Below are 116,650 nucleotides of genomic sequence, written 5' to 3' on the forward strand. Positions count from 1 at the left end.
CTTGAGGATTAAAGAAGAGAAAAAAGATTCTACATGCGCATTTTAGCAGAAATGTGGTTGTTTTCATGGTTTTAAAATGGTACAGTAATGGTGAAGAGGAATCGAAGCAAATGGAAGATTCGTAAGGGAATAATCTTGACACGAAAAACCATGTGTTGGAGACGTGGAACCAACTGGAACTGTGTTCAGGACTTCAGGTGTTTATTTTAGATTAATTTAGACATACACCTCTGTATTTTGGAGATTATTTTAAATATCTCCCTATGTTTTCAAATTGAGCCATGCCCCTGATTTTCTCTTGTAGACTGACAAAAATGACTTATATGCCCTCGTCTTCATTCTTTTGCTAAAACCCCTTGATCCTTCAATCTCTCCAACTTTTACGGTAAAATTATTTTGATTTATCTAACTTTATCTTTAAATCTACTCTTTACATTCTCGACTTTAAACTTTGAGATTTTCAAAATAAACTCTTTTACTTCTTTCTTGAGGTTTGAAGGTAAAAGTTGATGGAATATTAAAGATAAAGATCACAGGAAGAAATCAAACACAACGGGTTGTAGATAACTTTTCTTTGCGAAGAAAAAATATTACATGATTTTGACTCAATGTTAAAGATAAGGGCATTTAGATAATTTTCTATTTATCTATTAAAAAGACCGATGTCAAGGGGCTTGTTAAGATCTTGAAAATATAGGGTACCTTAAATATTGTGAAGGGGGGCGTGTCTAGATCAAGCAACGAAACAAAAAAATAATAATAATTAAGTTTTGCTTTCCAGTCAACCGAATCGTCACAAAGTAGTATTTCTGGGTTCTGAGTTCTGAGTTCTGACTCAGTGGTCCTTGGAGAAAATAATTTTAGAAGTTCAACAGAAAGTGCAATAAATACAACTTGGAAATATTAAAAAAAAATAAAAAAAATTTAAAGGTTTTTTTCGATATAATAAAATACTATTTCCCAGGTGTATTTATATTGCTGTTTAATATGTGCCCTGTATAAGACCCTTAAAGAAAACTACTAAAGATAAATAAAAAACACAAAAAATATAAAATGAAAATCTCTACCCGTTTTTCTACCTATTTGAGTGAGTCCCACTGGCCTTACTAATTAAGGATTTCGCCCTCGCTAAGGGTCCTTGGGCTCACGTTGTGGTATCTAATCATGTGATTTGATGTTTCAGGGATGTTGAAGACGAAAATTCTATGAAGGTTGAAAAAAAAAAGAAAATTTCTTTGTTGAATTTCAATTTAAAGTTTGGGAGTTATGTGGAAGTTTAGTAATCGTTCATTTTCAAAATTTTAAATATGAGTTTTTCGATGAAACTCAAACAATTGCAGTGTCGGATTTTGATGATGTGATTATCCATTTGAGCAAAACGACCCTTACTAAGAAAAAAAGTTTCTCTATTTGAGTAGTTGGTTCTCATCCTTTTGTAACTTGATAAAAGCCATGATTTTGTCCTTGGGCTAATTTTAAATGTTGGGCAGATTTTCACAAAATGCATATTATAACAGTAAAGCAGATACTCAAATAAAAAAAATTATACTCAATATTAAATGGAATGTAATAATTATGTCAATGTCTGTTGTGTTATAATTTCGTATACATTTTGAGTAGTTCGTGAAGATCTATCTAGCAAGTTGTTTTAAACTTATAAAGCATTATGTTCGTGTTGAGCTTGTAAGTTGATTTTTGAAACGACGTACTCATCATTATATATCTCATCACGAAATACATGAAGTAAGAATGAAATGAATACCCAGATCAAATATGTTGTTCCCTATTCATCATATATCATCACAAATTGTTAGAGTAGATCAATAGTTATCACAGTTTTTTTTATTATTTATTATCAGAAATCATCGGAAATGGATAGTCATTGAAAAATTAGGTATGTTAAAAGAGGCGAGAAATAGTATTTTGAGTACTTAAGATGCACTCCCTCTTAGTGACACCTATATTAGATTCTTTCTTCAAACCAAGGGGAAGGAGACAGAGATAGAGAAAGGAGAAGAAGAGATCAATATGTTTTGGCTTAAATCAGTTTGGATCTTCCCTTTTTTTCATTCTTTCATTTTAATATGTATAGATCGGACATCAAGACTCAACTCACCCATTAGATTAATTAGATTGAAGCACGATTTTAACGCAATAATTTTTCATTAGCATGATGGATTTAAATTTGTGGAGTCGATTTATAACCTATGGGATGAGGCATCTCAATATCATCTCAATTTCGATTGACCCCACTTGGATTGACTGTTTTTTCTTATCAATGTTGCGTTGTTTTTATTAGTATTTGGTCTAGATCTATGTTACCTGATTTGTGGGTTGATTCAGTTCTAATTCGTGTTTGCAATTCGTAGTTTGCCAATTGAGAACAAACCCGACTCAGAGGGGTAGAGAGAGATTGGGGCATTTGAAGGTCAAAGTGATGAATAAAGTAAAATAGATGAAGGTATCTGATCATTTTTCTTTAGTTTATTAATAAAGACTAAGGTCAAAAGGGTATTTTATCAATTTAAAAGTTTAGGAGAGCTCTCAATATATAAACGTGTGGAGAGGGTGTGAAGAAATTAAAGTAAAATAAAGAAATTCGTTAGGTTTGCTAATTGTCAGATACCAAGAGTGAATTGTAGTACGAATTAGTTCAAATCGAATTGATTCGGTGCCTCTTTAACAAATTGGATAACCTTGGTTTAGATATAATGCGACGTTTCCCCTCAAAATCTCTAACACTAGATTTTAGTTACAACCTGTCTAATAATATTTTTGTGAGTTTGACATGGCTAAAGACTCTGAGAAGTAAGTAAGGGAAATTTAATCAATGAAGCATCTATATAAAGCTCGAGGCTATGTCAAAACCAAATCATAATTTTATGAAGAATCAGGGGTGGAGTTAGTAAGGAGCTGGTGGGGGCAATTGTCCCCACAAAACTTTGAGACACCCCTATATTTTCGACTGATTACATGCCCCATTTGTTCCTACTCCCTCGCCTCTCTCCCCATTTGCCCCCACACGCTCACCTCCCTCCCCCTCAATTTTTTTGGTGATGAATGATTGAAGAACATTTTTGAAGTGATTTAACTGACAATGTTCAAGAAATTCATGTTTTTATAGGATTTCTCCTGATGATGAAAAATCATTTGTGGAGTTTGACGGAGAGAGCAATAAGGATAAAGTCTCTAGTAACCAATAAGTGTTGGGTGTAGCGACTAGGGTCTCCCTCCCTCGAAAAAGGGAGAAGTCTTAAGTTCTCAAGTCCCAAGGATTTATCTTTACATATTTGGTATGTGTAGTTTTATGGGGTATTGCATGTGATGAGGGGATTTGGGTGAGATATGGCGCTCTAAGTCGCCAGTTGCCTTGCCCCCTAGTTGGGACTATTGGTCCGAACACTCTTGATATAAAAATAAAAGAAAGAAAAAGATAAGATCTCTGGTAGATCTTGTTCTCTTTACTCTTTTCTTTCTAAAAACATAACATTATATCGATCATTAATTTTTAAAGAAGTAAAGAGTCTTTTATTGAGAAAATTATTTGTGCGCATTTGATTGAATATGAAAAACCATTTTCTTTTCTTAAGTAAAAAAATTGTAATTCGAGATAGTAATCGTAAAAGATTCGATCAAATTCATAAGATGATTGTCGCACAACTATTGAAAAATCATTTTCAAGGAAATATCAATTTCTCGAAAAAAGGCCAAAACAAGCATAGGCAAAAGCACCATTTTTCTGTAAAATTGATTTTTCCCATAGAAATTCTTGTAAATCAAACACAACCTAGGGGTATTAATGGCATAACGTAGTTTTAATAAAGTAATAATGGTTGTTAACAGTTAATACGTAATTTGGACAGTTTTTAAACTTTCCTTCCGTGTCATCACATCCAACGACCGATTGTTAGCATTCAGAAACCTCAAGAACATAAAACCGTAACTTCTCTCACTTCGATCTGGTTTGTAATGCCTTCTGTTGCTTTATCAGATTCTTTAATCATCGAAGATCCTAAAAAAAGAGAAGAAAATCACCATGAAGGAAGCCCTGGAAACTAACCCTTCAATCGAGAAGAAGAAAAACAAGAAACCCAAGAATTCAGAAGAAGATTTGAACAGTGATCAGTCACAACCAAGCTAGTTGAAGAAGAAGAAGAAGAAGAGAAAAATAGAGATACCAGCTCTGAATTTGGAGAACCCATTGATTCTTATAAGAAGCAGAAGCAGAAGCAGAAAGTGACCCAGAGCCATGAGGATGGAGAGTTGATTGATGACGAGGAGGATGATAGGAACAAGAACCCGAATTAAGTTTCGAATTTCAGAATTCCCAAGGCTTTGGAGGATATGTTGAAGTCTTAAGGGAATTGAGTCGTTGTTTCCCATCCAGGCTATGACTTTCGATACTATTCTTGATGGGTCTGATTTGGTTGGTCGAGCACGCACAGGACAGGTATACTTATGGGCTTAATTGCTTTGAGCAACTCATGCTAGTTATTCAATTTCTGCTTCACATGTTATTGGATTTTGGATTTTAAACTTTGTATCCAACTATGCACCCAACAAAAATTGCGCTTGCCCATTTAATTTAATTTAATTTTTTAATTATAAGTGTTTGTTCTCTGTTTGAATGTTTCATACACTTGTTTTCGTCTAATTCAGCAATTTTGGAGTTATATTTTATTTTGTTGAGGTCTTTATTTATTTTATTGATGGGTTTGGGTTGTTTTCTTGAAGTCTTGAATACCAGTATGGTTAATTATATTGTACAATTAGTTCAAATTTTTATAGGGAGAAACTTTAGCTTTTGTCCTACCAATATTGGAGTCTTTAATGAATGGGCCAGCTAAGGCATCGTGGAAGACAGGTTATGGAAAGGCACCAAGTGTCCTAGTACTTTTACCAACAAGGGAGCTTGCCAACCAGGTAATATATGTGTTGAATTGATTTTTGTTGAACATTTTGGGCCTACATGATAGAAGAAAATCAATTTAAAAGGGGTAGCATTGTTTATGTGATAATTTTGTTATATTCTTGCATTTGAATTTGTTCCCGTGGAACATGCTAGGCCAATGCAATGGAGTCCAATCATTTTGAAAGGGGAAGCATTGCTCATGTGAAGTGTTTTATATTTTATTGATTTCTTTCTTTTTAAACTTCATTTGATTATTTTCATGAATGTGTCAAAATTTTTAACTGAAAGGTTGTAAACTAAGTATCTTGGACATGGAGACAATACAAAGGCCAGTATTTTGATCCCAAAGACCGAAAGTATGTCACCACTTTATCTCTCTAGGTACTCTTATCATATGCTTCTTATGAAGTCAATAAAACCCCCCAATATTTTTAAGGTAAATGCTAAAATAATAATGCTAATGAGATATCTGATAAAGCAATAAAATATTGGGTATTTTAGAAATACCCCCCCTGTTAAATGTAATATTAGGTTACCCCCATGCAAAATGCAAGATTAGGTTTAACCCCCTTGACTGTAAGTCAATGTTGCGTTTTCTAGATGATTTAATGGTAAAATTTTGATTTTTTTCAAAATGCTCTTCAAATACTTAAATTAATAAATCAAAGTTGGGAAAAAAAATCAAGATATCACTGTTAAATAATGAAGAAAATAAACTTATGGGTGGGGGGGGGGGTTGTTTGAACATAATATCACCAATTTAACTGAGGTGTGTTTCTAAAATATTTGACTAAGATATTCTGACACTTGTTTATGACATGATGCCGGTGGTGGCAATATTTCTAAGGTAAGCATCCCCATTGCAGTTGTTATTACATACATGGTTAGTGGAAACTTTTCATCCCTCTAAAATAAACTTAACTAGTGAAAGGGAATTATTGATCCTCCGACACTGATAATAACTGACAGGGCTTTAACTACTGCATATGGTTGTGCCCTGCAAATACTTTTTGTTGGTCAAATTTTGATATTGCAGGTAAGGTTGAAGATTTAAACAAAGTCTAGACACTCCTCTTCAGCGCCACTTTACCTGATTGGGTGAAAAATGTGCGTCTCTTAATAACATTGTAATTTGTAAAAGCTATTTTTATGGTCTGTTATGTGTAATAGTTTTTTGGTTCTTTTATGTGTTTTCAGATCGCTGCTAGGTTTCTTAAACCAAACAAGAAAACGGCAGACCTTGTCCGTAACGAGAGAATGAAGGCTAGTGCTGAAGTAAGACATATTGTTCTTCCCTGTTCTAGTTCTGCCAGATCTCAGCTTATTTTGGATATAATTCGATGTTATAACAGGTTCGTTTTTTAAGATCTTCCTAATTAGGACCATTTAGTCCTCCTTTCTTTTTGTTTGTTTTTTATTTTTCTTTCTGGGATTAATATGATTCAGTGGTGGCCGGACAATTGTTTTCACTGAGACAAAAGATTCTGCTTCAGAGCTTACTGGATTATTGCCTGATGCACGTACTTTGCATGGAGATATACAGCAGGCCACACGTGAAGTAAGTTTACTACTGATAAGGCAAAGAGTCTGACTAGCCGGACCAAGTTAGTAAGGTTTTCACCCTTACTAAGGGTCCTTGGGCTCAACTTGTGGCATCCAAGACCATGATCCAATGCTTCAGGGTTGTAGAGGACACAGTTCTATGAACTTCGGAAAAAAAAAATTCCGAAAAAAGTAATTTTTCACTGTTGAGTTGTAATTTTAAATTTGGGAGTTAAGTGGAAGTTCAGTAGCTGTCCATTTTCAAAACCTTGGATCAAATCCAAAAGAATTTTTTTTTTTTTTTTTTGGATTTTTTATATATCTGAGTTTTCCCCATGAAATCTAGAGGGCTGTGGTGTTGGATTGCCAATATTGTAATCCATTTGAGCAAAACGACCCTCAATAAGGCTGAAAATCTTACTAAGTTAATAAGGAAAGTGTTAGTGTAATGCAAATATGACTTTTGATCTTAGAGGGGTGTGTGATGCACGCACGTGTGTGTATGTATAAGAGTGAAAAATCCCTATGAGATAGGAAGTGCTGTATGACACTCCAAACAGCAGCGGCGCATCCTCTCTTCCCATCAACTAATGTTCTTCCTCTAGGTTCGTTTCTATTTCTTAATGTTTGTTGGCTGGGTTCATTGGTCCCGCTGTGTATGTGATTTTAAACAGGTCTCTCAGGGTTTCCTTTTTATGATTTCGTCTCTGTTATATATATATATATGTATGTATAATTTTTTGTAATTTTATGATCCGATGCCACGTCAACGGTAGCAAAGGTATGCATTGACCATAGATGCTATGATCGGATCTACAATAATTCATTGTTTCGTATTTTGATAGGAATCTGTGGATTGATCTCTGCTATTCATCCACAGAGCCGATTTTTGCGATTACATTCTCTTTTTGATTGATTTATTACTTATCCAAAAAAAAATCTTCTCTGTAATGGATTCTTCCATTTATGTTAGTCTCTTTCAATCCTGATGTATTTCTTGTAGGTCACCCTTGCTGGATTCAGGTCAGGCAAGTTCATGACATTGGTGGCCATAAATGTGGCAGCATGGGGCTTGGATATCAATGATGTTCAGCTCATCATTCAGGTTTGTATATTTTTTCTCCTTATATGCATATTTTGCCTTCGGATTCTTCGGGCAGCAAACTTATCTTTTGACTGCATTACTTGTCTTTCAGTGTGAGCCCCCAAGCGATGTAGAAGTGTACATCCATCGTTCTGGACGCACGGGGAGGGCAGATATTTACATAAAGCAAGTGTTTCTTTATATTAATTACGAGAGCTGCTATTGGCACCCCAACTTTTACTTATTACACCCCAATTTCTTAAATTATTTGTCACACCCCAATTAAAGAAAACAGACTCTTCAAACATTACAGAGTTTTGGCTCAAATCATAATCTCAATATTATGACACTCGTTCAACCAATTTCAGTAGCTGTTTACAATTATGATTAAATCCTAAACTCAAAAAATATAAATATAGCAAAGAAGGTAAAAATAAAAGAAAAAAAATAAATAAGAGAGCTTCTATTGGCACCCCAACTCTTACTTATTCTCAACCGTTAACTTATTTTCTTTATTTTTAATTGGGGCGTAATAAGTAAAAGTTAGAGGTACCAATAGCAGCTCTCTTTAATATTGATATCAAGTTTGTCAAGCTACTGATTATGTGGTTATTAACTTTTCAGGGAATACTGGGGTTGCTGTGAGGCTTTATGATCCAAGGTGGTCAAACTTTTCTAGAATAGAAAGAGAGTCGGGGGTAAAATTTGAGCACATATCTGCTCCTCAACCAGCTGATGTTGCCAAGGCTGCTGGTTTTGATGCAACCGAGACAATTACCAAAGTCTCTGATGGGTATATTGGTGTCGCACTCTTAGATAAATACTTTAAGCCTTGCTTCTCCATATATTATTTATTTCAAATGCAGTGTGATTCCAGCATTCAAGTCAGCAGCTGAGGAGCTTTTGAGTTCCTCTGGTCTCTCAGTGGTGGAACTGCTTGCAAAGGCACTTGCCAAGGCAGCAGTGAGTTCTTGTCATTGCTTTGTGCTATTCAATTCCGAGTAGGGCATAAAATGGGTCGGAATTTATCCGAAATCTGAGTGATCTGAATTTAGCGTGCTTGGACCCTTGGAGTAGATCCGAATGAAAAATGGGTCAAATATGGGTTGATGTCCCTTGATCCGAGTCGGATACGGATCCATCCCTATATCCGCCTGTATCCGAACAATACATTGCTTTGGAAATTATATTTTTATGTTTTTCAAAATATGTTTTTTCTACTACTTTAGTGTAACTTGAATTTTATAAAATAAAAGAACTATAATATTAAATAGAATAGTATAGCAATTGGAAAGAAATATAGCAAGAAAATGTTGAATGGTCCGAAATTATCCGATCCGACTGAACCAATCAAGTAATTTGGTTGGGTTGAATCCAGATCCAGATTTAGTGAAAGCGAAATGGTTTGGATATGGTTTCAGCTAATAGGGTCTAAGTCGAAATTGGATTTGATATGGATATACTCATATCCAGCCCAAACCTGACCCATTTAATCCCTTACTGTACTTACTGTGGGTTATGCAGGGTTACACTGAATTAAAGAGTAGGTCACTTCTTACTTCCATGGAGAACTATGTTACTGTGCTTCTTGATGCTGGAAAACCCAGGTACACACACCATCGTGAGTATTGGACAATTTTATTTCCCAATCATTCTTCTTTGGTGAATTCTTAGATATTCGAGATTTGAACTACTGCAATTTTCATCTTTACGACAGAATATGAATAGGTCAGGATGAAATTTGAATTGTACTTGCATTTACATATTTATATTTGTACTAAAGGGACTAGATTCTACAACTGGGGCACATTCTTACATATCCAAACCGTAATGAAAATTTGCAATTTTGCTAATCTTGTATTTACTAAATGAAATATACGTTTTATATTATCCATAAATAAGAGTATATTTTATTTTTCCGGTTTTTTCTCCGACTTTGCTTTTCTTTTTCTTTTTTTCTGAAATTTTCCCAACCAGAATTCTCCCGGATCCTAACTTTATCACTATGATCTGAACAAACCTATCGAAGAATGTCCTAACTTTTGAACGAACCCATCAAAGAATGTTCGTCTTTAAGTTGTTAATTAATGTTACTATCTGTCTGACCAATTGTATTTCCTTTGGCTGCCAAAATTTATGAAAAGCAGTATTACTGGAATAGTCATGGGATAGCTGATTCACATTGATATATGGATAAGATAGATAGATAGGTAGGTAGATAGATAAATCTGCCTATCTAGATTTATAGGGTATAGGCCCAATACTATTTGGGTGTAAGAGCAGCCATAATATATATATTTTTTTGTTTCCTTTCTATTATATGCAAATGAGTTGCTTGTTGTGCCTGATTCTCATTAGTTCCAACGTTTTTCTTAGGTTTGCTTACATGGTCTTGAGGAGATTTTTGCCTGAGGAGAAGGTGGAAGGGTCTTACCCTTAAGCTGATGGAAAGGGCGCTGTGTTTGATGTGCCAACTGAAGATGTGGACACATTTCTTGCAGGTATTCTCTCTCTAAAAAGGGTTTGTTATTATTATGATATTGAGATTTTAAATCATCATCATCAAAGCCTAGTCCCAAAAAATCCTGTTCTTCCATTCTAATGGTCTGAGCCACATCTTTCTTTATTGAAAGTGTGTCCATGTCTGCTTTCACTATCTACATCCACATTCTTTTGGGATATCGAGCTTTTAAATCACACCGATAATTTCCCTAGTGGTTTACTTTACTTTAATCTGTTTTCATTCTTCTTTAGGCAACTAGAGTCGAAGAATATGTTTATAGTTTTTTTTTGTTTTGTTTTTAATCTTTCCCTTTTTTCTCCTTAGGTCAAGAAAATGCGGCTAATGTGAGCATTGAGGTGTTGAAAGGCTTGCCACGGTTGCAAGAAAGAGACCAGTCAAGAGGAGGAAGATTTGGTGGCAGAGGTGGTAGTGTTGGATTTGGTGGTAGATTTTCTGGCCAAAGAGGTGGTGGTAGCAATAGGAGAGGCAATTTTTCTGACAGAAGAAATGGTAGATTTTCTAATGGCTAAAGTGGTGGGAAAGGAACCATGGGCAACAGATGGGGGCCGCGGAAGACTTGAAACAGTTTAAATGGGACAAGAAGTCGGACCTTTTAAAGTTCTTAGATTAACGAGGAAGGGCTCTTCAGCGGCAAAATAATGTTGAAATATGACGAGCATTTGAAGAGCTTGGAATTTTTGATTTCGATGTAATATGTCATCTACACCCTTTTCTCCACCCGTAGAGGCAATTTTAATCAGGGAGCTCTATGATTTCGGTACTTATAGTTCCACAATGACGATAATTAGGATTTATACCTGTAATTGCACATCCTATATATGTAGTTCAATCAGTTTTATAGCTGTAATTTTGTAAATTTGCAAGGCAAACAACAGACTAGAGATTACTTTGATAATTTAGCGATCATTTTCGTTTTGAAACTAGGGTTTCTATATAAATAAATTATCGTTTCAATGATGAAGTGATTGCTTATGTTAGAAATTGTTTATTCACACTAAAAGACCACCAAAAACTATATGAGTGATTACTTTTGTTATGAATTATTTATTCTCACTAAGGTCGAGAAAAAGGACACGATCGTTTCCATATTTTAACTATTGATCTTATGGTATCATTTACCAAAAATGATAGGGTTTCTGGAGCCAAAAAAGCTTATAACTCCCATGATAAAATGTCCCTTTTACAATTATTTATATGTTCTTGCAAGAGTGGTTAAAAAAACGTCGAAAGACAAGGTGGATGCACCCAAAACTATGGTTTTAAAATGAGTCGTGATAAAATGACACTCTGTAGTTGGCGTGGAAAGTGCACAAAATCATAAATCTTTTTCTTTGAGATACACAGGAAAAGATTTACGGTTCTATGCATTTGCTACATCAACCGTGTACGGATCGTATGTGTCAACTCGTCATTTTATCATTAATCTTTTAAAATTGTTTGAGATTGAAATGACTTGAGCGAGTCATCCCGAATTGAAAGTAGATGGGGAAAGATGGTCAATATGAATTATCCATCGTATTGACACGATTCAGATCCAAATTGACTCATTCAATATTTTTAAAATAATGGCCAAGTTTAGAAAATTTGACTGAGTCAACTAGGTTTTGTTTTTTTATTAATATAACATATAATTTTTTTTTTTATTGATTTAAATGTTTGTAATCAACATAAAACATAAATTTTGTGGCTGAGCATCTATTTATCCACCATCAATAAAAAAAATAAAATTATTATATAAATTTATGTCGGTTTAATAGATTTGACTCATTTTGAACTCGGTATATGAAGAGCCTAGAGCCTAGTCGAGACGAGACGAGACGAGATTCCTGGCTTTTAAAACCGTGTCCCCAGATTTACCAGCAAGAGTTGGTTTCAGCTCTCGAGCCAAAGAACCTAATAGAGCCAAAGATGCCAAACCAAATCCAAACCTTTTTCCTTGAAGAATGGCTGAGGAGCAACAGCAACAGCAGCAAATCCTCTCCTTCTTCGTCAGCTCGAGCCATCATTCAAGCATGGGCAGAGCTCAGAGACTCACTCCAACACCAAACCTTCCAACCCCATCATCTCCAATCCCTCCAAACACTCCTCAACTCTCAAACTTCCCTCCACGTGGCTGATCCACAAGCCAAGCTCCTCCTCTCCATCCTTTCCTCTTCACACATCTCTCTTCCTCCCCAATCCTATCCTTTCTTTCTCAGACTCCTCTACATCTGGCTCAGAAAATCTTCCAAACCCTCTTTGTCTCTCCTCGAATTAGCCGTCTCAGTCCTCCCTCGCGTTTTCTCCACTCAACCCAATGTCGAGACTTGCAATTCGATCGTCCCACAAGGTGTTCTTCTTGTGGGTGCTCTCTCTTCTGTACCCTTATTGCCCGAAAGCTCGAAAAGGGACTGCTTTGAGCTTCTCTGTAGGTTATTGGAAGATGGGTATCGAGCAATTCGATCGTGTGAAGAACTTGTCCCTGAAGTTCTTGCTGGAATTGGGTATGCTTCATCTTCTTCTGGGGCTGTTTATTTTAGTAGAATTTTAGATTCTATGTTCAGAATTTGGAGTAAAGAAGGCACCTTTTTTGGTCGTGTAACTCATGGACTTATGATTCTGCATTTAATGGAATGGGTCATATCCGGTTTTGTCAATTTACGATCTTTCAAGAAAATTGAGTGTTTGTGCCAAGAGATTGTGGTGGCGAGTTGTAAATCGAATTATGCTCCATTTACAGTAGTCATGGCTGCATCTGGGGCATTAAGAGCTTTGAACAAAGTTGTCTCGGGTAATCCTAGGCCAGAGATTGTTCCCCAACTGAGAAATTCTATGGAAGAATGTATTGAAGTTGTAGCTAGAGATGTTATTTCTAAAACAGGTGGTTTTCGTAATTCTAGTAATGATCCTAATGATCGTCTTGTACTACATTGTATCTCATTGGGTCTGTCTCGAAGCGGTCAAGTTTCTTTTCGTGCTCCTTTGCTTTTGTGCCTCACGTCTGCATTATTGGTTGAGATATTCCCTTTACGGTCTTTCTACACAATGGCTGTTAAATACCCACTTGGAATTTCTTCTGGATTGGGGCTTAATGAGGTTAAAGAACATCTGGATAGTATTCTTTTTAAGGAAGCAGGGGCTATAACCCGTGCTTTTTGCAACCAATATGTCTTGGCAGATGAAGAGAACAAGGCAGTAGTGGAAAATCTTATATGGGTTTATTGCCAAGATGTCTATTCGGGTCATCGACAAGTTGCTTTGTTGCTTCAAAGTGGAGGGAAGGAGTTACTCGGCTATTTGGAGAAAATTGCTGAAGCTAGTTTCCTAATGGTCGTGGTATTTGCTTCAGTGGTGACAAATAACAAGTTAAATTCAAAATTTTCCCGGGAAATGCAGGTGGATGTATCAGTCAGGATCTTGATTTCATTCTCTTGTGTTGAGTATTTCCGCCGTGTAAGGTTGCCTGAATACACGGATGTGATCCGAGGGGTTGTTGTAAGTGTTCAGGAGAACGAATCTTCTTGTGTCGCTTTCATCGAGTCAATGCCTTCTTACACCGAATTGACGAATCTTCACGGTGTGATCCATTCCAATCCTGCTTTCCACTTTGATTTTTTAGTTCTAGCAATTCTTAGAGCAACTCCAACCTGTCTCTAAAACTCTAAATTAGGGATGGAGATGTCAGAACCTAACTCCAACCAGTCTCTATTTTAGAGAAACCCCCTCTAAATCAATGTTCATGTTTCCAAATATAGAGATCTTGAGAAGTTTTAGAGGGCCTCTCTAAATCACTATTCATGGTTTTTAAATACCTATTTTATCCCCTTTTTTCCATAAATGTCATTTTTGACCTTCTCTTTTCATGGAACATGTTTTAAATATCATGTTTGTCACCTTCTCTTTTCTACTTTTTAAAGTGAATGAATAGTATTTTAAAAGATGAATGGTGTTTTAGAGAAGGGATTGGTTGGAGTTCAAATTGGTTCGGTGGTGTGGAGCATCTTCTTCAAATTTAGAGACGTGGGTTGGAATTGCTCTTAGAGGTGGCTCTCAATTGAGTTTTTTTATTTTTTACCATTTACTAATAGAAACCATTCAGTAAGTTCTGAACCAGTTCTTTCTTGTAGGCTCTTTATACTCGGGGAAGATGGAATATATCTGGTCGAGAGATGATGTACAAACTGCCCGAATCTTATTTTACTTGCGTGTTATTCCGACTTGCATTGAACGTGTTCCTTGTCCTGTATTCAGAAACGTGGTTGCCCCAACCATGTTCTTGTATCCTTCATGAATACCACGTTTTTGGATTTTGAGTAATCAATCAGTCCTCGCCAGCTTCTATTTTGTATATGGTTACTTAATACAAATTCAATCAGATATATGGGACATCCGAATGGAAAAGTTGCTCGGGCCTCACATTCAGTATTTGTTGCTTTCATATCCTCCGGAAAGGATTCTAATCAGGACGATAGAGTGTTGTTAAAGGAACAACTTGTTTTCTATTACATACAGAGAGCTTTAGAGGTATGTAAAGATACTAACAATCCTCTAACAAGAACTTTAGATGGATAATCAAAGATTTGTACTCAATTTTTTTTTTTCTTTCTCTTCATATGTAGGCATATCCCGAGCTTACCCCTTTTGAAGGTATGGCTTTAGGAGTTGCAGCCTTGGTTCGGCATCTCCCCGCAGGAAGCCCAGCCATATTTTATTGTATCCACAGTCTTGTCGACAAAGCTAATACTCTTTGCGGTAATGCCATGGCACGAGATGCTGGGATGTGGAAGAATTGGCAAGGAGATTCAGAGCCTTGTAAAAAAGTACTCGAGTTGCTTCTGCGACTCATTTCTCTAGTGGATATACAGGTAGCTTCAAATTATGTGTGCTTAGTTGATCCCTTGTATGTTTTCACAAACCATTTGGATCCATGTTAAATATTTCGTTCATTGGTTCTATTTTTTGATCTATTTAACTTTATATTGAACGAATTGTCGGGATATTATAAAAACTTAAGAGAGGCAAAAGATTTGTAGTAACTCATAAAAGCTAGATTCTAGGATATCATAGAGGGGTTTGAGATTAAAAAGTTACAGCAAGGATTTGCACCTTTTGATTTAATTTTTATTACAGATTAATAATATCTTTTCTACTTCCTTGGCTCAGGTACTACCAAACTTAATGAAGCTGCTAGCTCAATTCATTCTCCAATTGCCAAAAGATGGCCAAAACATGGTACTCGACGAGATATATTCTCTGGTCGCAGAGTCTGATGACGTTACAAGGAAACCTGCGTTAGTTTCATGGTTGCAATCTCTTTCTTTCCTTTGTTCCCAAACAAATATTAGTAATTCAACTAGTGAAGGGGGAAAGATAGAAGGAAAAGACTCTTCTGTGCTGAGTATGGACAGAATCAGCGCACGACTGTGACCCGCCAACCTCATATTTTATTTTATTTTTAGAAAATAAATATTTTACCTTGTACATTGCAGTTACTTTCATGCTTTATAGCCTCAAAAACAAAAAAAGCTTGCAACATAAGATCCATTATATCCAAGAAACACTGGTTGTATAAGTAAATCTGTTGGAAGATTTTTCAATAATTATAATACAAAAAGAAAAGACCCAAATTTGTTAATTTATGACGTACGCCCTTGTGTTCGGTTACCAAGTTATATGGGCTGTCTGGTCACATTAGGTACAAGAACATGAATCAACCTTCTAAGATGTCGTTCCAATGCAAAATTAACGTAATCCTTGAGTGGAGGCTGAAGTTGGAGGAGGTAACCAAGCCCAGTTCCTTCAGAACCCATTACAAGTATAAAGGAAAGCACTTCTTCACTTGCCTTGGCTTTGGGTGAGTGAGTTCCCGCTGCATCCCACTTTGGTTTTGAATAGCGCTTTTTGCCGCTTTCTCTCCCCGGTTGAGATCTTTTACTTAGAGCCTCTTCTCAGCTCTCTAATTCCGTTCCGTCACGAGCTACTTCGTTCTCTCCTTGAATTATTGTATAGGGCGAGTGCTTTCAGCGCCTTGCGTTTGTATATTTGTTAGTAATCGCCTCAACTATTTATCAGGAATCTCTGAATCCCTTTCTTTCTAACCGGAACCCAAAAGAGTAGAATCTAGAATAGAGTAGCTCAACTGGTAGAGAGGGGGAACTTTAACCAAAGATAGGCAATTTACCTTTTAGACAAATTCCTACTGTCACTAAAGGGGATCAGGAACCCCTTATCATGATTCGGCATCTAACCCCCTGGGGGCTTACTCCTTCGTTCCAGATTCATCTAGCTAGATGGATGCACCGGGGCATATAATGCCCACTTGTTCTTCATGTTCAAGCTTGACTGAGCAACCTTACTAGAACTACTAGAACTATACTATACAAGGCTCAAAAGAGCAGAAAGTGTTGTGAGTTCGCTCCGTGCACCTTTGGAACTTCAGCAGGGCGACCTTCATCATTCAATATCCATATCCAGACTTCTGTGCATGAAAATCTTACTTGGTTCAAGTTCTATACTATTTTTAGCCAAATTTTTGGAGAAAAAGCAAAGTTATCAAGGTCCCTGTTGAATTACAAAGACAACCAAGTATAGAGTTAAACCGGGCATTCTTAGTAGCTTATATTTTCTTGAGTCATGATAAAATGATGCACTAAAACGTACGTAGCTGACATGGCACGTGCATAGAACTATAGATCCTTTTCTTTGGGATACACAAGGAAAAACATCTACGGTTCTGTGAACTTACCACATCAGTCACATACAGATTGCGTATAATTAAGCGCATCATTTTTATCATTAGTCTATTTTTTCTTTCATGAGTATAATGGGATTCTTGTAATGATAATATATGTATTGATAAGTATAATATAATGAAGAAAAGAGGGAGAACAAAGTACAAAGCGGTCAAGGAAGCCTCTCAAAAAGAGCAACAAAATAAAGGAAAACTAAAACATTAATGATTACATAAAGAATTTCATCTAAAAACAAAGCTATCAAAAGTAATCCCCGCAAACTCTATATTCTATTTCGACTAAAGGTACAACAAATCCATGATCTCCAAGAAACCGTTGTGAGAGCTTTTATCTTACTATTGAATACCCTGTTATTTTTCTTGTTACACACCCCCCAAGTAATAATCGAGGGAAGCATAACCCAAAGAAATCTTTTTCTGGAGGAGAAAGCATTATTAACCTACTCTTCTAACAACGATGAGAACTTACGAGAAAAGACCCATTTAATACGAAATAGACCAAGAAAAGTTGATCAAATATTATGAGTAAAAGAGCAATGAATTAAAATATGGTCAACAGATTCTCCATCCTTCAAACAAATGGGACAACAATTGGGAGTGATCTAACCCCGAACAATTAAATTATCCGTTGTAAGAATTCTCCTAAGGGAAACTAATCAAACGAAAAAGGAGATTTTAGAGGAAATTGACTTTAACCAAATGGCAAGGATTGCTTAGCAAAAGGGATGAGTCACTTATGAAAAGAACTGATAGAGAATCTCAAATCCTTAACCCTTATAATATGATGGAATAGTCTTAAAGTAAGATTAAAAATTGGCGAAAGCTCGTTCATGTTATCAATCGTGTCATAGTTGGTTCAAGTTCCATACTACATGCCTATGAATCCACAATTCACCTGTGAAATGCTTTTCTTCCATTATCTTCTTTCCATGTAATTTAGATTTGTTTGAGATACAATCATTATTTTTTCTCTAGTGATATTCAATCTTTAGCGACTAGTGTTGTACAGAAATGATTTATGACAATGTAAATCATTGTTTTTTCTCAAGCCGGATTCTTTTGTGATTAGTGTTATATAGAAATGATTTTTATGAGTAGTTGTACAATAACCATTTTCAGCCATATTTATAACCATTTTTAGTCAAATTTGCGGTGAATAAGAGAAGTTCACAAGGTCCAAATGAATTACAAAGATCTTTCATTACACCCGACAACATTTTCAACCGAAGTACAGAGGGCTACAGATTATTAAACTGACCAGCACAAAACACATACCAAAATCTATTTCTATCCGTATTAGAACCACGCATCGGAAATCCCCATCAAAGACACTATGAACACACAAAAGTACAAGTTTAATTGCCGAGCTATGCAACTGATGTTATGTACCCACGTCGCTTGGAATGCTAGTCATTACAGGTACCGGTGAGATCTGCATTCTTGACAATCCAAGGGTGCTCCATTATCTTCTGAAGTGAGATCCTTTTAGAAGTATCCTTCACTAGAAGCTGCATATTTTTATCTCACAATGTCAAATACGTTGTTCTTGCATGTTTCTTTGTAAAAAATTACTTCATCACTTCAAATTCAAAATGCGAATGCTTATGAATGAATTTACCCGAGTGATGAGATCTTTTGCTGCCATAGACACATAGGGAGTGGAAGGGAAGATCAGGTCAACCTTCGCTATCCTGTTTATAAGGGAATAATTTGTAACCTATCCACAAATTCATGTAAAACTACTACAAAGTGAAACACGTTGAAGATGCTCCTTACCTCTTCATTGTATCTTTTTGGTTCTTGGCCTCAAATGGTGGGACACCATAAAGTAACTCATAACAGAGGACACCCAAAGTCCAGTTATCGACAGTGTAATCATGAGCTTTATTCTCCACCATTTCTGGTGCTAGATAATCCAAAGTTCCACACATGGTCTGTCTCTTGCTTCTTGACTGGACAGACCATCCGAAGTCCGCAATTTTCAGTCGACCCTGCAAAAAATAATAAGAGTTCAATTTGATTCCTCAATGACTCAAGACAACTAGAATACTCTAGCGTATTAGAATATTAAGCAGACTTAAAGTTTGGTAAGTTATGGTTTAGCAAATAATCTGAATCGTTTTCAAGAAACACAAGAGGCAAGTTCTAAGTAGAAACATACACAATAGTCTGCGAATTAACCTAAATTAGATGAAATTAAGAAGAGAGGACCACAGATAAGTTGGTTGAACATATATTGAATCCTAATGGCAGAAAGTTCAAATATTTATACATTTTCTCATTGAAAAGGATGACTATCCATTAAACTACCAAAGAACAAAAGCTCAAAGGGTTGCTTCCTAAGGTATCTAGAAGTGGAACCATAACAACCAGGAATCACAAGTACCCTTCGATTCCTGTTCTCAACAATCGGATAAGACAAAATAATTCTCAAGTGATAGTAGCATTCCATCTTTACATGCTATTCTTTTTCCATGATAAAATATGAGGAAAGATATTCTACAAAGGTTTTTTTTCTTCGAAAATCCCAACACATTATTTATAAAAACATCAACAAAAATAATTACAACTTGTTTTAATAAAGATACGTTAATCTTTCTTTTCAAAAACTAAAGATCATCTTCGAATAAACCTTTAGGAAAGATTATCCATTTTAAGCTAGAATACATAATTTATATAAAAACTTTGAACAATTTCATGTAAAATCTATTAACTTTAAAAGTAGGAAAGCTTTCACCCATCTACAATATATGTTTCGGCTATAATCACATCCGTTCCAATTCCTATCGATTCCTTTTTGACCTAACTCTAATTGGGTATTGCAAAAAGGGATCCAAAACCAGAGTTTTTGGTTCCAATTCCAGTTAAATGGACATCATGGAAAATCTTGGCCACCAAGTTTATTTCTTTTGAGAGAGATTATTATACTTAAATCAATAAGGGATATTATAAAAAAATAAAAAAAAATAGAGGGATTAAGAAAAATACTTCAAAATCGAGCAACAAATTCTCTGGCTTGATGTCCCTGTGAATTACATGCTTCTCATGACAATAAGCCAATGCTTGTGTAAGGCTTGCAATATACTGCATTCACCAAACAAGTTGAATCTTCATTCATAAACAACAATTAAAAACCCCAAAATGGATGGAAATAAATAAACCCCTAACCCTAAAAAATGGAGGGAAAGAATTTTACAGTGGCGGCTTGCTTCTCAGAGAGATGCCCAGATTCACTAAGCTTCTTATAAAGCTCTCCTCTATGAGCGTATTCGAGGATCAGGAAAATTCGTTCGTCATCGTGGAACCAACCGTAGAGACGAAGAATATTGGGGTGACTGAGATTGCTCTGAATCTCCATCTCTCGAAGTAATTGGTGTTGTTGTCTGTATTTCTCGATCTGTTCTTTGAAAATCACCTTGAGAGCAACAATGTACTTGCTCTGAATCAAAACCCACACACACACACACACACACACACACACATAAACATGCAAATGCGAGAATCAAATCGATCTTGGAGAAAGAAATTGGGAATTTGTTTGTGAGTTAGGTTACCTTTTTCTCTCTAGCCAGATAGACTCTCCCGAATTTTCCCTTTCCAAGAGGTTTACCGATTTCGAAATCTTGGAGGGACCATTGTTTGAGAGATGGTTTCTGTTCTTTTTCCTTGTGTTGGGTTTCCTGAATTTGAGAAGCCATTCGTGGATCTGAAACTTTTCTGGGTTTTGTGAGATTGGCAAAGGAGAAGGAGATTGATCAAATGGAGTGTTGGGGTTGGGGAAGGATGAGAGAGAGAGGAACTGGTTTCAAAATTTTGAATTAGGGGAAATGCGCCGTTGGTTTTTAATCTCGGACGGACTGACTCAAGCGAGTCATCTCGGTATCCACCAACCACAATGATTTACTCATCCGTGACTGGTACAGACCCGAGTTCTTTTATCCTAATTTTTCACGAGAGCTACCATTGCCACGCCTTCTTTGACTAACACCACACCGATTGTGTGCAAATCCTTTCTGGTTACAAGGGAAATGGTGTGGCAATAACAACTTTCTTTTTCACTTTCCCCTAATTTTTTTAGAGAGCTGCTATTGCCACATTAACTTTTGCTAACACCAACCCAACTATGTGCCAATTCTTTAGAAATTAACATTAGGGGTGCAACTTGAGCTGACTGGCCCAACCTCAACTTGGGCTCAAGCCTAGGTTGGAAGATCTCAACCCGACGCACTTCAGGTTGAGGGTTTGGGCAACCCAAGTCAAACTAAACTTAAAACTACGTACTAATATACAAATATTTTTATTTATTTTTCAAATATTTTTTATTATAATTAAAGGGAAATTTTTTATTTTATTTTTATTTTTTTAAGAACTTTTCTTTATATATGAATCCATTGTTATGAACATTCATATATAGTACACATAGACTTCTTGAAGATGAAGAGTAATTTAATTAATGATATTGACATTAAGGACTAAGGATAAAAGGGAAGTACCATCTCAAAACTTTCAAAATTATCTAACTCGGGTTAACCCAAGCTCACCCGATTTTAGAAACTCAAGCTCGGTTTGAGTTTGGGTTAATAAACTCCAACCCGATGGTTGGGTTGAGCCTGGATACACCCTCCAACTTGCTTAGGTTGCAGTCCTAATTTACTTATGAATTGGTGTGGTGTTTTTTTTATTTTTTTATTTATGATAACTTAATAATCCAATTGGTAGATTTTCTTCATTTACCACAAAAGAAGTCTCACCATCCTAAGAAACAATTTTAAGTGTCTAAAATACTCTTTCAAATAAACGCTCACAGTCTCTCTTGTTTTACGTTAGATTTTCGACGTTCGTTCTCAGAAAAACCTTTTAACGAAAGAAAGTAAATTGGAAACATTGTCGATTTCTCATCATTTTAAAACAATGAATTAAACATAAGGTGATTTGTAATCCTTCAAATTGATAATTTTTTGTACTTAATTTTTAATCATAGAATTTGATTTTTTTTAATCCTCAAAAATCAAATCACACGCAAATATGCAACTTCTTCACATTTTGCCTTGTTTTTCTCATTCGTAAAGCTTCGAATATATGATGAAAATGAGAGGAAAGATCAATCTTGTCAATTTTAGGTCGACCAAATGCAAGTTGGATTTAAACCTCATCAAGTAAGACTATTAATCGATCAGATCAAACCTAAATCCAGTTTGCTCTGATAACTTTGTTTCTCGAACGAGGGATCCGATAAGCATTTGATTTGATAAGATATTGGATCACTTTTAGGTCAGCCAACTCCCAATCCACGTGAGAAATTATATAAATTATATTATACATTTGATTTAAATATATGAAGTTTACATATATTTTGTATATCAAATTGGATTTGATATGATCCAGACCCAATCCAATTGTAATCGTTTAGGATTTGGATCCTAATATTGAGATTCGATAAAATCCAATCCAACCCAGCTTTGTTCCATTCTTACGATCCATTTGGTTGCCCTGATCGATATGGAGCTTCAGATTGTGGGGGGTGATATCAAACACAAATTTGAACCCAATCCCTCATGGGTTCAATTTGATTGGACCGATTTGCATTTATTAAATATAAAAATTATAAATCAAACAAGAGAAAATCAATAGAAAAACATTCCAAGGTTAAAAGATTTTCTTGAAACCTTTTTATTTTCTTCAAATTTACAAATGTTTTTTAACTTCCTTTCTCTTAAAAACTCTTAACAGTAATAATTACTTTTTAGTTTTGAAGAATCAACTCAGAAGAATCGACGGTTCGTATGGTTGAATCATTGGTTTTCAAAAAATCAATCGTTCTTTGTATGGGGCATAAAATGATTCGGACTTGATCGAAATCCGAGTGATTCGAAATCCACATTTAACTAGTTGGGAACCTTGGAGTAGATCTGAATATAAAAAAAAAAGAGTCAAATAGGATTTGATGTTCCTTAATTCGGGTCGGATACAAATCCTCTTTATATCCACCAAAATCCAAATAATATATTATTTTGAAAATTATATTTTTAAATTATCATTTTCTATTACTTTAATATAATAAGACTCCTTATAAAATAAAAGGATTATAATGATAAAATAAAATATATATAGAAGAAAAAATGTTGAAGGACTCAAAATTATTTGACCAGAATCAAGTAATTTTATTGGCTCTGATCTGGATTCGGATCCAGACTTAAAATTTGGATCTGAATGTGGATATACTCAGATCCAGCCCGGATCCGACCCATTTTAAGAAAGTTTCGGTTCAAAGTGAATTAGATGATTTTTTTAAAAAAATCCGGTCGGACCGCCTTCCGGTTTTCAAAACACTGGTCTCACTTAGCTACAAACAAGTGTCCATGTCTCCCTTGTGCATTCGAAACACGAAGCAACTTCCAGACACCTCTTCTTACGAGAACTCCACTTTTACAATCTCAATCTCTCTCTCTCTCTCTCCTTCACGTTGTTATTCGATTCTTCTTCTCCAAGAAACAAAGAGAAGAAACCCAAAAGTGTCTCTCTTCAACTCTTTAAAAAACACTCATTTATCGTTATCGAAGATCAGTCGTGTAGCTTTTTAAATTGAAAATTGGGGTTTCAAGATTATCATTCATGGGTTGTTACAGAAAAGCAAAGCTCGCAATCGATTCGTTTCGAGACTTTGCATCCAAGATTGTAACTCGTACAGACTCTGTACCTCCAATTCAGAGAGTAGTCACCGATTCAACCGATGCTGTTCTGATTAAGAACTACTCTAGGATTTATGGGTTTTACTCTTCTTCTTTGATTGCTTCAAAACCTAATTTTCAAATTGGAGGGAAACATAACTACCATCAACCGTTTATCAACGTTGGACGAAGATTTTTCTCTCTGGATCGATACCAAGTTCAGCACTTTAAGCCAAGGAGACCTCGAAGATGGTTTCGAAACCTAGGACTGTATTAGTTGTCGTGTTGGTTAGTTCGGGAGTTTTGATTTCGGTTTATTATGGGAATTTGGAGACAGTTCCTTATACCAAGCGCACCCATTTAGTTATTTTGTCGAAAGATTTAGATAGACAGATAGGAGAAGTCCAATTCGAGCGAGTTAAGACTGCTTTCAAGGGAAAGATTCTTCCTGCAATACACCCGCAAAGTGTTCGTGTGAGGTTGATAGCGAGGGACATAATTGAAGCTTTGCAAAGAGGGCTAATGGAAGAACATGTTTGGAGCGATATTGGGTATGCCTCAGATAGTACTTTACCGCACAAAGGGAGCATTCGAGACACTTTTATGGCATTGAGTGGCGATGTGGAACGAAAGTGGGAAGGAGAGTGGCGCAATGTAGATGAAATTCTAGACGATAAGTGGGTTCAGCAGAGTCGGGGGCGAGGTCAGGCACGTGGCTCGCTACCTGATACTAAGCATTTGGAAGGATTGAAATGGGAAATATTAGTGGTAGATGAACCTGTTGTGAATGCTTTCTGTCTCCCTGGTGGGAAGATTGTCGTTTTTACGGGATTGTTCCAATATTTCAAGACCGACACTGAGATAGCTACTATACTTGGGCATGAGGTATTTCCAAGAATTTAAGCTGAAAGTTTGGAAAAAAATATACTTTTGTTCTTCAAAATAAGAAAACTTTATCGATGAATCTTATTAATGAAATGAAAGTTTCAACTTTCTTTGTCTCTCTTGAGCAAAGTTGAAACTTTCTGATTCTTTAGAATTTTATTTCTGTTTGGTAGTGAACTGAAATATCACATTGGATATGTTGCATTAGCATGGGTGGGATCTGATTTTGATCAAGATATTGTGTGTCAGATTTTGCACAATATGTTCGTAAGAGAATACATTTATTAAGCCTTAATTCATGATAAATGTTACTCAGTATTGTAGAAATTGGGTAAGACTTAAATGGAAATGTTGTACAAGAGTTATTGGAGAGTTAGATCTTGTACTTGTCTGGCACGGCCACACAGGTACTTCACCCCATGCAATATAGACCATGTGTATTTCCTTTCTAGGGTCTTAATTATAAGAGTGCAAAGATGAATCTCTTTGATCAGTCCAACAACCAAAATATCTATCCATGGTTTTTGATTGGTCTTATATTAACAGGTTGGGCATGTTGTGGCTCGACATGCAGCAGAAATGATTACGAAGAACCTATGGTTAGCTGTCCTTCAGTTGGTTCTCGTTCTGTTTGTTTCCATGCCTGATATTGTCAACGCAATGTCACTTCTTCTCCTAAGGCTTCCTTTCTCACGGAGGTATCTTCCCTGATTTCAATCTTTTAAGCAGATTTGGGTATCAATTTTATTAATTTTGTAGATATAGATCATGTTTTCTTGTTGGAATCCTCTGCCAAAAAATCATTTTTAATTATTGAAATTTCTTGCTAAAAAAGCTCGAACTTTCGAATTTATGGAGTTCATACATATTTTACCCATTTGACAAAGGTAGATAATGTAACCACCAATTTGAGTATGTATTTGTTTGTTCTACTTATAGATGAAGTAATTGCCCATATTCAAGAGAATGTACCATAGTGTAGGTTATTTACATATGATGCTGTCGATGGTACTAGAGAGGAAGACAATGCAAAGCTAGAATTATGTAAAATGGTGTTGGAGTCTAAAGGTTTTAGGAAACAAGTGTTGGAGACTAGAGAAGAAGAATGTGTGAGAGTATTTTTGTCTTTTAGCACATGTTTTGAGAGGTGTTGGAGACTACAAGTTCAAAATCACAATTCACCGTTGGCTTAGAATCTCAAAGAAGTTACAAGGTGTATCCTTCGTGTATTTTGTAAGAAGTTTTGGTACTATGGACTCAGGCTTCAAGTGCTCGCTTAAAAAAAACCAACTAGCAATCTTCAAGTTCTTGCTTATTTTAATACGTGTTTACTCCACAAATAGAAAATCTTCATTGATGGTTAGTGAATGCATTGATTCTAGAATCAATTCAAGACAAAAGTTATGTGGTAATTGACTTAGAAAAATGAGTTGCTATCCAGAACAGTGTCCTGTTCCTATAAAAACGTTAGGTGCCTACGTGGCACATTTTTGTTGGAATTCAAACAAAAATGTGTCTATCGAACATGGAGATCACCACCTGTTGCTTTTGAGTGGTAGTCAATGGTTGTTCTGCCTTATTGCTTGAACCCTAATCTTCTTGTTGAACATGCCTTAAGTACATAAGTTCCAAGGCTAACCCAAACTCAGTTGTACTTATGTAACATTTTCTATCCCAAGTGCTGATATTATGTTGTTTTGCTCTCTTTTTTGTTGTTGATAAGATGTTGTTTTGCTCTCTCCTTACCAGGATGGAAATGGAAGCAGATTACATTGGGTTACTATTGATGGCTTCAGCTGGATACGATCCTCGAGTGGCACCCTTAGTATATGAGAAGCTTGGGCGCGTCACTGGTGACTCTGCATTGAGAGATTATCTCTCCACCCATCCATCAGGAAAGAAGAGAGCAAAGGTTCTGGCCCAAGCCAGAGTCCAAGGGGTCCAAGGCTTCTTGTAAGACATAAATTTGTTATCTATTTCCGATCAATACTGTTATAACATGTTTATAGCGTTTTTTTTTCCCCTCTAACCATGGATTTGTTTGAAAATGGGATCAATCAACCAGTTTGGGTTCCATGAGATTCCTATTGTCATCCAAAAAAATAAAAATTCCACTAAATCTTCTTTGAAGGAAACTAGGATTTTTAAAGTTGGGTTCCGTCATGAGATTCCTAATGGCAATTAGAGAAGTGGTTATTAATCTAGATTCTAGAGTTGCGATGGAGAGCGGTGTGTCCCATTCCTAGAGCAGCATACAGTGTCTACATGGCATGTTTTAATTGGAAATTAAACACAAACTGTGTTTAGCAGCCCCGATGTTTTTTAAATTCCTATAAAATCCTAAAGGATTTTTGTTCATACGTTATTTTGTTTGATGAAGAAAATATTGGATATTCTGATTCTGATTTGTTGAAATAATAAATTATAAGCAATAGTATAATATAAACAACTCGTAGAAATTGGAAGAATTTATCGGTGATTGAGGCACGGAAAAACCACTGCCCTCTTAGGAATGAATCCTCAGTGCAGTAGGTTTCAGGCGTCTGGTTTCACAAAAAAAAAAAGAAAAATTTACTTTTTACAAGTAACACTCAAGAGGTCTTGAATTCAAATCTTATCCTCAACATTATAAGAAATAAAATTATGAATTTTACAATAGAAAATCCTATAAAGGAAAAATTTATTCAATGAGGTATACGCTCTTCGACAACTTGATCTAATCGAACGATCCAAATTCTCCCATTTTAACTTTTTCTTTTAAAAATAGGTGTAATGGATTTCTATTATTTTCAAAAATTGGTAAGGGTATTTTTTTTATAGAATCAGACCAACTTTACTAATTTAGTAAGAATTGAAATTTTATTAAGGGTAGTTGAACTCATTTTGTGGCATCCAAATGCATGGACAAGGATAAAATTCTATGAATTTTAAAATAATAAATAAATAAATAAATTCACCATCACCGTGAATTTTAATTTTAAATGAGTTTTGTAGCCATATCTATTTTCAAAATCTTAAAAGTCCCAAATAATTCTTTTTTTTTTTTTTGGAAATTTCTTTGCGACCTGAGTTATTCTATGAATTTAGAGGAATGTGGTTTTGGATTGTGATGTGATAATGCATTTGAAAGCTACAATTGGTAATTCAACTTTTACTTATTACACTCCATTTTTTTAATTATTTATCATACTCAAATTAAAGATTAAGACAAACAATTCGAGCATTGGAGAGGTTTGGCTCAAATTATTATCTCTACATTATAAAATTTCGTTCAAACAATTTCAATAGATTTTTACGATTATGATTAGGCTCATGTACAATCCTAAATAATAAAAAAAATGAAAATCTAAAAGAAGAAAAAAAAATAGGAATAGAGAGAACTTTTATTAGCACCCTAACTTTTACTAGTTCTAAACCATTTATTTATGGATAAATCTCTATTTTGTGTGCTAAATATGATAAAAGTCCAAGTTCAATATATTATTCATTTTAATTCCCAAAATATGCATTCATCATTTTTATAACCTACAAACTCGTGAGTTCATCACTTTTAATATCCATCAATTCGTAGATATACCAACTAATTTATTGATTATAAAAGTGACGAATTCACTTGAAATGCATATTTTGGGAATTAAAATGAACAGTGTACTAAAATTAGAATTTGGACATACCTTGCACACGTTTTATATCAGGTAAAAGTTGGGGTGCCAATAGCATTTATCTATTTTATTATTATTATATTATTAAAAAGTATTTATTATTATTATTATTATTATTATTATTATTTTCAAAGAGATAGATGATTCCGACATATGCCAGCCAAATCTCCGGCGAACGTTAATCTAAGCCGCAGCTCTTGTGATTTGTCAAGCTTCCGATGTCCGACAACAATTCAGCTTGAAGCTCCACCTCAAGACCAATAATCTCTCTCTCTCTCTCTCTCTCTCTCTCTCTCTCTCTACAATTAACAAAGAAAAGAAATTTTTGAAATGGTCTCTAATCAAAACTCAGACACATTTATCCGACGAAGGTCAATCGTGCAGCTTTTAAAAATTACAAGCTAGGGTTTCGAGATCATCAATCATGGGTTGTTTCAGAAAAGCAAAGCTCGCAATCGACTCATTTCGAGATTTTGCTTCCAAGATCGTAACCCGAAGAGACTCTCTAGCTTCAATTCAAGATGGGAGTCACCGATTCAAACAATCATATTCTGATCTTTCTGGTAAGAACTATTCTAGGGTTTCTATTTCTTCTTTGATTGCTTCAAAACCTAGTTTTCAAATTAGAGGGAAACAAAACTACAATCAAGAATTTATTGGCCTTGGACGGAGATTTTACTATGTGGATCGACGCCAGGTTCAGCATTTCAGGCCAAGAGGACCTCGAAGATGGGTTCAGAACCCTAGAGTTTTACTGGTTGTTGTGGCGGTTAGCTCGGGAGTTTTGATTTCGGTTTATTATGGGAATTTGGAGACAGTTCCGTATACCAAGCGAAGCCATTTCGTTATTTTGTCGAAAGATTTGGAGAAAGAGTTGGGAGAGTCCGAATTCAAGAAAGTGAAGGCTAATTTCAAGGGAAAGATTCTCCCTTCGATACACCCTCAAAGTGTTCGTGTGAGGTTGATATCGAAGCACATAATTGAAGCCTTGCAAAGAGGGCTAAGCCAAGACAACGTTTGGAGTGATCTTGGGTATGCCTCGGAAAGTAGTACTGGGGCATATGAAGGGAGCACCGCTCGAGACCCTTTGATGGCGTTGAGTGGCAATGTAGAAGGAAAGTTGGAAGGAGATTGGCACCAAGAAGATGAAATTCTTAATGATAAGTGGGTTCAACAGAGTCGAGAGAGAGGTCGGGCACGTGGCTCGCAACCTGAAACTAAGCATTTGGAAGGATTGAATTGGGAAATATTAGTGGTAGATGAACCTGTTGTGAATGCTTTCTGCCTCCCTGGTGGGAAGATAGTCGTTTTTACTGGATTATTGCAACATTTCGAGACTAATACTGAGATAGCTACTATAATTGGGCACGAGGTAATTTCAATAAATCTCAATTCTGTTCTAGATTTTCCTAGGTTGAAACTGAAATACAATCTTCAAAATAAGAAAGCTTTATCTATGAATTTTATTAACGAAAGAAAGTTTTAAACTTTCTTTGTGTCTCGCAGTTTTATAATCATCAATTTTTACTTTTCAAAAAAAATAAAGATCCGAAGTTTCTGATTCTTTGGAATTTTATTTCAATTCCATTGGATGTGTTGCACTAGAATGGGTGTGGTCTGATTTTGACCAGGATAACGTGTTGGATTCAGCAATACCTCCCAAAGAATAGAACTCTAGACTCGCAATATGTTTGGCAGGAGAATACATTATTGAGCCTTCTAATTTCTCAATTTATGATAAATGCTACTCAGTATCTTTCAAGTAGGGAAGCAAAATTGGAAATGTTGTACAAGAGTTCTGCACTTGTCCGACACGGGTAATTCTCCCCTTTAGAAGAGTCTATGCAACATAGACCATGGGTGTTTCCTAACTAGGCTCTAAGTTATTAGAGTGCAAAACGGAATCTCTTTGCTCAGTCCATAAAACCAAAATGTATATCCATGATTTGGATTTTTTGGTGATCTATATTAACAGGTTGGGCATACAGTGGCTCGACATGCAGCAGAGATGATGACGAAGAACCTATGGGTTGGCATCCTTCAGTTGGTTCTCATTGTGTTTGTTTCCATGCCTGATCTTGTCAATGCGATGTCACATCTTCTCATAAAGCTTCCTTTTTCCCGGAGGTATCTTCTCTAATTTCAATATTTTAAGCAGCTTTTGGGAATCAATTTTATTAATAACATAGTTCATGTTTACTTGTTGGAATCCTCTGCCAAAAAAAAAAGGAATCATTTTGAATTGTTGAAATTTCTTGTTCATAGAAATTATACTATTGGGTCTTTTGGATTTTGTACATATTTTACACATTTCGTAAAGGTAGATCATGTACTTGAACCAATATCTCTCTTTAAGACCAATGCCAAAATGCTTGCTCACAGAACCAAGGGGATGGTGTACGCCCTTTGTTATTTTTTAGATTAAGTCTGATTAGAGGAAAATTGTGATGGAGTAAGCAAGAACTTCGATAAGATTGTCAAGGATATTAGTTGACTTGTACAAATGGTAGTAGTAGGTATCATTGAAGGCTTCAAAGTGGAATATGATGGTTTGTCAATTTCTCATCTTTAGTTTGTAGATGTTTCTATATTATCTTGCAAGGGCTCACAAACCCACCATTAATATTTGAGATGCGGCCTCCTTTATTTAGTAGCAGTTTTGTGTTTGAGGATCTAGTCGTAAAAAAGTGAGACTTCCCAAGCCTCGGCCTAACTGATAGACCATCTTACATCTTCTCGTGTTCTAATCTAACCCAGCTTATATGTGCTTATTTAACATTCTGCCCCAAGTGCTGATCCGCTATTTTGCTCTCTACGTACTAGGATGGAAATGGAAGCAGATTACATTGGGCTACTGTTGCTTGCTTCAGCTGGATACGATCCTCGAGTGGCACCGATGGTGTATGAGAAGCTGGGGCATGTCACAGGCGATTCTGGTTCTGTATGGAAAGATTATCTCCACACCCATCCATCTGGTAAGAAGAGAGCGCAGTTGTTGGCCGAAGCCAAAGTCATGGAAGAAGCACTCTCAATTTACAGGGAAACAATAGCAGGCCGAGGGGTCGAAGGCTTCTTATAAGATGTAAAAAACTCGATCCGTTTCTGATTGAAAGTGGGATTTTTATTTTTATTTTTTATGTATGTGAACGTGATCTCAGGAATTCTTCCAACACGTGATTAAAATTTTCATAAAGAAGTTTGTGTCTAACTGTGGTTTTGTCTCTGCCTCTGGTATCTCTAGTCTGGTTTCTGCGATGTTCCCTCATCTCATATTACATCATGAAAAAAGTATACCATGAAAGTCATTTGAGATGGATTGACTGAAAATAAGAGGCATATAAGGTTAAAATGTAAGATGGCAGATTAGAAATTCAGTAAAGGGGATTAAAACATTTCCACCTTCATTTCCCCATGACACACTCCAGCTGCAAACTTAACTTGTTTGATCATTCTTCATTTTAGTGGGACATACAGTGTTAATTAGATGGAAGGAGATGGGATTGAGAGTGGAATCAACCAGATTGGGTTCCACAAGATAATTCGTGTCAGCCAAACAGAATTCAACTAATCTTATTTTAAGCAAAAGCCTTTTTATCATTAAAAGTGTATAGTCTGCACGTTTTGGATTATACATATAATCAATGTGTGTAAGGATTCAAGGAATTTTAAATTTGGTGAATATTCCAGGCAAGAAGCTTGACCATTTACAAGATATACAATGGGATCTTCCTTTCCCTGTTTTCGCTTACTGCAAAGAATTGGAAGTAGCCAGTGCCTTAGATCTTCCCACGACAATTTTTCTGGGATGTAGAGCTTTCCGCATATCCATGTGTTGGTTGAAGTTCAGATTTATGTAGCTAATGTGTCTGTCTTATCAGGCGTTTAATTAGAACCAAACTCTTGGTTCCACTTTTCAAGCTCTTCCCACTTGCTTTTCTGTAGGCTGGGTCTAATGACGGTCATTGCTTTCTGAAAATCTCCATGTGTCAAGGCCCGTATCTGGTGAAATACGTAATATAGGGCATATCAGCATAAATTTTGTAAGTGTATATATTCTTTTTTTTTTTCCTTTGATAGGGAGCAGGAAAACATTTGAAAAAGGGGTGAAACCTTGTTCTAAAAGCCATGCAGATCATTCATGCAAAACAGTTCAAATGACTAGCAGATCATTGGTGTAGATTTAACAATTTCATTGAAAACTCATAAAAGAAACAAGAACTAGTCCTTACGGGTAATACTAGCAAGCAAGAGTAGGGAAACCAGAAAATAATATCCCACAAGTGGTCTCTCAAATAAAAAATCCATCCTAAGCTCAAAAACCCAGTATCAAATTTGTGAGCCACTAGGGGCATTTCTCAGCTCCCATCACCTCAGAAAAAAAAAAAAAAAATTGTTAACTGAAATCTAGAATTCACCTTAACCTCATTCCATATTTGGTTTTGTAGTTGTAGAGAAGGGCTGAGTCAGGACTATGAATTATTGAGAAGAATTATACATGCAAGCTCTGACACTTTTTGGTTCAAGTGACAAGTGACTAACTGACATCTGAGGTGCATCATCAATTCATTTATTTTTATAATAAAATAAAGCAACATAATCCCCTTGATGTTCCAGGTCCATAGATTTCAGCAATATTGCATTTAAATCTAGAGGGAAGATCCTTTGAAGCCTTCTCCCTCTTGCAGTGTGTAGGTGTACTTGGAGGGAGAGAAATGATAGAACCTTGGAGGGGAAGAAGGGAGACCACACTATTGTGGATGTCAAAGAAATGTTGTTGTTCTTGGATTTTTCTACTTTTTGTTTGCTTGCAATGTGTGTGCGTGTGAAGGTCCAAGAGAATTCCAGGTCTTCTTTGAAGACTTTGTTTTTAGATGGGAGTCAATTGCATCATGATTCCAGGCCCTCTTATGTGTGATGTTCAAACATTTCTTTCAGCTTTTCTTTAGTTTTCTTGATGTTTGTTTTGGGTTTCCCTTTGGATGGTCTCACTGAGCGCCCTTTTTTGGCATCCCCTTACGCTATAATTCAGTTTCTTTTCTTTTATGATTTACCTTACTTATCACCCCAACCCCCCCAACACACACACAAGAAAAAAGAGCCTATTGGTGTGTGTGTATACATATCCTTCTTTAGAAAACTATATGTAATTTCATGAATTGATATGTTACAATAAGTCGATGCGGCAAATAAGGTCTTTTATTTTTTTAATATTTAAGATAGTTTTCTTGTTCATGCAACTGGTGAAGATCTAGGTACACATTGTCCATGCATGGCCTGCTTCATCAATGAGCTGAAATTATTGGTGCGACAAGGTGAGCCTAAAAAACAGGCCCAACCCTGTGCTAGAAGAAACTAGAAAATGGATTCTCGTGATGATTTGATTCATCAATAATTAAGTAGATTTGACCAAAAGGAAAAAAAAAAATATAAAGGACAACACATGGTTTATGCTGAAATTTCTAGATCTAATAAATATCAAATGGGTTCTACTATCCCAACATATAAGTAATACAGTTCCTTGATCACATATTATCTTGCACACCTCTTTTTTAATTTGTACCACCCACCCTCCCCCCCCCCCCCCCCAACAAAAAAAAAAAACCAAAAATAAAAGAAATACACACACAGCATGGACGAGTTTCATTTTTCATCATCATCTGCATTTCCAGTTATACTTTTGATGGATTTAACCTCCAATCATGCGAGAAGAACTTAAAGCTGTTTTGATTGCTTACCTTATTTGCCTTTACGGTGAGAATGTTTGGACCAAGTTCTCTAATTGGCATCATTGCGGCTTCTTCACACAAGGCTTGCAGATCGCTCCCAGAATATCCTATGTATTTGAATATCATGTTAAGGTCCTGATATTGATAACATGGTCGACACTCCAAAATATATTATATCCTGAAAGTATTGTACCTTCTGTCTCCTTTACAAGTCTGTCTAGTTCTTGAACTGGTAAAAATAAAAAATAAATATTAGAGTTCACATTCCCTTATAGGTAGTACTTATTGATTTAGCTAAGAAACTAGATTTAATTTCCAAACCAACAATTTTAATACAATAAAACATATGTTTTTGAAACGACCAATGAATGTGAGCACTCTTACCAGGTAAAGAAAATGCTTGACCCTTGAGCTTATTTTTAAGAATAAGTCTCCTCACACTTTCATCTGGTAAAGGTATATAAATCCTCTTCACCTATTCAAAGTTTCACATGAAATTAAATTTCACTACAGATGATTGGTTGTCAAAATAATGTTTTACTTGGTTCAATGTGCTACACTAGTGAGTACCAAAGGGAAAGCATATTGGAATAACAATTGTGCCTAAAATAATATTTGAGACTTCCATTTGACTGCAATCACACCTTGAAATATCAACAAAAGCTCTTTATGTACACAAAAGAATTCAACAAAATCTTGAATAATCTGTTCCACAAATGTATACTCGTAATTGTTCTCCACATGGCTCCTTTTGTTAAACTTCTCACAAATAGATCATGATGAAGAATGCATAAACACAGTTATAGATCAGTAACTTAATAGCAAAAAAAGATGGATATAAATCAAGGCAGGGCACACTCCAATAAAGCATTCTCCTAGGGACTTGCAATGGATTTCACCATATTTGTTTTCAATTCAAGTTTTTTGAATTTTTTTTGCTTATCCAAGTATCCCCACTCTTTGGGTTAGACTAATCCCACGGTCACATGCACCGCCCCCTTGGAAAGTCCTACGTGCAACTGGTTGAGTTGAGGGTCAACCGGACCCTAGAGGGTGGACTTGGTTTATTTTCAACATCATCATCAATAATTTATCCAAAATATTAGTGTTGGCAACATGTATCCTATTTCACCATCTGACTCTATTTTAAGCCATATCCTTAATCAAGGGATATCAGCCTTCCTTTCACCATTTCAGAGGCTTTGACTTGAACCAAAAAAATTCCTAATAGGTGCCATCAACTCAAGACTCAATATTGCATCGCTAATCACTTGGATGCAACCAGAGGTTCCCCAATATGTATCAAAGCAGTTTGCATCTTAGTTGCATGAAGTGGGAGCAATGAGGGAAGTGGATTCAGAGGTGGGCCAGAGATGCTGCAAATTTTAAAAATAAAGCATGATAGCCTATGAACTGTGTAACATGCATGGGTGAGCAAATGGTATATGCAAAGAATGTATAATAGAATCTATTATTATTACTAGTTTTTTTAATAGGAAACAAACATCTGATATATAATATAATTTATTGTGATCAGCGATTTGCAAGTATGTAACTTAAATTCTTGAATATGAGACAGTGAGATGAGGTTTCTTGGTGTGAAGTTATAACATAATAATTGCTCTAAAGATTTTGTGCTTAATAGTAACAAGACAGAGGGTACCCTTTTGTTCTGAGCATCATAATGGTGCTGAGAACGATCATTTATTTTCCTTGTGAAAGAACTGTGTAAACCCTAGAACCACTATTCCTCAAGTATAGGAAGAGAATCATGTAGCCATATACTAACCAATCGCCTGAGAACTGCATCATCCAATTCTTGTGGTTTATTAGTTGCACCTGCATTAACAGTGAAAGAATCTCAGATGGTTTTTTTTTTGTTTAATCTGATTACCTAAAGTTGTGGCATTAGTCTTTATAACAAAACTTTCATACAAAAGAGACCAATGGACTACAAAATGAGGGGAAAAAATGCACAAAGAAAAAAATAGAAAGTTTTATACAAAGCGAAAATAACTACTGAGATAAGGACTGATAATGTGTTAGCTGCCCATTTCTTCCAAAAAGCAAGTAAATTTCATTCAAAAATATCTAATTGATCGAAAAAGAAAAGATCCCTATTTTGGATAAAAACACCTATAAATTTCTTTAATTTTTTTGCTTGGCAAGCAATATTAGTGATCACTAATTAGTAGGTGAAGGAGTGATTTGAACTCGGGTCATGGTATCGACACTCGCAGATTTAACCAACTTAGCAAGCTGGCACCTTTAAAAAGAAGGAAAGATATATCTCACTTTATTTATATGCAATTTATAGTTTCTTTTTTAAAAGAAAAACAGCTCTAAATTGCATATAAATTAAGTGATATACATCTTTTCTTGATTGATGAAGCGAGATATCTTGGATCATGGGACAGAAATAAGCATCAAATAGATCTGTCTAGCTCACCAATGACAATTATTTGATCATCAGGATTAGAGGTCACCCCATCAAACTGGACTAGAAACTCTGACTTCAATCTCCGGCTTGCATCATTCTCATTTGCCAACCTTGAAGACATAATACTATCAATCTGTACAACACAACATTGTGAAATACGCAACCATGCAAACACAAGACGCTATCATAGTATTTCTGTAAGAAAATAATTGGAGCACAAAAAGAGTAACTGAATGAATGTACAATAATATCTTTCTTTACAAGCATAAATTTTCATTGAAAAGCCAGATAGTACAATCATAAGGAGGACGAGAAGACCATCCAAGAAAAACGGAAAACTGATGAAAGGGAGAACCTAAGGAATAAATATCAAGAACAAACAAATGGCTTTCCCATCAACAATTTGTCAGAGCAATCAGACTCCCACCTAAAATGTAGTACAGCAGTAGAATGTACTATAATATATTAAACAACAGAAAATTTATTTATTGGAAAAGCACATGAAATTCTTGCTCATAATATGTCAGTGAAGATTCTACTTTATCAGGGCATGCATGCTTATACATTAGAATACTTACCAAAAAAATACTAGATATCAGAATGCCCCATATAAATTTTTTTTCCGCATGGAATACTTATCTGAATTTGTACACTTTCAATACGATTTGATAAAAGTAAAGCCTAGTTGAGACATTTTGTTTTGGGGAAAGGTTTTCTGCAAAAAAGTACAGAAGTCTGCAGTTGGGGTTTTTCTTAAATTTGGCAGCTGAGGATGCGATCAAAGGCATCTGCATGTTTCATCATGCACCCTGCTCCTATGTGTCAAGTTTCAGCTCACTCCATGGAATGGAAATATGACTCTCTTTTCCAAGTCAAGATGACTAGCATATAGACAGAAGCACTTCAGTTTCAAACATTAGAAGACTTATGAGGGAGTTCACAGATTGAGTAACATACTTCATCGATAAAAATTACAGATGGCTGCCTAGAAATAGCAACCATGAAAAGAGTCCGAACTAGCTTTTCAGCCTCTCCAACCTGTTCCAGCATAAAACAAAACTTATATCTGTTTTTCCACCGAAATGAACAAACAAAACAAAACAAAAAGAAAAGAGCCGTTCCCATGTTTTCCCAAGAAAAAAAGAGAGAGATTAGCACAGACACATACCCACTTTGATGTTAAAGAAGAGGCAGACACGCTAAAAAATGTTGCCTCTGACTCTGATGCAACAGCTTTGGCAAGCAGCGTCTTTCCATTACCAGGTGGACCAAAGAGAAGCAAACCTGAAAAATAGAGTGAAGAAAAGATGCTGAGAAAGATAAGTGCCATTAGGTGATATAGTAAAAAAATTCATCTGAAGGTGATAACTTCTGAAGAATTACCTCTGGCTGGTCTCCGAAGGCCAGTGAATAGGTCTCTTCTTTTAGTTGGTAGGATGACCATTTCCAACAAAGTTTGTTTTGCCTTCTCAAGACCAGCTGCACATGATATTGGGCCTCACTTCACATTGAGAACAATTGCAAACAAAATGAATAGAAAGAAGAGAACAAATTATGCTTTCGTACCAACATCTTCCCATTTAATAGAAGGGCTTCTATCCACAATCACAGTATTTATCATTTCAACCAGTTTTGGATCATGACCGCCACTAGATTCTTGAATAGGTTTCGAGCTGCCAGCATTGTTTGTTTGATTTCTCCCTAGAGAATTACTTCTAGCAGTAAAGGAAGGTTTCCGTAGTGTATCTTTTCGAGTAGCTGACACTGTTGATGCAATTCCTGCAGATTGCGGAGGTACAGTGGTCTGCAAAGAAATACAAGTGAAAATAATTAACTGGAGATAGAAATAAACAAAATCAATCAAGAAATGGGTCTTCAATTAAATGTAGAAAACAAACTAAATAAGTACCAAGACACTTCCATCTATATAAAATCACAAACAAAATATCAAAGAAGGGCATTAATAATAATTAAGGATGGGAAAGAAAGTTGTAGCTTGCTAAGGAGAGGTTATGTGATGTCTAAAGATCCTGCAAGTGTAGGCACTCCCGAATTGTATGGTGCATATAAACTAACCCAAAATCATTTTTTGTAAAATTACTATTAAAGTCGGGCTTTTTTCATAATCCACTAGGCGTCCATCTAATCCACCTTACCTTCTAGTTGTTACAACAATCAAGGTCCATCTACCAACACATTGTTTCCTGATGAAGTGAAATCCACCCTAGTCTGTAAATTAAATATTGTGCATTGATTTATGGTTACACATTACAATTGAATAGTGAAAGGTGTGAAATTAGTTATTACATGGAAATCCTCAACAGTGCTTCTACCTAATACCACTTTTATATATGCGAAACTTTAATTAAAATATAAAGAGATTAAAGAAAGGTGGCAAACTTGTTTTTTGGAATTTTTTTTATGAAGACTACATAGGAGGCTTAGGAGAACAGCAGGGGTTGGATAAGATACTAGGGTCGTTTTGTAGAAATAAGATTAAAAAATTTGTCCAAAAATAAAATAAAATTGGAAGTTGCTTTGGCAAAAATGAAGGCAAATAGGGCTCAAGACCAAATGGTAATTCGATAGACACATGGGAATGCATGGCAAATACTAGAATGTCCCACCTAACATATATACCAACAAATGGGATGTACAAAGTTGCACAACCATCTAGGCGTCAAACAAATGAGCCACACTATGAAACCATGGAAGCAAATGATTGAACAAATATATATATATTTAAAGTGAGAAAAAAAAAACACAAATACCAGAAAATCCACTCAATTCTATACCAAGGTTTTCAACCATCAAGACATTCTTCTTACTCAAACAATTGATAAAGATGCTTAGGGAAAATAAGAATGTGTATTTTCTATTGGGAACTTTTCTAGACCATTGTATTCTATGTTTGAGGGCTGGCAATATTTCAGTGTTTTTTTTTCCCACCTTAAAAAGGATTTTATGGAATAGAATTTTATTTGCCATTTTTCGGTAAATAGATAAGGAAATGAATGGTTGTATCTCTGAGGTTCGAGAGCATTTGGTTTAGGAGATGATTATTGCAATTCTAGGGTTGTTATTCTTTTAGTGCAAAATCTTTAGGGAATTTAAGGGGGTGTTCTTTGAAAATTTCTTGGGTAAATGGAATTGGGTTTGAAGTATTTGATGTGGGAAGTGAGGTTTGTTTTTTATTTAGGTGTGTGGGTGGACTGCCTTTTCTGCAGTTTTTTTGTATTTGGTTGGTCAGCCCAACCACCTTTTTCTTTGATAATGAAATTCACTCATAAAAAAATATAAAAAAAAGTAATAGATGACACTAGAGAGGAGGTCAATGCAAAAATAGAACTCCAAAGAGTCTCTTTGGAGTCAAAACAAGATTTAAATTAGTTGCAACTTTAGTAAGTACAAGCACAGAAAGGATGTATCAGTAAAATCAATAGCAATTACAACACCCAAATGACAACTTCTGTCATCTTGCTTCTATTATTTGTAAGGATGGAGAGATTGAGGGGGCATTGCCCGTAGAATTAGAGTTGGGTAGTTAACACGGAGTGTTCCTAAAATGCTAGATGACCGATGTACAACAATGAGAGGAGAATTCTACAAGGTGAAAAAAAGACCAGCTAAGATTTATGGAGTTGAATGTTGCACAATCAAGAAACAATAAGCTAGCAAAATGAGCTTAGCAAAGATGAAGATATTGAGATAGATGATTGGAGATACTAAGAAAGATAAAATTAGAAGGGGAGAAAAAAAAAAAAAGCATTCCCGAGAATAATGGAATAGTCATAGTAGACGGTACACTAAGGGAAAGTCAATTGAAGTAGTTAATGTGCTATGAAGACTAACAACATTACCAATAAGAATGAATGTGCAAATTTAACATTGCCAACAAGCGAAGGGAAGACCAAAACACGTGGATTTGACGTCTAATTGTCTTTAATCCCTTCAAAACTTATATTTCATTGCTGATCTATAAAAGAAATATCTCAGCATGATAAGATGTTGGTCCAACGTTTTATAGTTGATAAAACTAATAATTGAATAATCTTGATTTTGGAACTAAAATATCTACATTAACACTTTAACAAGTGTAGACCTTACCTTGTTTGTTAGCCGCACACCAGCTGGAACCAAGAATCAAGGAATTGTGGGCAACACAAAAAACAAAAAACAAAAAGTTCAATCAATCACTTGGGCATATATCAAGTTACAAGTCTACGACCACAAGGGCTTAACTTTCCACACCACCAACACCTATATATTTTTAGGTGTATTGGATGGGTTTGCATCATTTGATATCAGAGCCAGCACCACAATTGGGCCGCCACAGACATCGGCTGCAATTTGGGGTGATGTATCACATCACCATCAAGATATGGGCTTAACTTTCCGCACTACTAACACAGGTATTTTTGGTGCATTGGTTGGGTTCATATCAAACCACAATGATCGAAACAATTAAACTACGTGAGAACTTATAACGACTTATAACTACAGTACGGACCTTCCCTTCGGCTTAATACTTGTAATCTGTCAGAAACTTGGCCCTGCCATTTCAATATCTTTTCAAGATAAGATTTCACCTTCAGTTGTTCACTGTTACAAAACCAATTATTCGGTTAAATCCCAGATATTACGAAATCTAAATTTAAGATTTTTAATTTTTTGGGGGGATTAATTCTTGCCTGGAGGAGATGAAAGAAGGAGGTCTGGTGTCCTTAGCTTCGATCAAAATGCGTTGAGCGTTCTTATAGTGAGAGATGGCGTCTTCGATCAAACCCCACTCTTCAGCACGAACAGCTTTGGCGATCTCTTCTTTGGCTAATTCAAAGTATCCTTTTAATTTGTAAGCGATCCTTTCGTTCGAAATAGGAGTTCTATTAGCGACGTTTTCCATTGTTTGATCTTCAGAAACCCTAGGTGGCGGTGGTGGTGTTGAGTGAGGATCATCGACAGGGCGAAGACCAGAGAAGATTTCACTTAGAGAATCAAACAAGCCCTTGATGGTGCTCATTCCTGAACATAGAGAAAGAGAGAGAGAGATCGAACGATTAATAAATGATAATATTTATAGAGAGAAGAAAACAATTGGAGGGCGAGAGTCCAAATTTTACCAAGTTGAGAAGAAATGAGGAAAGTTCGAGAAGAATTTCATTCTATGGTTTGGTTCTGACTTTTGAGAAGCGAAAGAGAGGAAAGGGCGCAGCAGCAACTCTCCTGCGGGTTTGCTTTGATTTTACGGTTTTACCAGAATACCCGCCATTTGATGGTAAAATTATTTATTGGTATTATATAAATAATTTTAATTTTTTTTCTTCTTATTATATGATTTAAATAAATAATAAATATTTCTAATCATATTTAAATATAATTACTTCTATATGAAATAGGATATCCATTTAAAATTGAAATTTAGTCAAAACCGAAAACTCTGGTTTTCGATCCCTATTTTCAATATTTGATTGGAGTCCTATCTAAAAGGAATCAAACCGATTTTAATGTACATATATACTATCCTTAAAGAAGATAAATTTTAGTTTTTGAAGAAAATTAACACATATTTATTAGAACCATTTTTTTTTATTTTTTTATTTTTTATTTTTTATTATAGATGGTGTTGTCTATTGTATTATTGAAAGAATATTTTTTTTTTTTTTGGTTTTATCTATTTATTAAAAGCCATAATCAATGGGTACCCGTGGTTTTGATTGTCGTTCTTATTTTAGAATCGAGATTGGAATTGACAAGTATTGAAATGAAAAAATATGATGGTTCTGCTTCTAGAAATCTTAGGAATCAAACCAAAATCATCTCATTAACATCTCAAATATAAAAATCACAAAACCCATTTAACTCAGCTAAATATTTTTAAAGGGTCGTATCGTGGACACGTGCAAAAGGAACTCATATGTTCACTCACAATCTTAACCGTGTGAACGCACAAAAATCTAATCTTATGAGATAAGAGATGTATCTCAATAATACATTAAGTATCTATAAGATTTATCTCGATAGTTGGATTTCATGTTTACATAGTTAGGATTCTGAGTGAACACTTGAGTTCCCTTTCAAGGAGTCTAGGCATCCCAACCCATTTTTAAAATTTCAAACATATTATGTCGAATATCAAACAAATCAATTTAATAGACAATTCAAATCGACTATCTTACCTTAGTTGGCTCTTTGATCGGGATGCTTGGAGCATCTAAAAATATTGTCGATTACACAAAATTCAAAACGATAGTTATAATGTTCTACTAAAAATTTAAGGAAAAATTATGAAAAAAATCAAAAAAAAAAAAAATATATATATATATATATATATATATATATATATATATATTATATATATATATATATATATATATTTATAAAAAACAATCTAATTTTTGAAAAATTAGAAAAAAGATACAAATCCAGTCATTGAAAGACCGGTTTTTCTCTCTCTTCACTGTTCTATCATCTTTCTCTCTCTTATACATTAAAAAAAAAATTTGAATTTTTTTAAAATACCGGTCATTGAAAAATCGATTTTTCTCTTTTAAAATACTGGTCATTGAAAGACCGATTTTTCTCTCTCTTCACTTTTCTATCATCTTTCTCTCTCCTCTACATTTAAAAAAAAATCAATTTTTTTTAAAATACCAGTCATTGAAAAACGATTTTTCTCTCTCTCTTTACTACGATTTTTTTTTAAAATACCAGTCATTGAAAGACCGATTTTTGGGGGTATTCGAAATTATTCGATTAAGGTAATTATTTATTTATTTATTATTATTTATTTTAATTTGATTCTCGATTTGGTATTTGTGTATGCACTTAAATTGATTCATTGATTTTTGGGGGTATACGCGGTATTAAGGACAACCTTTAATTTTTCGAAAAATTAATGGATCGATTTGACCATTTTGAGGAGTATGAAATCAATTTTTAATGTCATGTACACACATGCCCAAATTTTGAATTGCCACGTGTATTAGATCGGTGAGTTAACCCACATGCCCAATTTATAAAAAATCAATTCAAACTTCCAATATCCCTAAAATCAGTGAGTCGACTCGCAATTTGTTAATCAAAATGGTTGAATCAATCCATTAATTTTTTGGAAAATTAAAGGTTGCCATTAATACTGCGTATACCCCCAAAAATCGATGAATCAATTTAAGTGCATACACAAATACCAAATCGAGAATCAAACTAAAATAAATAATAATAAAAAATATAAAAATAAAATAAAAATTACCTTAGCCGAATAATTTCGGATACCCCAAAAAACTGGTCTTTCAATGACTGGTATTTAAAAAGAAAATTCGATTTTTTTTAAATATAGAGGAGAGAAAAGTGAAGAGAGAGAAAAATCGATCTTTCAATGATCGATGTTTTAAAAAAATTCAATTTTTTTAAAATGTAGAGGAGAGAGAAAGAGGATAGAAAAGTGAAGAGAGAGAAAAATCGGTCTTTCAATGATCGGTATTTTAAAAAAATCAATTTTTTTTTTAAATGTAGAGGAGAGAGAAAGAGGTGAGAGAAGTGAAGAGAGAATAATCAGTCTTTCAATGACTAGTATTTTTAAAAAATTCGATTTTTTTTTTAAATGTAGATGATAGAAAAGTGAAGAGAGAGAAAAATCGGTCTTTCAATGACCGGATTTGTATCTTTTTTCTAATTTTTTAAAAATTAGATTATTTTTTATAAATACATTTTTTTTTTTTTTTGATTTTTTTCATAATTTTTTCAAAATTTAAATTAAAAAAAAAAAAGATATAAAATATTTTTATTTAATTAGATTCATTGATGGCATGAGATTGATGACTGCAAATTAAAGTGATGAAAAGATGGATTTCAAATGATATAGGATTTGTTCAGAGATGGGAGACAATGGGAAGAGAGGACCACACCAAGGGAAACTGATTGCATGATCACAGCCATCCATCTAAAGATTATTTTATATACTTCACCAACCATCATTATATTTTGATAAAATCAGGTAGGACTAATGAAGTAGTGAGAGATCACAGCCGTTGGTTTGCCTTAAAAAAAACTCTTAAACTTCCAGCCCTTTTTACCAGAAATAACTGCCAAGCAAAAGAGGGATGATTGAACCTCCACGTCTTAGTCTCAGAAACTCTCTTTGGCGCTTAATAGAAGAATGCAAGAACATGAGAGAGCTTAAACAAATCCATGCCCAAATCCTAGTCTCTCCCTACCTCCCTAAACATGACCGCTACTTCCTCATCACTCGTCTCCTCTTCTTCTCTGCCATCTCTGAATCGGGCTGTCTCAATTCTGCCACCGAGATTTTCCACCGCATTGAGAACCCAAATCTATTTGTGTACAACACCATGATCAGAACCCATGCCTGTAAAATCAACGGTGCAATCGAAAGCTCTTCTTATCGATCACTCATTCTCTATAAACAAATGCTAAGAGAAGGGGTTCGACCCGATCACCTCACATTCCCTTTCCTTGTAAAGGAATGCACACGGAGATTGAATCTTGAATTGGGTACAAGTGTACATGCCTATATCATCAAGATTAGATTCGACGAGGATCGATTTGTTCAAAATTCAATTATAAATATGTACGCGACGTGTGGGTACTTGAATTGTGCGCAACGTGTGCTTAATGAAATGTCTAATCAGGATGTTGTTTCATGGAACTCGTTGCTTATTGGGTGTTTAAGATGTGGGGCTCTTGATTCGGCGTTAGATATATTTAAGACGATGACAACGAGAAATGTTATTACTTGGAACTCGATTATTACAGGGTTTGTTCAAGGAGGTCGGGCAATGGAGGCCTTAGATTTTTTCCATGAAATGCAGGTTTCAGGTGACGATACAACTAGACCCGACAAGATAACTATGGCTAGTGTTCTTTCGGCTTGTGCTTCTCTTGGTGCACTTGACCAAGGGAAATGGGTGCATAGTTTCTTGAAGAGGAACGAAGTAGAGTGTGATTTAGTGATTGGAACTGCACTTGTAGACATGTATGGGAAATGCGGGTGTGTAGAAAGAGCAGTTGATGTCTTTAAGGAGATGCAGAGCAAGGATGTATTTGCATGGACAGCTATGATTTCGGTGTTTGCTCTTCATGGACTTGGAAAAGAGGCTTTCGATCTATTAAAAGAGATGGAAACGAAAGGGGTGAAGCCAAACCCTGTAACATTTGTGGCACTCTTGTCTGCTTGTGCGCATTCTGGTCTAGTAGAGAAGGGTCGTTGGTGTTTTGATGTTATGAAACACATTTACTCGATTAAGCCATTGGCCCAACACTATGCATGCATGGTTGATATACTTGGTCGAGCCGGACTCTTTGATGAGGCCGAAGGGCTTATTAAAAGCATGTCAATGGAGCCAGATGTCTTTGTTTGGGGTGCATTGCTTGGAAGCTGTCAGATGCATGGAAATGTAGAGTTAGGGGAAAGGGTTGCACGTTATCTAATCGAATTGGAACCGATGAACCATGCTTTCTATGTTATCTTGTCTGACATATATGCCAAAGCTAATAGGTTTGATAATGTGAAGAGAATTAGGATCTCTATGGAAGAGAGAGGGGTAAAAAAGACTGTGCCAGGTTGTAGTATGCTTGAAATAAATGGTGTTGTTCATGAGTTTTCGGTTCGAGGATCTTCTGAAGCTACAATGAAGGAGATAGAATGGATTTTGAGTGGGGTTAGTGACGAGATGAAGATAGCGGGATGATACACCCAATGTCAATAATGGACTAATAGAGACCGAGACATGAAGATTGTATGCACCCGTCAAGAATCTACTTGTCCAGTTAAAAGATTCAACTGCCACTATTGAGGGCTTCTTGTTGGAAGAAATTGATTGAGATGTGTTATCAAGTTGTCTACATTCTTCAAGAAGGATGTGCAGATACGGAATAACGAGGATCACATTGTGTCTATGATATGGTTCGGGGAGCAGTCAATTCTGCTCATACGACTTGGTACTTCATGCATCCATCTCATGAAATTGAATTTTTCAATCTCCTTGCTCGATAATGAAATTGAATTTTTCAATTATATTGATCAAAGGATCCTTATGAACTGTTGGATGGAAGGAAACTTCTTTAGTTGTTACATAAAAATTTAATTAATGGAATGATATTGACAGGACTGTGGAGTTGGATCTTTTGTTCTGAAGAAAAGTTATGCAAAAGTGAGGACTGTTTGAACTTTTATTTTCTGAAAAAACTGGGACAGTGTCTCAAGCTCTTCTTATACTTCCATAATTTTCTTAATATATTTATTCCTTTATCAAGTTGTTTGTATCTGACTAATATACCAAGTTTATCATGATTATATCAGTCCGAAAATCCAAGATATGAAGAATATATTTTCCTGTCTTCCAGCATTGCTTAGATTGCTTAGCCATGTGTTTCCTTTTCGCACAGTTTCTTCTTTTTTTTTTTTTTTTTTTAATTTACCTACGAAGTCTTTGATTAAGCTCTAAGTTGAATGCGTAAAATCCAAATTTACCGTTGAAGTATTGAAGATGGTTCATCATAAATTCATCAAAATGGAGGAGACTTCAAGCTCACTTCAATATGAACTCAACATATTCTTCAAGGAGAAACGAAGCCTCAAGGCTAGTAGTTGGAGGTGATCGAGATTTTAAGCCTAACATTCTTGCTAATATCTAAATTACTCTTTGAACCATGTAGCTTGGCTGGTTGGTTTGAAATCCTTGGCAATACCTATTGAAGGCTGTATTCTCAAAACCCTTTAATATGTTTTACTTGTATAGGAAAAAGCCGAAAGGATCATTTAAAAAAAATAAAAAAATCTATTGCTTGTGAGCATTTCTAAGGTCTTAATTTTGTTATTTTGCATCAAAATATCTATTGCATCCAATCCATGCATTCCTTTAAGGTTTCACATACAGCAAACTAACAATGACAGAGCCGATAAAATAAATTCAGTTGTTTCTTTCATCCTAAAACTGGACCCACTCATGAGAAAAAAAATAAAAGAGAAAACTGATGGGAAAAAGACTAGCACTTGAAAATGGTACTTATCTCGTCCAACCCTCTTTGCATCCACAGATGTCACTTTAGATTGAACAAGACCCAACAACAACCAAATGCAGATTTTTTTTTCTCCCCATTTGTGTTCTCACCAATATAAAGATGAGTGTACAAGAGCATTTTGCAAGGTATGATGATCTAAAGCAATAATGCAGAAGGTGTGGTTCTACGAAGAATATGGTCCTAAAGAAAGCCTCAAGTTGGGAGATTTCCCACTCCCCACTCCCCAGCACAACCAACTACTTGTCCAAGTCCGAGCCGCTTCTCTTAATCCAATTGATTTCAAGAGACGCCAACGACCAATCTTCCCTTCGGATTTCCCCGTAAGTAGAACAGAGACTACTAATACATCTCCATAGGGGGGAGGGGGGGTCTCACATATTGGATGATTTATAGGTCTATAAGCCAAATATCATACTATCAAGCAATCCTATATGAAGGTTGTGACATAGAACTGTATGATTAGCTATCGGCTCAACCCATTTCTGTTCTATTTCAATTTCTCGCTTTAAATTGGTCTAAATTGAATAACATCTCATTATGTATTATATAATTCTTAGGCCTTAAAGAATTAATGAGTTGGGATATTGATGTAGGTGGTTCCTGGTTGTGACATGGCCGGAATTGTCGTTGGAAAAGGTGATACTGTCACAAAATTTAATGTTGGCGACAAGGTTTATGGAAACATCCAAGATTTCAATGCTAAAAGGAAATTAAAGCAGCTTGGGACGCTAGCTGAGTACATCGTCGTGGAGGAAAACTTGGTGGCACTGAAACCCGCAAACCTGTCGTTCGACGAGGCCGCAAGTTTGCCACTAGCACTACAAACTGCAATTGAAGGCTTTGAGACAGCGTGTTTTAAAAAGGGCCAGACCATTTTTATCGTGGGTGGAGCTGGTGGTGTTGGCACGTTGGTTGTTCAGTTAGCTAAGTACTTCTATGGTGCTTCTAATGTGGTCTCCACAACAAGCACTCCAAAGGTGGAGTTTGTCAAGAGCTTGGGAGCTGACAAGGTCGTCGATTACACAAAGACAAAATACGAAGAAATTCAAGAAAAATATGATTTGGTTTACGATACCATAGGTACATTTCTCACCTACTAAACATAATTTATTTTACAAAATGATTTTAATTTAGTTGATCCATTTTTTGTTTTTTCATTTTTAAATCTTTAACATAGGTGACTCTAAGAATTCATTCGTGGTAGCAAAGGATACTGCACCTATCATTGATATTACGTGGCCTCCATCGCATCCTAGAGCAGTTTATTCGAGCTTGACAGTCTGTGGGGAGAACTTAGAGACCCTTAAGCCATACTTGGAGAGTGGGAAGATCAAGGCCGTGATTGATCCGACCGGGCCTTATTGTTTTACAGATGTGATCGAAGCTTTTCGATATCTAGAAACAGGGAGAGCTAGAGGAAAAGTTGTCATCTCTTCCTTCCCAAATTACATTCTATGTGAGAATAACAACAAAATAACACCTGAAATTATTAATTTCTAAGTCAAGAACAAGATGTTAGTAAAGATTGAAAATAGTGAGTTAAGTTCACTTGGCTACATAGATGTGTGTACTTATCAATGAAGTTATGGAACTTAGATTAAGTAGTAGTCAGTTGTACAGGGCCTTTTACTTTGGGCGCACTAATCGAATGGACCAATTTTTTTGCGATTTGATTCATGATCAATAAAGTCATTAGATTTGAGCAAATCTTCTTGGTCTAGACATTATATTTGATTATTTTTTTACCATCAAAATCAAATATCTGAGTCACCAATCAAGTTGATTTGGTGTATAAATCCACCAAGAGATTGAACTAATAATATCATAGGGCCAGCAGGGCCAAGGCCCATTTTCAAGGGAATAAGCAAGGGAAGAAAGAAAGTTGCTATTGCCACACCACTTTTGTTAACATCACACCAACTGTGTGCAATTCTTTGATTTACAAAGGAATTGGTGTGGCATTAACAAAAGTTGGTGTGTTAATAGTAGCTCTGAAAAAAATTACCGTTGCAAGGTTTTGGTAAACTTCTTTATTTCAAATGGGTTGAGATCCATTGTCATGAAAAAACAAAAAATTCCAATTGTTATAACATGAAATCCAATGGTTGGGATTTATTACAAGAATTGTAACATCCCCTAGAGAAGCTGATTCTTAGGATATCTACATATGCCTTGGGAATCCCTAAGAAATCTCTACCCAGCTCACTTGTGTCTCGGATAAGTCCTTTAAAAAATATATAGGGTGACTAAGACATAACCCTCTACGCTTTTTGGAGATATTCTTGAGATTAGGGGTGTCAATGGGTCTGGTTTGGGTTGGTTCCATATATTGCCAGGACACGAACTTGAACATCGGTTTCAGTTCTGGGTATGAAACCTTTGGAACCATAACCGACCCAATAAATACCTGATACTTATTGAGTACTTGTTAATAAAAAAAAAATTTAATTTGACTTAATTTTAAGGATCATTTTACTCAAATGGATTACCACATTAGCAATCCAACACCACCGTCCTCTAAATTTCATCAAAAAACTCGTATGAAAAAAATTCAAATAAAAAAAATTACTTTGAGCTTGATCCAAGGTTTTGAGAATGGGTGGCCACTGAACTTTCACATAGCTTTTTAAAAATTCCATGGTGAAAAATAATTTCTTTTGAATATTTTTTTTCAAAATTCATAGAATTTTGTCCTCTACGACCCTAAATCATCGGATCGTGTTTATTTATGTCACAAGATGAGACCAAGGAACCTTAGTAAGGGAGAAATCCTTACCAACTTAACAAGGCTAGTCATAATCAGACTCTTATATTTGTTTGTACTGTTTAATTTTGAATGAGGTGTTTTAATCTTTAAAAAGATTAAAGATGAGAAAAATCTAACTTGTAAGCATGTGAGTTCAATTTTGTTCTTTGAAGTTGAAACTTGAGAAAGAGAGAAGGGAATATGGATAGAGGTTTAGAAAATAAGAACGGTTGAGACTTGAGAATTAAATTATTTGTTTGAGAAGATATGAAATATTGAAATATCTCTCCATAATTATTAATTACTATTAATTAATTATACTATTAAATAATAAATACAAACGTCACCTTAAATACTTTTTTATAATAAAAAAAACACCCTATTTACCCATTTACCCAATGGATCCTTCAAATTACTACCCATAACCAATCCGAAAATTAATCGAGTCTTTCATAATGGACCTAAAATCGATTAATCGATTTCGGGTAATTGGGTACCGATTGACACCCCTACTTCAGATACCCCTTTGTGTTTTCAAAATGATGATATAACCTTAATCTCCGTCTTCTTTGTGAGATTGATTAAAATGACTTAAATGTCCTCATCTTCATTATATAACAAAAAAAAAAACACCCTTGATTTTTCTCCTCAAAAGTCAACCCTGTAATCTTCCATCTTTAGGGTAAACTTTTAACTCAGAGCTTCTACTTCTAGTCTTTGATACCTAGTATGAGAATATTTCATCGAGGCCACCTGAAGGGCGTTCCCTCACTTACCTGGTGCGTATGATGTGCAGAATTGCACGTGCCTGGGGGAGGATCCCACATGCCTTGGTTCCGGCCTTAGCTCATCTGGCCCCCCTAGTCAAATGTAAGTCTAAACACCCTCATTATCGAAAGAAAAAAAAAAAAAAACTTCAAAACTCAAGTAGAGATAGAAAAGATAGAATATTCAAAGAATAAGAAGATTGATTTTTGGGTAGAAAAAATCAACAATTTTCTATAAAAGGTCCAAGAGCTTGAGGGAGACATATTTTTTAGGCTTGTCAATGGATCGGATCATACCTAAAATCCAATTTGATATTGGTTTCCAATAAGGATTGCCTATTGGATTGGTTCTGGATTAATCATGTTCCAATCCAATAGATCTGATAAAATGTGAGAAATTATGTTAATATATTTTATTTATATTTTGCATATCAAAATCAATTTGATCCTATCCAATTATTGCCATATCAGATTTGGATCTTAATATTTCTGGGTGGATCTGATCCTTATCAGTTTGGTCCCAGATCTACCCCTAGTTCGGGACCCAATCCATTGACAGCCCATGTAGCAAGAAAACCCCATATTAATAGCAAGAAATTGAAGGTGAAAATGATAGTAAATTGACAGGAGAGAGAAATTTCTCTCTCCTGCCCACACATTTTAATTTTAAGATTTTAAATCTTAAAAACTGTGACCCACATGAATTATCACAATTAGAAATCTAACACCATAGTCTCCTAGATTTTATGAAAAATGTTTTTCAAGTTTGATCCAAGCAATCGTAAATGGACGACTATCTAGCTATCAAACTTAAAATTAAATTTCAAAAATGAAAAATAAATTATTTTTTTAAATCTTTTTTTCTTAAAATTCAAAGAATTTCATTCTCTACAACCCTATTGCATCCGATTATGTTTTTGAATTTCACAAGATGATCTGATTAAGAAATTTTCATTTTTCATTGTGGGCAGGAGAGAAATTTCTCTCTTAATGCTTATGTCATGTGCGTCACATGTCAAGCCGTTGTTGGGCTGTGAGCAAATTTACTTACAGAGCTGTGAGCAAAAATCATTCGCGATTGACCATACATGTTAGGCTAGGTCGCACCAACTTGGATGCCTTAACGTGCGGGCTAAAGATGTATAGAAAACAACTAATATTGAGCACATCAAGAAACTTATAATAATGACATATAAGCCAATTTTGACAAAAAGCCATTAACAAATCACGAGAGGAACATCGTGCCATTATTTTCTTCAATACTTTTTTAATAGTAACTTGGTAAGCTTAGTTCACATTTGGATCAAGGACATCCATAACCTCTAATAATATGCAATTGAGACAGGTAGGTAAAAAAGAAAGGGTATTTTAGAAACAACCCTCTATAAAAATAATAATATTAGATTTACCCCCTTGCAAAATGCAAGATCAGACTTGCTCACCTTGATTATAAGTCAACGTTACATTTTCTTAATGATTTAAGGGTGGTATTTGATTTTTTTTCTTTTTTCAAAATGCTCTTTAAATACTTAACTTACTACATCAAACATTAGAAAGAAAAAAAAAATTGTTGACATAAGGTCAAGGGGGTAAGCCTAATCTTGCATTTTACAAAGGATAAATCTAATATCGCCAATTTTACAGGGAAGTGATTCTAAAATAACCCCCCCCCCCCCCCCCACCGGAAAGCCACCACAAAAAAAAATAAAAATTATCTAGATATGGGAATCCCTACGACTATCCTCCCATCCAAGGTATACTATAACTATTATTTGGGACAATACACACACCATCTGGTATCCATCGTTTACAAGTAGGACTATTGGGGGAATTAAATAATGTTCAATATCTAGCTTTCATCTTCCTTGGGGACAAGAATATTTTTCTAGTATTTAACTTGAAAGATACAATTTACTTCAAATATTTCAAAATTTTATGAAACCAACACCACACCAAAGCCATATAAAGAAAAATCCAAAGAATGGACAAGAAGAAAATTCTATAGAATGAAAATTTGATAAGTTTTATGCACCAAAATCTCAATGTCATATCCCCTAAAGATAATTTTAGAAAAATCACGTTTTAGTAAACGTGGCCCAGTTTTTTGCAGCATTACTGAACCAACCATGTATTTTAATTTTTATGAAAAAGATTATACATCCAATTTCGTAATTATTTATTTCTACCAAATATTTATTTATTGTACCAACACATTTACTATTTATTCATTATCCATTGTGTGAAGTGTGGACCGACATTCAATTCATGGGCATAAACATAAATCGTCGAATTGTTCAAACAACAATGGTACAACAAATAATTATGAAATTGACTATATTGCCAAAGTAACTGGCTAGTATGCATAACTATTTTAATAATTTTGTCTAAAAAATTCATCAATCATATTTTTCGGGTCCACTCCATCATGAATGTTTTGGCTTCTCTTTGAAGATATTATTACCCTTCTATTTGACCATTTCTAAATTGATCATATCTAATGACTAGAGTTCTCTAGCATGAATATCATTCTCCTTGGGGTTAAGGGTGTAAAAGTGAAAATAAATAAAGTTAGATGAATATTATTAAACGAAAATTAGGGTAAAAGATAAAAAATAATAACATGGGTTAAAATGATACATGAGAAAATACAGTAAAGTTGAAGAGGGTGAAGAGTAAATAAAATAAATTGGATCCCATAAAATTATAACAATTGTGGATCCTACAGTTGTGTTTTATTATAGAAACTAGAGTTAAAGGAGTATTATTAAAAAGTAGGTGGGAGGAATGGAAAAAGATTGAAAGGGATTCAATTAAAAAAATTTGATTGGATTAAAGTTGAAAGGTATAATTAAAAAAATTTGAGCTTAAGAAAATAAATGATGATAAACAATAAAGTGGATTAAAGGGGTAAAAAGAGAATATAATAAAATTAAAGGGGTGAAGAATGAGATAATATAGTAGATCCCACAAAATTGCATTTGAATGGATGTTTGTCCCACATAAAACTTTAGCATATGGGACATTTATTCCCCTACACAATTGTAGCAAAGTGGGAGCCCTACCGTTGTATTTTATTATAGAGATTAATCATCCATGATAATGATTAGTGTAATAGTAATGTGTATGTCTACAAAGAGACCTATGAAATCCCATGCAATAACACATTTTCGAAGCTAACTATTTTCTACATGGATAGTCTTCTAAAATTTTCAAATCTTTGAAATTTGATCACTTTGATGATCTCATGAATTTGAATCTTAAGGTGTAAGATTGCTTGAATTAGTACTTAGCTTCTCGCTTAAGTTTGTTTTGATAAACTAGTGACATGGTCTCATGACATAAAACAACCATCCTCTTGATTTTTTATGTTATGGTGTTGGACTTGGATTATAAACATGATTTGAAACTTTCTTCAGCGACTTTAAGACCCACCAGTGAGTTGTTAATAAATCTCATGGTGAAGAAATGAAAAAAAAAAAAAAAAAAGTACTTGAACCAAATGCCTAAAAATCACCAATTATGTTTTAGAGGCGGGCTAAAACATTAGGGCTTAACATAGATTGGATTTTATTTGAAATTTGAGTTATCCAAATTTGAATTTAACGGGTTTGGTTCTTTCAAATATACCCGAATTAAAATTGGGTCGGATATAGGTTGATACCCATTGACTCGAGTCAGATATGGATCCATCCCTATATCCATTTAAATCCAAATGATATATTACTTTGTAAGTTATATTTTTCAAACTATTTTTCATAAACCAACAAGTATTGGGTGGAGTGGTTGAGGCATTATTTTTTAAAGGGAGACATGTTTTGAGTTCAAGTTGTTTTTTTGCCACACCTTTAATATTTTATCCAGGTTTAATGAAAAAAAAAATGTTTCAGATATGAGTTTAGCTAGTAGAATCCAAGTCGAATTCAAATGAACTCTGCTCGTCATTGAACTGTAACGACGACTAAATAATCGTTTACTTGATTTAAGAAAATGATTAAGCTGCTTGGTAACATGTTGTCTAAATGTGTTGTCAAGATGTTGAATTGTTTGGTAACCTGCTATCTAGAATTTATTGGATAAAATTCAAAATAATATTTACAAAAAAAAAAAATTAATTATTTGATATTAGTAATAATATGTTAATAAAAAGTATAAACATAAGATTTAATATTAAAAACTAAAAAATAAAATAAAATTTTATTTTTTCTGTACTAACATACTTAATGTCTATTAAATAAATAATAAATAATTAAATAAAATTTTACATCATCATATATATATGTCATTATAAATCTACGGAGTAATCTCATTTTGTACAATATTCATATCAACAATTAAGTCTTCCTTTTATCTAAGAAAATTTATTACTTTTTTACAATCTTATCTTATGACAACATTTATCATTTTTTATTCTGAAACATTCAAACAACTTCAAAATAACAATACAATTATATAAATAAAAATTTAAAAAAGTGTTTATTAAGTTGTGATATTACATATATTTCTCTCAATTTCTTACAGACATGAAAAAGACGACTATCCCAAATATTATGCCTTTCTATAAATACAATAATTTAATCATTATTAAAAATAAAGGATAAAATATAAAAATAAATATACACAAAACAGATTAAAAGAAAACAACCAAACAATATTTTGAAAATAAACAATAAAATAATTTCAAAATAAGATATAAAAAACAAAACGTATCCCAAAAAATAAAGAATTTTTTTTTTTAAATTTCCAAAATAAAGAGGTGTTCTCTTGTTGTTATAAAATGAAGAAGAAAAACAAACGAAGCAAAAAAAAAATTCAAAACAAATTCAAAATCGAAATAAAGAGATTTTCCCTGTTATAAAGAAGATACAAAATAAAGAACAAAATCCCAAATTAAAGGGGTATTCGTATTCTCCTATTTTTATAAAACAAATAAAGAGAAAAAGAGTGAAAGAAAGAGAGCCGACGATTGTTACAACCTAAGCTCTTTCTCTAATCCATAAGTTTTGTTTCTTATTTTAAAAATCACACAATTTCAACGAGAGCGAGAGTGAGAGTGAGTGAAGAGTGATAGAGAGAGATGTTTGCTCAGGATTCTCGATTGATTCGAAAAAGAAATATTATTGATGAAAATAAATTTTATAATTGAAAAAAAATGATTTTAATATTCAATGAATTCAAATTGAGTTGATGAATATCAGAAAATAATATTTTATTTGAAATATTAAAAATAATAAAAATTAAAAAAAAAAAAATTGATATGAAACGGTAAAATATCAAAGTCATATAATAAGTAATATCTATATTTTTCGCATTTAATGGAGTACTAGCTTTCAACGTGGCAAGTCAAACACGTTTGCTACGCCGGACCAACGTTTTTTTTTCCCGATCAGAGCTTTCACTCGATGTCTCTCTCTCTCTCTCAAACACAGATAGTCATATAGATACAGACACAGAGTTACAGAGTTACAGACACACATATAAGAAGATCTTCTCCTTCAAAGCTTTCACTCCGAAACATAAGAAAAAAAAGATGGATTTCTTCTATTTAATCACCATTGGTGTATCAACAACACTCTTTCTTCTCATCATCAGCTTCTCTGCTTTAATTTTCATAATCTTCACAGGAAAATCAATCAAGAACCCTGAATATCCTCCAGTTATGGGCACTGTTTTTCATCAACTCTTCTACTTCAACAAACTATACGATTACCATACCAAAGTCGCCCTCAAGTATCGAACTTTTCGACTTCTCGCTCCTTCCCAAAGCGAAATCTACACAACTGATCCACGAAACATCGAACACATTCTCAAAACTAATTTTGAAAATTACTCCAAAGGAGAGTATAATCAAGGTATCATGAGAGATCTCTTTGGTCATGGAATCTTCGCTGCTGATGGAAATTTGTGGAGGCAACAGAGGAAGCTCGCAAGCTTTGAGTTTTCTACTAGAGTTTTAAGGGATTTCAGTTGTTCTGCTTTTAGAAGAAACGCTGCTCAATTGGGTGGAAAAATTTCGGAGTTTGCAATCGCGGATCGTACCTTTGATTTACAGGTGAGTTTTCTTGAATCTTCGATGAAGTTTTTATTCTGAAAATTTTGGGGCGTAAATTGCTGTAAATTTTTTTATTGGGTAATTTTGTAAAATCCTCAGGTTTTGATGAAAATAGAGATCTCCCCTGATTTTCGAAGTGATGGACATACTCACTTAGATCTTCAATGAGAGACTAATAGAGAAAAACCGAAATTCCATCTTCTTCAACCGAAACCCATGAATTTTCTCAAAATTCCATCTTCTTCATCGTCTAGGATGGACATTTCTGACTTTATATTGAACCTGAAGATTATAACTTCTTCAACCTTCAGAGCCCAAGAACAAGAACAAGGCAGGGTTTTTTGGAGGTTGAAGAGGATTGGTTTTTGGGAAGAAAAACATCTAGGATTTTTGAGAAAAAATCAGAATTTTTGACATAGAAGACGAGGGCATTTTGGTAAATTTACTGCATACACACCTGTGATATCAGTTTGAAAATGACTTTTCTAGCCCCAACCCACTGTTGAGATAAAGAAGAAACATAGATTTCCTAGAGATCAGAGTGACCTTCTCTAGGGATTAGTACAGATTTTTAGAGGGATAGTTTTTTGAGAAACCCTAGCATTTCAACCGTCTGTTTGATGTAGAGCCTCACCCCTGGGTTTGAGGCTAGTGTTTTCTGTTTCAAAACCCAGGGTATCATGAAGAAAATTTCCCCCAAGGATGCTTTTGTGTGTGACATTTCAAATTAAATGAAGTAAAGAAATAGATATATATTTTTTTAAATATAGATTCTTGGCAGGATTTACTAATGAGGTGCACATTGGATTCCATATTCAAAGTTGGGTTTGGGGTGGATTTGAATTGCTTGGAGGGATCAGGTAAGGAGGGTACTTCATTCATTAAGGCATTTGATGATTCAAATGAATTGGTGTATTGGCGCTACGCTGATCTCTTCTGGAAAGTTAAGAGGTTTTTTAACATCGGATCTGAAGCCACCCTTAAGAAGAATATCAAGGTTGTCAACAATTTTGTTTATGGGCTAATTCGACATAAGAGAAAGCTGCAATGTATGCAAGAAGATTGTGTAAGTAGACATTGTCACGTTGTTATGCTATTAAGTACCATTTGGCCCAATATAGAGTCTGCCAATCCCAATATTTGGAATCTGGCATAGATGATATCGTTGTTTGTCATGGACTTAGGTTTAATCCTTCTCACAAATGACTTAGGAGATCATTGACACTTGATGAGATGCTTAGGCATGAGAACACTCACAAGTAGGGCTGCAACTCGGGTGGGTTGGGCAGGGTTGGGGATCAATCCACACTTGACAAACACCAACCCATGCCCTTGCTCAACCTGACCTCGGGCATGAAACGCTCTACCCAAGCCCAACCCAAGTCTGGTTGGTTGGGTTGGCTCATTCCTCATTAATATTAGATAATTTAGTAATGATAATGACTTATATAAAGATAAGTGATACGTAAAAGATATAACTTTATAATATTATTTGTCCTAAAAATATATTTCAAAGTTCACATAAATGAAATTATAAGCAAATGTTGAGAAAAAATGATAATGATTTACTAATGTTTGAAATGTGAATTGTGAATGAGAAAGAAACAAAGATAATTAAAAATATTTTTAAATTTTAACCATATTAAGTTCGGATTCATGCAAATCGGGCAACCCGATGTCTATGCCCGAACTCAACCTGGTTTGGTTCGGTCAATTTTTTTTTTATGCCCAAACCCGTGCCAAACCCTAGCTATCTGTGCACCTGAACCAAGGTCGGCTTGAACCGATCAGGTTCCGGTTTAGCCCGCCCAAGTTGCAGCGCTTCTCACAAGAGTTGACAATGGAGACATACATTGCTCACAGTTCTATGAGCTTTTGGTCCCTATGTAAAGCCAGGAATACAGTTTTTATCTAATTACGCAATTGAAAGCTTGAAAATTGTTCTTGAATCACAGAATGAAAAGGAAGATATACTTTCAAGATTTCTTGTGGCGAGCGAAAAGGATCCAGCGAACATGAACGATAAATATCTGAGGGACATAATTTTGAATTTCATGATTGCTGGCAAAGACACCACTGCAAACACCCTCTCATGGTTCTTCTACATGCTCTGCAAGCACCCTCTAAAACAAGACAAGATTGTACAAGAAGTGAAAGATATAGTCGATTATAAGGACAAAGAAGCCAACATCAATGATTTTGCGACAAATTTAACAGATACCAAACTCGAAAAGATGCATTATCTCCATGCAGCACTGACAGAAACTTTGAGACTATACCCTGCAGTCCCTGTGGTAATTATTATTTTTTTTTCGAGCAATTTTAAGGAATTCTTTGAAATTAATATTCATTTTTAGTGCTAATTGACAGTCAACTCTATGGGGGGCTTTGGTGTATGGCAGGATGGGAAGTCTTCAGAAATAGATGATATCCTTCCTGATGGTTATAGACTTAGAAAAGGTGATGATGTCTACTACATGGCATATGCTATGGGTAGGATGACTTACATCTGGGGAGATGATGCCGAGGAGTTCCGACCAGAACGATGGCTCAACAATGGAGTTTTCCAGCCCGAATCGCCATTCAAATTTGTGGCATTTCATGTTTGTAACCACTCTCAGCTGTTATTTAGACGGAAATACTTGTGTTAGGACATGAAATTTAGTCTCCCTAACTCCACCACGCATGACCCACTTCTCTTGGCCAAAAATCAACATGATCAGTTGAACCTAATGGTTTGATTCGTCGCATTTTAAGAATCTAATATCATCAAATCAGGTTGATTTTAGGCATACAACCCAATGAATGCCTTTCTCAACTCTCTGATACGAACCTGACCAATAAATCCAAAGCACCTATGCTATAATGGTTTGGAAAATTTTAAGTCGTGGTCTCATGGGTTTGTAAATTCTATGGAGAATGCTGACGTGTAAGACCTAATGGGGACGTTAGCATTTTCCACCACATTTTTTTTTCAATAATACTTGTGCCCATTTTGTCTTTTAGTGAAAAACATGGGTATGTTGGCCTTTACATTATAAATGCTTGTTTGCATTGATTGCCAAAACATTTACTACAAACAAGACATTAAAATCCATTTAATTTTTTCAACTTGCAGGCTGGCCCTCGGATATGTTTAGGGAAGGACTTCGCTTATCGGCAGATGAAGATAGTTGCTTCTGTTCTTCTTCACTTCTTCAGGTTTAGATTAGCCGAAGAGAACCAACAAGTGACATACAGAACCATGTTCACACTTCATGTTGCTGGAGGCCTCCATCTTAATGCAGTTTCCAGGTTGAGTTTGATAAATTCCGATCTATGAAGAACAATTTCTGTTGTTGGTCAATCAATGTTGATTGAAATCGCCGTTTATGTTTTTTGTGCACTCTATCTGCTCTGTAAATTGATGTTAATATATGTTACCTTATGCTTATCAAAGATGGAAGTTTAATAGGGGATACAGATTCAAACTGTTTCTTGCAATTGCTACTGTTGCTGCTACTAGAGGACTAAGTTAACTTTGCTTTTTTTTTTAGCCAAGAAGTTAGGCAGTCATCCAACTCCGGGTCTCCTTTGTATGCCATGTGGCACATTCTTGGGCCCAATGATCCATGAATGTTTGGGATTTACTCGCAGATGTTTGGCCCAATCCTTGATGAAAGAATTCGCGGAATTTCTCTAGTGTTCAAATCTAGAAATGTAATCAATCTTGAAAGAATGGATGCCGAATGGGACTTTATTGGTATAGTTACTCCGTAATTGTACTTGTGGGATCATATGAACATTTTCACGACTCACGATTCATGATCCACCATATAGGGACTTGTTCTTTCTTCATACTGTGCAGACCAACCTTTATTAAAAATTGGTCCCATTCCGATATTTGTTACCTTGTGAAAAAATTGATTAAAATTTGAACCAAATAAATAAGAATCAGAATCAGAACCAAAATCGAAAAACATATGTAACCAGTTTGTTCCTCATGAACCCAAATTGTCCCCCCCATTGACTCCTCTAGGTATATTGCTATGTTATTGTTAAATAATAGCTACCGTGACTCAACAAACGACTAAGACATCATCGTCATCGCTGTGGCTTATCCTACAAGTAAGAAAACAACATTTCAGGCTCACAATCTTTTTCTCCTCAATAAAAATATAAGGATTGAATGCATTATTGGGCATGTCCATGTCAAGACATCTCCCCATTGGATACCTCCATTTTCTGAAGTCATGATTGATGGGAATTTGATAGCAACCTTTACAGATAATCCAAGGAGAATAATTTTCAAGAAAAGATTCCCTCCTCTTTGAATCAAATAAAACAGATTAAAAGATTTCGTACAGGTCCATTTACTTAAATTTAACAAGAACTCTAAATGATACTAAAATAATCTACCCATGTCTTTGGCCATAAATCATCGGTGAGTCTCATTTTTTATCCATCCTGAATCATGACATCCTTAGGAGCAATGGGTGCTGAATTCTTAGTTTCTTCCCTGATCTCTCCATTCATGTCTGGATTTTATCCTAAATGTTCTCAGAGACAAACCCATTTCATTCGATCATCTAAAAAGCACTATGAGCACTGATTAATAAAAGCTACTTTTCTGCCCAATTATAATTCATCAGTGATTCAGATTTTGTAGCAATCTTCGAATCCTCATAAAATCACGCTCTGCAATGGGTCTTCTCTTCTTAGGTTCCTCGGAGCTCTCTCTTCTCATGGCTGGTTTTGTCACTTTATTTCTCTTGGTTGCAGTGTTTGGAGTTGCATTTCTAATCTCCTACATCAAGGAAATGTTGATTCAAAAGTGTAGACCTCCTATTGCTGGTTCAATGTTCAATCTACTCATATACTTCAATACGCTCTTCGATTACCAAACATATCTCGCTCGAAAGTATCGTACTTTTCGTCTGGTCATGATTTCACATAGCGAAGTCTTCACCGTTGATCCTGTTAATGTTGAACACATCCTTAAAACCAACTTCTCCAACTATGGAAAGGTAATAAGAAACATACCAACAGTTTAATTATAATCCTCTTTTCTTTCTTTTTTTGCACGTATAAAAATAAAAATAATAATTATGATCCTCTTTTTCCGTTCTTCAAGAGAAGTATTGGGAGAAATTCGGGCTGTAGTTTCTTTCTCCATTTTATTTTATTTTTTTTGCTTTTGTGACTTGATCTTAGTATTTCACATTCACAGAAATCTTTTTACAGGGGCAGTATAATTATGGCATAATGAAAGATCTCTTTGGTGATGGGATCTTTGCGGTGGATGGAGATAAATGGCGTCACCAACGGAAGCTTGCAAGCCATGAGTTCTCTACGAAAGTTTTGCGAGATTTCAGTAGTATTGTGTTTCTAGCTAATGCCGCTAAATTATTTGCAAAGGTTTCAGAAGCAGCAACCTCAAACAGGATGATGAATTTGCAGGATTTGTTGATGAAATCAACCTTAGATTCAATATTTAAGGTAGGATTTGGAATTGAACTCAATAGTCTATCGGGATCTGATGAGTTTGGAAATAGATTCACCAAGGCCTTTGACGACTCTAATGTCATAGTGTATTGGCGATTTGTGGATCCATTTTGGAAGATTAAAAGGTTTCTAAATATTGGGTATGAAGCCTCTCTCAAGCAAAACATTAAAGTGATGGATGATTTTGTGTTTAAATTGATCCAATGCAAGAGGGAACAAATGAAGATTGAAAAGGGAGAAGAATACAAAGAAGATATATTGTCAAGGTTTCTGATAGAGAGCGAAAGGGATCCCGATAACATGACTGATCGGTACTTGAGAGACATAATTTTGAGTTTCATTATAGCAGGCAAGGACACATCTGCTAACACGCTTACTTGGTTCTTTTACATGCTTTGCAAACATCCGTTCATCCAAGAAAAGGTCACGCAGGAAGTGAGAGAAGCGACGAAAGTGAAGGGTAACATATCCATCGATGAATTCACTGAGAGAATAACAGAAGAGGCCCTTGAGAAGATGCAGTATCTACATGCAGCCTTAACTGAGACTCTCAGACTCTATCCCGCAGTTCCCGTGGTAATGTTTCGTTATCTATTATGTCCGAGGAGTCCTAGAATATGCATCAAAGCATATTGTACTCATCTTGTTACGACCTCAAAAAGAAAAAAAAAAAAAAAGGCTTAACTTTCCGCTGGTAACACCTAGGTGCTTTTAATGTGTTGGTTAGATTATTATCAAATTGTATCAAAACCATCACCATATCTTAGTAAGGGGAGACCTGAGAAGATCACCTATAAACACCTCATTTTGGTGCCTAACACCTTCCGGATCCCATAACCAAACCCCTTACCCATGATCTATGTTGTAGACCGACCCAAATCCATATTCGGAGTCAAATTCATCATTCCTAGACCTAGAACTAGGTGGTGACTCCCAAACCGTACCCGCACATGGGTCAAGGTGCTTTCAATACTACAATGAAAGCCACCACAGAGTCCTAGAGAAAGGACTAATTGGGGGCCTCAAAAGAAGGGTACCAAAGGGAATGATGCTATAGAGTGGACCGTTGCAGTAGGGTTTAAAATGGGACGAATTTTATCCAAAATCCGAGTGATCCTGTCCGAATTTAGCGGGTTTGGTTCCTTCAAGTATATCCGAATTAAAATATGGTTTGGATATGGGTTGATGTCCCTTGACCTGATTCGGATCCAGGTGAATGATATAATATTTTATAAGTTGTATTTTTATATTTTTAAGTTATCTTTCATCAACCAACAATGGTTGGGTGTAGTAGGCAAGGTCTCTCTTCAAAATGAAGAGGTCTTGAGTTCAAGTCACCATTTAGCTGCATTTTAGCAATTTTTATTTGAAATATCCTTTAACTGGTTTGACATTAACCGTCCTGAATCAATTAATTCGTCGGATTGGATTTGAATATGAATTTAATGAAAGTAAAATGGTTCGGATATGGTTTTAGTTATTAGGATCAAATTCAGATCCGGATATGAATCCGGATATGGATATGAACATACTCATATCCAGCCCGAACCCAACCCATTTTAAGCCCTATGTCGCGGACATCTGCTGCAAAGCACGATGGTATGTTACGGCAAGAAAAAGATAAGAGCTTAATTTTATGCACCATAACTCCTACGCGCTTTTGGTGTAAATGCTTAGGTTCTTATCATGTTTCTTAATTTATTTTCCCATAACTTAATTTGATTTTAGGTCATGGCACCAAATTGACGTAAGCATTTTCTGAAGGTTGAATGCAAGTGGACATTGATTACCAATCAAGCCCATTACTGTACTATTTTGAATATTGTTATTTCTTGCAACAAGAATTTAATTATCTACTATGCTTTTATGGCAGGATGGGAAGAGTTCAAACGAAGATGATATTCTCCCTGATGGTTTGAAGATTAATAAAGGAGATGGAATGAATTATATGGCTTATGCCATGGGAAGGATGACATCTATTTGGGGAGAGGATGCAGAGGATTTTCGACCCGAAAGATGGATTGAAAATGGGGTTTTTCGACCCGAAAGTCCTTTCAAGTTCACCACATTTCAGGTATATTTTACAAATAAATACTATAATGAATATATCTTCCATGCAAATTAAAGAAAAAAAAAAGTCACCTTTGATTGGCAGTGAACTAATATGTACCACTTTTTTGGGGGGCAGTTTCAATACTTGGGTCAACATATAGTCTGTAATAAATTTCATTTTGATAATTTGAAAATTTTCAGTGAAGTTAATGGTTGATCGATGTAAATTTTTGATATTAAGTTGGTGGTTTTGTTTGTAGGCTGGTCCTCGGATATGCCTAGGGAAGGAATTTGCTTACAGACAAATGAAGATCATGGCTGCCATTCTCCTTAATTTCTTCAAATTTAAACTTGAGGATCAGAGAAAAGAAGCCAAGTATCGAACCATGTTCACTCTTCATATGGATCAAGGACTTCATCTATTCGCATTTCACAGGTCGAACTGAATTATGTATTGAACATCTAATTGTTTCTCTATTTTCTCATAAATGAATTTACCATAACCTTCTGGTCCTTACTTCCCAAAATCACACGTCACACACACACAACCATAATGAAAAGGAAGATATCCTTCCAAGATTTCTAGTGGTGAGCGAAAAGGATCCAGAGAACATGAATGATATATATCTGAGGGATAATTTCTAATTTCATGATTGACGGAAAATACACCACTGCAAACACCCTCTCATGGTTCTTCTACAAGCTCTGCAAACACCCTCTAATACAAGAAAAGATTGTGCAAGAATTGAGAGATGTAGTCGATTTTAAGGACAAAGAAGCCAACATCGATGATTTTGTGACAAATTTAATGGATACCAAACTCAAAAAGATGCGTTATCTCCACGCAGTACTAACAGAAACTCTGAGAGTATTCCCTGCCTTCCCCATGGTATTTTTTTTTTCCAAGCAATTTTAAGTATTTCTCTGAAATTAATATTCATTTTTAGTGTTAATTAATAGTTAACTCTATGGGGGTGCTTTGGTGTATGGCAGGATGGGAAGTGTGCAGAAATAGATGATATTCTTCCTGACGGTTATATACTTAGGAAAGGTGATTTTTTCTGGGGAGATCTAGGATGCCGAGGAGTTCTGACCAGAACAATGGCTCAACAATGGAGTTGTCCGGCCCGAATAACCATTCAAATTTGTTTCATTTCATGTTTTTAACAACTTTCAGTTGTTATTTAGACGAAAATACTTGCATTAAGACATGAAATGCATTAAGACATGAAATTTAGGTCCTGTGTGGATACACCTCTCCGTGCAAGAGCAAAATCTCAATCTCTCCCCGCAAGAGCAAAAAACCTCTCCGCGGAAGAGCAGGTTTTTTGAGCTTTTCAACAAAGAGCAAAAAATCTCTTCCCGCAAGAGCAAAAACCTATCCAAACGTTTGCTAGCTCCCCGCAGGAGCAGAAGTCGTCAAGAAGCTCTATCCAAACGCATAGTTAGTCTCCTCAACTCCACCACACATGACCTACTTCTCTTAACCCAAAATTATATGATCAGTAGAACGTAATGATTTGATTTGTTGCATTTTAAGAATCTAGTATCATCTGATCAAGATGATTTTAGGCATACAACCCAATGAATGTCTTTCCCCACTCTCTGATATGAACCTAACCAATAAACCAAACTCACCCAGGCATAATAGTGGCTTTAACTCTATATCTCATGAGGTCGTAGTACTATATTCTCTATTTCTCTCTCTCTCTCTCTCATGACCCAAAGAAGGAAGAAGGCTTCTTCCCATCTACTCAATACTGATACATTGAACTATTAATTAAACATTAAAAAAAAAAAAAAAAAAAACCTTGTAGGCTGGCCCTCGGATATGTTTAGGGAAGGACTTCGCTTATCGGCAGATGAAGATAGTTTCTACGGTTCTTCTGCACTTCTTCAGGTTTTAGATTAGGCAATGAGAACCAACAAGTGACATACAGAACCATGTCCACACTTCATGTTGCTGGAGGTCTCCATCTTAATGTAGTTTCCAGGTTGAGTTTGATAAATTCCGATATCTGTTAACTTATAGAGTTTCCAGGGTGATAGATGAAGAACAATTCCTGTTGTTGGTCAATCAATGTCGATTGAAATGATCATGTATATTTTTTTGTCTGTGCACTGTATCTGCTCTGTAAATTGATGATAATATGTGTTAACTTACTCTTATCAAATATGGAAGTTTAATAGGGCAAAATTGTTTCTCTTGCAATTGCTAAATGTTGGGTAATTATCGAAATCCTGGTCTTCTTTGTATGCCATGTGGCACATTCTTGGGGTCCAATGACCCATGAATGTTTGGGATTTACTCACAAATGTTTGGCCCTAAAGGGGCTTTATTTGTAATTTTTATGCCAGTTTTGTGCACCGATATGGCACATTATTAGGGATTAGTCTAGTGTTCAATTCTAGAAATATAATCAATCTTGAAAGAATGGTTGCCAAATGGGATTTTATGGGTTTAGTTACGCTGTATTTATACTTGTGGGATCATATGAATCTCGTGGCGTTTCATGATCCGCCATATAGGGAATTGTTCGTTCTTCATAGTATACTATGTTGACCAACCTTACTAAAAATTGGTCCATTCTGATATTCCTAATCTCGTGAAATGTTGATAACAAATTGTAACATTTCTACTTTTTTATTCAAACGATAGTTTAACTTTCCATATTTTGAAATGAACTGGTTGTTGATAGAAATCATCATCTGATAAAGGTTCATTATGGTCTAGATTGTCAAATACAATCTTCATGTCGATCCCACAACTGGGAATATAGATTATTAGAATCTGAACTCGATTATGGGTCCACCTTTTACAGTATGAGAATCAAATAAATAAGAATCCGTGACCAATTTGTTCCTCATGAACCCAAATGGACCCATTGAATCCTCTAGGTGTAATGCTAAGTTATTGTTAAGCGTTAACTATTGTGACTCAACAAACAACTTAGACATCATCACAATTGTCATTGTCGTCTCTGTTTAGAATGCCTTCTCCCACAAATTAAACCAAAAAACAAAACAAAAAAACAAACATTTCAGGCTCCCAATCCTTTTCTCCTCAAGAAAAACCAAAGGATTAAAGGCTTTATTGGGCATGTCCATGTCAAGACAGCTTCCCTTTGGATACCAACATTTGCTGAAGTTATGATCAATGGGAATTTGAAAGCAACCTTTACAGATAATCCCAACGAGAATTTTTTTAAAGCAAAGATCCCATCCTTCCTCTTTAAATCAAATACAACAGATTACAATATTTCATAGAGGTCCATTTACTTAAATCTAATGACAACTCTACATGTACTAAATAAGATAACTTACCCATCTTTTCGGTGAGGCTCATTTCATTTCAATCCTTAGGAGCAATGGGTGCTGAATTCTTAGCTTCTTCCCCAGTCTCTCTATTCGTATCTGGCTTCAATCCTAGATGTTCTTAGAAACAGCCCATTTTATTTTATTATCTAAGAAGCATTACAAGCACTCATTAATATAAGCTACTTTTTCTGCTTGATTATAATTCATCGGTGATTCAAATTTTGTAGCAATCTTCAAATCTTGATAAAATCACTCTCTACAATGGATCTTCTCTTCTTAGTTTCCTCAGCACTCTCTCTCCTCATGGCGGGTTTTGTCACTTTATTTCTCTTGGTTGCAGTGTTTGGAATTGCATTTCTTATCTCCTACATCAAGGAAATGGTGACTCGAAAGCATAGACCTCCAATTGCTGGTTCAATTTTCAATCAACTCATATACTTCAATACGCTCTTTGATTACCAAACATATCTTGCTCGGAAGTATCGTACTTATCGTCTAATCATGATTTCACATAGTGAAGTATACACTGTGGATCCTGTTAATGTTGAACACATCCTTAAAACCAACTTCTACAATTATGGGAAGGTAATAAGAAACATACCAACACTTTAATTATGATCCTTTTTATTGGTTTCTTCAAGAGAAGTATTGGAAGAAATTTGGGCTGTAGTTTCTTTCTTCGTTTTATTTCGTTTTTATTGCTGTGATTTGATCTTATTGTTTCACATTCACAGAAATCTTTTTGCAGGGGCAGTATAATTATGGCATAATGAAAGATCTCTTTGGTGATGGGATCTTCGCAGTGGACGGAGATAAATGGCGCCACCAACGAAAGCTTGCAAGTCATGAATTCTCTACAAAAGTCTTGCGAGATTTCAGTAGTACTGTTTTTCGAGCTAATGCCGCTAAATTATTTGCTAAGGTTTCAGAAGCAGCAACCTCAAACAGGACGATGGATTTGCAGGTTTTTTATTTTGACAATAAAAGAAAGTTCTCATGGGTTATGTTATATGTGTCTTCTCTACTTTTTTTAAACTTTTTTTTAATCCCCATTTGCAGGATTTGTTAATGAAATCAACTTTAGATTCCATATTTAAGGTAGGATTTGGAATTGAACTCAATAGTCTATCGGGATCTGATGAGTTTGGAAATAGATTCACTAAGGCCTTTGATGACTCGAATGTCATAGTGTATTGGCGATTTGTTGATCCATTTTGGAAGATTAAAAGGATTCTAAATATTGGGTATGAAGCCTCTCTCAAGAAAAACATTAAAGTGATGGATGATTTTGTGTTTGAATTGATCCAATTGAAGAGGGAACAAATGAAGATTGTAAAGGGAGAAGAATACAAAGAAGATATATTGTCAAGGTTTCTGATAGAGAGCGAAAGGGATCCTGAGAACATGACTGATCGGTACTTGAGAGACATAATTTTGAGTTTCATTATAGCAGGCAAGGACACGTCTGCTAACACGCTTACTTGGTTCTTTTACATGCTTTGCAAACATCCATTCATCCAAGAAAAGGTCACGCAGGATGTGAGAGAAGCGACGAAAGTGAAGGGTAACGTATCCATTGATGAATTCACTGAGAGCATAACCGAAGAAGCCCTTGAGAAGATGCAGTATCTCCATGCAGCCTTAACTGAGACTCTCAGACTCTATCCTGCAGTTCCTGTGGTAATGTTCCGTTATCTATTATGTCCGAGGAGTCCTAGAATATGCATCAAAGCATATTGCACTCATCTTCTTACGACCTCAAAGAGATAAGGGCTTAACTTTCCACACCGTTAATGCTTTGGTGCTTTTAATGTGTTGGTTAGGTTATTATCAAATTGTATCAAAACCATCACCATATCCTAGTAAGGGGAAACCTGAGAAGGGCACCTGTAGACACCCCATTTTGGTGCCTAATACCTTCGGGATCCTGTTACCAGACCCCTTACCCATGATCTATTTGTAGACCGACTGAAATCCATATTTAGAGTCAAATTCATGGTTCCTAGACCTAGAACTTGGTGGCGACTCCTAAACCGTACCCGCATGTGGGTTGAGGCGCTTTCAGTACCAGCGTGGAAGCCACCACATAGTCCTAGAGAAAGGACTAATTGGGGTCCTAAAAAAAAGGTACTAAAAGGAATGCTACATGTGGACCATCGGAGGCATCAGCTGCAAAGCATGATGGTATGTTATGGCACGGAAAAGATAAGAGCTTAATTTCCTGCACAACATCGCCTAGGTGTTTTTGGTGTAAATGATTAGGTTCTTATCACATCTCTTATTTTACTTTACCATAACATAATTTGATTTTAGGTCATGGCACTAAATCGACGTAAGCATATTCTGAAGTATTTTAAATGCAAGCGAACATCTGTAGTATTTTGAATATGCTTTCATGGCAGGATGGGAAGAGTTCAAACGAAGACGATATTCTCCCTGATGGTTTGAAGATTAATAAAGGAGATGGAATGAATTATATGGCTTATGCCATGGGAAGGATGACATCTATTTGGGGAGAGGATGCAGAGGATTTTCGCCCCGAAAGATGGATTGAAAATGGAGTTTTTCGACCTGAAAGTCCTTTTAAGTTCACCACATTTCAGGTATATTTTACTAATAAATACTATAATGAACATATCTTCCATGCAAATTAAAGAAAAAAAAAAGTCACCTTGATTGGCAGTGAACTAATATGTACCACTTTTTGTGTGTGTGTGTGTGTGTGTGTTGGGGGGAGGGGGGCAGTTTCAATACTTGGGTCAACATATTGTCTAATAACTTTCATTTTGATAATTTGAAAACTTTCAGTGATGTAAATTTTCGATATTATGTTGGTGGTTTATTTTGTAGGCTGGTCCTCGGATATGCTTAGGGAAGGAATTTGCTTACAGACAAATGAAGATCATGGCTGCCATTCTCCTTAATTTCTTCAAATTTAAACTTGAGGATCAGAGGAAAGAACCTAAGTATCGAACCATGTTCACTCTTCATATGGATCAAGGGCTTCATCTATTTGCATTTCACAGGTTGAACTGAATTATGTATCGAACATCTGGTTGTTTCTTTATGTTCTCATAAATGAACTTACCATTACCTTACCTTCCCACACACACATACACGTAACCACAGTTTGCATATTGAGTATCGCTATACTACTAGCGGATATGAATACCCTTGTCAAGGAATGATTAGAAAAGAGGGATTTACTAAATGAACTATTTTGCTAACCCCTAAAAGTCAAGGACTATTTTGTTATAAATTGTCGAAATAAATATAAAAAAATAGATCTAAAAGTTGAAAATGATAAGTATATCATTTCCATTCATCATTTACAATAATTGAAAAAATCGAAAATGATTGGAATCACCAGTGGAAAACCTAAGTACACGAGGAAGATAAAAAAAATAGGGAGTTTTAGTATTTCAAAAATATTATTACCTGAGATGAGATTGAGGGACCATTAAGAAAAGAAAGTCTTATTAATTAGACTATTTAGCTAACCCTTAAAAGTCAAGGACCAATAAGAAAGAAAATCTTCTGTCAGGAACGTTAAGTAATTTTGTCAAGAAAATATATAAACTATAGTGTGTATTTCATTGGAGAATTTCTATTGCCACGCCAACTTTTGTGATATGTACTAATTCGTTGGTGATTTACATATGAATTGAGGCGTTAGCAAAAGTTCCTGACACATCAGAATCTCTCATTTTATTATATATATATAGTTGGATCGAACTAACCTAGACCCAATTCAATTGTTATTGGGATTGCTCTCGATCCAATTGAAAACCCTATTAAAAAATTAGTTTTGGGATCCAATCTGATTCTTATCGAACCGATTAGGTGGTACAGTTGGTTTTTCTTAGGGAAAATTACTTGAAGGATCCTTACGGAGGGATTTCTTTCTAATTAGTCCCTGACTTTTGGGGGTTAACTAAATAGTCCATTTAGTAAAACCAACTTTTCTAAATTCTCATTCCCTCCGTTGATCAATAGTGAAGTATCAAAAATACCCTTTTTCTATATTCTTTTGGTCTTTATTTGCACTCTTTTTCTACCAAGATTACAGGGGAAACACTCCATTCCTACAAGTTTCCCATTTTCTAAGATTTTTCTTCATCGTTGAGTGGAATATGTGTGGCAGTAAGTAATTTTTTCATGTTTTACCTTTTTTTTTTTTTAATTTTATATTATTAAGATCTAAACAATCTAATTAGGACTTACCATTTTTATAGTGTTTTATAAAGGTATTATGGTACATATTTGCCATTAGAAGCAAAGAAACGAATTTCAGGTCGTGTTTGAGCAAAAAGGCAAAATTGCAATTGCAGTGTCGACAATTTTTTTTTTTTTTAATAATCATCGAACCTCAAATTTTTTTTGTAAAACAATATTATTACTAGATTCCAGACAAAATGAACCATCATTGATGGATTTTCATAAAAAAACCGTTGCAAAAAATGGAAGAAAATCTTAAATTCTACATAACTTGTTACAATACTTTAAAACAAAAAAAAAAAAAAAAACCCTAGAAAATTGGATTTTGCTTCCTTCTAATGCGTTTTATGTCAGAATAAAAGCTCAAAATCACCCTGGATTGCCAGGTTTTGATCATTTTTTCATGAAAACCAGTGAGATCGAATGGTTAGGGTAGTTAAGGTATTTCGAACGAAAAATATGGGGGAAATGAAGTTGGGGGACTGATTAGAAAAGTTAGGGAATCTGAGACTCTTAGACTCCATCCGTGGTAATCAAAATACAGATATAAAGTCTTTATCCATATTTGTGCTTGTTTTGATCAAGTGTTTACTCCTTTGGATCAAACATGTGGGGGTGGTGTTTCAGGACTCAAAATTTTGTTTTTCGGATGATACCTTCCCCAATGGATTCAGGTTGAGGAAAGGAGATGTTGTGTTACCTACCTTATGTCATGGGCCGAATGAAATCCATATGGGGCGATGACACAGAGGATTTAAAGCCAGAAAGATGGTTCAATGAAGAAGGGCTCTTTTAAATTTACAGCTTTCCAGGTGAGCATAATATCATGGTTTAAAAAAAAAAAAATTAAAAATAAATAAAGCTGATTCATAGAAAGATATATACAAAATAAATATTTATACCACTCAAGTTGCTTTTAAACTTTATATCAACGTTAATTTCAATTTTTGGAAAAGAGACTAATAAATAATTTTCTGGCCTGCAGTCAGGGCCCCGTATTTGTTTGGGAAAAGAATTTGCTTACAGGCAGATGAAGATCGTTTCTCCCGTCCTGTTAAGCTGTTTCGTGTTCAAGCTGGGAGACAAAAAGATGGCCGTCAACTACAGAACCATGATCAGTCTTCACATTGATAGGGGGCTCTGCCTTCGGGCCTTCCACATAAGAGGGCATGAAGGTCCAGTAGATACTTAAAGATCTGCTTCTGTAGTGTCAGTTGTAATCTCGAGTATTAGTTTGAGGGTTCAGCAATTCGATGATTGGTGATCTCAAACACTGGATGGTTGGATCTCTTCCTAATATGTCTGGGAGTATCCATAACACTAAGGGAGTAGAAGTTACTAATAATACGAAAAAGTTAATATGGACAAGTACAAATAAGATACACAAAAGGGAAAAGAATTCTCCAGAGTAGATGGGGTCTCTCATTACATTCTCATTCCAGTATAAGTTTCATAATTAGTATCGAATTAATGGGTTTATTTTTCTTTCGATAATTAATTTTAAATTATTACATTTAAGTATCAGAAATGAACAACTTTATGAAAGTATTTCCCCCTACATAACATCTCCATCCACACCATTTTAAGCAAGAGGTGTTTACATTACTCAGAGTACGAGAAAAGATGATCTTACCAACCCCAATGGAACAAAAACAAAACTTCTATATGCTCGTGATCTGATACCACATGCCATAATTTGGGTCCACTAACTTCATGAATTTTTGCCCCACTCCTTGGTGAACTCAGACCTAAACCATCTAGATCCACAATTCCTATTGATTGGACTTGACTTTTTTCATCATGGGTGATGGGTTTGTACCCGATGCTCTTCATCCATGAGCTTTGTTGGCCTATTTGTCTTATATGCAAAAGCCAAAATCACCAATCTGGTTGACTTTCATCATGTAGGTTCACCGATGAGAGGGCCTAGTATTCATGGGGCCCAAAACAGTGAGGCTGGACATAATGTGGATTGAAAGTAATATAAATTTTAAAGACACTTAAACAGAAGATATACTTTACTTTTCCGGAAAAAAAAAAGACAAGATATACTTTAAATAAAATTGAAGGGCAAAAGAGGTTTTATGTCACCAACCCTAAATAGTTGGATACAACATCTGGTTAATCTTGATAGACAATCTGTCTTCTAAGATGGAAAAAAAAAAACACTTGATTATGTTGCAATGATTAAAAGTTTAACCCGAAGAAGAGTTTAGTCATGCAATGTGCAATGGCTGTTCTAGCTGCTTGCATCAAAAGGTAGAAGATAATGATTGAAAAATAAAAAGTGCCAGAGAACTCTGGTGGAATACCGATAAGATATGGCGGTGGAACATAAAAAAGAGAAACCTAACTGATCCAGGGAAAAATTTGGTAGATGAAGAAAACATAAAATTTAGACGCCAAAGCCACAAGAAGGGATGCAAAAGTTATTGGGGAATCTAAAGGAAAAAAGTCACTCAAACAAGAACCTTGATAGTTGAGTGATGAGATTCAATAACGATGTAGAAGTACAAAAAGACAACATGGAAACCATCTATTTTAAGCCATGAAAGATCCAAGTTTAATTTAAAAAGACATTTGGAATGTCACATCTATTTCTATCATAATATCTAGGTAACCACTCTCAAGAAAAGTTGTGTTGAGCAGGACATAGTATTCCTCACATAAGGGCAGAGGATTAATCATCTCTCATATGCATATATAGAAGATGAAAATTAAATTATTTCTCATAGACAAAAAAGAGAACTAAAATTCAGCTCTTACAACTAATAACTATTACAATTATGCAGTCGAAAAGACAAAGCAAAAAAAAAAAAAAAAAAGAAACAGAAGCATCTAGATTGATAATATACTCACACCAATCAAAAAGATGGGTCTGAGGTTATGGGAGGAGGAAGGCGGATTCCAGGTCTTGACACCCATCCTTTGCGATTCCTATAGGCTTGAACAGCTTGCAAACGGAGTCTCTCATGCGAAGCATCTTGACCATTCTTCAATGCCTTTACAAGACCATAAAATTCATTTTTATCACATAATCCAGCATCTAGATTTAATAACAGATACAGTGAGTCGTTTATGAGTTTGGTGGCATGGGAAACTTAGAGATGTACCTTGGGAACGGCTAACAATTTTGGCGGTGCTTTGACGACGTCTCCGAATTTGATTTCCTCATGCCCGGGGAAATCTAGACTCTCCTCCGTCTTGGATTTCTTGTGTTTATTTTTCTTTGCTTCCAAGTACCTACATGAATTTCCAACTCTAATTATTCGGATGACGAAATAAGCAAAAACGGAATGGAAGGGAAATGTGTGCTTTGAATTTAAAGAAAAAGCTAAAAATGTTGAACATGACTCAATTTATTTTCGCTGCTAAAAAATATGTATCCGTGTCATGTACAGGCTGCCTACATCTCCAAGTTTAATTAAAGCAATTATGTAATAAGTATGCCTGCTAATCAAATTCTTTTCTTCGTAACAGTTGAATTTTTCAATTCTGTTTGTATTTAACGCAATTAGCAACAAGTGTCTTTCTATTTCTGAAATTGATGACAGCAGAGAATGTATATATATAATACACAGACCAACGAGCAATACACAGACCAATGAGCAACCACCAAAGCATAAAAGAAAAAATACATAAACCAAAAGCCCTACAAAAGACTACCTTATGCAATTTAGGAATCCCATCTAAAAACAAAATCGTCGAAAGTGCCTTGAAAATCCTCTTGAATCCCGAACCAAAAGAACAAGAACACAACATGTTTATAAACCACCTTCTGAAGCCATTAGAAGTTGGGAGCCCATTGGGAGTATCTGGCCCCTTCCCTGATTTCTTATCACTAGATAATGTTGATCTACCAACTTAAAATAACAATGCCCCTGCAACTGAGGGTTAAGAAATCTTACATATCACCAACATTTTAGCCACAAAAGCATGATACAGTTGATCCATTTTGTTTGGAAAAATAATATTTGTGCCTTCTGCTCCCTGACACTTCTCTTTCATTTCAAGTTCTTACGTCCTACCATCACTAGAAAGAATTATTAGTGCTTATAAAAGTTTTTAAATGGGCGAGGAGTGACTCGACATCTTAGCTTCAATTTTCCAATGATAGAATGTCTTCCAATCATTTTTTGCAGGCAGCAGTAAACATGAGCAGTAGAAGAAATGATTAACCTCAGAAGCAACATGTAAACATATTATATATGAACATTTTCAAAAAAATATCTCCTTTTGTTTTTTCTCTACTCATCCAAAAGCAGGTTTTGGTCCAACAAAGCAAAAAATACCAAGATCATTACCCAAAATATCAAAGATATAATAATAAATAAATAAATATTTCGACAATATTATGTGCTATTTCTTTCTAAGTACGATGTATTTTTTCAACAAAAGAAAACAAAGAATAATACAGGATAGAACATTAGAACCTATCTTAGATATTGAAGTGACCAACTTTGGAGGATTCAAAAGAAAACTAATACTTGGGAGGGAAAAAAGGAAATGAAACAAAAAATGTCATTGAACTACTCACTTTTTCTTGCGTTCCCGTCTTTTTAAACCAGTTGAACCCAAATCCTGAGTTGTTGTCTCAAACCGAAGATCGTTAACTTGCTTCCTCTTTCGCTTTGCTTTCCTTTTATCATGCGTGTCCTTGTGAGCAATTTCATCATTTCCATCTTTATGTTTAGTTGTTATCAATTTTTCATCATAACTTCTCTCTTTGACTTTAGTGGTTTTAGGGCCATGGTCCTTCTTTGGACTCATTTTCTGCAAATAAATTAAATGCAAGTATAAAATATTCAACAAACAACATGCTTACAGAAAAACAATGTGTTTTGAGTTGAAATAGAAAACCATACACTAAAATGCTCAACTTTATGAAATGGAACCCCCAGAGGTACAACCAATAAGAAAATGAACATGAACTAAGAGTCAACTTTAATCAAGTACCTATATCGAAAGTATTATCTAAGAATGTTACACAATACAACCTCTCAGGAGCTATACTTATACACCTCTAGTCCAAAAAATAATGGCAACTTACATTTTTTGTTTTGTTGTATGAAACAAAATTTGAAAGAGTATATGGGAAAATTGTTCAAAAGAACAAGGGTGCACATACGTGAATTGAGTAGGTATTTTGGTTGTGGATTTGGTGGGTTGCATGTTGGTTTTTTGAATACAAATCTGGTAGAAAAGTTTGACGTTAATGCAGGCATGATCTCTGTTCCCATTGTGTGCAAATATATTGATGGTTCACTTCTTATTGGTGCTTTCCAAAGGTGTATGATCCCAATGAAACAAGCGAGAGGCCTTTCTTCTGTAATGAATTCGTTTTGACTAGAACTCATTAACTAACTTCCATAGCTATTGCTTGGGATGAAGATCATGCTCAAAATGCTCACCACGTGGTTCAAAGTCCCAAAATTCAAGAAGAGGATCAAAGATGCAAAAAAATTCTCTGTTACATTTAGGTAATGTACACTTTTGACATGAGGTTGAAGGCCTTGAAAGGAATTTTGTGTACAAAGTAATTAAAAAAAATTAACAATCTTGATGTAGATAAATTTCAGGGCTTTCTTCAATGTCAGTGTTGTCAAATGCAGTCGCATTTGTGAATATGTAATCGCATATGCTATTTCAAATATAAAAATCGCACATGCTACCATCTCAGATCCAAAAATATGTTGTCTGACAAATACACAAAGGCATAATTTCCAATGGTCATTTTTTTTTGTGCAGCATATGCCACCACATATACGTCGAACAGCACGTGTTGGTCGCATATGCTATTTAACAACATTGTTCAACGGTTTCACGATGACTTTCTACAATGATTTTTGAGAAAAAAAATTAAAGACAACATCGTGATTTTTTTATATTAAATTGATATAATGGGTCTAATACAAAGCTCGTCACTCATGGTTCGTAGTGTAAAAAAATCGTGTCCATTGTTTCCTCTATTATAGAAGTAGTGATCATGCGGTGATTGGGACATAACAAGATGCCTTTTTTCAAGGGAGGGAAACATTGGGCAAGCATTGATAGCCAGTTATATCGATTCTAAAGCCAAATAGAGTTAAAAAGAAAAAAAGAGGTGTTGTACAAGATAATTGATTTGGAGAAGTATACAGTGATGTGTGCGTGATTGCCACTAAAATTAGCCTATTTCCATGACTTACTGAAATCAAACAATAGAGGAATCATTTAATAGAATAAGTTATAGATTTTAAATGCAATTCTTCATATTATAATAATTAATTAATCTATATTAACCACTGAGTTCTCTATAGTCTATAATGAAACTCATTTCATATTTCAAATTGATGGAAGAAGAATCAAACATAAATTCCCTTACCTTTTCGTCTCCTTTTTTCCTCTTATGCTCTGTATCTGTCGATCCCTTCAAAGATCCAGAAACACCTGAAAAACACAAAACATAATTGGGTTTAAGAGCGAGCGAGAGAGAGAGAGAGAGAGAGAGAGAGAGAGAGAGAGAGAGAGAGGTACCTTTGGTGGCTGAAGTAGGGTTGGTGAAGTCCATGAGCTTGCGAAGCTTGGAGGGAAGAGCGTCAATTTCGCTAGATTTGGGGGGAGGAGGAAGACGAGTGTATCCTCCATGAGCTGCTCTGAAGTTCTTCTCTCTCCGCCGCTGCCCTTTCCCTCCCATCTCTCTTTCTTCTCGTTCTCTCCCGCTCTCGTTGGCCCTAGTAAGTTACCAGAAGATGGATCGGATCCAATTTCCTCAAGATGGATCGGGTCTAGGACTCTCCTATAGATAGACCTAGACCCATGGTGTAGAGCTGTCAATGGATCAAGTTGGGGGATCGGATAGGGGTTGATCTGTACCAATGCAGGACTGATCCGATAAGTATCAAGTATTGGATCAAGCTCTTGACGAATCGGGTTTTTATTAGATCTCAATATTAAGATTCAAACCCGACCCAATAACAATCAGATTGCCTTTGCATCGGACCAAATCGATTTGATGTACAAAATCTAAATGAACTTCATATACGTAAACAAATATATAATATAATTTTTGAACTTTTTATTCGATCGGGTCCTTAACAGATTGGGACATGGTCAATTCATATTCGATCCAATGAGATATCATATTGAATCCTTATTGGAAGTGAGAACATTAATCCAGACTTGAAGTTATTGGAACATATCAAATTTCGGCCTTGATCTTATCTATTGACAACCCTGCCCATGCATACCAATACAAGTGCAAGACACACAAGTGGGAATCTTCGGGAAAAAAAATATTTTGCTCAAAAAAGTCAATCCTGAATTTCACACAATTCTCTGATCGACCAATCACATGAGTTCACGTGTATCAAGGGTAATCCCAATTTATAAAACTACCTATGTTAGGTTTCATGCAAAGTCCTAAATAGACTTTTCTATGAACAAAAAACTCTCAATGTATAAGAAAAGGCCAAATGGGTGTTTATAGAGATCGAATTTTGGAAGATTGAATATTATGTTTAACTTTATTATTATATATCAATGTTTTTTTTTTTTTTTTTTTAAATAAATAAAAATACAATCTCAACAAATTAGTCAAGGGAAAATTGTATTAACACGCCAAAAAACTCTAAAAATTAAAAAATTGTTGTGGGCACTCCATGTCAAAGGGCAACCCCTCTCATCCTCCAATTATTTTGATGACTCAGGCAAGGAGGAATAGGAGAAGAAAAAAATAGAAAAAAGATCGGAGGATAAGAACAAAAAGAAAAATAGGGGAGGGGAGGGGAGGGGAGGGGAGGGAGATCGGATGATGAGAAGAAGAAAAACAAAGAGGGAGAGAGAGGTCAAATGAGAAGGAGGAGAAGGGGAAAAAAACAAAGAAGAAGAAAGATATCAAAGGAGGATGAGGAGGAGAAGAAGAAAAACAGAGCGGGAGAGAGAAATCAAAAGAGAAGGAGAAGAAAAACAAAGAGGAAGAGAGAAAGGGATCAGAGGAGGAGAATAATAGGAAAAAAAAAGACAAAAATAGAGAAATCGAAGGAGCTGCCGAAGATTCGTGGTTGATTTCCGACGTGTTGAATTGCCAGAGTAGAAAAAGATAAAAAGGAGTGCCCAAAAAATTAATTTTTTGTTTTCACTTTGGTTTGCCCTTAGACGAACTTGGTGTCAATAAAATTTCCCTTAGTAAAGATTTTAGGTTTGTAAAATTAAAGAAACATTTTTTAGTATGTTATCTACAAAATCACATTACCTAATATTTTAAATTATAAAATATTTTTTAATGTATTAAATGATAAATATGATATAAAAGGGATTATGAAAGTTGTGTCAGATTTCAAGAAGTGGGTGAAGTCCAAAGTAGGTAAGGGTGACAAGATTTGATTATAGGAGGATTGGTGGTGTGGCAATTCTCCCATGTGCTCTCGTTTTCCTTGCCTCTACAACTTCTCTATGAAGAAAGGATTGCCTGTGCTACGTTCTTGAACTTCGAGGGAATTGAACATGTGTGGGACCTTAATTTCATGAGGGGATTTAATGATTAAAAAATTCAAGATCTTTAAAACCTAACATCTCAACTCGATCAAGCTCATTGGGTGACCACGAAAGCAAATGGAAGGGAGTGGACTTGTACTAAGACATGTAATTTCACGGTTAGCTCATTTGCCTCGAATATGTCCTCATTTACCAATCCTCACTTGAATTTTCCTTTTAAAATCATAGGGGGTTTGAAGGCCCCCCCTTAAAAATGCATTTTTTTTCTTTTGGCAAGCAACTCTTAATACACTTCCTACTCTTGATCACTTAATTAAGCAAAGTTTCATCACTCCTATTTTTTTGTCATCTATGTCATTCGAATGAGGAGTCAATTGACCATATTTTGATTCATTGTCACTTAGCCTATTTTATTTGGTCTCATTTCTTCAGTTTCTTCAATATTTTTTTAAGTGAATCTGAATTCGATACTTTCCTTATTACAAAGTTGGGATGTGTCTTTATTTTCGGGAAGAAGAAAATTCTTTGGAGATTTCTTCTTTTTGCCATTACTTGGGGGATTTGGTTGAAAATGAATAAATAGATTTTTAAAAGTGTTACGGCCTCTTGTTAGGATGTAATCTTGAATATATTAGGGTTGTGTTTCTTTTGGTGCAAGATGTGCTTAGAATTCAAAGGATTATTCTTTGAGGATTTTTGTTTTATATGGGATTCTATTTGTAATTTTTAGGTGCTCTTGCTTTGCTCTGTCAGTCATCTCGACCGACAATTGTGCTTCTCCTCTTACCCTAAATCCTAATTCTCAATAAATTTTATAATTATAAAAAAATGATATAAAATTAGATTCTTTATTTAATTATTATTTTTAAATAAAGTTTAAATCATGGATAAACTGATACATGTGTTTTCACCTGCCGCAATGTAAGTAATTAAATTGGAAAAATCATATTCGGAGAAGTTATTTGAACTTTTAAGGAAATACTAGTTAAGGTAGCATGTGCCCAGCTGTTACCAAGTTTAATTTACTGATGATATTAATTAATTAAAGGCACTATTCATTAGCTCACACATTGATACAAATGGCAAGAGAAGTTTTTTGGATACTGGTGTAAATATAGCTGGATCGAACTTGTGATGGGCAATTGTGTGGTTGCTTATTAAGAGACAAACACTAAATCGAACTCTCATTTTGAGGTTGTAGTTGAAATATACACACCATATGTTCACATCTAAACTGAACAAAGCTTAATGTTAATGAATAAAGAAATTTAACACACACACACACACAACAACAACAACAACACAAGGATTGTTCAAACTGTCGACGTGCTTGCATCCATGCCACCAAATTGTGTGCAGTTCTTGGAGTAAGAAATGGCTGACCTAGAACTTGATCTATTGCTTATATCTTCCATTAGACCCCTCTTTAAGTACCGGTCGTAATCAAGAGCTTTCTCTTCAACTCCAATATTATAGTAAAAAGGGTGTGGTTTACAAGTGTTCCCTTTGTTCTCCATTGGGATCCACATGCATTGCACAATACTAGCTTTTCTGGTGGCCCAATACATGAAAGGGGTGCATGCAACAATCAACAAAATTATATGAATACCAAAATCTAAAGAGGTTGAAGATGACTGATTTTTGGAGAAGAAAAAATTGGGTTTTTGGTTAGAGATTAAAGATGAGGGTGTTTGAGTCTTTTTAAAAACAAACAAACAAATGAGAGAAGCATATCCTATTATAATGCAAAACATGAGAACTATAAATTTGAAATTTATAATTATTTATACTTGAATTATGCAGTTTTTCGACCAATATGAGAAAAAAAATTCCTTGAATTAATTAGAGACAATTAAACTTTACTCTCCAAAACACACATGAAAGGGGCATTTATGGATTAATGTTATGACTCAGGGCCCACACCTTCGATATTTAGTGATAAAATGATAATGAACTCTTACTTTTCTTCCAAAATCAGTCATCCTCAAACTCTTTAACCTCCATGAAATATATATATCAGTCAAATTCAAGCTTATCTTCAATATTTTCAAGCTTGCCTTAACCCTTTCTTGAATATTCTTGACTTTCTACTCAAAATTCCATAATTTTTTTACTTTCCCAAAAATTCTATATTGTCTTGTGGGTTTGAAATTTTAATTGAGAAAATCAAATTTTGTTAACACGTAAATGTTAAATCAACAGCATATCTTGGTTACAGCTCGAAGAAACCAAGATTCAATTGTTTTCTACTTCTACAAAATTTCTATTAGATGACTGGCTTTGAATATGAAACAAAAGTCTGAAGAAGATCGATCTCGAGATAATGAGGTTGAACGAAATAGAGATTACTCTTAATGACTCAACAACACAATTAGTCTTAGTAAACTTGGTGTTGCCACGTTTGTCTTTGCGTCGTACTCTTATTTGAAAGAGTTGTGATAAACCGACTCCCCTACATGGCATGCACAAAAAACTCTCCTGGCGTGGCACATGGTAGAACCATAGACTTTATGCCTCAAGATACACAACTGCACATCCCCAAAAATCTATGCAATCGTGTATCCTAATAAAAGAAAATCTATGTTTCTAGCACATCCCACGTCTGGAAAGTATTTTGAGTATGCCACATGGGGGTGTCAAATTATCATTACTCTATTTGAAAACAAATCGACTAAGAACTTAAAGCCTTATTTAAAGATCTTCATAGGGGTAAGTGGATTTGCAAAGGAAAATAGATGTAAATGTAAAATCGTCTTGAACCACACGTGTAGGTAGAGTGACCACAAAACAAAAAACAAAAAACAAAAATGGTAGAGTTGCGGATGTCAACCTCTTTTTATATTAGAGTATAGATTTATAAATAGTACTTTACTTGTTATCAATAAAAATTTAATTAAAACATTTTAATTTCTAAAATAATAATTTAACATTTTCAGAACTAAAATAGATAGTGCCAAGAATTTCACAATTTTCAGGATTTGTTTATGGTAAATCTGGATAATTAGTAACTCAACAATCAAAGTTTTGTCTTATATGGGCAAAAAGTTTTGAAATGAGCAGATTTTTTTGACGATGATCTCTATGATGAGGAGATCATTAAGAAACAATCAGCCTATTCCGAAACATCTAATCTCTTTAAAAATAATTATAAACTAACGGTTAAAAATCGACGATCCACAATTCTTGAATTTATAAATTAGGGTTAAAATTTTCATAATAGACTGATTTTTTTGTGAGGAAGGTGTCTACATCGTAGAGATCATCCTCACAAAAAATCAGCCAATTTTGAAACTTCTAATCCACAAAACACTTTGATAAGGACTTTGGCCGAAAAAAAAAAAAGAAAGAAAGAAAAAAAAAACTACCCATAATAAAAGACTTGTGTTGGGGTAATATTGAAATTGACATCATATGTCGTTATGGCGATGTGCAAATGTGTATCTGGAGGAAAAAGATCGTGTTCATACCACGTCAGCCGAGTATTGACGGAGTGAAACTTGTTGTTCGTTAGAAAAAATCATTATTCTATGCAGTAATGAAGATGCACAGTTATGCAATAAAACTGGCAGCGAAAACAAACAGAAAAACAATGATAACGTCAACAACACCTCTTCGTGCTTCTTTTACGTTGTCTTCAAATTTTCAGAATCTATTTGTTTTCTCATCTCCAACTCTGTCTCGAAGAATCTTATTTTTCTCTAAAATGGCTGCTCAAGCTTCTCCTCTTTCCCACATTATCAGCTTACCTGAACGCAGAGGAGGACCTGTGGAGATTGTAGCGACACCAGGCCTCTCTGATACTGAGTTCAGGCAAATCACATCACCTTTGTTCTTGTTTGTTTGATTGATTTTGCATAGTTTTTCGTTGATTTCTGAGAGATGAGAGAGTTTATTAGAGAGAACGGATATCTAGGGTTTGATATTAGTATTAGAGAACAAGTTTAGTAGAATTTTGTTATCTATGATGGTAGATGGTACAATTGCCTACTATTTTGGGGTCCACATGGGTTGAGTTTTGGTTAGACGATTGGGTTAGTCACTTAGTCAAGCAGGCAATCCATGGGATTGTGGGGGTTTAATTTTGATATTTTGAAGACCTTCATATGAATTAAACAAGACAACATGAAGTTTCTTTTTTGATTCGGACTTTGGTCAATTTTTGTTCCAAATTTCTTTAATTGTTACTGTTGGATCGGTTTTAGTGCATTGGCTGTCAAAATGTGAAAAAAATACGTTTCAATAAGAGTTATCCCCAAAATGTTAAATAATGCACAACAAATGGCCCTTTTGCCGCTTGAAGGGTAAGATATAGGCATATAATTGAGTTTGGCATGCTTAGGTGAGAATTGAAGCTTCTTCTTCATGTGGTAGATTTTCCACGACTTCTCGTTTCCTTTATATCAAAATAGGATTCTTCCTTGGACATATCATTTGCAAGTTCAAAGATCAAGAAATTGACTTAGTTGTGACTCAAATAGAGAAATCGAGAATTGGCCAATGGTGAATATCGCACGGACTCACCCATATTCCTATCCAAGCTGGACCTTAGTTTTGTTGGCTTCATAATTTATCTTTGTTCCATCCAAAATGAAAATGCTTATTGAGTTTTTATTTTTATTTTTGTTGCCGGTATCCCCACCACCCTTCGGGTGAGACTAATCCCACAGTCACACGCACCGCACCCTCGGAAAATCCTACGTGCAACTGGTTGAGTCGAGAGTCAATCGGACCCTGGAGGGTGGCCCCAAGAAAATGCTTATTGAGTACTAGCTCTACACCAAATGAATGAACTAAATGAACATGATGATTAGAATTGTAGTCAGAGAAAAAACAATTCCTATTATGAAGTTAAAAAAGAGAACGTGACAAGGTTATGACCATTGACAGGTTGTAAGGGAATACAAGAGGATGATCTCATGGAAACAATTCCCATTATGAAGTAAAAAAAGAGAACGTGACAAGGTTACGACCATTGACAGGTTGTAAGGGAATACAAGAGGATGATCTCATGGAAACTACTGGGGAAATGTGGAGAAAGGTATTACAACCAAGAAGAAACAATTCCTTACACCTTTTATTTATTGAGATTGAAAATTGTGTTGCAGGAAAGCTATTGATTCATCATTGTTCAAGCAATGGTTGAAAAATATGCAAAGCGAAACGGGCATTTTAACGCGTGAAGATATGTCCTTGAGACGAGTGCTTATCCAGGTAGCTTTTATCTGCATATCCTCAACACATATTTCTAATGTACTTGGGTAGGTTAGGGACTTCTTTGGAAATGTGCGCCTATTGAATTCATTTGTGATTTTGGAGTTTGCCTTAATTGAACTAATTAGTATGGCTAGCTGCCTTCACATAAAGGTGGAACCCTTGAAGTTCTAATACTTTATTCCCATCTTGTTCTGCATAGCTGCTTATGTGATTTGTTTTTTTGTGGGTTATATGCCATGAACCTTTTTCTTATAATCGGCATATGAACTTATGAGCTATCCTATGGACTTTAGAACATGTAGGCAGTGTTCATAGCATCTGAATACGTTTTCCTTTACGAGGAAATAAACTTGTGAGAGTTGAACATCCTAAGGTTGGGTGTAGATCACCCTGAAAATCTAGTTGAATTATATTTCATATCTTCCTGATATATATACTCCTGATTATTAACTAGAAAATTGTTTTTCTTTGCTAAGTTCTAACTACCTTCTACTTGGTAGCAGGGAGTGGATATGTTTGGAACACGCATTGGTTTTCTTAAGTTCAAAGCAGATGTTGTTGATAACAAGACAGGAAAAAAGGTATTTGATTAGTATCTTTTTTTATGTAACTTCAACATTTCAGGTTCGCTCAATTTAATAAGCATAACAAATGTACCTTTTGTACATTCAATTTTGGTCCCAAAATATTTGGGATAAGGGTTTCAATGATGATGATGGTGATAAATATACCTTTTGTACATTTACTGTGAAAATGAAGGCATCTAGTTCCTTATGTGAATACTCCAAATTATTGTTTATTGATAACCTGAGCAATGTTTTCTTAACGATAAACAATTACTATTAAAACCTTTGGAAAATGATGTGTATTATTTTGCCACAGCTTAAGTTTATTCCAAACATATGACTGAATACGTTGTCACTAATGAAAAACATTGGATATCTAGAAGTGTTGCACATATTCTATAAAAAACTATCAAAAAGAAGTCTTTGACCATGTGAATTGGAAATTTCTCCTTTACATGATGGGCAAAATGGGTTTCAGTCATAAAGGGAGGAGACGGATAGAAGTCTGTGTTACCTTAATTTCCTTCTCAGTTCTGGTTAACAGTTCTCTGAAAGGTTTCTTTAAACTCTGGAGGTTTGAGACAAGACGATCCTCTCTATCCGTCCTATTCATTATATTTGTGTAAGTCCTCAATAAGATCTTGAGCAATCTTTCACCTTCAATTTCAGTTTTCTTGGATGCCTCCTGGGACCAACTTGTCTACTTTAAATATGTCCTTAAATGTTTTTGAAAAGGCATTTGACCTTCATATCAACTTGGCTAAAAGTCATGTTATCAGAGTTGGGGAGATTAGTAATCTTGATGAATATGAATCTTGTCTGGGATGGGAAGTCCACTAGTATACCAATCTTGGTGTGGCCTCTTTGGAAGAAAGAGATGAACAGGTCTTCAACAAGAAGTAGATCTAGGTGATTCTTAACATTTAAGCATTGGTATACTGGTGGACTTCCATCTCTGGGGATTCTTCATGGGTCTTTGTTTTGCCAACTTTATATTTAATGAGAAAAACTTGTTCCTTTGTAGTTGACCTTGGGTTCGAGGCTTTTGAGATCCTCTCACTAGCTTCTCTCTTGTTTGTACAACCACAACAAAAGCTCCTCAACTGTGATAGAGCAAAGCATTCTTCAATCCTTGGGTTTTCCTATATCCCCAGGCATTTATAGAAGATTGATTCCTATCTGCTGGAATTTACCATCTTTGGATTGGAACAAACTCAATACAGATGGAGCGAGCCGAGGCAATCCAGGTTTGGCCGGAGGGGGAGGTGTCCTTCCTAAGAGACGAGGCTGGTAATCTATTCAGGCTGCTAATTGGTTCTTTGGGGAGTGCTCAAATAATTTGGCTGAGTGTAAGGCGTTATACATGGCTCTGAATGAATTTGATCTCTCTGGCAAAAAAGTTACCATGGAATTGGATTCTTCTTTGCTGGTGAAAGGCCTAATGGGAGGCTCTATTCCTTGGTCCTTGGACTGTTGGATGCATTGAATTCGATTGCTCGTCTCAAAGCTTATTTGGAACGTGCAACACATATGGAGAGAAGGGATCTCAGCAGCAGATTCTCTAGCAAATTTTGGCATCCAAGAATCAGCTATGACGAATTTCTATGGCTTCAATAGCCTCCCCGTAATTACAAAAAAATGTATGCAAGGAGATAAATTGGCTTTGCCTCAGACTAGACTTGTAAATTAAGTCGAGTCCCCTCTTGTATTCTTTCATTAATCTACTTTTGCATTTGCTTGCCTAGCAAATTTTTTGTTTTCTTTATCAATCAATAAAAATGATAAATATTATTATTATTATTATTATTATTTGATAGGGAAGCAATGAAGGTGGGCAATGAATTACATTATGTTTAGGTTCCAGGTATTGTATTCTCACGAGGACCAGCTGTTGCCGTCTTGATCCTGTTGGACGTGGGAGTTGAGACTTATGTTATTCTTACAGAGCAGGTATTGTGTTGTATGATACTCCACCATAAATTGGTTTATGATCACAATCTTTTTTGCTTGTCTTTTTTTTTTTTTTTTTGAAAAGTTCTTTTTTGCTAGTCTTTATGATCATAATCTCTTATACATGATTAGAATTAAAGTAGAGCTGTGTCAATTATCTTAATATTTGTTACTCTTCTTCACATTTAAGGTAAGGGTTCCTGTTGGGAGGCTTATCTTAGAATTGCCAGCTGGAATGTTGGACGATGACAAGGGTGATGTTATTGGAACAGCAGTTCGTGAGGTCTCTCTCTCTCTCTCTCTAATCCCTTTGTTTGCACCTTTAATTTTATAATGCTGATAAGATGATATGGCAGGTTGAAGAGGAGACGGGTATAAAATTAAAAATGGCAGACATGGTTAACCTCACTGCTTTCCTTGACCCGTCAACTGGATGTAAAGTTTTTCCTTCACCAGTACGTTCCTTCCAATATTGCATGTATATATATTCATCCCTAGCTCATCCAAAGATCCGGGATATGCCAATTCTATTATTTTTTTTTTTTTGAAAAGTATAATATATTGAAGAGAGGGAAAAGTACAAGGAGGCCGAGGAGGCCTCACAAATAATAACGAGAAGAAGAAAAACAAAATAACAGCATTAGTGATTACATAACGAGTTCCATCGGAAAACAAAGTCATCGAAGGTAGTCCCAACGAACTCAGTGTGCTGCTTTGACCAAAGGTATAGAAAGCCCAAGATCTCCAAGAAACAAGCATGAAAACTACTAATCTTGCTATTGAAAACTATGCCAATTCTATTATATAACTATATTTATGATACTCTTTGCATTTCATGTTTGCTTTTATTTCTAAATTTACTCTTTCTTGCTTCTCCATTGTGTAGGGTGGGTGTGACGAGGAGCTGAGCCTGTTTTTGTACCGAGGGCATGTAGATAAGGAAGTTATAGAGACACTACATGGAAAAGAAACAGGTCTTCGGGACCATGGAGAGCTGATTAAGGTATGTGTGGTTCCTTATGATAAGCTTTGGCGAGTAACAGCTGATGCAAAGGTTCTGGCGGCGGTTGCCTTGTATGAGATGGCCAAGAGAGATGGGCTTCTGCCTTCTCAGTAAGACCTCCAGAACCACTAAAGGCAATTTTAATGCTGTCGAATTAAGTTTCACGTGGCTTCATCAAACACCTTGCAATAGATGTATCTGTGCAAAACCCATCTGTTTTTCTTTTGTTCCTTAACATTGTGTAAATATCTATATCAAATTATCAATATCTGCCAATGTTCAATGTGGTTGGTTTAACCCGCTGCCTATGGACCCCATCAATCATTGAATGTTTTTTCCTGCCTAATATCATATAAACATTTCTCAAACTGCACCGTCTTATTAAGTGTCCCCATTTCTCAGGAAGTTAGTTTGAATGCTTTTTTTTTTAATCTTTAAACATAGTTTACAGTATCAAAGAATGGATGGGTAGTTGGTCAACATCAAATGTACTTTGAGAAAGAATAATGCAGAATAGTTAATTAGATTGCTAGGCAGCCAATATCAATGGAAACTCCCAAAATCTTGATCTCATATCAAATTAACAAAAATGATTTAAGCCCAAAAGTTCTCCAAAGTGTGATGCAGGCGGGACTGATCATGACCGTTCATTTCATTTCTCTCCAGGACCCTAGATCTGATCTAAACTAGCCTAAATAAAGAAATGGTTTGTTAAAATGGTTTGTTAGTTTTTTGTTCTGTTTGTTGCATTTCATTCACATTAGGAATTTATAACCACTTACATAGAACTATAATACAGAGATCCCTCTTCAACAATATAAAGCTGGTAAACTCTTGAAGAAAATTGCTCGATTTCAGTGGGTAGAGATCACCAATCAGACTATTTTTGATCCTTAGATCACCAAGTGGTGGGGCCAAGAGATTCATGGACAGTGGGCTCACAAGAACTCACTGTGTGGCATGCAAAAAAGAATGCGTGATTTGGGTTGCAATCAAACTCCCCAGCTATGAAGGATGGATTCCAAGTGGACGGTGGATCTCGAGTGATTGGGCATCATCAATAACCTTTGATTATTGAATTTAGTTGGAATCATCCTACAGTATCAGACCCCCTATATGTATGGGTCACATGTTCTGATTTTGTGGTTTATGAAATATCGCTCAGCCTGTACTACTGCACCCTTGGTGACGATGGTGGTTGTAATTTTATGGACTTGACATACTACCTTTTATGCATAAAAACAAAAAAGCTGCAGAAACAAGTGGGGTCCTTTAGCTTAAAAGCAATGAAAACTACAAAATACAATTCTGGCCCAGTTTTCCTTCATAATTTTAATAGATTCCCTTTAGTATGTATCTTAGCTAATCTAGCTTTATTGAACTTTTGTATTGTTTTTCAAGTCCCTTTTGGGTGCCAAAATGGATCAAAATGAAGACCAATGGATGAGATCAAGGGCAATCCTCGATATTCCTTGATTACGATCCTCACCCGACGAGCATGAACCACTCCTTCTTCAAGCCTGTGAAGCCTCTTGTACCCAATTGTCGTCCCCTTTGCCACGAGTTTCCCATCTGCGTAGATATCATGCTTTTTGATCCTCTGCCCAAGCCCTATAGCTTCTTGAATTCTCACAACATTGAATCTCAAACCTTTCTCTCCTCCAGTAATTTCGATCCAATGCTTATCTTTCGATTTGCCTTCTGGAGCCCAATATGTCCATAAATGGTCATCATCGAGAACATTTTCGGGCCCAAAACCACCCGTCTTTCCTCCTTTTTGGCTGCTGGCTTTAATGGTGCCCCATTCAGCTACATTGGTGGAGAATATGGTTTTGATTGCTTTTTGAAATTCTCCTAATCTTTGGACATCGGATTCTGATATAAGCCCAGTAGTATTGGGAGGTACATTGAGCAAAAGTACACAATTTCGACCTACCGAATGGTAGTAGATGTTGAGTAACTGTTTTAATGGCTTTGGTGTTTGAGATTTGTGCCAAAACCATCCCTTTCTGATCGATACATCGCACTCAGCTGGTAACCAATCAGTTCCTCTTGGATCGCCTGTGTTCAAATAACTGTATAACCATAATCATCAGAGTCATACTTAGATAAAACAAAGGTGTTTGATGAGGCTCAATGTTACTTACCCTTCAATGCTTGCATCACCAATCTTCAATGAAGTCTGATTGATGGTCGACCAACAAGTACTCCCCGCGGAACCCTTCTCGTTTCCAACCCATCTAACACCTGGTCCAGCGTCGGAGAATATATTAATTGAACCTTGTAATTCCTTCACTATTGAAAACCAATCTGTAAAGTAGTAGCTCATGTTGGGTGCATTCGAGCCTTTTGCCCCATCAAACCAAATCTCTTGAACACTTCCATATCTACCCAAGAACAAAAATCACAAATAAAGAAGTAAAAAAAAAAAAAAAAATTGAATTTAGATTAAGTTCAGTAAAACATCAATGTTCTTCTTCTCCAATTTACCTTTTGAGTAACTCCTGTAATTGGGCTAAGTAGTACTCATTATACTCTACTTCATGCCCGTATCTTTTGTCATGTCGATCCCACGGCGAGAGATATAGCCCGATATCTATGTTTCGGGTCTTCGCAGCATCAACAAATTCTTGGACTACATCACCCTTTCCGTCCCTCCACGGGCTACTTTTAACCGAATGGTCAGTATATTGGGAAGGCCATAGGCAGAACCCATCGTGATGTTTAGCAGTGAGGATCATTAATGAGAATCCAGCCTTGGCCGCAGCATCAACCCATTGATTAGCATTGAGTCCCGTCGGATTAAAGATGGACGGGTCCTCATTACCCGTCCCCCATTCCGAGTTGGTGAAGGTATTCACTCCAAAGTGAAGGAACATTATGAGCTCTCTTTGCTGCCATTTCAGTTGAGAAGCTGATGGGAGTGGGCACATCGGCAATGGTGGTGTTGTCGTCAATTCTGGCCTTGACGCGTCGAGTTTGATCACTAGAAGTAGCACAGACAGAAACCAATAGAACCATAACTTAGCCATAACAAGCTTTGTTACAACTCTTCTAATATTCTCTCACTCTGATTTCTATTAGCATAAGATATATAGATATACGGATAAGAGATGTTGTGAGTTATGAAAGAGAGGTGAGGTTGAGATGTCTTACTTTGTTTTCTATTAGAATAGGAGAAGAGATGAAGTGAATGAGGAGATAAAAAGAGTAGGAAATATAAAGCTTAGGAGGAGAGATTCTTTGGGATGGAAGCAAGACAAATAGGAACAAAAGCTGAGAATGGGAATTTGCAGATTGGACTTTCCTATTATTGTTCTTGTTCTTGTTATGTTGTTAGTATTATTCACGGGTTGTTTTACTTCCTATTGCAGTCTAGAGAGAGAGAGAGAGAGAGCTAGAGAGAGAAAAGCATAATTTAAAAGAGAGCTTCTATTGCCACACTAATTTTTACTAAGAGCACCCAAGATGTTTGGATGAATGCTTTTTTGGAATCACATGAATTATAGTGCTCTTAGTAAAAGTTGGTATGGCAATATAATGCCTTTCTAAAATCTTATCGAACTCGAAACTCGACCTAGTTATTCAATGGAACCAACTCGATAAGTCAACTTGGAAAATCGACCGAATTAACTTGTAGAATCAGTGGTGTCAGCTTGCAAATGCATGAGTAGGGCTAGAAACTCAATCGAGTTATTCGGCTATGTACAAAAGAAAAAAAATTATGTACCTCACATGAGTCTGAGTTTTAAAACTATGTTTTGAAGTTAATAGCCATTATTACTATCTTAATGGGTTGGGATATTAAAATTAATATTTAATAAGATTTAAATATTGTTTAATAGATTCCCAGTATTTAAATGCCAAAATATATATTTCCTTAATAATGATTGATTCTTGTATTCTTTCATTTTTGGTAAATTTCCATTCTAATAAATTTCTGACACAAATCTTCACTTCACCTCTTATTTATTTCTTTCACCGTTGGCTTTGAACAGGTACATTAGTAGGTTAGCCTCATAAATTATTTTGCTGGTCTACCATCCATGAATGAAATAAATAAATAAGTACTAGTATTTCGCAAAATTTATCAAAAGATTTATATATCCGTTTGGATATTTAACTAATTTTACCAAAAAAAATGCTTTGTGATTTTTTTTTTCTCGATTGTAAGTTCAAATAAAACACAAAAATTTTATGAAAAATTAAAATTAGAGTATAAAATTAAATTTAGTAAAATGATCTGATATCGCCTTGACCCTTTTTCACGAAATGGTAAAAAGAAGTCCAATTAGTAAATGGAGGATTTTCTGATAAATGGGAGTCGCCATCTAATTTAGATTTAGGAACCAAAAATAACTTCAAAACGAATTCAGATTGGTCCACAGATAAGAGAAATGAGTAAAGAGTTTGATTACGAGTTGTAGAAGGTGTTAGGTATTGAACTCGTCCGATCAAGATAACCGGTCTTCACTACAATCCAAAACTATCATCTAGTTAATGGACCATGACTAAAGTCCAACTAGAGTCCAATCATCATAAATTTATATTAGATTTGCTAAATAAATCTTTCGGCTAATTTTTTTTTCAAATATTTAAATGATTCATCGCATTTCATACGAAAAGGGAAATTAAAAAAAAAAAAAAAAAAAAACAATTACATTCCATGTTTTAAAGTTCACGTGGTAGTATACTCCAATTAAAAATTCACATATACAAATATTTTTTAAATCAGCAAAAATAGGAATTTGTGAAAATTTTCTAAATTAGAAAATCATAAATGTGAAACTGTTAAATTGGCAATCTATGAAGTTTCTAAATTAGAAATTTATGAATATATAATGAATTTCTAAATTAGAAATTTATAAAAAAATAAACTTTCCAAAATAGAAAAGTACAAATATAGGAAGATTTCCCAAATTAGAAATTTGTGAATACGAATTTTTTAAAATAGAAAGTTTCAATAGAACATGAAATTTCTAAATTAGCAAATCATAAATTAATATGGAATTTCTAAATAGGAAAATGCAAAAGTCCTAAATTGGAAAATTACAAAAAATATGAAATTTCTAAATTAGACATTTATGAATATGATCTTCCTAAAATAGAAAATTATGGAAATTTCCGCATTATAAAGTTCCAAATATAAAATTTCCAAAATAAAAACTTTTAATCATGAACTTTCTAAAATAGAAATTTATGAATATTGATTTTTCAAAATAGAAAAATATAAATATGAAAATTTCAAAATAGAAAATTACAAATATGAATAGAAAATCCCAAAACACATATAATTTATAAATTTTTGAATTATCAAATCACGATCATGAAAATTTTAAATTGATAAGTTAATCACATAAACGAAATTCCAAATTAACAAGAGAGAGATATATGTCAAAAATTTCTAAAGTAGAGCAAAAATTTTCACACATAAATCAACTTCCAATTTAATGGTTAAATCATGAACACCCTTCGATTTAACAAATAGGTCTCAAATCATCAAACAACATATCACATGTTAGAATTTATAGAATTGAATCGTTATTTAATCTTAAACATGAATAATTGCTAAAAAATAATTCGAGTTAAAAAAAATTAAAATTCATGCAACCACCATCCTATTAATTTAAGCATGATAATTGCAAAATCACGAGTCACATAATGAATGTAATCCAAGAATACTAGCAAACAACAATGAAGGATATGACAACCATAAAAAATAGAGAATAAATCATGAGGAGGGAAAAGAAAAAATGAAATACTAAAAATTAAAAAATTTAAACAAAATGTAACTAGACTTACCTCTACGATAGAATAGTAACTATTATGTGTTCCTTCAGGCACAACTCAAGACGACGTTGAGTGTTAAATAGAAGAAGAAACAAATACGTTGTTGTTGGAACATTGTAGAAAGAAAAAAAGAACACAATGACAATGTCATTGGGTGCGTTGCAGAGAAGGTGAAATATGATGATGTCTGGGTATTGGTGCGTTACAAAGAAGATGAAAGATTGAATACATTGGCTGTTGAGGGCGTTCGAGAGAAAGAAAAGTGTTGAAGACGTTGCTGCTAGGATGTTCAAAAGAAGAAAAAGGATTGAAAACGATGGTGTTGTCGCTGCTAGGGTGTTTTAATTTTTGATTTAGACATACCCCTCCATGTTTTGGTGAATATATGAGATACCTCGGTGTTTTTAAACGGGTGGCAAACCTCTTAACCTCATTCTTTTGTTATATACTAATTAAAGTGACCTAAATACCCTCATCTTCAACCTTTGAAGTTTGAACAAATGCCCTTGACTTTTCTATGATTTTTTTTTTCCCCGTAATATTTAAGCTCTTCATAATCGATCCATCTTTTAAACCTTGCCTTAACCCTTATAAAAAATAAGGGTTTTTTTTTTTTTTTTTTCTACCCAAAATTTCATCAACTTCTATAAATGCAAAAATCCCAACTTTTTCTAATTATGTTTTGGACTTTGAAGGTTGTTGAGGGTAAATTATTATAAAGAAGAGTGTATTTCTCATTAATTTATTATAAGAGACAATGTCATTAAAATCATATGATATCTCCAATATTCACCAAAATGTGGAGGGATATGTTTATAGAATAATGATTTCCAGATGCTACCCTCTGACATACATTCCCATGCACTCCCTGACGTGGCATGTGTTAAAATCATAGATTTTTCTCGGGATACACAATCTCACATATTTATGGGGATGTACAATTGTGTATCCCGGGAAAATCTATGGTTCTTGCCCATGCCACATCAAAGAGCATATGTCAGAGGGGGGCATCAGAAAATCATGATTCATACCTAAATCACCTTTTTTTTTTTTTTTAAAAGAGGAGAGGGGGGAGTCGAGATGATTAAAAGGGGTATGTGACATTTTAATCACCGTGGCCCCTCAAATATTCACCAACTTAAAAGGTTGTACATTTTCTTATCATGGACGGGACTAATGTGGATGATGTCAATTGAATCACTATGTAGATGCCAGTTATGAAATTCATGTGCCATCATGAACTTCAATCACTAAAGTTAAACATAGTGCAAACAATGCACATTTGTTACACTTTTTGCCACCATACCTTTTCTCATGGTGTCAACTTTTTGCCCAAATGACATGGCAAGCGGGAGGATTTTCATCGAGTCATGTCGGAGTGACATTGAAATTGACATCGTTTTACACATTGGTATGCACAGAATCATAGATGCTTCTCACTTGTAGCTTGATGAAACATATCTATGGCTCTGTACACACATCCACGTGAGTAACGTGTGAAATGATGTCAATTTCAATGTTACGTCAACATTTTCCTTCCATCTTTCATGCCATGCACGTCTTGAAACCCATATGTAACAACTTTTGTTAAAGTGGATTTCTTTCCATTCATACAAAGACATGCATATAAATGTGAGGTCGGGGACAGAGAGATTCTCTAATCCTATATTTTTCATTCAAATGATTAGACTTTTTTCTATTTTTACTCAATATCATTCCATGACATTCTCTCTCTCTCCCCGTACTTTTTAACTATTACATAGTAAAAAGGATACCAACGTAATTCTAAGATTGTGATTTACAATTTTCTTGATTTTTAATTAAAATGACCTTGATTATATTAAATTTAAATGTAAAGATAGGGACATTTATGAAATACAAAATTTCGTGTCAAACCACTTCTGCTCTGCCTCCTCTCAATATAATGGTAAAAATGCTTATCTCTAGTACTTATCCATAGAAAAATAAAGAAAGATTTTTTATAAAATGTTTTAAATTTCAACGCAAAACAAAATATTAAGAACAATTAGGTTTGCTTACATTTGAAGGATTTTTGAGGTCATGTGTCTTGGCCAGACTCAATTTTATTATTATTCTTTTTTTTTTTTTAAGGTTAACCAGAGATTAGCTACACATGATAGGTATAAGTAATCAACACTAAACGTTTCCCTATCTGGGCCCACCAGTCCCCATTATCATTTGAATCTTGATCCCACCTTTGATTGATTGTTACATTTCTTTTGTCCTTATGGCCGACTATATAAATTGTAAGAATCTACCAACCATATATTAACAAAAAAAATATTTTTGGAGATCAATACTTTGTTAAATCCATCATGATCAATTGGATTGTATGTTAGAGCTGTTTCTTGAATATAGATTCTTTCCTAGTGTTGTAGGAGTAGAACCACTGGACCAGTTGGTAAAGCAGGCTTTTAATTAAGTATGGTCCATGTGAACAAAACTTTCGGTCTTCAATAAAAGGTGGGTACATATCAATCATGCCTCTCTTTTGTTACACATGTGTGTATGTGATTGATACATGTAGGGTTGATATGTCCTTGTTGCCTCAAGATTCATTTCGCTCACAATCATGTAAAGATGGAGCACATAATTTTTAAAGAGATTAGTGGCTCAAAATGATCTCCAAAAAGTTCTTCAAACCAATCCACTAGAATTGTTACGACACTAATAGTGACAACAATAAAGTCTTATCTTAAAGATTTGGGGTCGGTTTAATGAATCTTGTAGCTTCGTTCTGCCTTGTGAGAGTTAAGTCTTCTCTTAGATCATGACCAATGTTAGGAGTGATGGTTTTTACACCGACTACTAATTTGACGTAACCTTCCTTCTTTATCTAAGCTTGGGACCGACGTAGTAATATAAAGGGATACTCCACAAGGGGAATTAATTGTAATATTTTACATGTTACAAGACTAAGCTAGCTCTCAAGAGATCCTCCAAATTTTATCTCCTCCCTCCAAAAAGTCCTCTATTTGTGAGTTTGTTTCATCCTCTTTTATAATAAAAAAAATTGGTTGAGGTAGGTGTGCTTGACACGGAGCATGTTTATATAAATGATTAAGGAGTGGAGGAGATATATAGAATCGTATGTGCGAGGCAGAATAGGAATTTTTGGCATTTATTCTATAGACATTCGGGATTATATCCAATTTTCACAAGTTAAGTCAATGTTCTGGTCAAAACCTCCTTAAGGATCGATAAAAATAAGTGTAATGATTTTCTGATGCCCCCTTCTGACACTCGCCTCCCTACGGCCCCATAACAAAACCACAGATCATTTGCCTTGGGATGCACATGTCAATAACTCTTTTTCTCGTGTATCCCGAGGCAAATGATATACAGTTATGTGACGGTGGCATGTGTCAAAGGGGGGCATCATATTATCACGACTATAAAAATAAATGTGGGTGATTATAATTTGGGCAATTTGTGATTTAGGGGAGGGGGTTGCATTGCTAGAGACGCTTTGAGACTACTTTGTGGGTTAGATGTGATTGTTTTAGAAACCTCGTTCAACAATTTTGGGTTCTGACGGAGGGCGTAAGGTCAAGTAATTTGTCCGTTTTTTTGTGGCATTTGAAACAGATTCTATTTTACTGGCCAAGGCATTGGTGAAGGGAGGATCGTACCCCTACGTACCCCTGGATGATCGATGAATCATTGAAGATTTGTTGGGATTGTTTGAAACATATTTCTTGGACCATCTCTCATGGTAAATTAGAGTTAAGTATCCTATATACGTTTCATATTTAATTATACAAAAGGATTTGATCTTAGGGTGAAGTGAGAATCAAAAAACAGTTTTTATGTATAATTAAAATTGTATAATGTTGGGTAATAAAGTGGGTAACCCATAAAAGTACTCCTAGTTTTGTTTACTTAGTGATTCCATCATTGTTCACTAGAATCAGTTGCAATCTTTTGTATAACTATGCTAACTAATTGGATATAATACTAGTAAAGTCAGAATCAAAAACATTTTCTACAATTAAATTATACTAAGTTAGGCAATCCATCCAACTCAATAGTTTACTTATTGATTCCATCATTGTCTATTTTGATAACCTTGAGAATCAGTTGATTTCAATTTCGTCCGTCGTGATTAAGGTAAGATTCAATATTTTGATCAGATATTCTAAATAATTTATATAATCCTAACGAAGATAATGATAGGATGTATCACTGTCGTATCCCTTATTTAGGGGTCCCACCCCAAAAAATAAGAGCTAGGGCCTTCATATTGAGCCGCAAAGATAGGGCCAAGCTTAATAATTTTCAGCTCGTTAAATTTGGGTTGGGCTATACTCTTATAGTGCCCTACCTGGCCTGACTATCTATTAATCTTATAGAAATATTTATTAGAAAAATATTTTTCTAATAAAATTAAAATATATTATCTAATCACAATTTAACTCTCATTTATAATTTTCACAAGTTAATAAGACACTAATTTCAACTTCCATTGGATAGTCTTTAAACATGCACACAAAAAATTATTATTAAGAGATTTTTTTTTCATTAAAAATATTGAATTTTAGCCATTTTATTTGGGTCAAGCCCGAACCCATTAGGGCTGGGTTTGGGCTTACTTTACTTTGGCCCAATATTAATATAGGACTAATCTAGGAATTACCAGCCTCTTCAGGACCGGGTTAGGACTCAATCAAGTCTGGCCCGAACCCACCTATTGACACCCCTGCCCTTATTACAATTCATTATAACTTAATACTCTGTTATAAGGTTGACTGAAGCAGAAGGCCAATTTTAATGGATCCTTGGAATTTGATTTTTTTTTCTTTAAGGACTTTATTTGAGAGAGCTACTATTGGTACTCCGACCTTTACTTATTACATCCCAATTGAATCTTAAAACACACTCTTCAAACAATAATAGAAGTTTGGCTCAAATTATAATTTCTAACATTACAAAATATTATATCACTCGTTCGAACAATTCAAACTGACTTCATTGCTACACAAACAATGAAGCGTGAAGCTAGATTCCCAAATTAAAATTAGAAATTGGATCTATATTGAAAAAAATGGCAAACTTGCTCTTTAGTGGCTCAAGCAACAAACTTGGCGCAATATAAATGGGGAACAATCCTTTGTGGAGAGGCCATGCTGAAAAATAAAATCTAGCACATCATATGCATAATGATCATGACTGGGATAAGATTTGATAATATAAAATAAAATAAAATAAGTTTAGATCGAAAATGAACTGTCACTGAATTCCAAAATACCGAAGAAGGGATTTTGGTATGTATACCACGTGGTGCTCTCTCAACTGTCTACCTAAACTACGGGGAACTATAGAAAAATAAAGTACGATAGATCTACTCCAAATTATAACAATAAAGACATTCAAAACATTACAAACACATATAAAGTGGAGAGCTCATAGTTTTACAACTCAAGCATCGAGCCGTTTGCTTCATAGATCACAATGAGCTCATGTTTTCATGGCTAAAGCAAGGATCTCATTGTTTCATGGTATTACAAATCAATGAGGTCGTTGCTTTACGAAGTTTCAAATAAATGAGTTCGTCGCTTCATGACAATTCAAAGAAATGAGATAGAACCTTCATAACATTTAAAGAAACGAACTCGCTCCTACATGGATCAATCGACGAGTTCATTGTACATATCAATGGATGAGATAAGCTAATTAATTAAGTAAACCAAAGGAGCTTAATGGATCAAGTGAAATAATCAACGCTACATGGCATTTCAAAACGGCAAGCTTGTGACTTCAAGACTCAAATAAATGAAGACCCATTATTAAGGCATACAAAATATTCCAAAATGTAACAACGTAACACGTCGCTTCATGATATTTTAAAGCGACGATGACCTTGTTGCTTAACGAAATCTACAAGCGGCAAGGTCGTAGCTTTGCTTGATCCAATGCAACGAGCTCATTGTTTTATTTAGGATTGTCAATGGATAGTCGAAATCCAAAAAATTGGATATTATTTGAAATTTTAGAATATCAAATTCGGATTCGGATAATTTTGAATATCTGATAGCATTTCGGATACGAATTCGGATATCGATGAATTCGATTCAAAATCGAAAATAAATAAATATTATTTTATTTTTATTTTAAATAAATGATTTTTTTAAGACTTAAAACAATAGAAAAGATTACAGACTTATCTTTCCCATTCGAGTCTTTGAGACACAGAGACCTCAGCCCTCAAGGCCTTCAACGACCTCTGCGGCTCAACCCCTTATCGCCTCGCAACCTCATCTCATCCTCACGACAGCCCCTTGTGGCCATGGCCTCACCTTCGGCATCGACGTCGGAATCTCTCTCTCTTTCTCTCTTTGAAAGATCTTAGCCACTTCTTCTCTCTTTCCAAATCGATTTCATCTCACTCAATGGCTCAGTCCCTCATCGCCTCATGACTTCACCTCTTCTTCACGACCTCAACCCCTTGTGGTCATGGCCTCACTTTCGGCATCTACGTCGGAATCTCTCTCTCTCTAAAAGTTTTTAGCGACTTCACCCATGTTAGACTTATTATTATTTTTCTTCTCTCTCTCCAAATCGATTTTTCATCTCTGGTTTCTTTGCTCGACCTCTTTGATCATCATTTTTGTTTAGTCGGATGGCCTGCCCAATTGGGACAATGTTAGAAAAAGTTGGTGTGGTAATAGAATTTCTCTAAATACATTTCAGATAATTTTCAAATAACAAATAAATTTCGAATAATTTTTTAATTCGATTTGCAATTGGATTCGAATTGAGTAATATCGGATATCACAAATCAAATTCGAATCAGATACCGATAATTTATTCGGATACGAATTCGAATATTGGTTAGTGATATCCGATCAAATTTAAATTTGAATTCAAATATCACTAATTTTTTTGAATTCAAATTCAAATATGACACTATTTGTTGACAATCATAATTTTATTAACCCTAATCCTAAAATAAAAGTGGATGGCTCTTCACTTTGAAACAATTGAAGTCTCAAGCTTATACATGAATTAATAGAAATGAAGAAAATAGTTGCAACATTACATAAGTCTTTGATTTAGAGCCATTGTCCGTATGAGAGACAAAATCACGTTACGAGGTTCGTTAATATAATAGCGAACCACATACCTAACGATCCCCTAATTTAAGTAAATTTTAAAAATGTCACCAAGGTTTGATAAATATTAAAGATACCCCCTTGACCTGAGTCTTATATATTCTTTAAGATTGACATAAATCACTTAAATATCCGCCGGCGAATTACCTCTACGAATCGGGTTGGTCCAAGAGTGACAAATTGCCACGTCAGCCGCGTATCAAAACCGCGTGTTTGTTTGAAGATACTTATGAACATCAAACATTTTGTATGCATGACAATAGCAAATTATCATATTCGATGACATGGCAACCTCTGAAGACTTTGTATCACTTTTTTGATGTCAAAGTCCAATCAAAGCCTTTGGCGTAAGCGACCATAAGGACGAAGGACGAAACATTAATGGTTTTCGTTGGATAAGTGTGCACTGTGCAGAGGCGAGTCATAAGAGATTGTCCGAAGGTCAAGTCACCGAATCGTGATAATGACTATCCACGTGGCAAACTCAATCATGGCACAAATCTACGGTTCCAAACTTATCACGACTCGATTACAAACGAGTCGTGATCCAAAACGGTGTCCTGTTCTTCCTATGGCAACATTTGCCATTGTAAAACTCTTTATTAAGATAACGAATCAATCGTATGATGTCACATATATTAAAAAAATAAAAATAAAAATTATTAGTGTAGAGTTAATTGAGTAGAAAATTTTTCAGGTGTTTTAAAATTTTCAATTTTACTATCTTTCTTGATACACATGGTATCATGTCATTGGTTCATTAGTTCAGAATAAAAAATTTATTACAACAAAGCTTTCTTTCAGATTGATTAATATCCTACATGTCTTAAAAATAATATTTTTTTCTAAGGATGATTAAAGAATTAAAAATGGACGACCGTTAAACTTGCAAAATAAAACTAGTAGATTTTGTTGTATTTACGATGTGACGTCCTTGAAATGATTGAAAAGCTCTACTAAAAGAACACTACAAACTACAAACTACAAACTAAAAAGGATTTGTTCTCGTTGATGTGGGTTGGGAGTATAATAACCGTCTTTTCATAAGTCTGCATTTATGAAAAGATGCGAATGGTAAAACTAACTACTAGAGCTGTCAATGGGTAGGTTTGGATATGGTTTTAGTGAGTCCAAACCCAATTCAAAAGATGCGAACCCTACCTAGACCACTCCTATAACCCAATTGAGACTAAGTGACTAAGCCTTATTGTGGTCTTAATATGGTTTCAAAACTCATTTGAGATTAAGACATATTGCCCGAGTCGTCTCGTTATTAAGTATGGATGAGACAGATGAATAGACAAGTCAATTTTTCGGATGAGATATTAAATCCCATTTTCATTTATCATTTTCTTGAACGAGACATCTCAAATGTATCGAAAAACTCATTCGAGACGTCTCGATATCTGGCATGAATGAGACGAGATGCAACACCGAGTTTTAAAATCATGGGTCCTAATGAGTTCATTGAATTTAAAATTAATGTCTTAATCTATAATTATTATAGATGATAATTAAATTGTAAGTATGCAAAATTTTTTTATTAATGTTGAAGTGACTTCAGTGGGGGGACATTTTGAGATTATGGCAGGTGCATGCCCGTAGATACATTTCTCCGAGATACGAGAAAAATGCATCTACAGACATATGCACGCCACCACATTAAGGTGTCCACCCCGCTAAGGTCACTCTAACACGACTCTATATATTTTTTTTACTTTTATATAAGTTTAATTATAAAAATATCCAGCTAAGGGTTGGAATCCATTGCCTCATGGAAAAAACACATGATCCAAACCCTTTAAACACAAAATCCAATAGTTGAGATTTATGAGTATCTTGATAGCACAAATCTCAGAGATACTTATCCTAAGGATAAATCTCAACAATTGGATTTTGTATTTAAGGGGTTGGGCTAATGTGTTTTTTTCGTGAGTCATTCTTAAGAGTCAAGCAATCCTAACTCTTTATCTAATTAAATATATTATAAATATTTCTATAAATGTGGCAGTTGAGTAGGTTGAACTGAGCATTATTAGACCCTAGTATCCCTACTAGCAACATGGGTTTGTTCCCTCTAGTCATGTGTTTACAACTGCACATCCCCATAAATATGCGTAATTATGTATTTTGAAGGAAAAAAATTTATGATTCTTACACATGCCACATCGAGTTTTTGAGTTATTCTGTGAGATTGAGTTAGAAATTGAGCACTTAAATAGTAAATTGCCTTGTATTGCTCCATTTAAGAAAGATGAAATCAATAAATGAAACTTTGAATGCAGATATTAAAGATGGTCATGGGGGCGTTGGGACGACTGGTAAGAGGAGTAAAGAAGAGAGAAGCTTTAAGAGTTAATTGTAAAGAGTGTCTTCTCCTTAGTCCCATTCCCACTTCACTCACTCTCCTTAAAAACCTTCCCAACTAACAATACATGACATCAGATGAGATGAGATGAGATGTGGGTTCCACCACACCATCACCTTCACCTTATATTAGTATGTAGGTAAGGATGGGAAGGATAGCTTTGGTGTTGATGGATGGATGGACAAAAACTCAACTTATTACACAAAAACACATCATACTTGGGCCCACTAACCATTACCTTATTATGAACAAACAAGAGGTGACCGACAAATTCGATAGTAGAAGATTTGGTGCTATTGGGTCCACATAATTTATGATTTACAATCAGGACCACTTGCACATGATTTCAGCCTACACATCTAAAATCAGTTTGATTGTCTACTTCGAGCAAAATAATTTGAACAATTTTTGTCATTATTTTTTGGTTAACTAATGGATCTGGTGATCGAATGGCTTGGAAGGATTGATCAGGCTGATTTTAAGGGTGGGCCACACATCACAAGCCAATAAACTTGAAAATGATTTTGCCACTTGGCATTTTTATGGGGCTGGTGTCATTGATTATATTTCAATGAGCCGGGACCATGAAATCAATTTTCTTTAAAAAATTTAGGTCTCCTTTTCACGCAATATACTGAGCAATGCCAAAGCTTTGAATTGCATTTAAGAAGGAAAAATGTTAAAACAACATCAATGGCCTTCTTAGGCCCACTTCTTATGGTGGACTACCAACATAAAAAAATCAGCTTGATTGGTGATTCACAACCACTAGATCCAAATACCAAAAGACAGCAAATATAATGATCAGAGTTACCCATTGAAAAAAGTTGGAATTGAATGGTCACGATTAATCGATCAAGCTGATTTTTGCTGAGTAGGTCCACAAAGTCATAGATCAAATGATCATAAGACAGTGGGCTTGCGAGAGATGAGGAATTACTTGGCTTATATTTCTACTTCTTCATGTCTTTATCTCATTGGATCATTGGACAATTTGAGTTCAACGACACTGGATCCTAAAAGAATCCCTCCCAGCATTAATCCAGCGCATCTGTATTCAGTAGTCAAAGTCAAAGCTACCGACCCTTATCACGTGTCTGCACCACATGCATCTTGTGAGCGCATTTGAGCCTCATAAGTATGAAATCATTTCTCATGTTTTTATTACATATGAGCAAGTAAATTTAATTACTAACATCTGAAAATAATTGAAAGTAATAGCACAACAGATCCAAACCGTTGGATTCAAACATTATAACTTCGATAAAATCATGATCAGGGGCAGATTTAGAGTGGGGGAACGTCTATGGATTAGTGAGCTATTGTGACAGAGTTTAACGATGGATAAAAAATTCTGTCACTATTGCCCTACAATTTTTTTTCCCTCTCTTATTTACCCCCACAACTATTTTTTCATTCTTAATTGTTCTCACAAAAAAAAAGATTCTACTATTGATTACTCCCACATAAGCAAAATCCTGACTCCGCCCCAGATCATGATTAACATAATTTTAAATATTCTCTAGACTTAACTCAATTATGGTTTAAATTAATAATATCAATCAAGACCAATACAAAACATTAAATGTTTCAAGAATTTATTGAGTTTGTATCAAATATATTGTTTGATATCATATCAAATTTTTTATTAACTAAAACATTCGATCGAAAATATATTTTAGACCATGGAGTCAACCAAGTCATTTTGATATCACCATGTAATAGCAAGATTTATAATATGAATCATCAACTCATTCTACATCTAATATGACTCAATTGAAATAGGATGAGTTACCAAATCATACTATGAAATGATTTTATTTAATGGGACAGTAACGCAATCCAAATTATACATAAAATCTATAAAAAAAAGATTTTTATTTTTATCTTTATCTTTATAGTAAATAAAGTGTATTTAAGTAAATATTGCAGATACTAATTTGATTAAATACCAGTTTTACCCGTTATCATAACGTTAAAAAATAAAAACGACAAAAATGTGATTTAGTAATCATGAATATGATATCTTGTAATATGTGCTGTCATGGTAATTTCGAAATATCTTGTCCTTTAGTAGGTAAAATTTCTCATGAAAATATCAGTTACAGTTAATAAAACTCAACCGAGTCAATTGGATTCTATATGTATATATTGATAAAAATAATTAATTTTAATAAATCTAATATTTATTATCTAAATAAAAACATAATCTTGTAAAGATCATCTTTCGATCCATCTTATTTTATTAAAAATATAAATATAATTGTTTGAATATAAACATAAACAAATTTAAATCGACTGACTCGGTCAAGTCAATTTGGTATCCTAGGGAAAGAATTACCGAGTTTTAAAACCATGTGGCTCACTGGTCAAGTGGGTCCAATCTTGAAGTACTACATTATGAAGCTAGTACTGGCACTATGACAACCGCATCCATATCCAATAACTCAAAGCCATGACTCAGCTTCACTGCTATTCATGAAACCAGCACCGCTTTCTACTATATTCCAGCAAAGATTACTGAGATTCATCAAATCTCCTGCAAACCGCAAACATTAGTTTTTCTTCTTCTTCAACATCTCTCTGTGTAAAACAAAATGACTAGAAATCCTGTAAAATGGCTGTTAGTCTACCTAACATGTCATCTAACACTCACCATTGCTGTCTCCACAACAACAACAACAATTCCCTCTCCAAAGAATACATATATCGTCCATATGGACGAATACAAACTACCAGAATCCTTCACCAATCGCCTCAATTGGTACTCATCAACCATTACTTCTGTACTCACCAAACCCCAAAGTACCTATCAAGCAGTAGAAGATACACCTGAGAGCAGAATCATTTACAGTTATGGAACTGCTTTCCATGGCTTCGCAGCCAGGCTTACCGAAGATGAAGCCAAGAGATTAGAACAGGAACATGGTGTGGTTGCTGTGTACCCAGAGACAATTTACCAATTACACACCACAAGGAGCCCAGAGTTCCTTGGGATCGCACCCGAAAACAGTAACAGTGTCTGGTCCGAGACATTTTCTGACCATGATGTTGTAGTTGGAGTGCTAGACACAGGGGTATGGCCCGAGAGCGAGAGCTTCAATGACACAGGAATGACACAAGTTCCTGCACGTTGGAAAGGTGCCTGTGAGATTGGCCGAGGTTTCACTAAACACCATTGTAACAAAAAGATTATCGGTGCTCGTATATTTTACCGAGGGTACGAAGCTTCTTTGGGTAGAATTAACGAGCAAGAAGAGTATAAGTCTCCGAGGGACCAAGATGGGCACGGTACTCACACAGCCTCGACCGCCACGGGCTTCCCTGTGAAAGGAGCAAGCCTTTTGGGATATGCCCGTGGCACGGCACGAGGAATGGCACCAAATGCAAGAGTGGCAGTTTACAAGGTTTGTTGGGTTGGTGGGTGTTTTAGTTCAGATATTCTATCTGCAGTGGACCGAGCTGTAGCTGATGGTGTCAACGTATTATCGATCTCGTTAGGTGGTGGGGTTTCTTCTTATTATCGTGATAGTTTAGCGATAGCTGCTTTTGGTGCTATGGAGAATGGTGTTTTTGTTTCTTGTTCAGCTGGTAATGGTGGTCCTGATCCAGCTAGTCTAACAAATGTATCTCCATGGATTACTACTGTTGGAGCTAGCACCATGGATAGGGATTTCCCTTCCATTGTAAAGCTAGGGAGTGGTCAGGTTCTAAAAGGGGTCTCTCTCTACAGAGGTCGGATGAACTTGTCAACAAAGAAGCAATACCCGTTAGTTTATTCGGGTGGCAATTCGAGCAGTCCGGATCCAAGCTCGTTGTGCCTTGAAGGAACTTTGGATCCGCATATTGTGAGCGGGAAGATCGTGATATGTGACCGTGGCATTAGTCCGCGAGTGCAAAAAGGTCAGGTTGTGAAAGATGCGGGCGGTGTAGGAATGATTCTAGCGAACACTGATGTAAATGGGGAGGAGTTGGTTGCAGATTGCCATCTTCTTCCAGCAGTTGCGGTTGGGGAAATAGTCGGAAAAGCGATCAAGAATTATGCCTTGACCAATTCACATCCAACTGCAACACTAGCCTTCTTAGGAACGAAATTAGGTATCCGTCCTTCACCGGTGGTGGCAGCATTCTCGTCTAGAGGACCTAATTTCCTCACATTGGAAATTCTGAAGCCCGATGTAGTTGCACCAGGTGTGAACATCCTTGCTGCATGGTCTGGGCAAACAGGTCCATCAAGCTTGCCAACTGATCATCGAAGAGTCAACTTCAACATCTTGTCGGGAACCTCTATGTCGTGCCCCCACGTTAGTGGGGTTGCAGCTTTGCTTAAGGCCAGACACCCGGAATGGAGTCCGGCCGCAATCAAATCAGCTCTGATGACCACAGCTTATGTGCATGATAACACTTATAACCCTCTTGTAGATGCTTCAACGGGTGCAGCTTCAAACCCCTTTGAACATGGGGCTGGACACATAAACCCATCTAAAGCTCTTGACCCTGGCCTAATATACGATATTGGCGTGCTCGATTATATCGAATTCCTTTGCACACAGAATCTGACCCCAACACAGCTGAAAGTCTTCACCAAATCCTCGAATCGATCCTGCCAACATGTTCTTGCTAATCCAGGGGATCTAAACTACCCGGCCATCTCTGCCATATTCCCAGAGAAGCTCTCTGTTTCGGTGTTGACCCTACACAGGACAGTAACCAATGTTGGTCCTCCCACTTCAACTTACCAAGCCAAAGTTTCACTATTCAAAGGTGCATCTGTCACAGTAGAACCAAAAACCCTGCACTTCACAAGCAAACTCCAGAAGCTATCATACAAGATCACCTTCACCACAAAGTCCAGGCAGTCCACACCAGATTTCGGAGGTTTGATGTGGACCGACGGGGTACATAAGGTCAGAAGCCCAATTGTAATCTCATGGTTGCCACCAATTTAAGTTATTTCTCCTGTATTTCGACTGAAATCTACCTTGCTTTAGAGAGAAGTTTCAAGTTTCAATTACAATAAACAGATGATTCCGAAAATGTTCTGGGGCTCATTTATTTTTATTGTATAGTGTTGCTTTTCCCTTTCTCTTAAACTGATTTGTATTGTTCAAGATGGACAAGTTTCAGGATTGAAAACTACTAAATAAACACCCACTTCTACTGGGAATGTGTTCTATAAAATTCAACTAGAAAGTATGCGTGTCTCGTTTACTTTTAATCATCACATCTGCATAACAATAAAATCAGTGTTCCTTCATAAGGTCACATCTGCGTATACTTTTATAGTTCTCACTAACACTAGCACTTCTAGTAATGACTTTATTGCCAATGTCTGTGTCTGATTTATCTTCAGTTCAATACATAACAATGGATCGACCAATAAGAACGACAACTCTCAGCATCTGTGTAAATGACTATAGTACCATGAAATAAAGCAACCCCAATTAGGCAATGACTATAGCACCATGAAAGACACCAGGAGACACGGAGATTCACTCGTCCTGTGAAGTGCCATGGGACTGGTTAGTGCAGCCAAGTGTTTATTCAGCTTAGGAAATATTCTGTATACTAACGACCATTTGGAGTTCTTGGTGCTATTCAGATCCATACCATGAATAGACGCTCAATTGAATCTGGGCATGAAATCACTTGTGGGTTTTCCCTTTAGAAGAGGGATTCCTGGGACTTGGTGTGCGATTCAAGCAAGATTAATTTTGGTATGCAACTCTAAAGCACCTACTTTTATCAATCTAGAGCTACAATGAGACTAGTTCTGTACACATATGGTGTACATGGAGATTTTATGATTGCTGTTTTTTTTGGCGAAGTTAAGTAAGAATTTCTCCGGATTTTCGTTTGAGGACTTTGTTTTTAGATGGGATAACTTATGTAACTAGCGAGCTCTTTATCTTGTCTTTCTTGTTTTTGCTTTCTTTCTTGGAGGCTCTCTCGGCCCCCCTTGTACTGTCCTTTTGTTTTTAAAAATCTTTATACTCATAAAAAAAAAGTTATGTACCAATTCAGCATGAGCCCCTCCAATCCAAAACAGAGGACAGTCTTAGTTTACCAAGCTAGTATCAGATTGAAACAGAGTTCTATCATAAATCATTGATTATAATATCTTACCATGATATATTATCATTCAGTCTAACATGAAATGGTTCAAATAAATAGTGAGGTTACATGACAAAAACTTGTCAACCAAACCTATCCAGCATAAGGCCTACACTACCTTGGCCGGCTCTATACAAGTTGAGGCCTAAGGCAAAACCTCAATGTGGGGCCTTTTTCTATTTTACTATAAATAATAATAATTACCTATTTTAATAATAAAAAAATATTTAAAATTTACTTTTCTTGCCTTTTGAGATGCAAAATTATTAATTAAGTTTTTATTTTCAAGGAATTTATAAAATTAATTTTTTATTTTAAAAAAATTTAATGTTCAAGTGTTTGAATTTTTTTTTTTTTTACCTTGAATTTTGAAGATAGGGTTGTTTTAAATATTTTGAAAACTAACTTTTTTTTTTAGGAAACTGTTAAATACGTTTTTTTTTCCTCTTCTCTGTTAATTTAAATAAAACTTGGAAAGTCATATTGAAACATGGTGTTACTAAATACGTTGTTATTTCTTATTTTTTAAATTAATTTTTAAATATAAATTGGAGACTTCTATTGAAACATGGTATTGGTAAATAAGTTGCCATTTTTATTTTATTTTTTTGTATTTTTAAAGTAAATAAAAATTAGATTTCTACTTTAAAAAAAATACGGATGAAAATTCTTTTTGCTTAAAAATTGAAGAGTCCTATTGATACGTGGTGTTAATAAATGCCTTGCTGTTTTTTTTTTTTTTAAATTAAATAAAATTTGGGATTCTATTTTTAAAACGTTAAATAAAAATTGAATTTTTATTTTTTAAATGAATTAAAAATAAGTACAAATTGAAATTATTATTATTTTTAAATTGGCGTCCAATTGAAACACAATGTTAGAAAATATGTTGTTATTTTATATTTTTTTAAATTAAATAAAAATTGAGATTCTATATTTTAAAACATGGTGTTAGTAAATACTAAATAGGCTGTTATTTCAGATTATTTAAATTAAATAAAAAATAGGTTCATAAGAATTTTTTTTTATATATACTTTTTAAGGAGGTAGAGCATCCTAATTTTCCATCGTGGGTAGGTTTGACTTATTTTCTATATTTATTTGTTTTAACTTTAGCTGAGAGAAATTCAAAAATGAAAGAGATATAACATATTAGAGTGTATTTTGGGGGAAAGTAAGAAATTCCTTAAGAGATATAAGAATATTAGATAATAGAGATTTTTTTTTTTTTTTTTTGAAAGTAAGAAATTCCGCAGGAGAGATAAGAATAATTAAAGTATTAATTATTTTTGGGAAACTAAGATATTTGGTCTGTTTGGAAAAGTTATATGTAAAATTGCTGATGCTAAATTAAGTTGCTGAAGCTGAGAAAAAGTTGTTGTTGCTAAAACAACTTGTTGAATTGAGTATATTATTTAGTAACATGCTGTCTAATTGCACTGTGAAGATGTTGAACTGTTTGGTAACTTGCTGTTTAGAAATTATTAAATGAAATTAAAAATAATATTTAAAAAAAAAAATTATTTATCTGATATAAGTATTAATATGTTAACAATAAGTATAAACATAAGATTTAATATTAAAAAATTAAAATTAAAATTCAATTTCATTTTTTTTGTACTAATGCTTAATGTCTATCAAATATTATAGCATTCATTCAAACAATTTCAATAGTTTTTACAATCATACAAAAAGTTCATATAAAATTCTTAAACTTAAAAAAAAAGAATCTAAGAAAAAATAAATGAGAGTTTCTATTGGCACCCCAACTTTTACTTATTCTCAATCATTCACCCATTTTCTTTATTTATTACTAAAATTTGCATCTAATTACAATCTTAACATAATAAAATATTATAGCACTCATTCAAACAATTTCAATAATTTTTTACAATTAAAAATAAGGTTCATATAAAAAACAAAAGAATCTAAGTAAAAGAAAAGACAAAAATGAGAGAGTTTCTATTGGCACCTCAACTTTTACTTATTCTCAACCATTCAATTGTCTTCTTTATTTTTATTTGGGGGGTTTCAATTTTAAGTTCAGGAGTTATTTGAAAGTTCGGTAGCCATCATTTTCTAAAACTTGACTCAAGCTCAAAAAATTTGTTTCTTGAATTTTATTCTTTTGATCTGAGCTTTCGATGAAACTTAGAGGGCTGTGATAATATTGGACTGGTGATGTGGTTATCCATATGAGTAAAATGACCATTAGTAAGGATTAAAATCTTACTACATTAGTAAGACTAGTGTTTTGCTATTTCAATTGAAAATGGCAGTCCACTCTTACAACCAACAAAGCTCAAAAGCCTAACAAATAAGAAAAATAAAAAAAACCAACAAAGGGAGAGATGGGCAAGATAACTCTGAAATCTCTCCCATTTCAACAAAGCAGAGCTATCAGTTTTTCAATTCAGAAAAACCAGTGGAAATTTGTCCATCTATGCAATTGTCTACTGGAAATTTAAAAACGAACATTAAAAAAAAAAAATAGAGGAACAAACCTCAAAAACAAAAAAAGTTTATATGTATATTGCTACCAGCAATACACATCTTAGAATTTTTTTATCTTTTTTATGTTGCTGCCACAATATACATTTAAAAAAAATTTAAAAAAAAAAATATATGTTGCTGTTATCTACATACAACTCAAAAAAGTTTTCTTTATACACGTTGCTGCCAGCAATACAAAACGTAGTACTTTCAACTCATCTTCTCTCTCTTTTTTTTTTTTTTTTTAATTTTTTTTTACAAAAACACAAACCCATGTAACACCATTAAAAATTGGTGTGGTCATAGCGACTCTCAAACAACACAGAAAATCGTTCTTTCTGCCGTAGAGAGGGTTACCAAAACGTTTTCTCAACCTTTAAATCTTTCCTTGACTTTATGTGCTTATCAAAAAATGAATCAAAATGACTAAAAGATCAACCCAATGATGAAACCCCCTTATCAAACTCTCAGATGAAACCTTTTAGAGGTTCTTCTATATTCTCAAGCGAAATAGCAACAATGCATTGATAACAGATCTGATTTTTGGAGGCACTTCCAAAACTCTCTTCTTCTTTAACTTCCTCATGAATTAACAGATGAGAGCATTGCCAAAATTGGAAACAAGAGTTGAGAGTGAGAAAGAGAGATGGCGTCAACTTTCTACCCTATTTTTGCAGAACCTTTACTGAGGCTCATTGAAGTGTTGGTAGTCGAGGGATTCAACTGATTTTTATGAAAGAATCAGCAACTAAAAAGACTCATTAACAATGCCAAACACTGAAATTACAACAAAGAGGCATGTTTCGGATGAATTTAGCCGTCACAGGGCTCTTCCAAACGCAGCAATTGTAGGAATTTAAGAGATTTAGGAGATCTTGTCTATTATTATTTGATTATTTGAAAACCCCCTATTCTAACCTGTAGATTCAGCAATTATTATTGAAAAAAAAAAAAAAAACTTCCAAAATATTCAAATGTGTAAGTTAGTAAGGGCTTTTTTTTTTTCTAAATAATAATTGGGGGTTTCTAAATGAAAAATTACCTGATAATAATAGATAAGATCTCCCAAATCTCTTAGATTCCTATAATATCTTAATTTCTCAAAAATAATTAACTCTTTAAATATTCTTATCACTCCTACGGAATTTCTTACTTTCCAAAAATAAAAAAATAAACTCTCTATTCTCTAATACTTGATCTCTCTTACACTTTCTAACTTCTTTCAATTAAAGTTACAACAAATAAAAATAGAAACTAAGTCAAACTCACCCACGTTGGAGAATGAAGATCATCCATCTCTTTAAAAGTAAAAAAACGAATTTTCTCCTAAATTTATTTTAAAAAATAAAATTTTATTTTTTATTTAATCTAAAAAATATATAATAACAATCTATTTAGTATTTACTAACACCACATTTTAAAATATAGAATCCCAATTTTAATTTAATTTAAAAAACAGAAAATAATAACAACGTATTTTCTAACACCATGTTTCAATATGACTCCAATTTTTAAGAATTCAAACTTATTTTTAATTTATTTTGCAAAATAAAAATGCTATTTTTATTTAATGTTTTAAAAACGGAATTCCAATTTTTATTTATTTTTTTTTAAAAATAACAAGGCTTTTATTAACATCACGTATCAGTAGGACTCTTTAAAAAAAAAGAAAAAAAAGTTAAATGCTTGAACCTAAGACGCGGGAACAACTTTCCATGTCTTACCACTTAGCTAAGTGGCACTTCTTGGAGGACACTTCAATTTTTAAGCAAAACGAATTTTCGTCCATATTTATTTTTAATTTATTTTAAAAGTAGAAATTCATTTTTTATTTACTTTAAAAATACAAAAAATAACAACTTATTTACCAACACCACATTTTAATATGACTCTCCAATTTATATTTAAATTAAAAAAAAAAAGCTCAATTTTTATTTAATAAAAGATAGAAAATAACAATGTATTTACTAACACCATGTTTCAATAGGACTTTCCAACTTTTATTTAAATTAATAGAGAAAACAAACAACGTATTCTGGTGGCAATGGACATGCACTTAACTAGTTTCCCAAAAAAAAAAAGAAAGTTAAGTTTCCAAAATATTTAAAACAACTCTATCTCAAATTTTCAAGGTAAAAAAAGAAAAGAAAAATTCAAACTCTTGTACGTTAAAAATTTTAAAATAAAAATAAAAAAATTCCTTGAATATAAAAACTTAATTAGTAATTTTGCATCTCAAAAAGTATGAAAAATAACTTTTAAATAATTTTTTATTATTTAAATATGTAATTATTATTATTTATAGTAAAATAGTAAATATAAAAAAGGCCTCACAGGTTTCGCCTTAGGCCTCAACTTGTATCGAGCTGACCTTTTTCCTAAGTGGAAGCGACATGATGATAGGTAAACATTTCTGCTACTAAGGCCTACACCCTCAGCAGTATGGGTTACTTCTAAGGCTTAATATTAGTAGACTGAAAGTATCAAAAGGAAAAATTGCAATCCCATACTCAAAACTCTCCGATCTTAATAATTCCTACTGACATTGGACTCTTCCGAAAAACTAAGAAAAATTGTGAAAATTGATTGATTATCTGCTCCATAATCTGTTCCACAAACTATATTGCAAAAACATATCTCCTACAACTTAATGACAATCCACAGCTAAAACTTTCTACTCATCAAGTGTACAACAAAAGTAAAGTATGGCGTAAAGAACCTTCCTTACCATCTTTTCAAAACCTAGCCGTATCCTCTACAACTACCCTTTAGTATCCTCATGCTCAACTCCCCAAAGGGAATTATCCCACCGACTTAATTCTACAAATGGAAGGTGACTCACTTCTATAGGCATTTCATGGGCCAAATATCTAATATTTAGGGGGCCAATATATGTAAAAGTTTCCACCAAGGCAAAAACTTTAGCTCTCTAGGAAGGATTATCTTTTTCCAATTTTTTGTTCTTTCATTCCTCTTGAAGTCAGATATGACTCATTTACATTTTGGCCTGGGCTCCAAGTGAGGATGTTGCTTTGTTGGGATTAGCTGACAACAATGACCATATTGTTTACATTGTGGATTATGTGGATGGTATTAGAAATGCCAACACAGAGGTAAATTTACTAGCTGAGAGAGTGCCTTTGGTATGTCAGTGGGCTTAGGCAATGACATTCCCAAGCATCATCTTTATTCATTAATACTTACCTATAGTTCACCTTCCATGGAAAAAAAATCTCATTTCTTTACTATCTGCTCTATTATATCTTATTTTTTCTGATAAGCATGCAGGTTAGTAGTTAGTAATTTGTAGGTGAAGGCGGGTTTGAACCTAGGTCACGGTATCAACACTCACAGGCTTTAACCAACACACTAAATTCAAGTTAAATTCACAGGCTTAAGCAAGTTGGCACCTTCATACTAAATTTCCCTATGTCAATACACCCATTCTCTATGAAGTTCACATTTCATTCCTCCTACAGGAAGCTGCTTTTAATTCAGTTAAAACTTGTGGCCACAAAAGCAGGTATTTTGAACAATAACAACAAAAAACTAACCAAAAAGATTAGGGTCGGTAAAACAAATCTTGTTCCTCCATTTCACTCTATCCAAAACCAATCTAATGTTATTGTAAGTGAGTTTGTATCGGCTTTCACTATCACCATCCATGTTCTTTTGGGTCTTCCTCTCACTCTTTTTT

General features: G+C 34.8%; 13 protein-coding genes, 2 non-coding genes and 3 pseudogenes across 26 annotated transcripts in view; 14 read left to right on the top strand and 4 right to left on the bottom strand.

The window, feature by feature from the left end:
- LOC147389559 (fasciclin-like arabinogalactan protein 8) overlaps positions 1-1,224 on the top strand; it is a 2,654-nt gene extending 1,430 nt beyond the window's left edge. The window contains exon 2 of the mRNA XM_086417581.1: positions 1,184-1,224. Coding sequence (XP_086273707.1) covers positions 1,184-1,209 — 26 coding nt within the window. The 3' untranslated portion in view covers positions 1,210-1,224. The remainder of the gene's footprint in view (positions 1-1,183) is intronic.
- Positions 1,225-4,122: 2,898 nt separating this feature from the next.
- Positions 4,123-11,023, top strand: LOC147389560 (DEAD-box ATP-dependent RNA helicase 7-like; annotated as a pseudogene). The gene is made up of 14 exons (XR_015171001.1): positions 4,123-4,450; positions 4,789-5,022; positions 5,081-5,118; positions 5,472-5,525; positions 5,941-6,019; positions 6,110-6,264; positions 6,359-6,470; positions 7,458-7,559; positions 7,651-7,708; positions 8,160-8,331; positions 8,405-8,501; positions 9,063-9,145; positions 9,915-10,039; positions 10,366-11,023. The product of XR_015171001.1 is annotated as a DEAD-box ATP-dependent RNA helicase 7-like (transcript).
- On the top strand, positions 6,974-7,141 carry LOC147389561 (small nucleolar RNA Z112). The gene has a single exon (XR_015171080.1). It is a non-coding gene; the product is annotated as a small nucleolar RNA Z112 (small nucleolar RNA).
- LOC147389562 (small nucleolar RNA snoR2/U65) lies at positions 7,207-7,357 on the top strand. The gene has a single exon (XR_015171082.1). It is a non-coding gene; the product is annotated as a small nucleolar RNA snoR2/U65 (small nucleolar RNA).
- Positions 11,024-11,915: 892 nt separating the features above from the next.
- On the top strand, positions 11,916-15,676 carry LOC147389563 (obscurin-like protein). Its single transcript, XM_086418872.1, has 5 exons — positions 11,916-13,618; positions 14,169-14,319; positions 14,418-14,565; positions 14,661-14,906; positions 15,205-15,676. The coding sequence occupies exons 1-5, from the start codon at positions 11,971-11,973 to the stop codon at positions 15,466-15,468; spliced, it is 2,457 nt and encodes an 818-aa protein (XP_086274998.1). The 5' UTR covers positions 11,916-11,970; the 3' UTR covers positions 15,469-15,676.
- Positions 15,677-17,949: 2,273 nt separating this feature from the next.
- On the bottom strand, positions 17,950-20,659 carry AUR3 (ataurora3). Its single transcript, XM_086419910.1, has 6 exons — positions 20,347-20,659; positions 19,989-20,231; positions 19,781-19,876; positions 18,569-18,783; positions 18,411-18,483; positions 17,950-18,300 (listed from the first exon to the last, which is right to left on the bottom strand). Exons 1-6 carry the CDS (start codon positions 20,488-20,490, stop codon positions 18,199-18,201), a joined length of 873 nt encoding a protein of 290 aa, XP_086276036.1. The 5' UTR covers positions 20,491-20,659; the 3' UTR covers positions 17,950-18,198.
- Positions 20,660-23,176: 2,517 nt separating this feature from the next.
- LOC147389565 (mitochondrial metalloendopeptidase OMA1-like) lies at positions 23,177-26,424 on the top strand (annotated as a pseudogene). The gene is made up of 3 exons (XR_015171020.1): positions 23,177-24,345; positions 24,892-25,043; positions 26,095-26,424. The product of XR_015171020.1 is annotated as a mitochondrial metalloendopeptidase OMA1-like (transcript).
- A 1,715-nt stretch (positions 26,425-28,139) lies between these two features.
- LOC147389566 (mitochondrial metalloendopeptidase OMA1-like) lies at positions 28,140-31,215 on the top strand. Of its 2 annotated transcripts, XM_086417635.1 has the most exons (4): positions 28,140-28,570; positions 28,705-29,379; positions 29,983-30,134; positions 30,831-31,215. In XM_086417635.1, the coding sequence occupies exons 1-4, from the start codon at positions 28,529-28,531 to the stop codon at positions 31,084-31,086; spliced, it is 1,125 nt and encodes a 374-aa protein (XP_086273761.1). In that variant the 5' UTR covers positions 28,140-28,528; the 3' UTR covers positions 31,087-31,215. The 2 variants fall into 2 exon arrangements, with proteins under 2 accessions (XP_086273761.1, XP_086273760.1); XM_086417634.1 differs by having other exon boundaries at positions 28,140-29,379.
- A 335-nt stretch (positions 31,216-31,550) lies between these two features.
- On the bottom strand, positions 31,551-41,442 carry LOC147389567 (AAA-type ATPase family protein). Of its 2 annotated transcripts, XM_086417632.1 has the most exons (14): positions 41,294-41,442; positions 40,865-41,195; positions 40,684-40,775; positions 40,281-40,303; positions 37,740-37,977; positions 37,557-37,652; positions 37,342-37,457; positions 37,131-37,211; positions 36,183-36,306; positions 35,523-35,572; positions 34,118-34,208; positions 33,927-33,962; positions 33,743-33,840; positions 31,551-32,006 (listed from the first exon to the last, which is right to left on the bottom strand). In XM_086417632.1, exons 2-14 carry the CDS (start codon positions 41,191-41,193, stop codon positions 31,890-31,892), a joined length of 1,491 nt encoding a protein of 496 aa, XP_086273758.1. In that variant the 5' UTR covers positions 41,194-41,195; positions 41,294-41,442; the 3' UTR covers positions 31,551-31,889. The 2 variants fall into 2 exon arrangements, with proteins under 2 accessions (XP_086273758.1, XP_086273759.1); XM_086417633.1 differs by lacking the exon at positions 41,294-41,442 and having other exon boundaries at positions 40,865-41,271.
- Positions 41,443-44,110: 2,668 nt separating this feature from the next.
- LOC147389568 (pentatricopeptide repeat-containing protein At5g66520 pseudogene) lies at positions 44,111-46,537 on the top strand (annotated as a pseudogene). The gene is made up of 2 exons (XR_015170889.1): positions 44,111-46,130; positions 46,298-46,537. The product of XR_015170889.1 is annotated as a pentatricopeptide repeat-containing protein At5g66520 pseudogene (transcript).
- A 782-nt stretch (positions 46,538-47,319) lies between these two features.
- Positions 47,320-48,901, top strand: LOC147389569 (2-methylene-furan-3-one reductase-like). 2 transcript variants are annotated; one of them, XM_086419384.1, is made up of 3 exons: positions 47,320-47,533; positions 47,807-48,293; positions 48,391-48,901. In XM_086419384.1, the coding sequence occupies exons 1-3, from the start codon at positions 47,360-47,362 to the stop codon at positions 48,711-48,713; spliced, it is 984 nt and encodes a 327-aa protein (XP_086275510.1). In that variant the 5' UTR covers positions 47,320-47,359; the 3' UTR covers positions 48,714-48,901. The 2 variants fall into 2 exon arrangements, with proteins under 2 accessions (XP_086275510.1, XP_086275511.1); XM_086419385.1 differs by having other exon boundaries at positions 47,511-47,650.
- A 7,162-nt stretch (positions 48,902-56,063) lies between these two features.
- LOC147389570 (cytochrome P450 704C1-like) lies at positions 56,064-60,237 on the top strand. Of its 2 annotated transcripts, XM_086418736.1 has the most exons (5): positions 56,065-56,775; positions 57,557-57,841; positions 58,731-59,069; positions 59,178-59,378; positions 59,894-60,237. In XM_086418736.1, exons 1-5 carry the CDS (start codon positions 56,254-56,256, stop codon positions 60,095-60,097), a joined length of 1,551 nt encoding a protein of 516 aa, XP_086274862.1. In that variant the 5' UTR covers positions 56,065-56,253; the 3' UTR covers positions 60,098-60,237. The 2 variants fall into 2 exon arrangements, with proteins under 2 accessions (XP_086274863.1, XP_086274862.1); XM_086418737.1 differs by lacking the exon at positions 57,557-57,841 and having other exon boundaries at positions 56,064-56,775.
- A 638-nt stretch (positions 60,238-60,875) lies between these two features.
- Positions 60,876-64,838, top strand: LOC147389571 (cytochrome P450 704C1-like). Its single transcript, XM_086418738.1, has 4 exons — positions 60,876-61,781; positions 61,999-62,835; positions 64,133-64,333; positions 64,572-64,838. The coding sequence occupies exons 1-4, from the start codon at positions 61,458-61,460 to the stop codon at positions 64,755-64,757; spliced, it is 1,548 nt and encodes a 515-aa protein (XP_086274864.1). The 5' UTR covers positions 60,876-61,457; the 3' UTR covers positions 64,758-64,838.
- LOC147389572 (cytochrome P450 704C1-like) lies at positions 64,612-70,727 on the top strand. 3 transcript variants are annotated; one of them, XM_086418741.1, is made up of 7 exons: positions 64,990-65,200; positions 65,305-65,755; positions 67,970-68,214; positions 68,378-68,593; positions 68,689-69,309; positions 70,032-70,232; positions 70,480-70,727. In XM_086418741.1, coding segments are annotated over exons 2-7 (1,470 nt in total). In that variant the 5' UTR covers positions 64,990-65,200; positions 65,305-65,754; the 3' UTR covers positions 70,666-70,727. The 3 variants fall into 3 exon arrangements, with proteins under 3 accessions (XP_086274868.1, XP_086274867.1, XP_086274866.1); XM_086418742.1 differs by lacking the exons at positions 64,990-65,200; positions 65,305-65,755 and adding an exon at positions 64,612-64,747; XM_086418740.1 differs by having other exon boundaries at positions 65,305-68,214.
- Positions 70,728-72,979: 2,252 nt separating this feature from the next.
- LOC147389573 (coiled-coil protein) lies at positions 72,980-78,548 on the bottom strand. Of its 2 annotated transcripts, none has more exons than XM_086418744.1 (6): positions 78,364-78,548; positions 78,212-78,276; positions 76,385-76,620; positions 74,961-75,090; positions 74,707-74,849; positions 72,980-73,167 (listed from the first exon to the last, which is right to left on the bottom strand). In XM_086418744.1, the coding sequence occupies exons 1-5, from the start codon at positions 78,521-78,523 to the stop codon at positions 74,712-74,714; spliced, it is 729 nt and encodes a 242-aa protein (XP_086274870.1). In that variant the 5' UTR covers positions 78,524-78,548; the 3' UTR covers positions 72,980-73,167; positions 74,707-74,711. The 2 variants fall into 2 exon arrangements, with proteins under 2 accessions (XP_086274870.1, XP_086274869.1); XM_086418743.1 differs by lacking the exon at positions 72,980-73,167 and adding an exon at positions 73,315-73,773.
- Positions 78,549-83,844: 5,296 nt separating this feature from the next.
- NUDX14 (nudix hydrolase homolog 14) lies at positions 83,845-89,352 on the top strand. The gene is made up of 7 exons (XM_086417925.1): positions 83,845-84,132; positions 85,428-85,533; positions 86,040-86,117; positions 87,960-88,052; positions 88,243-88,335; positions 88,409-88,507; positions 88,939-89,352. Exons 1-7 carry the CDS (start codon positions 83,858-83,860, stop codon positions 89,167-89,169), a joined length of 975 nt encoding a protein of 324 aa, XP_086274051.1. The 5' UTR covers positions 83,845-83,857; the 3' UTR covers positions 89,170-89,352.
- A 954-nt stretch (positions 89,353-90,306) lies between these two features.
- Positions 90,307-95,170, bottom strand: LOC147389575 (alpha-L-fucosidase 1-like). 2 transcript variants are annotated; one of them, XM_086417924.1, is made up of 4 exons: positions 94,858-95,170; positions 91,546-92,041; positions 91,203-91,442; positions 90,307-91,130 (listed from the first exon to the last, which is right to left on the bottom strand). In XM_086417924.1, the coding sequence occupies exons 2-4, from the start codon at positions 91,986-91,988 to the stop codon at positions 90,452-90,454; spliced, it is 1,362 nt and encodes a 453-aa protein (XP_086274050.1). In that variant the 5' UTR covers positions 91,989-92,041; positions 94,858-95,170; the 3' UTR covers positions 90,307-90,451. The 2 variants fall into 2 exon arrangements, with proteins under 2 accessions (XP_086274050.1, XP_086274049.1); XM_086417923.1 differs by lacking the exon at positions 94,858-95,170 and having other exon boundaries at positions 91,546-92,535.
- An 11,598-nt stretch (positions 95,171-106,768) lies between these two features.
- Positions 106,769-109,527, top strand: LOC147389576 (subtilisin-like protease SBT1.3). Its single transcript, XM_086417989.1, has one exon. The coding sequence runs from the start codon at positions 106,944-106,946 to the stop codon at positions 109,293-109,295; it is 2,352 nt and encodes a 783-aa protein (XP_086274115.1). The 5' UTR covers positions 106,769-106,943; the 3' UTR covers positions 109,296-109,527.
- The last annotated feature ends 7,123 nt before the right edge of the window (positions 109,528-116,650 follow it).

This window comes from Akebia trifoliata, chromosome 12 (genome assembly GCF_017979445.1).
Source record: "Akebia trifoliata isolate Shusen 1 chromosome 12, ASM1797944v1, whole genome shotgun sequence".
Lineage (NCBI taxonomy): Eukaryota > Viridiplantae > Streptophyta > Magnoliopsida > Ranunculales > Lardizabalaceae > Akebia > Akebia trifoliata.

Bases quoted from the DNA above. Each gene is read 5' to 3' on its own strand.
- LOC147389563 (XM_086418872.1), top strand. From the start codon at position 11,971: ATGCCAAACCAAATCCAAACCTTTTTCCTTGAAGAATGGCTGAGGAGC. The intron at 13,619-14,168 runs GTGTGATCCATT...TCTTTCTTGTAG, and splicing joins CGAATTGACGAATCTTCACG to GCTCTTTATACTCGGGGAAG. The intron at 14,566-14,660 runs GTATGTAAAGAT...CTTCATATGTAG, and splicing joins ACATACAGAGAGCTTTAGAG to GCATATCCCGAGCTTACCCC.
- AUR3 (XM_086419910.1), bottom strand. From the start codon at position 20,490: ATGGCTTCTCAAATTCAGGAAACCCAACACAAGGAAAAAGAACAGAAA. The intron at 19,877-19,988 runs GTAAAATTCTTT...TGGTGAATGCAG, and splicing joins CTGAGAAGCAAGCCGCCACT to TATATTGCAAGCCTTACACA. The intron at 18,301-18,410 runs GTAAATTCATTC...AAAAATATGCAG, and splicing joins CAAAAGATCTCATCACTCGG to CTTCTAGTGAAGGATACTTC.
- LOC147389566 (XM_086417634.1), top strand. From the start codon at position 28,432: ATGGGTTGTTTCAGAAAAGCAAAGCTCGCAATCGACTCATTTCGAGAT. The intron at 29,380-29,982 runs GTAATTTCAATA...CTATATTAACAG, and splicing joins CTACTATAATTGGGCACGAG to GTTGGGCATACAGTGGCTCG. The intron at 30,135-30,830 runs GTATCTTCTCTA...TCTACGTACTAG, and splicing joins AAGCTTCCTTTTTCCCGGAG to GATGGAAATGGAAGCAGATT.
- LOC147389567 (XM_086417632.1), bottom strand. From the start codon at position 41,193: ATGAGCACCATCAAGGGCTTGTTTGATTCTCTAAGTGAAATCTTCTCT. The intron at 37,458-37,556 runs GTAATTCTTCAG...TCTATTTTTCAG, and splicing joins CCTTCGGAGACCAGCCAGAG to GTTTGCTTCTCTTTGGTCCA. The intron at 35,573-36,182 runs GTGAGCTAGACA...CTGTTAATGCAG, and splicing joins TGATCAAATAATTGTCATTG to GTGCAACTAATAAACCACAA.
- LOC147389569 (XM_086419384.1), top strand. From the start codon at position 47,360: ATGCAGAAGGTGTGGTTCTACGAAGAATATGGTCCTAAAGAAAGCCTC. The intron at 47,534-47,806 runs GTAAGTAGAACA...ATATTGATGTAG, and splicing joins TCTTCCCTTCGGATTTCCCC to GTGGTTCCTGGTTGTGACAT. The intron at 48,294-48,390 runs GTACATTTCTCA...TCTTTAACATAG, and splicing joins TTTGGTTTACGATACCATAG to GTGACTCTAAGAATTCATTC.
- LOC147389570 (XM_086418736.1), top strand. From the start codon at position 56,254: ATGGATTTCTTCTATTTAATCACCATTGGTGTATCAACAACACTCTTT. The intron at 56,776-57,556 runs GTGAGTTTTCTT...GATTCTTGGCAG, and splicing joins ATCGTACCTTTGATTTACAG to GATTTACTAATGAGGTGCAC. The intron at 59,379-59,893 runs GTTTGTAACCAC...TTCAACTTGCAG, and splicing joins TCAAATTTGTGGCATTTCAT to GCTGGCCCTCGGATATGTTT.
- LOC147389571 (XM_086418738.1), top strand. From the start codon at position 61,458: ATGGGTCTTCTCTTCTTAGGTTCCTCGGAGCTCTCTCTTCTCATGGCT. The intron at 62,836-64,132 runs GTAATGTTTCGT...CTTTTATGGCAG, and splicing joins TCTATCCCGCAGTTCCCGTG to GATGGGAAGAGTTCAAACGA. The intron at 64,334-64,571 runs GTATATTTTACA...TTTTGTTTGTAG, and splicing joins TCAAGTTCACCACATTTCAG to GCTGGTCCTCGGATATGCCT.
- LOC147389572 (XM_086418740.1), top strand. From the start codon at position 67,891: ATGGATCTTCTCTTCTTAGTTTCCTCAGCACTCTCTCTCCTCATGGCG. The intron at 68,215-68,377 runs GTAATAAGAAAC...ATCTTTTTGCAG, and splicing joins ACTTCTACAATTATGGGAAG to GGGCAGTATAATTATGGCAT. The intron at 68,594-68,688 runs GTTTTTTATTTT...CCCCATTTGCAG, and splicing joins ACAGGACGATGGATTTGCAG to GATTTGTTAATGAAATCAAC.
- LOC147389573 (XM_086418744.1), bottom strand. From the start codon at position 78,523: ATGGGAGGGAAAGGGCAGCGGCGGAGAGAGAAGAACTTCAGAGCAGCT. The intron at 78,277-78,363 runs GTACCTCTCTCT...TGTGTTTTTCAG, and splicing joins CCCTACTTCAGCCACCAAAG to GTGTTTCTGGATCTTTGAAG. The intron at 74,850-74,960 runs GTACATCTCTAA...GGTCTTGTAAAG, and splicing joins AATTGTTAGCCGTTCCCAAG to GCATTGAAGAATGGTCAAGA.
- NUDX14 (XM_086417925.1), top strand. From the start codon at position 83,858: ATGAAGATGCACAGTTATGCAATAAAACTGGCAGCGAAAACAAACAGA. The intron at 88,053-88,242 runs GTATTGTGTTGT...TTCACATTTAAG, and splicing joins ATGTTATTCTTACAGAGCAG to GTAAGGGTTCCTGTTGGGAG. The intron at 88,336-88,408 runs GTCTCTCTCTCT...ATGATATGGCAG, and splicing joins TTGGAACAGCAGTTCGTGAG to GTTGAAGAGGAGACGGGTAT.
- LOC147389575 (XM_086417923.1), bottom strand. From the start codon at position 92,087: ATGGCTAAGTTATGGTTCTATTGGTTTCTGTCTGTGCTACTTCTAGTG. The intron at 91,443-91,545 runs GTAAATTGGAGA...GTTCTTGGGTAG, and splicing joins TTACAGGAGTTACTCAAAAG to ATATGGAAGTGTTCAAGAGA. The intron at 91,131-91,202 runs GTAAGTAACATT...ATGGTTATACAG, and splicing joins GGTGATGCAAGCATTGAAGG to TTATTTGAACACAGGCGATC.
- LOC147389576 (XM_086417989.1), top strand. From the start codon at position 106,944: ATGACTAGAAATCCTGTAAAATGGCTGTTAGTCTACCTAACATGTCAT.